At 40.5% G+C, this 144179-nt stretch overlaps 3 pseudogenes; 1 reads left to right on the top strand and 2 right to left on the bottom strand.

The window, feature by feature from the left end:
• Positions 1-55800: 55800 nt before the first annotated feature.
• On the top strand, positions 55801-70851 carry LOC137241714 (regulator of nonsense transcripts 1 homolog; annotated as a pseudogene).
• LOC137241713 (probable ATP-dependent RNA helicase Dbp45A) lies at positions 70054-114182 on the bottom strand (annotated as a pseudogene).
• A 9530-nt stretch (positions 114183-123712) lies between these two features.
• LOC137241712 (DNA-directed RNA polymerase II subunit RPB1-like) lies at positions 123713-129640 on the bottom strand (annotated as a pseudogene).
• Positions 129641-144179: the final 14539 nt, after the last annotated feature.

Here is a 144179-nt window from a genome sequence, read left to right as displayed (position 1 = left end):
CCAGGACATCAATATCGACATGCAAAGCAAGACGATGCGATATAAGAACATGGAATTCGGCTACGAGAGAGGCTACAGCAGGAAACGAGTGCTGGTGGAAGAGAGTCAGCAAATACTACCAAAATCCGAAGCAGTCATCTGGGCAAAGGTTGATGGAGATTGTGGGACAAACAAATTGTGGGTTGTCGAAGCAGGAAACAAATCAGCACTGAACATACTTGTAGGAAAAACCCTGGCTATGACAAAACAAGATGGACGTATGCCGGTAATAGTACTCAATGAGTTGAAGTCACCACTCAAACTGACTAAAGGAGCTATTTTGGGAAGATGCCAAGGCTGAAGTAGTTATTAACTGTGACAGCTCCATGAACACGTTTCAGCTAGTAAAACTGATCTTTCAAATGACATCACGGCATGGACGCAGGGGCTAGAGGAAGCATATCAGAGTAAGGCAAAACAACTGCTCCTAAAATACGCGAACATATTTGACCAGGATGGTTCCAAACCAGGCCGCACCAACGTTGTGAAACATCAAATTGACACTGGAGATGCGAGGCCGATCCGTCAAGCTCCACGTAGTGTTCCACTGGCGAAGCGGGAAGTTGTGAGTCAAATCATACAAGAAATGAGCGACAGCGGCGTCATCGAACCATCAGCCAGTCCATGGAGCTCACCGGTAGTGCTTGTTAAGAATAAGAATGGAAAAATTGAGGTTTTGCGTGGACTACCGGAAGTTGAATGACGTAACGAAAAAGGATAGCTACCCATTGCCAAGAATTGACGACACTCTGGACTCGCTATCTGGTACGAAATGGTTTTCCACGCTGGACTTGAAAAGCGGCTACTCGCAAGTGGAGGTGAAGGAGGAAGATAAAGAGAAAACAGCCTTCAGTGTCGGTGATGGTCCTTGGCAATTTACAGTGATGCCTTTTGGACTTTGTAATGCACCAGCTACTTTTGAGAGACTCATGGAACAGGTACTGAAAGGACTACATTGGAAAACATGCTTGGTGTACCTGGACGACATCATCGTATTGGGGAAGAACTTTGATGAACATCTTAAGAATTTGGAGGAATTTTTCCAGAGAATAGCTGGCAATGGTCTGAAGTTAAGTCCCAAAAAGTTTACGCTGTTTAAAAAGGAAGTAAATTATTTGGGTCACAAGGTAACGACAGAAGGTATCTGTACAGCGAATGAAAAGATAGAGGCAGTAAAGGATTGGCCAAGACCACAGAATCTGCATGAATTTAGAAGTTTCCTTGGGCTGTGCACATATTACCGCCGATTTGTTCCAAATTTTGCCAGCGTAGCCCATAGTCTCCATGAGCTAACACAAAAAAATAAAGCTTTTGAATGGAAGAAGGTGTAACGTACACCTAGTGTGAATCCGCCCCTTTGCGCAATCAAGGCGGATTGCCCCAGCTAGCTCAGTGTGAGGGGTCGGGGCCCTTAACCCTTGTCCACCTTGATGCGGGGCGGATCTTACAATAACCTGCTCTTCCTGTAGAGATGCACACACCTCGCAGGAAGCCCACCCTACCTTGGACCGCTCGATTATTTCGACTTTCAGCAGGTCCCCTTTTCTTTCTGCTCCGCCTGACTCCTTTTACCTACCCTAGTGTCATCTCTCCCCTCCCCAACCGATTGAATTTTAGCCAGCCATTTAAATTTCTTTCAATTCAATGTAACATTTTTTTTATTAAAATATCTTAATCCTATACAACGGTATTGATAAAAAAGAACGAATCTTACGGCTATCGAGCCAAATAGAAATGTTCCAAAAAAAAAATGATTGATATCAGGACAAAAAAACTTATATCACACTTGAATCAATATATGTATATATATGTGAATATCCACAGGTACCACATAAAAAAATGTATAATTATTCACAGGCTTAACAAAAACCACAAAAAAAGACACACGGAATAAAAATTTAAACCGTTTTCCAAAAAAAATAGATTGCCGAACGGTATATGTGTACATATATATATATATATATATATATATATTAGGCCGGGTCGATTTGTGGGGAGGCAAAAAAATAGCCCATTGCTCTGTGAAAATCATAATCTAGGGATCAAAATAAGAAACTTTGCCGAAGGAACCATACCTCTAAAACGAATTCCGATGTCCCCCCTTTGGGTCGTAGGGGCAAATTTTGAAAAATCCCACTTTGAATTGCCTATGTTTTCTCTTTTTGGAGTTTATTTTTCTCTTTAGAAATTTTTTTAGTCAGAACATATGTAAATGAAAAAATGAATTTAACTTGGTAATAGAAAAGAAATTAAAAAAAATTATTAGAAATTAGCGTTTTCACAACCCTCTTTTAAAACCAAGGCATCACTGTGATGCATTTGCATGTCGTAAACATAGTTGTGTGGGTTTTTTATTCAACCGTTTTAAAAAATGAAGGTATCACTGTGACACAATTGCAGATCGTAAAAATGCTTGTGTTGTTTTTTTTAAGCCACCACAAGACACAGCAGGTAGAATTGAAATTGCCCCTACCCAAAAGTTCGACCCAAAGGGGGGGACATCAGAATTCGTTTTAGAGTTATGGTTCCTTCGGCAAAGTTTCTTATTTTGATCCCTAGAATACGATTTTCGCAGAGCAATGATGAACGATTTTTAAATCGACCCGCCCTAATATATATAGATTCACATACGTACTTTCAAAACTTAAAACGGTATATATATATATATATATATATTCTGAAAAATGTTCGATTTACGACACTACCAAAAAAATAAAGAAAATGTACATGTAATGGAATTATTTAAAATACAATGTTACGAAAAAAACAGTCTTTCGATTTTTCTCGAATTTTGGCAAACAAGATTATTCATTAGCATATGTATATATAATTCAAACAGGAATAGTTTTCTCTACGTTATAATAATTTCCATCATAGGATCAAATACTTCCCAATTAAAGATTGGCAATTTATTCAGGGCCTACTTGGTCACCAAAATTCACCCAAACGCTTATGTGCTCAATCGGAGCCACCATCAAAATTATCAGAAGAAACCACCCTAATGCCTACCTACAAGAGCGCTCTCAAGGAGTTCAAAGGCCCTATTCAGTAATGAGTTTTGAAATGTAAATTTTTTTTTTATTTTTTGGTACAGTGTCGTAAATCGAACATTTTTCAGAATATATATATATATACCGTTTTAAGTTTTGAAAGTACGTATGTGAATCTATTTTTTTTGGAAAACGGTTTAAATTTTAATTCCGTGTGTCTTTTTTTGTGGTTTTTGTTAAGCCTGTGAATAATTATACATTTTTTTATGTGGTACCTGTGGATATTCACATATATATAAATATATTGATTCAAGTGTGATATAAGTTTTTTTGTCCTGATATCAATCATTTTTTTTTTTTTTTTTGGAACATTGCAATTTGGCTCGATAGCCGTAAGATTCGTTCTTTTTTATCAATACCGTTGTATAGGATTAAGATATTTTAATACAAAAATGTTATATCGAATTGAAAGAAATTTAAATGGCTGGCTAAAATTTAATCGGTTGGGGAGGGGAAAGATGACACTAGGGTAGGTAAAAGGAGTCAGGCGGAGCAGAAAGAAAAGGGGACCTGCTGAAAACCGAAATAATCGAGCGGTCCAAAGTAGGGTGTGCTTCCTGTGAGGTGTTTGCATATCTACATGAAGAGCAGGTGATAGTAACATCCGCCCCGCATCAAGGTGGGCAAGGGTTAAGGGCCCCGACCCCTCACACTGAGCTAGCTGGGGAAATCCACCTTGATTGCGCAAAGGGGCGGATTCACACTAGGTGTATGTTGCAATAATTATGGCGCCCAAACAAAAAAGTTTCTTTTTGAAATAACATTAGCGCCTGGGGTTGAAATTGGCGCTCACGCATGAGTTAAAATTTAAATCTGATTACCAAGATCTGGTCAACGAATCATTTGTCTTTCAATACAAATTTTATTTCAACCCCAAGCTAACGTACAATAGTTGCAGTCATTAAACCAAACGGTTCTGTCTGTATGTGACCATCTTCCCTATTCGGTCCCTTGTCTATGGTGTTAGATCCAAAAAGTCGATTGCACCGATGGTGGAGGTTGGGATCATAAGGACAGATCCCATCAATAGCCCACATACCTAAACAAGTTATGTGAAGCTATAAGCAACTGAATAACGTTTAGTTTTCAATAAACTTAATTCATTTTTTATTTTTTTTAATACCAGTTACGGAGCTGTCCTTGTGTAACCATCTCCCCTATTCGGCGACTTGTCTATGGTGTTAGATCCAAAATCAATTGCACCGATTGGGGAGGTTGGAATCATAAGCAGAGTCTCTATCAATAATCTCAGGATGGCATAGCCAAACAAGTAATGCGAGGCTATAAGCATCTTACAGAAATGTTTATATTGTTTTTAAAACCTATTTCGATTTTTTCGTCTCAACACAAAAGACAATTTTTTTTTTGATTTACAATGAATAGAAGTCCTTATAATACATTCGTATAAGACGCTGCCTTATTGAAAATATAGCACTTATGGCCACAAGAAAGCCTCTATGCAATGCGTGTGTAGCATAAGTTGTTAGACAGAATTAGTCAGATTTTTTTTTATTTTTTTTTTTATTTTTACATAGATAATTTCTCACCTCACCACAAGAACGTTTACAGTTGCTCCAAGGATTCCTAACCAGTACAAATTTTCTTTTGCGTGCCCCCCACAATTATATACCGAATTTAATTAAATTATACAAAAAAAAATTTTTTTTCTTTACATTCCGAGATTTTGAAAACGAAACAAAAAAAATATATATAACAAAATTGGGTCCCTAAAAGGAACAAAGTGTGCGAACCGTAGATCGAGCCCATATAATACGCGTTTAAGAAACAGGTACGAAACCATGTTTCCGATGAATGTGTCCTACTCGAAGCATCCAAGCGAAAACGACCCTGCTTTTATTGATCTTTCAGGTCGGATAGGAGGGGGTAACCAAGCAGCTGCGGGCGCATCGGGCGGGGACATGAGAAAAGAAAATTCTAGTACTACACCAGCAGAGCCAGCCAGCAACACGGGTGCCATTCCAAAGCCTCCGAAAGAATCCCAGTCTACGCAGCCTGTGGCAGCCCCACCATCTACCTTGACCCATTCCATGCAATAATGGTGAACCCAACCGTCAAGCTAAAGACAAACAATACGATCTGCGTAACGACATAGTGCCGATGGTAAGGGAAATGATGGCCGAAGCCAAAAATGGCACCTTGAAAGAAATCCGCGATACATTACCGGAATTAGGCGCGGCGGGTGGAGGTGCACGCACAGGGTTAGAATTGTCGGGGGGTAACAATAAAAATAATAGGTCGCGTAACCGCAATAAGAGAAGGAGGCACAACTCCAGTCTTGAATCTCTGGAATCCAGGCGCTCTAAAACAATTTGACCATAAATGAAAATTCAAATTATGTTGCCATGAGTAGACCAAATAATATTACCATACCCCAAACAGCAACGTATGCATTTCCGCCACGTAACTATCAGCCACCAATCCGTCAACCCCCAAGTGCCGATGTAGGTATACCCACAGCTATCTCGGGAGGACATTGTGGACAAACAGAGCCAGAAAACGGGGAATATGGCAGATCAGATCTTAAAGTCGAAAAGTTGGGGATAAGCTATCAAGGACATCGGGATGCAATAACTTGAGGACTTCTTATTTCGTTTGGAGTATTTGAGGGAACAGTATGAGTGCTCATGGGCAGACATAATACGCGATTTTCACAAGTTGTTGAGTGGCGAAGCCCGCGAGTGGTATTGGCTATATATCCGGTCTCATGGTAGAGTCGACTGGCCAAGTTTGCAGATGGCTCTTCGACGTCAGTTCGCCTCTCAACAGACAGACTTCGAAATTTTAAGGGAGTTAACGGAGAGAAAGCAAAGGGCGGGTGAAAGCATAGATGCCTACTTCCATGTTGTTGGCACGCTTCGTTCGCGACTGCGGAATCCAATTCCGGAATATGAAATTGTGCGCTTAGTAAAAGGGAACTTGCGCGAATCTCTTGCCAAGTTGGTATACCCTATGTCAACATATTCATTGTACCAGTTGATAATGGGGTGTAAAAAAGCCGAAAGATGTTTCCCGCGTCGCGAACGGCCGCATGCCGATAACTATATGTCACGTCCACAAATCGAGGAGATCTGCGAGTTCGAATACCAAGAGGCGTTCACTCCCGGTGATGAGGGTCAAGTCGCCGTGGAGGAGATACGTCAGCAGTCTTTGCCAAAACAGGCAATAGGCCGAAGAAACGTATTATGTTGGAACTGTGGAGCCGATGGCCACTTTTTCACAGAGTGCATGTCACTCCAACGGCGAATCTTTTGCTACAAGTGCGGGAAGCTGGACGTGATAACCCCGAAATCCCCCTTATGTAACAAAGCGGGAAACGGATCCCGGAGGGCGGTTGTGACGGGGGAATCGCGTGCCACACAAACCTCGTCAAAGTAGATGCGTCGATTAACATATCAACAGACGACGAAAATACATACAACAAGGAAATTTGCATTTTTTAAAATAACACAAAAACTAGAAGTCCACCAAAGGCCGCAGGGAGAGCACACCATCATATGAGGAGAGATATAGAAAGTACCTCGAAAAGAAACTTCGCAGAAAGCCTAGTGATGGGTCGCAGAGGAGTTTCATGGAGAATACAAAAAGCAAGGCAACGATTTCATCAACGAAAACTTCTACGACAAAAAGTATTGGCCTACATCAAAAAAATAAGTAAGTCAGATCCGCGTGTCTACGCGGATATAGAAATCATGGGCGTTCAAACACGAGGCTTGCTGGACACTGGGGCATCAGTCAGTATTTTGGGAAGAGGGTGTAGGGAATTCGTTGACAAAATAGGTGTGCCGATAGAAAGATATGTGTCCTCCATCAAAACAGCTGACGGCCGGAGGCACAACGTTTTAGGAAAAATTACTACTTTTGTAAAATTTAGCCAATTAGAACAAAAAGTTACATTCTTTTTATGCCCGTACCTAGAGCAAAATATCTACCTGGGAATAGATTTTTGGCGTACTTTTCAGTTAGCGCCGGAAGTGGTGACTGTAGATGAAATTGATTTAAATAAATCAGAACAGGAAATGGCTTCAGAGAAAGACAAGAATGAACGGCGCGTTTTACATAGCCTAACAGCGGAACAGAAACAGCGTTTAGAAGAAGTTGTTAGCGGTTTCAGAACTTTTGAGAAACACGGGTTAGGACGTACCAATTTAGAGAAACATACAATTAAGCTGGTTGATGAAGCGGTACCCGTAAAAGAGCGGCATTATCCTCTGTCACCGGCAATGCAAGCAATAGTTTATGAGGAGGTGGACAAAATTTTAGAGTTGGGGGTGATAGAAGAAAGTGACAGCCCTTGGAATAACAGAACGACAGTTGTGCGCAAACTGGGCAAGAATCGATTTTGCTTGGATGCGCGTAAACTAAACTCCGTAACCGGAAATATGCGTACCCCTTACAAAATATCGAGGGTATCATTAGTCGTATCGACGACACCCACTTTATAAGCAGTGTCGACTTAAAATTTGCATTCTGGCAAATTGAGTTAGACGACAGTAGCAAGTCATATACCGCCAATTACCAATTTGTCACCATGCCATTCGGGTTATGTAACGCTGCCCAAAGGTTATGCCGACTCATGGACCATGTTATACCACAAAAGCTAAAATCGAATGTTTTCATTTATTTGGATGATTTACTAATCATCGCGCCAGATTTCGACTCGCATTTGCGAATCTTAAAAGAAGTCGTCACTTGCTTAAAAGACGCAAATTTAACAATTGGATTGAGCAAGTCTAAATTTTGTTTTAAGGAGTTACCTTATCTTGGCTTCATAGTAGGAGGAGGGATGTTGAAAACAGACCCGGAAAAGATAATGGCCATACAAAATATCCCTGTTCTCAAAACAGTCAAACAAGTTCGTAGTTTTTAGGCACTGCCGGATGGTATAGGCGGTTTATAAAAGATTTCGCCACCATGGCAGCGCCGCTAACCGACTCTTTGAAAAAGGGAAGAAAATTTGAGATGTCAGGCGAAGCAATAGAAGCATTCAATGGTTTAAAGAGAGCCCCCACAAGCGCTCCGGTTCGGAAACATCCGGATTTTTCCAAACGATTTTGGGTACAGTGTGATGCATCTGATTATGGTCTAGGTGCTGTTTTATATCAGAAAGAAGGTGATGGTGGTGAAAACCCAATCGCGTATTTTTCTCAAAAATTCAATGAATGTCAGAGAAAGTACAACACCACAGAAAAGGAATGCCTTGCAGCAGTAATGGCAGTCAAGAAATTTCGGCCTTACATCGATCTGATGCCATTTAAAATGATTCATGTCTTTAAAAGATCTAAATGGCAGATTAGCTAAGTGGTCTCTACAATTGCAAGCGTTTGATTTTGAAATCGAGCATCGTAAAAGCTCGGAGAATATTGTCGCCGATACTCTATCACGCTGTATAGAAGAAATAACTAACTCACCAATAGCTAATATAGACACCACTGAGTTTGAATCAGAAGGGTGTTTAGAACTAATTAAGACAATCGAAAGCAATAAGGATCGGCTCCCCGATTTGAAGGTAGAGGATGGGATGGTTTTTAAAAAATTTTTACCAAAGTACATTGAACTTGAGGAAAATGAATGGAAGCTTTGAGTCCCTGAAGCACTGACCTCAACTCTCATTGAGAACGCCCACTGTACAGAGATAGTTGCACATGGGGGTATGGCAAAAACACTACATCGCATACGGAGGCTGTATTTCTGGCCTAATATGGTGGTGCAGGTTCGGAACTTCGTGAGGGAATGTCAAACATGCAAAGAATCATCTAATGCAATTCTAAAACCAGGGATTGGGAAAGAAGTAGTTACTGTCCGTCCTTTTCAGAAAATATACAGAGATTTCTTGGGGAAGTATCCTAGATCGAAACGAGGAAATTGTTTTATTTTTATCGTAGTTGATCATTTTTCGAAATTTATTTTTCTGAAGGCGATGCGTGAAGCTACCGCAGGTAATGTGGTTAAGTTCATAACCGCAGAGATTTTTCATAAATTTGTCGTTCCGGAAATCATACATTCAGATAACGGAAAACAATTCATATCGAAACAATTTTCGGAATTGTTAGAATCATATGGCGTCATACATCTAAAGACAGCCTATTATGCGCCGCAGTCGAATGCTGCTGAACGCGCGAATCAATCGGTTCTAGCCGCCATTAGATCATATCTCGAAAATGATCATAGGGACTGGGACTTGTACCTTACTGAAATAGAGTGCTCCCTGCGTAGCGCTGTACATTCGGCCACGAGAGTTTCACCATATTTTGCCCTGTTCGGACAGAACATGTTTACCAATGGTGCAGACTGCGCATTGGCGAAGAAATTGGATAGCCTATCGGACAACGAAGTGTTCATTTTAGATCCTAGCGACAAAATGAGACTAATGCGCGAGAAAATAAAAGAAAACCTACACGAGTCGTTTGAAACAAACGCGGCACGATACAATACCAGAGTCCGCGAAACACGATTTACCCCCGGGCAAGAAGTCTATACACGCAATTTTATCCTAAGCGATCTCAAACAGAATATAAACGCGAAATTCTGTCGGAAATTTACGAAATGTCGCGTTACTAAGGCTTAGGGTAATAACATGTACCTACTCGAAACCTTGGCAGGAAAGAGTCTAGGGGCATGACACAATAACCTAATACTAAAGAACCCGATGATAAATAACTTAATACTAATTAGCCTACTACTAAAGGAATTAATACTACATAACTTAGTGTTGAATAACTTAAAACTACATAATTTTATACTCAATAACTTAATACTATATTGCCGCTTGGTGACTTGAAAATAACACAAAATGTAATTAACTTTACACAAAGATATTCCATTACTTGCGTGAATACCACCCCGTCGATGAGGGTCAATTCGGCGGGGAAGGGCATTGCCAAAAAGCGCTCGGTCCGAAGTTTACCTAGAATGAATACGTGTACACATATTTAAATTTTTTCTTCCCGTAATAGCAAGGCGAACAAATTGCGTTAACATATGCCCGGCTCAGCTCCCGACGCAAGAGACGTTGTCAGGGGTGGGTGTTCCCCGCGTTGGGCGTACCTTGTCCCGCTCGAAGGATGCGCCAAATTCCCCATATGTTGCCGGAGTTGACCTGCAAAAGATAAAACAAAAGTACTCTAAAGTAAAAAATTCCTAGATACATATTGCATCTTTTTATACTTCCCGTAATAGCGCGGCATTTATAACAACATATGCCCGGCTGAGCTCTCGAGGCACGAGACGGTGTCAGGGTGTGCGTGTACCCCGCGTTGGGCGTACCTTGGCCCGCCCGAGTGATACGACTAATTTCCCATAGGTCGTCGAAGTTCACCTGAAATAGAAAATAAAGGTACCCTAAAGTAAAAAATTCGTAGATTAATGTTTCTAAGCAGGTGTACTTCCCGTAAACTCGACATTCTAGGGTGCCAACACCTCGTACGCTACTCTTCGCCGGAGCCTCCTAGTTCCCACACTGAAAAAGAAAAAAAGAACAAAAAAATAAATTAAATTAGTTTGGGCATAAAAGCGAAATCACTTATATAAGTGCACAATTTTTTTCCGTTGGGTAAACAAACCATCAAAAGTGCAACAACCACATGAAAATTTTCCACTTTCACTATAAATATTCTTACTTAAAATTTTCATAGTTCTTACCTCTTATCACCATTCCTGAGGCTTTCGGTCATCGTTGGACACTATTAGCAGTCCACCATTGCTCCAAACTTGTAATTTTTTTATTTATTCCAGGCCCGGGCGCCTGGGGACCACAAGTATGAAGTGCCCTTTTCTCAGCCACTTCAGGCACCGCAACCTAAACTATTTATATGGCACTGAAGAGCCGCGTTGCTCTTCTTTCATAAAAAAAAAAACACTCTCGCACTGAAATTATTTAATTTAAACGCGAAATTTATTTTTTTTGTCGCCGACTTTCATTTTCAGTCGATAAAATGTAAACAAACCCGAAGTGTTGTAAAAGCTTTTCGGTGAGGGTTGCCGGACCGCAGCGAATGGGATGATGAAGGAAAATATGATCAGTCCAGGAAAAGGATGGATATAGGGTAAAGAACGTGCGATTAAGATTGGAAATGAGGACAATGGACTGGTGTTGCTGTTGGATTCCGCTGGTATATATATAAGGCATAACTGTGGCAAATGAAAAGAATCATTTTAACTGTGGGCATGTACACATCGTTTTTTTTTTTTTTGTAATAACGGTGTATTGAAAGTCAAAAATTGTTTCCCTGTGCGCGTGAGGTCTAGTAAAGACCAAAGTCGGAGTTTATAAAACTTTTGTTCGTGCTGTGGGGCGGAATGCCCATAAACCGAAATTAAGCGCTCGTATAATTTAAGTTTTAATACCCGTGCAGCCAGTAAACTGAAGGAAGACCATAAGTTCCGGTTTTTTTTAATGGTGGTAAATCATCAGCTTTAAGATGGTAAGTCAATCTAAACCCAAAACCCTGTTTTCTTAGGCTTTTTCAATTATCTTCTTTTGGCTTCGCGCCTTTTTGGTGATTCACGCCAACCCAATTTTCCAATTCCTGTCAATAAATTTTGGTAAGAATTCTGACCCAGCGCATTGCGTGTACAGGTGCAGATTTTCATGAAAATAAATTGCGATTCACTTCCTGTTTTTTTTTTTATAAAAGAATGTTTTCCTTATTTTTTTTTTTAATTTCACTGTCTAAATTTCCATGTCGCATTCATACATATATTTGCTTTTGTAGCAACGTAATTTCGAACTCAATAGTGCGTGATTGCCAAATTGGCGCTCAGGTACACAATTGTACCATTGTACCTGGGATACCTTCTGCCATAATGAAAGCTCTGCCGAGCACAGGGAAATTCTTCAAGTCAACACATTATTCACCAAACCCCAAGCTATAATTTTCACCCATAATGCGTCCAAGGAACATTGCTATAAACGATTGTGTGCCGGAAACCCAGCGAACAAGTAACGTCTCAACCTAACTAGGATTTATATGTACAATTGTATGTTTATGTGTATTTCGTTTAGTTATAAGATTTGTATTTGATTATATTTTCAAAATAGTAAATTTTTGAATATTAATTCGTGGCGGACGTCCACGCGTCAACCTAAACGTTTATTCAAATATACCGTTTTTTTGTAAATAGCGGCGAGAAAGCCCGCCCCTAGGAGTCCCTTGACCACCAAATAAAGCTCTTTTAGGTAGGATAGGACCCTGGTAGGGAATATTTAATTTTGTGCTCATATCGAGCGGTTCTAGTGTTTGGTTTTTGTAGCGTTGGCGGGAATTCCCGAAATACTTTGCGGAAGTAATAATATGAATACATTTATAAGAATTTTGTGTAAGCCAAATTAGGGAAATTTCAAATTTACCCGAAACTCTATGCTTTACTGATATATATAAGAGAAAATTTTTATATGAAATTATTACATGTGGCTGAGTCCAACATAAAGTTTAATTTTTTTTTTGTCTTGTTAAACATTACATGTAAATCATAAATCGATAGTAAAGTTTAAGGTATTTTTTTTCACAAGTTTGTCTAGGCATTATATGTATGTATGTATATATTTACCTATATTTTACTGAATTAAATATGTTACACTGAAATTAGAAAAAAATTAAACATGGCGTGCTAAATTAACAGAGTGGGGAGGGGGAAGATGAACGAAGGGTAGGTGGTTTGGAACAGACTGGAGCAAAGGTAAGGTAAGTGGACCTGCAGAGCGATGCGAAGCGAGCGGTCCAAGGAAGGGTGAGCTTCTTGTGGGGTGAATTGGGAGAGGAAATTATTAATATGATTGTGACATCCGCCCTGCATCAAGGTGGAAAAAGGGTTCACAACCGCGACTCCAAGTACTGAGCTAGCTGGGGCAATTCCACCTTTATTGCGCAAAGGGGCGGATCAACAAATGTATGTGTACGTGACAAAGAGCAAGAAGTAGCTTTCCAAACATTGAAAGAGCGTTTGTGCACTGCCCCAATGTTGGCATATCCGATTCCAGGAGCAACGTTTATTCTAGATACAGATGCGAGCGGATATGCTATAGAAGGTGTTTTATCACAACTGGTTGATGGACAGGAGAAGGTAGTTGCATATTACAGCCGTTCAATTGGAAAACCAGAGAGGTAATATTGCGTTACACGGAGAGAGCTGTTGGCATTGGTAGAGTGCATTAAACATTTCCACAAATACCTCTACGGCCAGCGATTCCGCGTCAGGACAGATCACGCAGCGTTGAAATGGCTTCTGCATTTCTGTAATCCGGAAGGACAATTGGCACGGTGGATCGAGCGACTACAAAGCTATGACTTTTCCATTGAACATCGATAAGGTAGTACCCATGGAAATGCTGATGCAATGTCACGAAGACCATGTAGTTTGGAATGCAAGCACTGTTCAAAAGCCGAGGCTAATGAAGACATTATAGATGTCCCGCTAATGACTATAACATGTACAGATGAATGGGACAATGAATAGCTAAGAAAGTGTCAGCTAGAAGATACAGATGTGTCACGTGTTATGCAAGGACTCGAACGAAACGAAAGACCAAACAGAGAATAGATGTCAGCAGAGAGTCCCATTGCGAAGTCATATTAGGCACAGTGGAACAGTTTAGAATTGATATCCGGTTGCCTTCATCGAGTATGGGAAAGGGAGGATGGTAAATACAAGAAGAAAGTGATAGTTGTTCCCATAAAGAGGAATCCTGACGTGCTCAGCGAGCTGCATAAGGGTCCAAGTGGAGGTCATCTTGGAATCACGAAGACGCTCGAGAAAATTAAGCAGAGGTTCTATTGGGTTGGTTGCCGTCAGTTGGTCAGCGAGTGGATTGCCAACTGCGAGGTTTGCAACAGAGCGAAAGGGCCCAAAACACGAACTCATGGCCAGATGAAGCAGTATATTTCAGGTGCACCAGGAAATGTGCAAGAAGTTAGGCATTCGAAAAACACGGACAACTGCATTGCATCCTCATTCCGATGGTATAGTGGAACGTTTCAATGGAACATTGGAGGAGCATTTAAGGAAAGTAGTAGACAAGTACCATAAGGACTGGGATACACACATATCATTATTCTTGATGGCCTACCGATCGGCAGTACATGAGACAGCGGCCCAAACTCCCGCAAAGGTAATTTTTGGCAATGACCTTCGACTGCCAGCTGATTTGCCGATGGGGAGAGGAATGTCAAGAAATCCACTGGTGTCTTGGAAGAAGAGCTGAGAAAGACACACGATCTGGTAAGGCAACGAGCAAAGATTATGAATGACAAGATGAAAGCGAGGTACGATAAAGCAATTAATTCTGAAGGGTTTCAGGAAGGAGAGTTGGTGCTGCTATACAACCCACAACGAAAAAAAGGTTTGTCCCCCAAATTGCAGTGTAACTGGGAAGGCCGATACAAAGTTGTAAAACGGATCAACGATGTAGTGTACCTCATACAAACCATTGGCAAACCGAGAACCAAAATGAAATTGGTTCATTTGGAGAGGCTAGCAGCGTTTAGATCGAGAGATTTGTCTGATCGGGACGATCTTTACAAATTATTGTGTCACACCGAATGGATAGAGAATTCGAATAATTAATGTAAAAACAAAACGTCAACAACTCATATGTATATGCGTATGTGCACACCAACCCGATCTGTCAACTCACGGATAGGGTTGCCAGAGCGGCGAAGTGTGAACTATTATACTCTAGTAGATATAACTATAGATATAATTCATGGATTTAACGCAATTCATGAGTCTTAAACATAATAACTATACAACAAATCGTAATGTATAAAAAGGTTCAATGTACATATTTATATATATGTAACTTAGTTACAGCAGTTAGAAATAAGGAACATGTTCAAATTCAGTTTATGTTTAATATAAAATTCAGGTATTTTTCTTTTCATGTAAATTAGCTATAAAAATATAATGTTGACTGAAGTTGGCTGCTGATGACTGCAATAGTCGCTCAGCCATCGTCCCCGCCCTAGACGCGTTCAGCGGCTAGAGCCTCCTGTAGTTCCTTAAGGGTCCGCAACGCATCTCGCACGAGAATTTCGGATACTTTTCCTCTATCGTTGGCGGTCTGCAGCCCTTGTGCGGTGAATCGAATGGTGCGTCGGCGATGCTAGGTGCTGCTGAGGGAATGTTGTTTCCCGGGGCGAGAACTGTATTGCCCAGTGGCGGCAGGGGGTGTCGGTACGGCTGATCGACCAGGCCGGGATGTCTGGGCGACTGGTGCGGGTGCCGGAATCGGTATGGCAGATCTGCCAGGCAGGGGTGCCTGGATGGCGCGTTGGGCGCTTTGGGTAGCGTCCCGCCGATGGAGTAGGGTGTGATGTCGTGCTCCACAGATCCGGCATCTGTCGTACGAGCTGCACTCGATGGTGATGTGAGATGATGCCAAGCAGTTTAGGCAGAACTTATGGGCTCGTGCAAGTATCCACCTCTGGGGTGGCTTCATCTTTTTAAATACTACGCAGTTTCGAAGGGCGTGCTGACGGGTGCATATGCGGCATCGTCGGTAATCCGTTAGTAGTGTCGAACTGCGTTATTCATTGGCGCGGTTGGGAGCAACGATCTCCGACCGCACTGGTCTTCGTGACGACGATTGATTTGCACGATCCATAGCGATCTGTAATTACAGTTGTAAAAGTATTTTAGTGGAGAGAAATACTGATACGGGGGGTTTCAGCTGGCATTGTGTTGCGAAATACGACATATTAGTGACAGTGATGTGGTAAGAGTGGCCAGAGGTGGTTTGCGGGTAGTTACGGATTCTCCGGGGTTGCCCGAGAGGGTGTGCTGTCCGTATGAGGGAGGAAACAGAGCTTCACAAGTGGTCCTGTTAGGGTGCCGGTTTGAGTACGAACGTCAACAACACGTATGTGGCCGTCAGGTCCTGGATGTATTTTTTCAATGCGTCCAAGGCGCCATTCGGTCGAGGGAAGTGAATCGTCATGAATGCAGACACACTCACCGACGTTGGGTTCGGGTTGTGGATTTTTAAACTGCTGCCTTTTCTGGAGATCCTTTAGGTAGTCTTCCACCGTTTGCTGAATTGATGATGTAAGCTTTTTACCCTGTCCCTTCGGTTTAAAAAAAAATACATGTAAGACGCGATAACCTCCGAAGAGATCTAAGGCCGAGCTTCTCTTCCAATTTGCTTCGTGCTCCTCTTGATTTTCCCTACAAATTGACCGGACGGGACCTACATGTTTTATGCCGACTCCGAACGGCATCTGCAAGACAGATGAGTTTTCACTGAGAGATTTTCATGGCAAAAATACATCCGGAGCGCTTGCCAAACACTGACAAGGGGCGACTCCGCTTAGAAAATTTTCTTCTAATTGAAAAATCTTATTTCTGAAATTTTTTTGATGTTGCTTTGACCGGGGTTTGAACCCAGGGCATACGGTGTGGTAGGCGGAGCACGCTACCATCTCACCACGGTTGTGCCATCGGTTTATAAGAGATAAATCCGCGTTATCCACTTGAGGGATAGCGAGGAGGGGGCCACCTCTGAGAAAGTGGCCGGGGGTCAGCGCGGTAAACTCGGTGGGATCTTTGGATAAAGAAGAGATAGGACGAGAGTTCAACACGGATTCTATTCTTACCAAGAGGGTGGTAAATTCTTCAAATGTGAACTTGTGGGCTCCTGCAGTCCTTTTGAAGTGCAGTTTAACCTCCGAAGAGATCTAAGGCCGAGCTTCTCTTTCAATTTGCGTCGTGCTCCTCTTGATTTTCCCTACAAATTGACCGGACTGGACCTACATGTTTTATGCCGACTCCGAACGGCATCTGCAAGACAGATGAGTTTTCACTGAGAGATTTTCATGGCAAAAATACACCCGGAGCTCTTGCCAAACACTGACGAGGGGCGACTCCGCTTAGAAAATTTTCTTCTAATTGAAAACTCTTATTTCTGAAATTTTTTTGATGTTGCTTTGACCGGGGTTTGAACCCAGGGCATACGGTGTGGTAGGCGGAGCACGCTACCATCTCACCACGGTTGTGCCATCGGTTTATAAGAGATAAATCCGCGTGATCCACTTGAGGGATAGCGAGGAGGGGGCCACCTCTGAGAAAGTGGCCGGGGGTCAGCGCGGTAAACTCGGTGGGATCTTGGGATAAAGAAGAGATAGGACGAGAGTTCAACACGGCTTCTATTCTTACCAAGAGGGTGGTAAATTCCTCAAATGTGAATTTGTGGGCTCCTGCAGTCCTTTTGAAGTGCAGTTTAAACTTTTCACTGCAGACTCCTACAAGCCGCCCATGTGGGGAGCTCCGAGCGGAATGAATTTCCAATTGATGCCCTGGGGAGAGCATTTCGCGATTAGTTCTTGAGAGGCAGCTTTCATGAAGTCAACGAACTCCTTTTCGGTCGCTCTTCTAGCTCCAATAAACGTCTTGCCGTTGTCACTCATCATTGTGGCAGGATATCCACGACGTCCGACGAAGCGAGCAAATGCTGCGAGCAAATGCTGCGAGAAAGGTATTGGTTGTTAAGTCCGCGCACAGCTCAAGGTGGACAGATTTTGTCAGAAACGGCATTGCTGCATGAGACGTATTTCGGCGTGAAGAAGAAGTTCATGGTGGTACTGTATATAGAGGACAGCGAATCTTGATTTTTCAGGGATAATAATGGGATGTTTTTCATTGTAAGTCAACGCTGAATGAACTAATCTACCATGAACCCTGAGGAGCCCGTTTTCATCGAGGTATGGGTTGAGGGTTAGTTAGAGAGCTTCTTTTATCAATTGGTTTTGCATTTTCCAAGCATGCTCGTTCGCGAGGAAAATATCGGGTTTGCGTTAACGTCTTCATGAGACAGAGAGGGAGTGTAAGCGGGTTTAATGCCTCGAATTCGGTCCTTGAGATTATTAGTAAACCTGAAGGCATATGCCATGACCCTGAGGTTCGAGGAAAAGAGGAAAATCTATCCAATACATCCGGGCATCTTCAGCTGAGTGTAGTGCTTAGACGCGGCGCATTTCAGGCGGGTTGATGCTGCGGGTAGATGGTTTTGGCCAGGCTTCGGGGGGCTGGGTCAGCCACGCAGGGCCATTCCACCACAGCGAAGAATTTGCCAAGTCCATGGGTTTGCATACTCTTGTGCCCATATCGGCTGGATTGTCGCGACTGCCTACATGCTTCCAGGAGGCGTTTCCGTCGAGATCCAGAATTTCAGCTGTTGGATTGGATGCGAAAGTTTTCCAAGCGTGGGGAGGCTTTTCGAGCCATTTTAAAACAATTTCCGAGTCAGACCACATGTAAAGATTTTTAATAGAGAGTTCGAGATGGGACTGTACGACGGCGATTAGTCGGGCAAGGAGTAGAGCTGCACACAGTCCTAGTCTTGGAAGACTGGTAGTGCGAAGAGGGGCCACCTTGCCTTTAGCGACCAGAAGGTGGGACGACGTGGTGGCACCATGGGTTGTTCGCAGATATATAGTGGCGCAATATGCCTTTTCTGACGCATCGCAGAAACCATGCAGTTCAACCTGCTGGTTCGGGATGTAGTCAACCCATCGGGGTATCTTTATATCTGAGATGTTGGGTAAATCTTTTGCGAACTTCGTCCATTCAATGAAGCGGAGGGGCTTCAATGGTTCGTCCCAGCCAGTTCCGTCCATCCATAACTCTTGGAGTAAAATCTTGGCCTGAATCATAATCGGCGTAAGCCACCCTGCGGGGTCAAACATTTTTGCGACCGAGGAGAGAATTTGTCGTTTTGTACTAGCGGACGAGAGGGGTATTGAGTCCACTGTATACGAAAACGTGTCGGTCAGGGCGTTCCACTGTATGCCGAGAGTTTTGGTGTTGCTTGCTTTCTCGAACTCCAAAAGATTGGTGTCTAGCAAGTCCTCTTCATTAATATTTTTTATAATACTGGGGTGATTGGCCATTATTTTCCGTAATGGAAATCCTGCTGACGCTAGCACTTGGATGACTTGGGAGAGAGATGTTTCAGCCGAGAGAATTTCATGGCTGCCAGAGAGAATGTCATCTACGTATGTTTCTTTGGTCAAGACAGGGACGGCTTTGGGGAAAGTTTCTTCTACATCTTTGGCCAGCTGGTGAAGGGTACGTATGGTGAGGTAGGGGGCACAGTTCACACCAAATGTGACTGTTTTCAGACAATAGTATTTTATGGGGTCGCTCGTGGCCGAGCGAAAGACGATCCTCTGATAATCTCTGTCGTCTTCGTGCTTTATAATTTGACGATACATTTTTTCTACGTCTCCGTTGAAAACAAACTGGTATGTCCTCCATTTGAGAATAAGGAGCATCAGATCCGGTTGGAGGGTAGGGCCGGTATAAAGAACGTCGTTAAGCGCATGCCCAGATGCCAACTTTTTTGAGGCGTTAGACATGACCCGCACCTTTGATGTCTTTTCTCGGGCTTAATAACTGCGTGATGGGGAAGATAAAATGAGACGCATTTACCTCTGTCAAATTTTTCATAGCAGCCGGTTTCCTCCATATGATCGAGGGTGAGGTATTCTTGTAGGACACTATCATACTGAGCCTTTATATCCCCTTTCTTCTGTAGACTTCTCTCCATTCCAAGAAACTGGCTTAGAGCTGAAGACCGAGAGTGGGATAGTGAGATTGACTCTGGGAAGCTGGGTTTAAACGGCAGCCGTACGATGTAACGACCGTTATCATCGCGTGAGGTTGTGGCTGCGTAGAAATTCTCGCAAAACTCGTCTTCTGAGGTTATTTGAGGTTTGGTGGGAACTTTCTCCAATTCCCAGAATTATCGCAATAGAGAGTTGAGATCTTCGTTTGTCACTTCTGACACTTGCATGCAGAAAGAGTTGACCATACAGGGGCTCTACCGCTCAGAATCCATCCAAAATGGTTTTCTGCGCTAGTAGATGGGGGGAAAGTTTCTCAACGCCATTTTGGATGATTTGCGGTATTACATCAATGCCTAGTACGAGATCTATTTGCGATGGGGAGTGACAGTTCGAGTCTGCGAGGTTGAGGTGTGCCCATTTTGCCTGAAGCTCGCTAGTGAGCTTAAGCGAGGGGAGCATTTTGGTTAGCCAGGGAAATACTATTGCCTCTGTACTTATTCTGGTTTTAAAATCGGGGGATACCAGTGTCAGAGAGCACAATTTGTTTGAGGTCTGAACTACCTTGCCGCCCATCCCTGATATTTCAAATCTAGAGGGTTTGATTGGGAGTTTAAGTCTATATTGGGCTCTGGTAGAGATAAAGGTTCGTTCACATACCTGATCGACAAGAGCTCTGAGTTTTAAAATTTCTCCTTTATGCTCTACGGGTACGATTGCCGTGGGTAAAATTATTTTGGAATAAAACGATCGGACTTGGCTTTTCTGCGAGCATGAAGGGCTTTCATCCAGGGCATTGGCTTGATCGGGAGTGTTACCGGAGGAGGTTGCGGGGTTCGTGGTCGTGGTTTGTGAGACTGTCTTTTGCAATCGGGAGGGTTGTCTTTTCGGCACTTGAGACGTGTCTTCGGGAAGAACTGAGTTGTGCCGATCTAGACATTGATTGCAAGTTTGAGTACTGGAACAGTCTTTCAATATGTGTGACTGAGAGAGGCAATTGAAACACATATTGTTTTCTCTCACAAACCTTCTGCGATCAGAGGCCGACAGCTTCTTAAATTTGAAGCAACTTATAAGGGGGTGAGATGAGGTTTTACACATAGCGCACTTGCACATTGTCCGCTGCTCTGTCATATGAGACTGGGTGTGGGAGGTCGATTTATTTGGAAACGAATGTGACTATTGGGGTTTAAATGGTGGCCTAGTTTGGGGAGAAGTGAATTTACTTTTACTTGGGCGCCATTTATCAACTCTTTCTATCACTTCGTATCACGTTTTGAGGAACTGGTCCATTTGGAACCAGTTATGAAGTTCTCTTCTTGAAATCAGAGACTTCTCCCATAACGTGACTGTATTTTCCGGGAGTTTAGAGGTCACGAGATAAATAAGTATGGGGTCCCAGTTATCTGTGGATACTTGTTGCGTAGCGAGAATTTGTAGGCCATTATTTACCGACGATTGCAACTTTTGTATATCCTCACTGTTTCCGTAGTGATAGTTTTTACGTTCATCAGGGCCCGTATTTGGTTATCTATGAGAACTATCCGTTCTCGTATCGGGACTTTAGGGCTTCCCACGCTAAGGCAAAGTTGTCATCAGTCAAGGGAAATTGGTTGACTATTTGAGCTGCCTTCCTTGGGTTTTGTATCTGAGGTGATACAATTTTTGTGGTTGGGAGAGTTTGAGGTGGTTTATGTAGACCGCTGTGAACATGTCACGAAATGAGGGCCATTTTTCTTAACCACCATAAAATTATTATTTAAATAATTTCGGTATCGCAGGGAGGGATTTTTAGCGAAATACAGGAGTTGTCGGATGGACCTGGTGGGACGGTAGGGGCGCGGGGGTATTTGCTTGTTTAAGCAACTGAAGCTGGTCTTCGATCTTGGCTTTCGTGTCTTAATACGCTATGAGACAGGACCTGTATTTTCTATTAGCAGATGTTGAAAAATCTTCGGGCAGGTCCTGATCTGGGGTTTCAAAAATTTTATCGAAGACGTGTTGGACTCTATTCCAGAATGTTTCTATGTTTGAATTTTGTATGTTAAGCGAGGACTCAGTATTGTCTTGGGGCGACTTCGACCTAAGCCGAGCACAATATTCCATAAAATTGTCCGTTTCGGATATACATTTTTTGGGGGCAGACGAGAATTTAAATCTTTTAACTCCTTGAGTTTTGGAGCCACTTTGTCTCGTTTCATCGTCACTCATTTTTGAGCTTATTTTATGATGCTTACGAATGAGAGTTAACAAAAATTTAACTTCAGGGAGAAAAAACTTTTTTTGAAGAGAGAGTATTTGCTTTTACCTATGTGAGGGAGTTACGTTTAAATATTCACGTTAAACAGCAAGAGAGAATAATTTTCAAAACCAAAAAAAAGTTAAGTTAAATTTATTTGAGGGTGAGACTGAGAAAATTTTACCACTGTGCTGCGTTTGCACTGTATTTAATATACATATTTAATATGCATATGAGGGTGGTTTAAATATACGTGGGAAAAATTATGTGAGATATATGTGTATATATGTATTAAAAAGTATCTCGGGGGTAAATTATTATAATTTTTGATACGGGAAATTAATTCGTATGAGATATTCTTAAACATTTTTTGTTTTCGGTGTGATTTAGAGGAGTCTTATTTAACTTCAATTTGTTGGACTGTAACAGGGTTTTGCTGAGAGAAAGCTGAGTAGCTTATCGAAATTCTTAATGGGGATTGAGAATTTATAGCGTGCAAATTTAATGCGAAAAAAGTGCTATTACACGCACTGCACCACTCTTGTACCACTGTGCACGAGATTTTATTTCACCGCTTATGTCGTTTTCTTTCTTTTGTATATCCGTATGTATGTATACGCAAATATGGAGATTTACATATATTTTTTGCGTTTTATATTAATTTAAATGGGGAGAAATCAAAAGTTTGCAGAGGTTGTGCAATATATTTAATTAACGACAAGAGAACTTCTTAATTTAACTTGAGAAAGTATTAATATTTTAAGATGTGTCGTAATAAAATTGAGGGATGAGTTTTGCAAGTGTACCCACTGTAGCTAAATATTCGAGTTTTTCGTATTTTGCTTTGCACATATACCGTACTGAGTTTTGCAATATGGGGTTATTGCTGTATATATATAATATATATATTATATATATATATATATATATATGTATATATACGAAGTGGTATGTGCAAGTTTTGGCGGGAAATTGGAAAGTTATGGCGGGAATTGAGAAGTTTTGGCGGGAATTAACAATCCCCGAGTCAAATTTTTCCGCTCTATATATATTTTTCGTATGGGGGTGTATTAAAATCGCATTTAGTACTCACGATTTACCAAATGGGTACTTATGTTTTTCCTGCGCTGGTTTCCCTAGTGGCGTCAAAGGACCACTGTTTAGGGAGCTGGATGTACAAAATTTACCTGCTTTTATTTCGGTTGTGGGATGTAGCTGTGGTGGCGATGATGGTGGTTGTGATATGGCGCTTGGATGTTGCAGGCGGTTGAAGTTGGTGGCGGTGGCTCCTGGGCTGGATAATATGGCGTTCAGTTGGTCTGCAGCGGGTTCGGCTAAAAATTGTGTAAAAGCTAACTTATGCTTTATTTCTACTATTATAGCGGCCGTATAGATATTGCATATAACGTTGGTTCAAGCTAGCAAATAAGGCTGTTAACACTTAGGACTTCACTTCGCATATAGCTTAATAGTCCAGATTCATCAAGAGTTATGCACCCTAAAAAAAAATTTATTAATGTTCAACGAGGATTCTTATACTGATTTTCACTTCAATAATTGCTTATTTTCCGTGATCACCTCACCAAATCAAATAAATAATATTATGCAGTGAAACTATTTCTTTTAATGTATTATCTTTAAAAAGAGACTTTACAAATTTTTGTGTCACACCGAATGGATAGAGAATTCGAATAATCAATGTAAAAACAAAACGTCAACAACTCATATGTATATGTGTATGTACACACCAACCCTATCTGTCATCTCACGGATAGGGTTGCCAGAGCGGCGAAGTGTGAACTCTTATACTCTAGTAGATATAACTATAGATATAATTCATGGATTTAACGTAATTCATGAGTCTTAAATATAATAACTATACATCAAATAGTAATGTATAAAAAGGTTCAATGTACATATTTATATATATGTAACTTAGTTACAGTAGTTAGAAATAAGGTACATGTTCAAATTCAGTTTATGTTTAATATAAAATTCAGGTAAAATTCAGTTCTTCTTCTTTTCGTGTAAATTAGCTAAAAAATATAATTAATTATGTAGATTAGTTGAGCTGAAAGGCCGCGGTTAATGAATAAAACTTCCCTTTGGTTTGTTTTATATTCATAAATTTTAATTTTGGTCGATATTTCGACTTCAATCTGAAGTCTTCATCAGGAAGTTTTATTCATTAACCGCGACCTTTCAGCTCAACTAATCTACATAATTAATTGCAACATTCAAGGCTACTAAATTTTATCAAGATAAAAAATATAATGTTGACTGAAGTTGGCTGCTGATGACTGCAATAGTCGCTCAGCCAGGTACGCTACAAATTATTTTGGAACAATTTTTTAGGATTTAGGTAGAGGCTATTATAGGTAAATGGCAACAATGGGAAACCATGTTTTAATCTTTCACCGTGTAGCGCGTACGCTTATGTAGGTTTTTGCCTTAGAGCACTTACATAATTTGTCCAAAGATGGCGCGCTTTTGTGCAAGAAAGTAAATATCCATATTTGCAGAGATTGTTGGAGTTACAAACAACTTTTTCTATTAATTATAAACAAATAGAGTAATATTTGTTAACAAAAATAGGCCTATGCACTGCGGCTAATCTATACGAATCGATTCATATCACTTTTATATGATTTTGCGCATGCTAACTATGCGAAACCGCCTGTCAATTGTTTGTATGGAAATTTTGTTAGCGTATTAATATATAGATAGTGGGTAATATACTGTCTATGCAATATGGCCGCTATGATGCCGGTTGCCGCTTTGACCTAAAATCAAAAACGTTTTTGGGACGTTTTTTTTTTGTTTCGTTTAATATACAACGTGAAACTTTCCGATTCAGTTAAGGTGAATTTAAATAATAATAAAGCAATTTGAAATAAGAGAATATATAATAAAATAAAATGACTTGTTATAAATAAATTAGTTAGTTTCAACAAAAGTTAACTCATTATTTGCGATTTCATGTTTTTTTGAAAACGACTAAAATAAAAAACAAAGAATATGTGAAATAAAGAATTATGTATTTACGTGTAAGTGAAATTTTCCACAAATATGGGCCGGTCAAAAATCAATTCTATTTAAGATGTTTTGGTACGCTACAAATTATTTTGGATCATTTTTTTAGGATTTTGGGAGAGGCTATTATAGGTAAGTGGCAACAATGGGAAACCATGTTTTAATCTTTCACCGTGTAGTGCCTACGCTTATGTAGGTTTGTGTCTTTGAGCACTTACATAATATGTCCAAAAATGGCGCGCTTTTGTGCAAGAAAGTAAATATCCATATTAGAGAGATGGATTTACAAAAAACTTTTTCTATTAATTATAAACAAATAGAGTAATACTTGTTAACAAAAATAGGCCTATGCACTGCGGCTGATCTATGCGAATCGATTCGTATCACTTTTATATGATTTTACGTATGCTAACTATGCGAAACCGCCTGTCAATTGTTTGTATGGAAATTTTTTTCGCGTATTAATATATAGATTTTCCTATACTTTGTTTGGTCATAACTTCTGAATAGGTAAATATGTTTTTACCGTTTTTGTTTTAAATAAATCTTACAACTTTATTTTGAGGACAAGCTTTAAATTTTCGGGAGAGCTCCAATTTCTAGTACTTAGCAGTTTTTTCTGCAAATTTCCGAAAAAAATTTATAACCTCAACTTTTCTGAAAAGTAAAATATTTCTCGTTTTATACAAAGATTTTTTTACATAGATTGAAAATTAAAAAAAAAATTTTACCTCCTATGCTGTTTAAATAACAAGAGAAACCTCAATTCCACCTAGGACAATTACGAACATATTTCCGTAAAAAAATTTGTTTCACTCGAAATACTCAACTTGTTCTTCTGAAGAAAACAATGTCAATTTTTTTACAGGGCCCGTATCGCGTTGTGCGATCCGTGAAGGAAATACATTTTTTTATATCACAATAGCTTTGAAATGGTGAACTATTTGATTGATATAAGTTGACTAGTGACCATACGTACTCGTCAGATCTATGTTTTTTTTTTTAATTCAATTCAATTCAATTCATTATTTAACACATTTGTACAAGTGAGACTATTGTCTCTTAAAGTACATCGATATATGGATATGTGTACAATATAATAATGTGGTTACAACAATATTTATATTAATATAAAAGATATAACAGAAATAGACAATGTAGATTCGAGAAAATAACTAGAATAGTGTTTTTCGTATATCAAAAAATTCATACAAAGCCAATTTAAAGCGCGATGCATTGGGCTCATTTTTAATAAAATAAGGTAATGAGTTCCATACTTTGATAGTACTGACAAAGAACGTCGTTGATGACGAGAGATATTTATGACGTGGAACGATGAGGTACAGATTCTGTCAGATCTAGCAAAACATAAATTTCGGAATAGGTATTCTGGTTGTCAATTTGTTCAGGAAAACAAACAAGGAAGGCTAAGTTCGGGTGTAACGCAACATTACATACTCAGCGGAGAGCTATGGAGGCAAAATAAGGGAAAATCACCATGTAGGAAAACGAACCCTGGAATGTCTTTGTATGACATGTGTATCAAATGGAAGGTAATAAAGAGTATTTTAAGAGGGAGTGGGCCATAGTTCTATATGTGGACGCCATTTAGGGATATCGCCATAAAGGTGAACCAGGGCTGACTCTAGAATTTGTTTGTAAGATATCGGTATGAAATGAAAGGTGTTAATGAGTATTTTAAAAGGGCGTGGGCTTAGTTCTATAGGTGGACGCCTTTTCAAGATATCGCCATAAAGGTGGACCAGGGGTGACTCTAGAATTTGTTTGTACGATGTGGGTTTCAAATGAAAGGTATTAATGAGGGTTTTAAAAGGGAGTGGCCCTTAGTTGTATATGTGAAGGCGTTTTAGAGATATCAACCAAAATGTGGATCAGGGTGACCCAGAACATCATCTGTCGGGTACCGCTAATTTATTTATATATGTCATACCACGAACAGTATTCCTGCCAAGATTCCAAGGGCTTTTGATTTCGTCCTGCAGAACTTTTTCATTTTCCTGTACTTAATAGGTAGGTGTCACACCCATTTTACAAAGTTTTTTTTAAAGTTATATTTTGCGTCAATAAACCAATCCAATTGCCATGTTTTATCTCCTTTTTCATATTTGGTACAGAATTGTGGCATTTTTTTTTTTGTTCGTAATATTCGATATCGAAAAGGTGGGCGTGGTCATAGTCGGATTTCGGCTATTTTTTATACCAAGATAAAGTGAGTTCAGATAAGTAAGTGAACTAAGTTTAGTAAAGATATATCGATTTTTGCTCAAGTTATCGTGTTAACGGCCGAGCGGAAGGACGGACGGTCGACTGTGTTTAAAAACTGGGCCACTGAAGCCACAACCGATTTCGCCCATTTTCACAGAAAACAGATATCGTCATAGAATCTATGCACCTACCAAACTTTACAAGGATTGGTAAATTTTTGTTCGAGATATGGCCTTCAAAGTATTCTAGACGAATTAAATGAAAAAGGGCGGAGCCATGCCCATTTTGAAATTTTCTTTTATTTTTGTATTTTGTTGCACCATATCATTACTAGAGTTGAATGTTGACATAATTTACTTATATACTGTAAAGATATTAAATTTTTTGTTAAAATTTGACTTAAAAAAAATTTTTTTTTAAGTGAACGTGTTTGTCATCCGATTTTGCTAATTTTTATTTAACATACATAAAGTAATAGGAGTAACGTGCCTGCCAAATTTCAACACGATATCATCAACGACTGCGAAATTACGGCTTGCAAAACTTGTAATTTACCTTCTTTTAAAAGTGGGCGGTGTCACGCCCATTGTCCAAAATTTTACTAATTTTCTATTTTGTGCCATAAGGTCAATGCACCAAGTTTCATCGATTTATCCGTCTTTGGTAATAAATTATCGCACTTTTTCGGTTTTTCGAAATTTTCGATATCGAAAAAGTGGGCGTGGTTATAGTCCGATATCGTTCATTTTAAAGAGCGATCTGAGTTGAGTGCCCAGGAATCTACATACCAAATTTCATCAAGATACCTCAAAATTTACTCAAGTTATCGTGTTTACGGACGGACGGACGGACATGGCTAAATGAATTTATTTTTTCGCCAGATCATTGTGATATATAGAGAAGTCAATATCTATCTCGATTAGTTTATGCCGTTACGGATTACCGTTATGCGAACAAAGTTAATATGCCCTGTGAGCTCTGCTCAGCGGAGTATAAAAATTCAGTCAATTAATTTCTTTTATACTTCATGAAAATAAAGTTTTAGAATTAGCTGATATTGCTTGTTTAATATTTTGACAAATATTAGTTGTTTTATTATAAATACTCAAATATAAAATCGAAATATGTATGTGTTAACGTTGAAACAATGCTGATTGCATAAGTTTTACAAACCTACGGCTTATACCGTCGTCACCAACGGCATTGAGAATAGACTTCTTATGACATCATCCTCTGTAACTCCGAAAAATTGAAGTTTGTTATTATCTGGTTTGTACATCACATTTTCGTTAAGTTTGAAATTTTGATTATTTATATATTTACTCGACTATAAAAAGAAGTCAATGATGGAATCAGGGCCAAATCGGATTTCGAATCATTTTTACATGCAATCCCTACTGATTTGAGATTTTTCCACAAGTTCTTGGTTGGTAAATTCGTGTCAAGTTTTGGTTTGAAAAAAAAGTCTTTTAGAATTTCTAACTGTGAGTGTAGCATGATTTCTGGCCATACGATAATATTGCCAGTTTTCATTTGTGGGATGTTGCTTCCAAATTTTGTAAGACTTAACACGTGCTTTGATAGCCAGTAGAACCTCTTTTGTTGACCACGGCTCTCTATTTGTTTGGGACTTCACCGCCCTTAGAGGTACATATTTAGTAAATAGGTAATTTAAAAGAAACATGAAATAACTGAGATTTTGGTTAATATCTGAAAACATCCATACGCGGTTCCAATGTAAAGAATCAGCTTCGCACACTAGTTCAGAGAGATTAAATGATTTAAAATCCCTATAATAAAATTGTGTTTCGGTATTGCAATTAAAATATATATCATACGATATAAACAACATATGATCCGATATTCCCACAACTGAGAACTGGTCAAAATGAAGTACACTAGAATGGTCCGAGCTACATATCAGGTCTAGCAAGCTAAATTTGCAATTTGGTGAAAATCTAGTAAGAAATTTCTTCTAACTTCTAAGCCAGCGGAATACAAATTATCCATGAATAATAATAATTTTAATAGGTCTGTAGTAAAGTCACCACAGAACAAAATATGTTCATATTTGTATATAAATTCAGACAATTTTAGCTTATGGAATTTACTGGGGTTGTACACACAACTAAACACTTCTTTAATGCATCACTAACTTCTATAATCAAGTACTCAACATGATCAGTTTCGTTGGATTTGAAGATAACCTGATGCCTCAGCGATGTTTTACAATATATGGCAACACCTCCACCTCTTGCCCCGGTTTTCCTATCATTCCGTGCCCATGTGTAGTAGTTTAGTTTATATAATTTATCCTCAATAACCTCTCTAAACCAAGTCTCAGTCACACAAAGTATGTAAATTTTGATATTTTGCAGGGTTTGGTTCATGTAATCAAGTTTCTGTAAATTAAGACTACGTGCATTTATGTGGCAAAGCTGCAAACCTGTATGACTGTTGCTTAAAATGGTCTTGAGACATTCGTTGTCAGTACTCAGATACTCATTGTCACTGATCATTAGGATTAATGCACTTAGCGCTGCGTAATGGGCTTTGTTTTGTAGAATTGAAAGTAATAAAGAAAAGAGGAATTTTCAAATAATAAACATACATATTTGAAAAAGTAAGAGAGAAAGATAAAAAAGTAGTAATAAACATAAATATTAATCTCATACTTGCTTCGTTGTAGAAATTCGTCATCATTGTATGACTTCGCTAGCAAGAGCAATTATATCTTCTCTGTTTTTTACCAGCTTCGCCTCCGTGTTTCTCTGCACTCTCACGTATACTCTGCCTCTAATTCTAAAAGCAGAAGCTAATGAACCCTGGCGCTTTAGCTGTATTGCGTGGTGCATTATCTCTCTGTTTGGTTAAACATTCATGCACGAAGATTTTCCCATAGCCAATCTCACACAGCCAAACATCAGCGATAATTAAGGCTCTTTTTTTGGTCTTCACAAAAGTAGACAAAGCTTTGTTGTTTAAATTTTTCCCAAATTATTAAATAAATTATAAAAATTAAAAAAATTGCTTCAAATAAATGTTTTCATACATTTAAAAAAAAAAAGCAATATGGGCAATCCCCGATTATTAAAAATCATAGCTTTAAGCAGTTGACTTCTATCGTGCGCTGAGTTAAGTTTAATTATAACAGGCACATAATTATTATTTGAATTTTTGTGTTTGATTGAGCGCATACGGAAAGCTTGACGAATGGCTGGTGTCTCATAACTTATTGCTCCATACAGTTTGCTGAAAATTTCTTAAACATTGTCATTATTTGAATTCGGTATACCATTTATCACGATATCAGTTGACACAGCTTTTTCCCCAAGATTCTCAATTTTCTCACGCAATGCATCAACCTTGGCTTTGAGAAATGCAAACTCAGTTTGTGCATTTTCGACACCCGCTACTCTTTGCTCACATGTTCCTATTCTATCATTCGCATTCGCTAACTCACCCGTAAGCTCGCTCATTCTTTGCATAACTCTATTCTCCATGGATTGCATTGACTCATTAAGATGTTTAATACTTTTTTCTTTGTGCGTTTTGAGTTTTTGTTCCCACATTTTAATTAGGTGTTCAATGATATTTTTTTCATGCCTTTCGAGTTTTTTCTCCCATATTTGCATAAGCTGTTCGGCTGATATGCTCTCACCTTGCATTTTTCGGTCCGCGTTCCATGATTGTGTTGAAATTGATGCATTAAGCGACAGCGAAGGCAATGGTGACGACACATCATTCCGCGCCAAAAGACCTGGTTGTTGTTGCTTTGTGAGCCTTGCATTGGGTTTACTCATTTTGCCACAAAAGAAAACCAAAAATAAACACCAATTCTAAGATTTTAAATTAAAGTTGCTTTTTACTTGTTTGGAACGTAACCACTTTTATAAAAAACTAGCAGATTGCATAAATATATCATCAAACACTTATTTGGTACAAATTAACATAAATAAAGCAAAGAAAACAGCAATATTTTGTCAGCGAAACAAAAACACGTCTACACAGCGAACATAATGACAACTATTTATTAAAATTTTTATAATTAGGTTGACAGATTCATATTTACATTTGTGTGATATTGGGTTTTCATCCATGATCGCATAACACGATACGTGCCCAAGTGTACGTCTAGAAAAGTGATGTTTAAAAGGTAACTAGAGCTCGCCCAGGGGTTGAAGTTAAACCACAACAGACCATGGGCCTGGGCCTGTGGCCATTATTTTGCAGTCATCGGGGTAGGAAACGATGGTGACTCCTTCTGGTGGAGAAAGTAGCTTAGATATGTAGAGTTAAACAGAAGTGAGGATAGGACACCACCCTGTGGCACCCCTTGTTTAATTCTTCTTGACTTGGACGTTATGTTCCTGTATTGCACCAATGCTTTTCGACGAGACAGATAATTTGCGGTCCAGCTATCGAGACTTGGGGGGATGGGTGACACTTCCCGGTCTTGCAGTAACGTGCCGGGGTTGACCGTAAGAAAAATTGCTTTTGGCAAGTCTAAAGGAAAGAGTACTGTCCTACGGTGTCGGATTTAGTTTTATCCGCAAATTATCTGTGTGCGGGACATGCGCTAGATAATTAAATCCCTCTTTACCTAGGTGTTTAAGCATCGGCATGGCTGTGGCGGCTGGGCCTACTGCTTTGGGTGGTTTAGTATGAACGATGCCATCTTCAACCTCTTTGCTGGTAATGTGAATTGGTTGCGCGCTGTATTTATGCTTGTGTGCGCGTCTGTTGGCCCGCCGGCTGACTTTGTCCGTAGAATGCATTACATATTGTGGGCAAAAAGCGCTCGCGCATTTTTTCACATCCAACAGCACTTTATCGCCAAAGGCGATGTAAATTTTGTTGTTATGCTTTGTCGGATTAGATAGCAACTTTATGGTGGACCATAGCTTACCTACACCGGCAGAGAGGTTACAATTCTTTAAGTGCTCGTCCCGTCTCGCACGCTTGTGTTCATCGAAAAGCAATCTGATGCGTTGGTTTATATCCCATATGTGGGGGTCGCCGGGGTCGTGCTTTCTTATAAGGTCACGTTCTCTCGATAGAGTTGCAGCCTCCATCAGAAAATTTGGCCGGATATGAGGAATTCTTCCGGCGGGAATAAAACGACCTAAAGCGGATCCGATGGGCTTGCGGATAGGGAGGGGAGCAAAGCGATTGTCAGTATACGTTTTGTAATCATCCCACTTTCCTTTCTTAACATTGATGAAAGTGAGTTTTCCAGTGGTGATGAAGTCGACAGGTGACTCGAGCGAAAGGAGTATGGGTAGGTGGTCAGTGTTACCATCGATTGCCAGTTGACGCAGTTTACTAGATCTGCGGTCACGATGGATAGATCTGGCGAACTGTGACAGCTTTCTACCATACAAGTGGGGGCGTCTCCGTTAATTGTGCACAACGTCGTTTCCTCTACCTGGTCTGCCAACATCTCACCCCTGCTGTCCGCCTATAGGTTAGAATGCCATAGATCGTGGTGAGAATTGATATCGCCTAATATAATACGATTATCGCCAGTGAGTAGTGCGCTGATGTCAGGGCAGTATCCACTGGCGCAACACGTGACAGGAGGGATGTAGTTGTTGATGATTTCCAAGTTTACATCGCCTGACCGGACAGATATGACCGCGGCCGATGTAGGGATCAAATAGATTATATTGCACTGAGTGGTGGATGATAAACGCGAGACCTCCTCCATTTCCACTCTGGCGATCTTTTCTGTAGACGCTATACCCAGATCCGGTCGGCAGAGCAGATATTGCGGTGAGTTTGGTCTCTTGGATCGCTACAATGCGGACGTTATGTCGCTTCATGAAATCAACTATCTCCGTGATATTCCCAGTTATCCCATTACAGTTTAACTGCAGAATTCTGCAAGTGCAACGGGGGAGATATCGTCACTGTGGGGGTGAGTGACGGGAGACTACGCCTGACTTGAGGGAGGCCAAGACGCAAATGCTGTTGTATCCCTGGGACTGGACGTCCCTGGTTAAGCATTGGGGTACCCGGTGTAGTTGGGTTTGCGGCGTGGCAGCATGGCGCAATGAAACCATTGGGGGATTGCCGTCGCTGAGACCTGAACATCTAGGAAAAAGGAACCGTCCAAGGCAAGAGTTGCATTAGGCAGATGTCGCAAACGTATATATTCTGTGCTGGCAAACGGTGCAAAAGGTGGTAGGGACTAAGAGTTTGTTTCCCTGACTTACTCGAATACTAGTGCCGGAAAGAGGGGTAGAAAAAGACGGGGGCTGGGGCTGATGCTCGGCATTGCTGCCGACTCTACTACGGAGATTGTAGTAATGAGTAGGACGGTCTTACGAGCTGGTGGCGCCATGGGGCGCGACTATGGGACGCAGACTACGGGAACAACAAGCAGCCACAAAAGATTTATAAAAGTTACGAGGACGTTGGGTTTTGGGTCTAGCCCAGAACATCCTGTCCGATGCAACCATCCTTTGCACGTGACACACTGACAGGAGTGTGACCGTCCTAAAAAGATTCTTTTCCGGTAAACGCATCAAAACCGTTTTTCTAGACCGGGGTCAGGTACAGGTCCCGGATTGGGTGCGATACCTTCCCGGAGCAGGAGAATATGGCGCAGTCCCGCTGCAAGGATCCGCTGGGAGGATGACAATTTGTGAGAGGGACGCAACATATTAAATCGGGTACACTGAAATGACAGCGCTTGGTCGGCTTGTTGTTAGTGTTAGTGGTTCCCAAATAAACGAAGTCTTTTACTATTTCGAAATTATGGCTGCCAACAGTAACGTATATACGTATATGCGCTGACTCTTTACTCGATGACAGCAGGTACTTCGCTTTGTCCTCATTTACCATAAAACCCATCTTTGCCGCTTCTTTTTCAAGTTTGGAGTAAGCAGAACTTACGGCGCGGGTGTTCAGGCCGATGATATCAATGTCATGCCAGGAATTGTACGCTTATATAGAATATTGTTTCAGAGCGGTTAAGTTCTGCAGTTAGTATAATTTTCTACGGCATCAAATTAAAGAAATCGCACGATAGTGAGTCACTCTGTCTTAGTTTCGAACGGCTCGGGGAGGTCCTTTCCAATTCTGACTGAGCTGATGGTGTTGCTCGACGTCATTTTTCACACCCGTATAAGTTTTTCGGGGAAACCAAGTTCAGACATAGCGGCATATAGGCATTTTCTTTTCGTGCTGTCGATGAAGGCGGCTTTAAAATCGACGAAAAGGTGATGCGTGTCGATACTTTTTCGCGAGCTTTTTCCAAGATTTAGCGCATTGTGAAAATCAGGTCGATGGTAGATTTTCTGGGTCCGAAACCGCACTGAAAGGTCCAATCAGCCGATTCACGGTGGGCTTCACTCTTTCGCACAATACACTTGACAGGATTTTATATGCGATACTAGCAGACCCAGCAGACGTTATTCTGCCCTAAATTTGGCCTATCTGCATACATTTTAATAAGCTTTTTCCGTCTAACACTGCCCTACCTCTCTACACTTTTTCCTAATCTTTTTATTCACTCCTCTCCCTCCGTCTTTTTCGCTTCATCTCCATCTTCGTCTCATTCTATCTCTTTCTCATTCTCCTTCTCTCTTTTCTCTTCTCTCAAGTTTTTCTCCTTCTTCATCTCTTATTGCCAGTCCCAGAGGGTGGTATGTATTTTGTTCCAGTCCCATTCCGAGTCTCAGTCCCAGTCCCACTCCGAGTCTCAGTCTCAGTCCCAGTCCAAGTCCTAATCCCAGTCCCAGTCCGTCTCTGGTATACTTCCCGGAAAAAAGCATCGTAAATACTAATATAGGCAAATTTATATACGAAATTCAGGCAAATCGAATAGGACGTATGTAAATAGGTATGTGGGTATTATTAATTCTTGTCTTTATTTCGGCTTCGCATGCATATTTATCAGTTTTGCCATGTTGATGCGACTAAATTGAATATCACAATGAACTTTAGAGCTCTCAGCAACAGCTTTCATTTGATATCCATAATACACACATATTCTAGGGGCATCCGAGTCCATGTTTTGGCCTATATCTCGAGATCCTAGTCACTCAGCGGTGCAAAACTTACTTTGTATTATAGCACACATCAACATAATATAAAAACACATTCTAGGTGCATCAGGGTCCATGTTTTGGCCTATATCTCGAGACCCTAGTCACCCAGCGGTGTGAAACTTACTCTGTACTAAAGCATACATCAACAGCTTCAATTTGATACCCATAATGTAAAAACACATTCTAAGTGTATCCGGGTCCACGTTTTGGCCTACATCTCGAGACCCTAGTCACCCAGCGGCATAAAACTTACTCTGTACTAAAGCACACATCAACAGCTTCAATTTGGTACCCATAGTGTAAAAACACATCCTAGTATTACCCTGATCCACGTTTTGGCCTACATCTCGAGACCCTAGTCACCAATAGGTATGAGAACTACCCTGTACTAAAGCACTCATCAACAGCTTCAATATGATACCCACAATGTAAAAGCATTGTCTACTCTGTACTAAAGCACACATCAACAGCTTCAATTTGGTACCCATAGTGTAAAAACACATCCTAGTATTACCCGGGTCCACGTTTTGGGCTATATCTCGAGACCCTAGTCACCCAATTGTATGAAAATCATCCTGTACTATAGCACTCATCAACAGCTTTCATTTGATATCCATATTGTATAAACACATTCTAGGGGTACCCGGGTCCACTTTTTGAGCTATATCTCGAGACCCTAGCCTCCCATTTGTATGAAAATCATTATGTACTCTAGCACCCATCAACAGCTTTCATTTGATATCCATATTGTATAAACACATTCTAGGGGTACCCGGTCCACGTTTTGGGCTATATTTCGAGACCCTAGCCTCTCAGTTGTATGGAAATTATACTGTACTAAATCACTCATCAACAGCTTTAATTTTTTATCCATATTGTGTAAACCCATTCTAGGGGTACCCGGGTCCACGTTTTGGCCTATATCTCGAGATCCTAGTCACCCAGGGGTATGAAAATTATCCTATACTATTGCACTCATCGGCAGCTGTCATCTGATATACATATTGTATAAACACATTCTAGGGGTACCTGGGTCCACGTTTTGGGCTATATCGGGAGACCCAGCCTCCCAGTTGTATGGAAATTATACTGTACTAAATCACTCATCAAAAGCTTTCATTTGTTATCCATATTGTGTAAATCCATTCTAGGGGTACCCGGGTCCACGTTTTGGCCTATATCTCGAGACCCTAGTCAACCAGGAGTATGAAAATTATCCTGTACTATTGCACTCATCAACAGCTTTCATTTGTTATCCATGTTGTATAAACACATTCCAGGGGACCCGGGTCCACGTTTTGGCCTATATCTCGAGACCCTATTCACCCAGGGGTATAAAAATTATCCTGTACTATTGCACTCATCGACAGCTTTCATCTGATATACATATTGTATAAACACATTCTAGGGGTACCTGGGTCCACGTTTTGGGCTATATCGGGAGACCCAGCCTCCCAGTTGTATGGAAATTATAATGTACTAAATCACTCATCAACAGCTTTCATTTGTTATCCATATTGTGTAAACCCATTCTAGGGGTACCCGGGTCCACGTTTTGGCCTATATCTCGAGACCCTAGTCAACCAGGGGTATGAAAATTATCCTGTACTATTGCACTCATCAACAGCTTTCATTTGTTATCCATATTGTATAAACACATTCTAGGGGAACCCGGGTCCACGTTTTGGCCTATATCTCGAGACCCTAGCCACCCAGGGGTATGAAAATTATCCTGTACTATTGCACTCATCAACAGCTTTCATCTGATATACATATTGTATAAACACATTCTAGGGGTACCTGGGTCCACGTTTTGGGCTATACCTCGAGACGCTATCCTCCCAGTTGTATGAAAATTATCCTGTACTATAGCACTCATCAACAGCTTTCATTTGCTATCCATATTGTATAAACACATTCTAGGGGTACCCAGGTCCACGTTTTGGGCTATATCTCGATACCCTAGCCCCCCAGTTGTATGGAAAGTATCCTGTACTAAATCACTCATGAACAGCTTTTATTTGTTATCCATATTGTATAAACACATTCTAGGGGTACCCGGATCCACGTTTGACCTATATCTCCAGACCCTAGTCACCCAGGGGTATGAAAATTTTCCTGTACTATTGCACTCATCAACAGCTTTCATCTGATATACATATTGTATAAACACACTCTAGCGGTACCTGGGTCCACGTTTTGGGCTAAATCTCGAGACCCAGCCTTCCAGTTCTATGGAAATTATACTGTCCTAAATCACTCATCAACAGCTTTCATTTGTTATCCATATTGTATAAACCCATTCTAGGGGTACCCGGGTCCACGTGTTGGCCTATATCTCGAGACCCTAGTCACCAAGGGGTATGATAGTTATCCTGTACTATAGCACTCATCAACAGCTTTCATTTGTTATCCATATTTATAAACACATTCTAGGGGTACCCGGGTCAATGTTTGGGCTATATCTCGAGACCCTAGCCTCCCAGTTATATGAAAATTATCCGGTACTATAGCACTCATCAACCGCTTTCATGTGTTATCCATATTGTATAAACACATTCTAGGGGTACCCGGGTCCAGGTTTTGGGCTATATCTCGAGACCCAGCCTCCCAGTTGTATGGAAATTATAGTGTACTAAATCACTCATCAACAGTTTTCATTTGATATCCATATTGTATAAACACATTCTAGGGGTACAAGGGTTCACGTTTTGGGCAATATCTCGAGACCCTAGCCTCTCAGTTGTATGGAAATTATCCTGTACTAAATCATTCATCAACAGCTTTCATTTCTTATCCATATTGTATAAACACATTCTAGGGGTACCCTGGTCCACGTTTGACCTATATCTCCAGACCCTAGTCACCCAGGGGTATGAAAATTATCCTGTACTATAGCACTCATCAACAGCTTTCATTTGTTATCCATATTTATAAACACATTCTAGGGGTACCCGGTCAATGTTTGGGCTATATATCGAGACCCTAGCCACCAAGTTGTATGAAAATTATCCGGTACTATAGCACTCATCAACAGATTTCATGTGTTATCCATATTGTATAAACACATTCTAGGGGTACCCGTGTCCACGTTGGACTTATATCTCCAGACCCTAGTCACCCAGGGGTATGAAAATTATCCTGTACTATAGCACTCATCAACAGTTTTCATTTGATATCCATATTGTAAAAACACATTCTAGGGGTACCCGGGTCCTCGTTTTGGGCTATATCTCGATACCCTAGCCTCCCAGTTGTATGAAAATTATCCTGTACTATAGCACTCGTCAACAGCTTTCATTTGATATCCATATTTTTTAAACACATTCTAGTGGTAGCCGGGTCCACGTTTTGGCCTATATCTCGAAACCCTAGTCACCCAGGGGTATGAAAATTATCCTGTACTATTGCACTCATAAACAGCTTTCATCTGATATACATATTGTATAAACACATTCTAGGGGTACCTGGGTCCACGTTTTGGGCTATATCTCAAGACCCTATCCTCCCAGTTGTATGAAAGTTATCCTGTACTATAGCACTCATCAACAGCTGTCATTTGCTATCCATATTGTATAAACACATTCTAGGGGTACCCGGGTCCACGTTTTGGGCTATATCTCGATACCCTAGCCTCCCAGTAGTATGAAAATTATCCTGTACTAAATCACCCATCAACAGCTTTCATTTCTTATCCATATTGTATAAACACATTTTAGGGATACCCGGGTCCACGTTTGGTCTATATCTCCAGACCCTAGTCACCCAGGGGTATGAAAATTATCCTGTACTATAGCACTCATCAACAGCTTTTATTTGATATCCATATTGTATAAACACATTCTAGGGGTACCCGGGTCCACGTTTTGGGCTATATCTCGAGACCCTAGCCTCCCAGTTGTATGAAAATTATCCTGTACTATAGCACTCGTCAACAGCTTTCATTTGATATCTATATTGTTTAAACACATTCTAGGGGTAACCGGGTCCACGTTTTGGGCTATATCTCGAGACCCTAGCCTCCCAGTTGTATGAAAATTATCCTGTACTATAGCACTCATCAGCAGCTGTCATTTGCTATCCATATTGTATAAACACATTCTAGGGGTACCCGGGTCCTCGTTTTGGGCTATATCTCGAGACCCTAGCCTCCCAGTTGTATGAAAATTATCCTGTACTATAGCACTCGTCAACAGCTTTCATTTGATATCTATATTGTTTAAACACATTCTAGGGGTAACCGGGTCCACGTTTTGGGCTATATCTCGAGACCCTAGCCTCCCAGTTGTATGAAAATTATCCTGTACTATAGCACTCATCAGCAGCTGTCATTTGCTATCCATATTGTATAAACACATTCTAGGGGTACCCGGGTCCTCGTTTTGGGCTATATCTCGAGACCCTAGCCTCCCAGTTGTATGAAAATTATCCTGTACTATAGCACTCGTCAACAGCTTTCATTTGATATCTATATTGTTTAAACACATTCTAGGGGTAACCGGGTCCACGTTTTGGGCTATATCTCGAGACACTAGCCTCCCAGTTGTATGAAAATTATCCTATACTAAATCACTCATCAACAGCTGTCATTTGCTATCCATATTGTATAAACACATTCTAGGGGTACCTGGGTCCACGTTTTGGGCTATATCTCAAGACCCTATCCTCCCAGTTGTATGAAAGTTATCCTGTACTATAGCACTCATCAACAGCTGTCATTTGCTATCCATATTGTATAAACACATTCTAGGGGTACCCGGGTCCTCGTTTTGGGCTATATCTCGAGACCCTAGCCTCCCAGTTGTATGAAAATTATCCTGTACTATAGCACTCGTCAACAGCTTTCATTTGATATCTATATTGTTTAAACACATTCTAGGGGTAACCGGGTCCACGTTTTGGGCTATATCTCGAGACACTAGCCTCCCAGTTGTATGAAAATTATCCTATACTAAATCACTCATCAACAGCTTTAATTTCTTATCCATATTGTATAAACACATTCTAGGGATACCCGGTTCCACGTTTGGCCTATATCTCCAGACCCTAGTCACCCAGGGTATGAAAATTATCCTGTACTATAGCACTCATCAACAGCTTTTATTTGATATCCATATTCTATAAACACATTCTAGGGGTACCTGGGTCCTCGTTTTGGGCTATATCTCGAGACCGTAGCCTCCCAGTTATATGAAAATTATCCTGTACTAAATCACTCATCAACAGCTTTCATTTGTTATCCATATTGTATAAAGACATTTTAGGGGTACCCGGGTCCACATTTTGGCCCATTTTTGGAGACCCTAGCCAGCCAATGGTATGAAAATTATCGTGTACTATAGCACTCATCAACAGCTTTCATTTGATACCCATATTGTATAAACACATTCTAGGGGTACCCGGGTCCACGTTTTGAGCTATATCTCGAGACCCTAGTCTCCCAGTTGTATGAAAATTATCCTGTACTATAGCACTCATCAACAGCTTTCATTTGATTTCCATATTGTATAAACACATTCTAGGGGTACCCGGGTCCACGTTTTGGGCTATATCTCGAGACCCTAGCCTCCCAGTTGTATGAAAATTATCCTGTACTATAGCACTCATCAACAGCTTTCATTTGATATCCATATTGTATAAACACATTCTAAGGGTACCCGGGTTCACGTTTTGGGCTATATCTCGAGACCCTAGCCTAGTTGTATGAAAATTGTCCTGTACTATAGCACCCATCAACAGCTTTCATTTGATTTCCATATTGTATAAACACATTCTAGGGGTACCCGGGTCCACGTTTTGGGCTATATCTCGAGACCCTAGCCTCCCAGTTGTATGAAAATTATCCTGTACTATAGCACTCATCAACAGCTTTCATTTGATATCCATATTGTATAAACACATTCTAGGGGTATCCGGGTCCACGTTTTGGGCTATATCTCGAGACCCTAGCCTCCCAGTTGTATGAAAATTATCCTGTACTATAGCACTCATCAACAGCTTTCATTTGATTTCCATATTGTATAAACACATTCTAGGGGTACCCGGGTCCACGTTTTGGGCTATATCTCGAGACCCTAGCCTCCCAGTTGTATGAAAATTATCCTGTACTATAGCACTCATCAACAGCTTTCATTTGATTTCCATATTGTATAAACACATTCTAGGGGTACCCGGGTCCACGTTTTGGGCTATATCTCGAGACCCTAGCCTCCCAGTTGTATAAAAATTATCCTGTACTATAGCACTCATCAACAGCTTTCATTTGATATCCATATTCTATAAACACATTCTAAGGGTACCCGGGTTCACGTTTTGGGCTATATCTCGAGACCCTAGCCTAGTTGTATGAAAATTATCCTGTAATATAGCACTCATCAACAGCTTTCATTTGATTTCTATATTGTATAAACACATTCTAGGGGTACCCGGGTCCACGTTTTGGGCTATATCTCGAGACCCTAGCCTCCCAGTTGTATGAAAATTATCCTGTACTATAGCACTCATCAACAGCTTTCATTTGATTTCCATATTGTATAAACACATTCTAGGGGTACCCGGGTCCACGTTTTGGGCTATATCTCGAGACCCTAGTCTCCCAATTGTATGAAAATTATCCTGTACTATAGCACTCATCAACAGCTTTCATTTGATATCCATATTGTATAAACACATTCTAAGGGTACCCGGGTTCACGTTTTGGGCTATATATCGAGACCCTAGCCTAGTTGTATGAAAATTATCCTGTACTATAGCACTCATCAACAGCTTTCATTTGATTTCCATATTGTATAAACACATTCTAGGGGTACCCGGGTCCACGTTTTGGGCTATATTTCGAGACCCTAGCCTCCCAGTTGTATGAAAATTATCCTCTACTATAGCACTCATCAACAGCTTTCATTTGATTTCCATATTGTATAAACACATTCTAGGGGTACCCGGGTCCACGTTTTGGGCTATATCTCGAGACCCTAGTCTACCAGTTGTATGAAAATTATCCTGTACTATAGCACTCATCAACAGCTTTCATTTGATATCCATATTGTATAAACACATTCTAAGGGTACCCGGGTTCACGTTTTGGGCTATATCTCGAGACCCTAGCCTCCCAGTTGTATGAAAATTATCCTGTACTATAGCACTCATCAACAGCTTTCATTTGATATCCATATTGTATACACACATTCTAAGGGTACCCGGGTTCACGTTTTGGGCTATATGTCGAGACCCTAGCCTAGTTGTATGAAAATTATCCTGTACTATAGCACTCATCAACAGCTTCCATTTGATTTCCATATTGTATAAACACATTCTAGGGGTACCCGGGTCCACGTTTTGGGCTATATCTCCAGACCCTAGTCACCCAGGGGTATGAAAATTATCCTGTACTATAGCACTCATCAACAGCTTTCATTTGATATCCATATTGTATAAACACATTCTAAGGGTACCCGGGTTCACGTTTTGGGCTATATGTCGAGACCCTAGCCTAGTTGTATGAAAATTATCCTGTACTATAGCACTCATCAACAGCTTTCATTTGATTTCCATATTGTATAAACACATTCTAGGGGTACCCGGGTCCACGTTTTGGGCTATATCTCCAGACCCTAGTCACCCAGGGGTATGAAAATTATCCTGTACTATAGCACTCATCAACAGCTTTCATTTGATATCCATATTGTATAAACACATTCTAAGGGTACCCGCGTTCACGTTTTGGGCTATATCTCGAGACCCTAGCCTAGTTGTATGAAAATTATCCTGTACTATAGCACTCATCAACAGCTTTCATTTGATTTCCATATTGTATAAACACATTCTAGGGGTACCCGGGTCCACGTTTTGGGCTATATCTCGAGACCCTAACCTCCCAGTTGTATGAAAATTATCCTGTACTATAGCACTCATCAACAGCTTTCATTTGATATCCATATTGTATAAACACATTCTAGGGGTACCCGGGTCCACGTGTTGACCTATATCTCGAGACCCTAATCACCCAGGGCTTTGAAAATTAGCCTGTACTATAGCACTCATCAACAGCTTTCATTTGATATCCATATTGTATAAACATATTCTAGGGGTAACCGAGTACACGTTTTGATCTCAACCCCCTAGACACGTAGCGAAAAAAATGTTGACGTTGGTCGATTCTCAGACCTACCAAATATGCTCACAAAATTTCATGAGAATCGGTTCAGCCGTTTCGGAGGAGTTAAGCCTCTAACACCGTGACAGAAAAATTTTATATATTAGACTAGAAGACCCGGCAGACGTTGTTCTGCCCTAAATTTGGCCTATCTGCATACATTTTAGTAAGCTTTTTCCGTCTGAATCTGCCCTCCCCCCCTCTTCATTTTTTCCTAATCCTTTTGTTCACTCCTCCCTCCGTCTTTTTCGCTTCATCTATCTCCATCTTCGTCTCATTCTATCTCTTTCTCAATCTCCTTCTCTCTTTTCTCTTCTCTCAATTCCTTCTCAATCTTCTGCATACCTTATTGCCTGTCCCAGAGGGTGGTATGTATTTTATTCCAGTCCCAGTCCCACTCCGAGTCTCAGTCCCAATCCTAGTCCTAATCCCAGTCCCAGTCCGTCTGTGGATAATATATCACTCTGTACCAAAGCACTCATCAACAGTTTTCATTTGATATCCATATTGTATAAACACTGTCTAGGCATTCAGTGGCCCACGTTTTGGCTTATATCTCGAGACCCTGTACCTGTAGTAACCACCGCGTGAGGGTTACGCAACTTGTGTGAAAGTTTGAACAAAATCGACCGACGCATCTCTTCAAACACCGGCGACCAACTAACACACATTTTAGCCTTTCTTTTTATATATATAGATTTTTATTTTTCACACTTCACTATTATATTAAAACGAAATGCAAATTTTCGTTGCTTTTGAAATTCGGCTTAAAAATTTCATATGGAACAACTAAATACTCTCCTGTATTAAAAAAAATGTCATAGTACCTCTATCCGCAGCACCTGAAAATATGACTGCCACTGCGTATACGTAACATTTGAATATTACGTATAAACAAAAAAAATTGCAATAAAATAATATTGTGACTATAAACTGAGATATAACCTATCCTATATTTCAAGTTATTTCAAACTACACACACAAATTCAAAATCGGTTCAGTAGTTTATGAGTCCATTGGCCTCAAACCTGTGACACCTGTTTTTTATATATTAAGATTATTTGAGGCTGATTCCGCGATAGTTGGCGCAGTTTGCAGTATCCCCTTTCATGTGGACTGGGCAAAGAATACTTAGATTCCAATCGTCGGGCATGTAGTCGTCCGACCATATTTTGCAAAGAACCTGATGCATGAGCCTTACCAATTCCTCGCCGTAGTATTTGAATAGCTCCGCAGGCAATCCATCAGCGCACGCGGACTTGTTGTTTTTATACTCAGTTGAGCAGAGCTCACAGAGTATATTAACTTTGATTGTATAACGGTTGGTTGTACAGATATGAAGGAATCGAGATAGATATAGACTTCCATACATCAAAATCATCAGTATCGAAAAAAAATTTGATTGAGACATGTCCGTCCGTCCGTCTGTCCGTTAACACGATAACTTGAGTAAATTTTGAGGCATCTTGATGAAATTTGGTATGTAGGTTCCTGGGTACTCATCTCAGATCGCTATTTAAAATGAATGATATCGGAATATAACCACGCCCACTTTTTCGATATCGAAAATTTCGAAAAACCGAAAAAGTGCGATAATTCATTACCAAAGACGGATAAAGCGATAAAACTTGGTATGTGAGTTGAAATTATGACGCAGAATAGAAAATTAGTAAAATTTTGGACAATGGGCGTGGCACCGCCCAGTTTTAAAAGACTGTAATTTAAAAGTTTTGCAAGCTGTAATTTGGCACTCGTTGAAGATATCATGAGGAAATTTGGCAGGAATGTTACTCCTATTACTATATGTATGCTTAATAAAAATTAGCAAAATCGGAGAGCGACCAAGCCCACTTAAAAATTTTAACAAAAAATTTAATATCTTTACAGTATATAAATAAATTATGTCAACATTCGACTCCGGTAATGATATGGTGCAATAAAAGAAAATTGAAAAATGTGCGTGGCTCCGCCCTTTTTCATTTAATTTGTCTAGGATACTTTTAATGCCATAAGACGAACAAAAATTTACCAATCCTTGTGAAATTTGGTAGGGGCTTAGATTCTAGGACGATATAGCCGAAATCCGACTATGACCACGCCCACCTTTTCGATATCGAAAATTACGAAAAATAAAAAAACATGCCATAATTCTGTACCGAATATGAAAAAAGAGATGAAACATGGTAATTGTGTTGGTTTATTGACGAAAAATATAACTTTAGAAAAAAACTTTGCAAAATGGGTATGACACCTACCATATTAAGTAGAAGAAAATGAAAAAGTTCTGCAGTGCGAAATCAAAAGCCCTTGGAATCTTGGCAGGAATGTTGTTCGTGGTATTACATATATAAATAAATTAGCGGTACCCGACAGATGAAGTTCTGGGTCACCCTGGTCCACATTTTGGTCAATATCTCGGAAACGCCTTTACATATAAAACTAGCACCACTCCCTTTTAAAATACTCATTAACACCTTTCATTTGATAGCCATATCGTACAAACAAATGCTAGAGTGACCCCTGGTCCACCCTTATGGAGATATCTCGAAAAGGCGTCCACCTATAGAACTAAGGCCCACTCCCTTTTAAAATACTCACTAACACCTTTCATATGGGTACAAACGACTTCACATATAAAACTAACACCACTCCCTTTTAAAATACCCATTAACACCTTTCATTTGATACCCATATCGTACAAACAAATTCTAGAGTCACCCCTGGTCCACCTTTATGGCGATATCTCGAAAATATGGCCACATATAGAACTAACGCCCACGCCCTTTTAAAATATTCTTTACCACCTTTCATTTGATACCCATATCTTACAAACAAATTCTAGAGTCACCCCTGGTCCACCTTTATGGCGATATCTCGATAAGGCGTCAACCTATAGAACTAAGGCCCACGCCCTTATAAAATACTCATTAACACCTTTCATTTGATACCCATATCATACAAACAAATTCTGGAGTCACGCTGGTCCACCTTTATGGCGATATCCCTAAATGGCGTCCACCCATAGAACTGTGGCCTACTCCCTCTTAAAAGACTCTTTAATGCCTTCCATTTGATACACATGCCATACAAATACATTCCAGGTTTACCCTAGGTTCATTTTCCTATATCGTGATTTTCCCTTAGCTCTCAGCTGAGTATGTAATGTTCGGTTACACCCGAACTTAGCCTTCCTTATTTGTTTAATATGTTTTTTGCTATTCTGACTTCGTCAAAATCCGGTGGGGAGACATATATTCCATCATCATCGTTTGGGGGATCGGGCTCTTCATCCATGTGCGGTAAATTGTTGTCTTCATTTAGGAGAGCTGAGAAGTGTTCCCTCCATAATCTAAGTACTATCTGGACATGACTTACAAGGTCGTCATTTTCGTTTGGTAAAGACAGCGAAGTGGTCAAAATGTGGTCGCACGATCGCATGCCTTCCCTGCTTATTCTAATGTGATCACACAAACAACAGGTCAGTATGCACATTAGGGTGGGTTGATTTGTATGGAGGAAAGTTAACCGATATCGCGCCATCGATTTTTCGATAGGATTTGGGCTCAGGAAAAATCGATATCGATAATTTCGAAAAACCGAAAAAGTGCGATAATTCATTACCAAAGACGGATAAAGCGATGAAACTTGGTATGTGAGTTGAAATTATGACGCAGAATAGAAAATTAGTAAAATTTTGGATAATGGGCGTGGCACTGCCCACTTTTAAATAGGGTAATTTAAAAGTTTTGCAAGCTGTAATTTGGCACTCGTTGAAGATATCATGAGGAAATTTGGCAGGAATGTTTCTCCTATTACTATATGTATGCTTGATAAAAATTAGCAAAATCGGAGAGCGATCAAGCCCACTTAAGAAAAAAAAATGTTTAAGTCAAATTTTAACAAAACATTTAATATCTTTACAGTATATAAGTAAATTATGTCAACATTCGACTCCGGTAATGATATGGTGCAATAAAATACAAAAATAAAAGAAAATTTAAAAATGGGCGTGGCTCCGCCCTTTTTAATTTAATTTGTTTAGGATAATTTTAATGCCATAAGTCGAACAAAAATTTACCAATCCTTCCGAAATTTGGTAGGGGCTTAGATTCTAGGACGATAACTGTTTTTTGTGAAAAAGGGCGAAATCGGTTGAAGTCGCGCTCAGTTTTTATACACAGTCGACCGTCTGTCCTTCCGCTCGGCCGTTAACACGATAACTTGAGCAAAAATCAATATATCTTTACTAAACTTAGTTCACGTACTTATCTGAACTCACTTTATCTTGGTATAAAAAATAGCCGAAATCCGACTATGACCACGCCCACCTTTTCGATATCGAGAATTACGAAAAATAAAAAAATGCCATAATTCTGTACCGAATATGAAAAAAGAGATGAAACATGGTAATTGGGTTGGTTTATTGACGCAAAATATAACTTTAGAAAAAAACTTTGCAAAATGGGTGTGACACCTACCATATTAAGTAGAAGAAAATGAAAAAGTTTTGCAGGGCGAAATCAAAAGCCCTTGGAATCTTGGCAGGAATGCTGTTCGTGGTATTACATATATAAATAAATTAGCGGTACCCGACAGATGAAGTTCTGGGTCACCCTGGTCCACATTTTGGTCAATATCTCGGAAACGCCTTCACATATAAAACTAGCACCACTCTCTTTTAAAATACTCATTAACACCTTTCATTTGATAGCCATATCGTACAAACAAATTCTAGAGTGGCCCCTGGTCCACCTGTATGGAGATATCTCGAAAAGGTGTCCACCTATAGAACTAAGGCCCACTCCCTTTTAAAATACTCACTAACACCTTTCATATGGGTACAAACGCCTTCACATATAAAACTAGCACCACTCCCTTTTAAAATACTCATTAACACCTTTCATTTGAAACCCATATCGTACAAACAAATTCTAGAGTCACCCCTGGTCCACCTTTATGGCGATATCTCGAAAAGATGGCCACCTATAGAACTAAGGCCCACGCCCTTTTAAAATATTCATTAACACCTTTCATTTGATACCCATATCTTACAAACAAATTCTAGAGTCACCCCTGGTCCACCTTTATGGCGATGTCTCGATAAGGCGTCAACCTATAGAACTAAGGCGCACGCCCTTTTAAAATACTCATTAACACCTTTCATTTGATACCCATATCATACAAACAAATTCTAGAGTCACGCTTGTCCACCTTTATGGCGATATCCCTAAATGGCGTCCACCCATAGAACTGTGGCCTACTCCCTCTTAAAATACTCTTTAATACCTTCCATTTGATACACATGCCATACAAATACATTTCAGGGTTACCCTAGGTTCATTTTCCTATATGGTGATTTTAATGTAAAATAATATCAATCTGGCATCATTCATTGTATTTCTTCTTTATTATCTATTCTTATATACACATTAATAAAGTCAGTCGCTATTCTACTTTGTAACCACGCGTTCGTAATTTACTCTGTTCAACAGGTTATGGGCCTATTTGCCTAGAGATAAATTGAAAATGGCGGCTAATACACTGAACTTTCCTTTCGAAAAGCTTCGTGGACGTGAAAATTTTGATGTGTGGAAAAGGCACGCAAAATCGTATCTGGTGCTGAAGAGCTGCTGGAGCATAACACAACATGGGGTAAAAGAGGAAAAAGAACGAAGTGTCGATGAGCGAGCATTGGCGGAAATTACGCTTATGGTTGAGCCATATAATTTCGCTCATATCGCAAGTGCCACAAGCGCTCCCTCATGTCGGCGTATGAAGACAGCGGTCTTACACGCAAAGTTGATTTGCTACGAAAACTAGTACAGCTGAAGTTGGAACATTTCCCTTCAATGCAGGAGTATATCAACGAAATGGTAATGACGTCACTAAAGGTGAAGGGTGCCGGTTTGAACATTGATGATGAGGTTATTGCGTCATTAATGCTTGCCGGTTTGCCAAACGAGTATCAAGCGCTAGTTATGGCAGTGGAAAATTCCAAAAGCAAATTAACGGTCGACAATATAAAAGGTTTGTTGTTGCAAGATACAAAGTTCGACAGCAAGAGCGAGTACGCTGGTAATGCACTATACACAAAAAATTCCAAACCAAAACAGAACAACAAATATTTCAATAAGAGACATTTTCGTTGTTTCGGCTGTGGTCAAGAGGGGCATTTGAGGAGAAATTGTACAAAAAACTTTAAAAAAGCGGCAGAAGGTATTGAACAGAAAAAGACTACAACATCTTCAAATTCGTTGATGGCAAGTTGTCTATATTCATATTCACAAAATGTATGGTACATTGATTCGGGTGCCACTTCGCATATGACCAATGATCGTCGATTATTAGTTGATGAAAAACCTTCACAAAACAAAGATATAATTTTGGCAAACAAAGAAAGAATACCAATAGAAAGCGTAGGTAACGTTAACATTGTCATGAACAAAACAAACAACGAACAAATGACAACCATAAAAAATGTTGAATATGTGCCAAACCTTTGTGCAAATTTATTGTCTGTTCGTGAAATGACAATGGAAGGAAAAAAGGTGGTGTTTCAAGGCGACGGTTGTAAAATTTATGACGATGCTGGAAAATTAATTGCAACAGCATACGGTGAAAACAATTTATATCGTTTGGATTGTAAACCAGAGCCTATTAGTAAGACAATGACTGCGATTGATAATTTTCAACTTTGGCATCGCAGATTTGGACATATCTGCAACAAAGGTTTAAACAGTGTAAAAAATTATTCTGGTGTTGTTTATTACAGTACTCCAGATGATGGCAAGTGCATTGTGTGTGCGAAAGGCAAGCAAACTCGAACAATAAGCAGAGAGAGTGGCATACGTGCAAATAATCTATTAGATTTAGTCCACTCAGATGTATTAGGTCCAATTAGCACAAGCTCATTCAGCGGTGCTAGGTATTTGTTGGTATTTGTCGATGACTTCTCTAGAAAAATATTTGCATTGCCAATGGTTAGAAAATCAGACGTTCTTGATAAGTTCAAAGAATTTAAATGTTTAGTTGAAAATCAGTGCAGTCGCAGCATTAAAATCCTGGGAACGGATAATGGCACTGAATACTGCAATGACCAATTTTTTAAATTTGTTCAAAAATGTGGAATTATACACCAAAAAACAGCTCCATATACGCCCGAGCAAAATGGGGTGGCTGAGAGAATCAATAGGACGATCATGGAGCGCGTAAGGTGTATGTTATTCGATTCCGGTCTTGATAATATTTTTTGGGCTGAAGCTGCAAACACAGCTGCATACTTGATAAATCGCGTTCCTTGCAGAGGAAATAGTATGAGTCCTGAAGAAATTTGGTCTGGCGTCAAGCCAAATTTAAAAATGTTACGTATTTTTGGGTGCATTGCAATGGTGCACATACCGAAGCAAAAGAGAACGAAACTGGATGCCAAATCGGACGAATGTATATTTGTGGGATATAGCGATGAATCAAAGGCATATCGTTTGTACAGGAAATCTGATCACAAATTCCTTATAAGCCGTGACGTTAGTTTCTTCGAAATGTCAAATGCAAAAAATGATCGCGTTTCACATCAATTTGTTGTTGGTAAAGGTAATGCGGAAGGTGACATTAGCAATTCAGAGGAAGAAGTTGAGCTGGAATTGCCAAATGTAAGTGAATCTGGTAGTGTCTCCGAAAACGAGTACGATACTGCTTACTATAGTTCTTCAGATGAGCAGAATGAAATGAAAGAGGTTGATGTTCGTCGATCTAAGAGTATTGCTGATAAAGTAAACAAGCAATCCGTATTTTGTACCAATATATATGAGACTGATGATCCTGTTAGCTTTGAGGATGCAGCTAAAAGTGTAGAAGCTGATGATTGGTCAGACGCAATGACGGCTGAGATGGATTCACATAAATTAAACAAAACATGGTTTCTCACTGATCTTCCCGCACATAAGAAAGTCATAGCTTCTAAGTGGGTATTTAAAACAAAACGCAATGCTGATGGCGAAGTCGTACGTCATAAGGCTAGGCTGGTAGTCAAGGGATGTTCGCAAAAGCAGGGAATCGACTTTACTGAAACGTTCGCACCTGTTGTCAGGTATAATTCGATACGATTCTTATTTGCTTTGGCTGCAAAGCATGATATGGATGTATACCAACTCGATGCAGTGACTGCTTTCCTGAATGGGGATTTGCAGGAGGAGGTATACATGAAGCAGCCTGAGGGTTTTGACGATGGCACGGGCAGAGTATGCCGGTTGGTGAAATCATTGTACGGCCTTAAGCAGGCGAGTCGAATATGGAACAAAAAACTCAATGCAGCCTTGATCGATCTTGGTCTTGTACGCAGCGACGTCGATCAGTGCATTTATTACCATGTAAACAATGAACGCATGGTGTATGTAGCTATTTACGTTGATGACGTCTTGGTATTTTCAAACGATAAACAAATTGCTAAACGTATCAAAATGGAACTCTCTTCGAAATTCAAAATGGTGATATGGGTGTGGCACACTCAGTTCTGGGCATGCGTGTTCAGCGTAATGAGGTAAATAAAACGTTTAAAATAGATCAGTCTGAGTATATTTCTAGAGTTCTTAAACGTTTTGGAATGGATGACTGCAATCCCGTATCTACGCCGCTTGATTTATCGGCCTGATATTAGTATGCAGTTAATTTGTTGAGTCGATTTTCCCAAAATCCTGGAAAGGCTCATTGGCAAGCCATTAAACGTGTTCTGAGATACTTGAAAGGAACAATAGAAAAGGGTATCGTTTATGCGAAAAGTGGTGAGGCCCTCACAGGTTTCTGCAACGCCAATTGGGCTGCAGATGTTGACAAAAGGCGATCGACATCTGGTTACGTCTTCACAATGCAGGGCGGAGCTATAACTTGGGGCAGTCATCGTCAACGCACAGTTGCCTTATCTTCGACAGAAGCGGAACTGATGTCCATTGTAAATGCTTTGCAAGAAATGATTTGGTTAAGGCGTTTAAAGGCGGAATTGATTCCTGACTGTAATGAAATAACTACGTTGCACTGTGACAATAAACAAACAATAATTTTTCACCACGTACAAAGCATGTTGACATCAAGTTGAAGTATACGCGCGAAAAGCTTGAAGATGGGTCAATAAAATTGGAATACATTTCAACATCGGAGATGCTAGCTGACGCTTTAACAAAAGGTGTTCCGGCTTCAAAGAACCAACTCATTAATAACAAGCTGGGCTTAACTTAATTATTGAAATGCATAAAATTAATTTTTGTAATTACTGCCAGATATGCTATTAACGTGGAGTATTGTAAAATAATATAAATCTGGCATCATTCATTGTATTTCTTCTTTATTATCTATTCTTATATACACATTAATAAAGTCAGTCGCTATTCTACTTTGTAACCACGCGTTCGTAATTTACTCTGTTCCACAGATTTTCCCTTAGCTATCAGGTGAGTATGTAATGTTCAGTTACACCCGAACTTAGCCTTCCTTACTTGTTTAATATGTTTTTTGCTATTGTGACTTCGTCAAAATCCGGCGGGGAGACATATATTCCATCATCATCGTTTGGGGGATCGGGCTCTTCATCCATGTGCGGTAAATTGCTATCTTCATTTAGGAGAGCTGAGAAGTGTTCCCTCCATAATCTAAGTACTATCTGGGCATGGCTTACAAGGTCGTAATTTTCGTTTGGTTTGTTCAAACCAATGCGAAATTGGAGGCATGATCGTAAAGACAGCGAAGTGGTCAAAATGTGGTCGCACGATCGCATGCCTTCCCTGCTTATTCTAATGTGATCACACAAACAACAGGTCAGTATGCACATTAGGGTGGGTCGATTTGTATGGAGGAAAGTTAACCGATATCGCGCCATCGATTTTTCGATAGGATTTGGGCTCAGGAAAAAAAGTTCCACAACGTATACCCAAAAAATAATAATTTTCGAGCCTGCGAAATTTCACTTTTGACTTTTTTTCGACTTTGACTTTTAAGGTTTTTTTATGACCTACTAAAAAAATGTTCATATGTTACCCTGTCCGACCCAAAAATCCGCTAAAAACGTTGTCAATAACAGTTTTTGAAAACATAACAGTTTTACAATCAAATGAAAATGGAGGCATGATCGTAAAGACAGCGAAGTGGTCAAAATGTGGTCGCACGATCGCGTGCCTTCCCTGTTTATTCTAATGTGATCACACAAACAACAGGTCAGTATGCACATTAGGGTGGGTCGATTTGTATGGACGAAAGTTAACCGATATCGTGCCATCGATTTTTCGATAGGATTTGGGCTCAGGAAAAAAAGTTCCACTACGCATACCAAAAAAATAATATTCGAGCCTGCTAAAACAAGATCATAGAGTTAAGACAGAATCATATGTAGATATGCTATTATTTGTAGGGTACTTAAGTTTTACTATATGGATATATTTATTTGAATGCTTATAACTTTTGTATTGGTTCATCGATTTTGTTGAATGAAAGCTTATTTTATTTTTTTTGTAATAAATCAGAGCTAAGAGAACAAAAATCTGCAAGAGAATAAAAAGTTTTCGAGATCCTTCCTCGCAAAGTACGATTTTTTTTATATTTTTACAGAAACAATTGAAAAAATCCGTAATGATTGTACGTTATCTTTGAATCTACACGGCCTAGCTTCAAGCTTCAAGCCATTTTGGAATAACTCAATTTCAATAAGAGACATTTTCGTTGTTTCGGCTGTGGTCAAGAGGGGCATTTGAGGAGAAATTATACAAAAAACTTTAAAAAAGCGGCAGAAGGTATTGAACAGAAAAAGACTACAACATCTTCAAATTCGTTGATGGCAAGTTGTCTATATTCATATTCACAAAATGTATGGTACATTGATTCGGGTGCCACTTCGCATATGACCAATGATCGTCGATTATTAGTTGATGAAAAACCTTCACAAAACAAAGATATAATTTTGGAAAACAAAGAAAGAATACCAATAGAAAGCGTAGGTAACGTTAACATTGTCATGAACAAAACAAACAACGAACAAATGACAACCATAAAAAATGTTGAATATGTGCCAAACCTTTGTGCAAATTTATTGTCTGTTCGTGAAATGACAATGAAAGGAAAAAAGGTGGTGTTTCAAGGCGACGGTTGTAAAATTTATGACGATGCTGGAAAATTAATTGCAACAGCATACGGTGAAAACAATTTATATCGTTTGAATTGTAAACCAGAGCCTATTAGTAAGACAATGACTGCGATTGATAATTTTCAACTTTGGCATCGCAGATTTGGACATATCTGCAACAAAGGTTTAAACAGTATAAAAAATTATTCTGGTGATGTTTATTACAGTACTCCAGATGATGGCAAGTGCATTGTGTGTGCGAAAGGCAAGCAAACTCGAACAATAAGCAGAGAGAGTGGCATACGTGCAAATAATCTATTAGATTTAGTCCACTCAGATGTATTAGGTCCAATTAGCACAAGCTCATTCAGCGGTGCTAGGTATTTGTTGGTTTTTGTCGATGACTTCTCTAGAAAAATATTTGCATTGCCAATGGTTAGAAAATCAGACGTTCTTGATAAGTTCAAAGAATTTAAATGTTTAGTTGAAAATCAGTGCAGTCGCAGCATTAAAATCCTGGGAACGGATAATGGCACTGAATACTGCAATGACCAATTTTTTAAATTTGTTCAAAAATGTGGAATTATACACCAAAAAACAGCTCCATATACGCCCGAGCAAAATGGGGTGGCTGAGAGAATCAATAGGACGATCATGGAGCGCGTAAGGTGTATGTTATTCGATTCCGGTCTTGATAATATTTTTTGGGCTGAAGCTGCAAACACAGCTGCATACTTGATAAATCGCGTTCCTTGCAGAGGAAATAGTATGAGTCCTGAAGAAATTTGGTCTGGCGTCAAGCCAAATTTAAAAATGTTACGTATTTTTGGGTGCATTGCAATGGTGCACATACCGAAGCAAAAGAGAACGAAACTGGATGCCAAATCGGACGAATGTATATTTGTGGGATATAGCGATGAATCAAAGGCATATCGTTTGTACAGGAAATCTGATCACAAATTCCTTATAAGCCGTGACGTTAGTTTCTTCGAAATGTCAAATGCAAAAAATGATCGCGTTTCACATCAATTTGTTGTTGGTAAAGGTAATGCGGAAGGTGACATTAGCAATTCAGAGGAAGAAGTTGAGCTGGAATTGCCAAATGTAAGTGAATCTGGTAGTGTCTCCGAAAACGAGTACGATACTGCTGACTATAGTTCTTCAGATGAGCAGAATGAAATGAAATAGGTTGATGTTCGTCGATCTAAGAGTATTGCTGATAAAGTAAACAAGCAATCCGTATTTTGTACCAATATATATGAGACGGATGATCCTGTTAGCTTTGAGGATGCAGCTAAAAGTGTAGAAGCTGATGATTGGTCAGACGCAATGACGGCTGAGATGGATTCACATAAATTAAACAAAACATGGTTTCTCACTGATCTTCCCGCACATAAGAAAGTCATAGCTTCTAAGTGGGTATTTAAAACAAAACGCAACACTGATGGCGAAGTCGTACGTCATAAGGCTAGGCTGGTAGTCAAGGGATGTTCGCAAAAGCAGGGAATCGACTATACTGAAACGTTCGCACCTGTTGTCAGGTATAATTCGATACGATTCTTATTTGCTTTGGCTGCAAAGCATGATATGGATGTATACCAACTCGATGCAGTGACTGCTTTCCTGAATGGGGATTTGCAGGAGGAGGTATACATGAAGCAGCCTGAGGGTTTTGACGATGGCACGGGCAGAGTATGCCGGTTGGTGAAATCATTGTACGGCCTTAAGCAGGCGAGTCGAATATGGAACAAAAAACTCAATGCAGCCTTGATCGATCTTGGTCTTGTACGCAGCGACGTCGATCAGTGCATTTATTACCATGTAAACAATGAACGCATGGTGTATGTAGCTATTTACGTTGATGACGTCTTGGTATTTTCAAACGATAAACAAATTGCTAAACGTATCAAAATGGAACTCTCTTCGAAATTCAAAATGGTGATATGGGTGTGGCACACTCAGTTCTGGGCATGCGTGTTCAGCGTAATGAGGTAAATAAAACGTTTAAAATAGATCAGTCTGAGTATATTTCTAGAGTTCTTAAACGTTTTGGAATGGATGACTGCAATCCCGTATCTACGCCGCTTGATTTATCGTAAAAGTTGACCGCAGATATGTGCCCACAAACTTATGAAGCTAAACAAGAAATGAAAAAGGTTCCATACATGGAGGTGATTGGATGTTTACTCTTTGCGGCACAAAATACACGGCCTGATATTAGTATGCAGTTAATTTGTTGAGTCGATTTTCCCAAAATCCTGGAAAGGCTCATTGGCAAGCCATTAAACGTGTTCTGAGATACTTGAAAGGAACAATAGAAAAGGGTATCGTTTATGCGAAAAGTGGTGAGGCCCTCACAGGTTTCTGCAACGCCAATTGGGCTGCAGATGTTGACAAAAGGCGATCGACATCTGGTTACGTCTTCACAATGCAGGGCGGAGCTATAACTTGGGGCAGTCATCGTCAACGCACAGTTGCCTTATCTTCGACAGAAGCGGAACTGATGTCCATTGTAAATGCTTTGCAAGAAATGATTTGGTTAAGGCGTTTAAAGGCGGAATTGATTCCTGACTGTAATGAAATAACTACGTTGCACTGTGACAATAAACAAACAATAATTTTTCACCACGTACAAAGCATGTTGACATCAAGTTGAAGTATACGCGCGAAAAGCTTGAAGATGGGTCAATAAAATTGGAATACATTTCAACATCGGAGATGCTAGCTGACGCTTTAACAAAAGGTGTTCCGGCTTCAAAGAACCAACTCATTAATAACAAGCTGGGCTTAACTTAATTATTGAAATGCATAAAATTAATTTTTGTAATTACTGCCAGATATGCTATTAACGTGGAGTATTGTAAAATAATATAAATCTGGCATCATTCATTGTATTTCTTCTTTATTATCTATTCTTATATACACATTAATAAAGTCAGTCGCTATTCTACTTTGTAACCACGCGTTCGTAATTTACTCTGTTCCACAGATTTTCCCTTAGCTATCAGGTGAGTATGTAATGTTCAGTTACACCCGAACTTAGCCTTCCTTACTTGTTTAATATGTTTTTTGCTATTGTGACTTCGTCAAAATCCGGCGGGGAGACATATATTCCATCATCATCGTTTGGGGGATCGGGCTCTTCATCCATGTGCGGTAAATTGCTATCTTCATTTAGGAGAGCTGAGAAGTGTTCCCTCCATAATCTAAGTACTATCTGGGCATGGCTTACAAGGTCGTAATTTTCGTTTGGTTTGTTCAAACCAATGCGAAATTGGAGGCATGATCGTAAAGACAGCGAAGTGGTCAAAATGTGGTCGCACGATCGCATGCCTTCCCTGCTTATTCTAATGTGATCACACAAACAACAGGTCAGTATGCACATTAGGGTGGGTCGATTTGTATGGACGAAAGTTAACCGATATCGTGCCATCGATTTTTCGATAGGATTTGGGCTCAGGAAAAAAAGTTCCACTACGCATACCAAAAAAATAATATTCGAGCCTGCTAAAACAAGATCATAGAGTTAAGACAGAATCATATGTAGATATGCTATTATTTGTAGGGTACTTAAGTTTTACTATATGGATATATTTATTTGAATGCTTATAACTTTTGTATTGGTTCATCGATTTTGTTGAATGAAAGCTTATTTTATTTTTTTTGTAATAAATCAGAGCTAAGAGAAAAAAAAATCTGCAAGAGAATAAAAAGTTTTCGAGATCCTTCCTCGCAAAGTACGATTTTTTTTATATTTTTACAGAAACAATTGAAAAAATCCGTAATGATTGTTCGTTATCTTTGAATCTACACGGCCTAGCTTCAAGCTTCAAGCCATTTTGGAATAACTCAATTCGTTCTTGAAATATATATGATTAAGTGGACCCAATTTTTTTTTAAACGGTTATTCGTAAATATCTAACCTTGATTTTCGGAATCAGGGGGTGATTTTACATGGGAATTTCATAATGGCGTCTCTGATGCATTTTGGCTGTAAACCAGTGTAATAGCAGAACATTTTCCCCTTCCAGGGAAATGCAAGCTAAGTTTTGGAATAATTTCCATTTGTGCCCCAGCTCTTTAATAGCTCAGGCATATGGAAATGGTTTTTAAACGTGGCCTCAAGGTAGAAACCGGACCACGCCCAGTTGAAAAGGTGGTCCTCCCCTAATCCAGGGTGTTATGCGTTTCCGTGCCCATTGGATGGTTTGGTCAGGAGCATCCGACTGTATTCTTACGGAGCCTCCCGTATACCGGTCCACCTCCGAGAGTAACGGCGACTTGCTGCGGTATGGGGCTCTACCGCAGTCGACCGCGTTGTTTCCCCTTTCCCTTTTATTCAGGTTGCCGAACGGTCTCACCTTTGTAGGCAGCCGACGAACCAGTGATATGTATAAACAAAAAAAACCAAGCCTCGGATCCCTGAACGGGTAAAGATGCCGCACTTGGACTGAGCGTTAAAAAAGAACACAATCCGTCGGAAACCGCACAGACGGCGCCGGCCAGGCCTCCACGGCCCAAAATACCCTTCGGCCACCTGGGCAAGCTAGCGGAAGAACTAAACCTCTTGAGGGCAAGTTCAATCCCGCGGCAGCCGGCACAGCTAGCCCCAAAGAGGAAAAACAGCGTCCGACTGAGCAAGCGCAGGAGGCCCGTCCGACGCCCGTACCGGGCCCCTCTCGCAAGCAGGTTGGAAACAGCACTAAGTCCTACACGGAAAAAAGTACTGCCTCTACCGCTGCAAAGCTATCTCGCAAGCCGGCTGAACCCCTTGCGGGTTCCAAGGCAAATAAGCGAATCCCTATTTCGGTCCGCAACCATAGTGTACAAGTCCAAGTGTGTTGACTTCTTTCTGACAGGCACTCGCTTAAGTGATCATAACGGGAAAATCTGGGTTGCCATTGTTGTTTTGGTTGAAAACGGTCAATTAGAGTTCTGTGCAGAGACGCAAAAGATTGAAACAGAGTTTATGTAGTCACACAGTGTTTTATATCATGGCGAAAAGTTTTCAGTTCAGAGTTATTGATTTTCATTAAAAGTTTAATTTATTACGGAGGGTTACTTGTTTAATTCTTCTTGGTTTTGATGTTTCGTTTCTAAATTGCACCGATGCCTGGCGATAGCCCAGATAATTTGCGGTCCACCTTTTAAGACACGGGGAAGGGTAGACCCTTCCAAGTGTTGCAGTAACGTGCCATGGTTGACCATATCAAAAGCTTTTGATATGTCTAGCGCTACGAGTACTGTTCTATGGTGGGGGTTTTGATTTAAACCGCAATTTATCTAGGTGCTGATGGCATTTAGCGCGGTGGTGGTGCTATGGAGTTTTCTGAAGCCTTGCTGATGAGAAGCTAGCTGTAAATTTGCTTGGAAGTAGGGAAGCAAAATGGCTTCAAGCGTCTTTGCTATTGGCGATAGGAGAGATATCGGACGATACGACTCTCCTATGTTAGCTGGTTTCCCAGGCTTTAGTAGCGGGACCACCTTGGCCATTTTCCATTTTTCGTGTATGACAAAGGTGGAAAGAGACAGGTTGAAGACATGTGTTAAGTATTTGAAACCCTCTTTCCCTATGCTTTTAAGCATTGGCATGGCTATGCCGTCTGGGCCCACTGCTTTGGATGGTTTAACGTGACCAATGGCATTTTCAACCTCTCTGGCGGTGATGGTAATTGGTGACGCGCTGAATTTATGTTTATGTGCGTGTCTGTTGGCCCTCCATCTATCTTTGTCGACCGCAGAATGAATTACATATTGACGGCAGAAAGCGCTCGCGCATTTTTTCGAATCCGAAAGCACTTTATCGCCGAAGGCGATGGAGACTTTTTCATTGTGCTTAGACGGATTCGATAGGGACGTTACGGTGGACCAAAGTTTACCCACACCGGCAGAGAGGTTACAACCTCTTAGGTGCTCCTCCCATTTCGCTTGTGGTCATCCTCAAGCAATCTGATGCGTTGGTTTATGTCCCTTATTTGGGGGTCGTCTGGGTCGAGCTGTTTTATAAGGTCACGTTATCTCGCAGTTCATGCCTTGGCCGATGGCACCTTCATATGTTCTCTGGGCTTAGAAACGGCAACCTTCTGACCGGTACATTCGTTGAACCGTGCTGCCAAAACACAAGTACCCACTCATCGACACCAGTTATGCCGGCAGCAATCGGACAGCACACTCGACAAATACTATATCCTTCAAGGCGCCTGAACCCATCTCTGACTCCCAGAGTGACGACTTTCCCCACGATGCACTTCAGAATTCGGCAACTTAATTGTAACGGGTTAACCGCAAAGATCGCAGAGATAGTTGACTACATGAATAAAAATAATATCGGTATAGCCATAATTCAAGAAACAAAGCAAACTGCCAGATCGGACTTCCGAACTTGCGATGGCTACAACATTAATAGGCAAGATCGCACAAGAGGCAATGGTGGTGGTCTTGCCTTTATCACCCTTCACACCGTACAATATAGTCTATTTCAACCTAACATCAGCCCCAGGATTCCCCAGCGAGTTAGGGGGCTTAGAATATACCCTCGGCAGGTATGCCTGTCGTAAGAGGTGACTAAAATACCAAATTGATTCCAGGCGTTGTGTAGCGCAACAACAACATAAGTCGCAGGGATAAAACATTAGAGAGTTAAGTCATAAAAATTCGGTCAGACGATGTTGAACTAGAAATAATTAACATCTATATTTAATTTAATTTATAAATATATTTTAAAGTGGCTTGAGGTCCGTGGATTTTAAATTAAAACGCTGGATAAACGGCAGGGAGAAAAGCACGAACAACTAAGAAAAAAAACGAAATCAATAATTGATCAACAATAACCATCGGCTGCCAGTTGACGCAGTTTACAAGTTCATGCGTAGACTACGGGACGCCCTTGGACATGAACAGCAAGGAGCCACAAAAGATTTATAAAAGTTACGTGGACGTCGGGTTTTGGGATCAAGCCCAGAACAACCTGTCCGATGCAACCATCCCTTACACGAGACACACTGAACAGAGTATGACCGTCCTAAAAAGATTCTTTCCCGATGTTGCGGGGGGAATGTGGCACCCGTGTCGTAGGGCGCGATCGCACGCAAATATAAGAAATAAAAAAGAGAAGAATTAATTACGAGTAATTACAATTATTTATTTATAAATATTTTACAATATTTGCTTATCAAAGTGAACCACTCACAAACTTCCTGGTCGTCAGGACAGCTGATTAATTTCACGACACAAATAGCAATTCCGATTGAATATGCAGTAGTGCAATTAGAAGGAAATTAATGGGAATACAAAGTGCACTTGGCACATTCAAATTCATGCAAGGGATGAATTGCAAACAGCAAATTGCAAATTAAAAATTACGTGACAATGGCTAGGAGTTAAATTATACAAAATAAATGCACTAGGCAATTCAGATTTATAACATTAATTGTTTGCAAATATTAACTCACTGACACTCACACTGTGTAAAAATGGTTGGTTTTTATCTTACTCACCTGGGGCTAGCTGCTGGCTCGTGAACGTTCCAAATTAGAAAGAAGGATCAAGACCGCGAACAAGTCCGCGGCACCTGTCGATAGCTAACTTTCGTTGAGTTTTTCCCCTTCAAAGTTAGCTTTCGGCTGGTGTTAGCCGTTACCGGTAATAATAATAAGTAAAAAACTAATGTGGGTGTTAGGGTGGTCCGAAAAATATTTAGGCTGGTGGCCTAAACATGCCGGCCCCCCTTGCGGCGAGCAACTGGAAACTCGGTGAGTACGCCAGCAACCTTCCCAAGGCAGGATAAACGAACTAAATTTGAAAAATATGATAAGTATGTATAGTTGGATCGTAAGTACGATCTCCGGCGGACATCCGTGCTCGCAGTAATGCAGCCTCGCTGAACTGTGGATGAAAAAGAAAAGCGTTAGTATTCAAGTACGTGGGGTTGCTTGGTTTAAAATGCACCTTGTGGTATAATTAAAGTTTTTATAGTGGGTGGGCTCCAGACACGACGAGGCCGAAAATTGTGGCTTGGGTGAGGAGCCCGCCGACAGTCGACGTGGGTGTGCCTCCGACCATAATATTGGCGTAGACGTCGGCACCCAAAGTGAGCAACACTGGCGACGATCGGTAAAACGTCGGATCGGCCAGCTTCATGAACTGGAATGGGGCCGCTACCGACGGGTCCAGATTTGCCGTGGGGTTTAACCTGGCATAGTTTGCTATTACGGTGGCTTGGGTCGTGATCTTTCCCGCTACATACATGATTTTGCTGATACTAACATAGATATTCGCTCTACAGATGCAACTGTCCACAGTGGTATCGAGGACAATTTAAAATACATTTTTATTACGGAAAAAAGTGTAAATTATTATAAAAACCAACTTTATCTTAGTTACGGTGATACAGAAAATATTTTTACAGAAACTGTTAATAAAACAAGTAAGGAAGGTTAAGTTCGGGTGTAACCGAACATTACATACTCAGTTGAGAGCTATGGTGACAACATAAGGGAAAATAACCATGTAAGAAAATGAACCGAGGGTAATCCTGGAATGTGTTTGTATGATATGTGTATCAAATGAAAGGTATTAAAGAGTATTTTATGAGGGAGTGGGCCATAGTTCTATAGGTGGACGCCATTTAGGGATATCGCCATAAAGGTGGATCAGGGTTGACTCTAGAAATTGTTTGTACGATATGTGTATCAAATGAAAGGTGTTAATGCATATTTTAAAAGAGAGTTATCCTTAGTTCCATAGGTGGACGTCGTTTCGAGATATCGCCATAAAGGTGGACCAGGGGTGACCCTAGAATTTGTTTGTACGATACGGGTATCAAATTAAAGGTATTAATGCGTATTTTAAAAGGGAGTGATCCTTAGTTCCATAGGTGGACGCCGTTTCGAGATATCGCCATAAAGGTGGACCAGGGGTGACCCTAGAATTTGTTCGTACGATATGGGTATCAAATGAAAGGGGTTAATGAACATTTTAAAAGGGAGTGGGCCTTAGGTCTATAGGTGGACGCCTTTTCGAGATATCGCCATAAAGGTGGACCAGGGGTTACTCTAGAATGCGTTTGTACGATATGGGTATCAAATGAAAGGTGTTAATGCGTATTTTAAAAGGGAGTGATCCTTAGTTCCATAGGTGGATGCCGTTTCGAGATATCGCCATAAAGGTGGACCAGGGGTGACCCTAGAATTTGTTTGTACGATATGGGTATCAAATGAAAGGGGTTAATGAACATTTTAAAAGGGAGTGGGCCTTAGTTCTATAGGTGGACGCCTTGTCGAGATATCGCCATAAAGGTGGACCAGGGGTGACTCTAGAATGCGTTTGTACAATATGGGCATCAAACGAAAGGTGTTAATGAGTATTTTAAAAGGGCGTGGGGCTTAGTTCTATAGGTGGACGCCTTTTCGAGTTATCGCCATAAAGGTGGACCAGGGGTGACTCTAGAATGTGTTTGTACGATATGGGTATCAAATTAAAGGTATTAATAAGGGGTTTAAAAGGGAGTGGTGGTAGTTGTATAGGTGGTCGCCTTTTCGAGATATCGGCATAGAGGTGGACCAGGGGTGACTCTAGAATGTGTTTGTACGATAAGGGTATCAAACGAAACGTTTTATTGAGTATTTTAAAAGGGAGTGGGCCTTAGTTCTATAGGTGGACGCCTTTTCGAGATATCGCCATAAAGGTGGACCAGGGGTGACTCTAGACTGTGTTTTTAGGATATGGGTATAAAATTAAAGGTATTAATGAGGGTTTTAAAAGGGAGTGGTGGTAGTTGTATAGGTGGTCGCCTTTTCGAGATATCGGCATAAAGGTGGACCAGGGGTGACTCTAGAATGCGTTTGTACAATATGGGTATCAAACGAAAGGTGTTAATGAGTATTTTAAAAGGGAGTGGGCCTTAGTTCTATAGGTGGACGCCTTTTCGAGATATCGCCATAAAGGTGGACCAGGGATGACTCTAGAATGTGTTTGTACAATATGGGTATCAAACGAAAGGTGTTAATGAGTATTTTAAAATGGCGTGGGGCTTAGTTCTATAGGTGGACGCCTTTTCGAGATATCGCCATAAAGGTGGACCAGGGGTGACTCTAGAATGTGTTTGTACGATATGGGTATCGAATTAAAGGTATTAATGAGGGTTTTAAAAGGGAGTGGTGGTAGTTCTATAGGTGGACGCCTTTTCGAGATATCGCCATAAAGGTGGACCAGGAGTGACTCTAGAATGTGTTTGTACGATATGGGTATCAAATCAAAGGTATTAATGAGGGTTTTAAAAGGGAGTGGTGGTAGTTGTATAGGTGGTCGCCTTTTCGAGATATCGGCATAAAGGTGGACCAGGGGTGACTCTAGAATGCGTTTGTACAATATGGATATCAAACGAAAGGTGTTAATGAGTATTTTAAAAGGGAGTGGGGCTTAGTTCTATAGGTGGGCGCCTTTTCGAGATATCGCCATAAAGGTGGACCAGGGGTGACTCTAGAATGTGTTTGTACGATATCGGTATCAAATTAAAGGTATTAATGAGAGTTTTAAAAGAGAGTGGTGATAGTTGTATAGATGGTCGCCTTTTCGAGATATCGCCATAAAGGTGGACCAGGGGTGACTCTAGACTTTGTTTGTACGATATGGGTATCAAATGAAAGGTGTTAATAAGTCTTTTTAAAATGGAGTGGGCCTTAGTTCTATAGGTGGTCGCCTTTTCGAGATATCGCCATAAAGGTGGGCCAGGGATGACTCTAGAATATGTTTGTACGATATGGGTATCAAATGAAAGGTGTTAATGAGTATTTTAAAAGGGCGTGGGGCTTAGTTCTATAGGTGGACGCCTTTTCGATATATCGCCATAAAGGTGGACCAGTGGTGAATCTAGAATGTGTTTGTGCGATATGGGTATCAAATTAAAGGTATTAAGGAGGGGTTTAAAAGGGAGTGGCCCTTAGTTGTATATGTGATGGCGTTTTCGAGATATCGACCAAAATGTGGACCAGGGTGACCCAGAACATCTTCTGTCGGGTACCGCTAATTTATTTATATATGTAATACCACGAACAGTATTCCTGCCAAGATTCCAAGGGCTTTTGATTTCGCCCTGCAGAACTTTTTCATTTTATTCTACTTAATATGGAAGGTGTCACACCCCTTTTACACAGTTTTTTTCTAAGGTTATATTTTGCGTCAATAAACCAATCCAAATACCATGTTTCATCCCTTTTTTCGTATCTGGAATAGAAATATGGCATCTTTTTCGTATTTGGTAATTTACGATATCGAAAAAGTGGGCGTGGTCAGAGTCGGATATCGGCCATTTTTTATACCAACAAAAAGTGAGTTCAGGTAAGTACGTGAACTGAGTTTAATAAAGATATATCGATTTTTGCTCAAGTTATCGTGTTAACGGCCGAGCGGAAGGACAGACGGTCGACTGTGTATAAAAAGTGGCCGTGGCTTCAATCGATTTCGCTCTTTTTCACAGAAATAAGTTATCGTCCCAGAATCTAAGTCCCTACCAAATTTCACAAGGATTGGTAGATCTTTGTTCGACTTATGGCATTAAAAGTATCCTAGACAAATTAAATGAAAAAGGGCGGAGCCACGCCCATTTTGAAATTTTCTTTTATTTTTGAATTTTGTTGCACCATATCATTACTGTAGCTGCATGTTGACATAATTTACTTATATACTGTAAAGATATTAAATTTTTTGTTAAAATTTGACTTTAAAAAAAAATTTTTTTAAAGTGGGCGTGGTCGTTCTCCGATTTTGCTAATTTTTATTAAGCATATATATAGTAATAGGAGTAACGTTCCTGCCAAATTTCATCATGATATCTTCAACGACTACCAAATTACAGCTTGCAAAATTTTAAATTACCTTATTTTAAAAGTGGGCGGTGCCACGCCCATTGTCCAAAATTTTACTAATTTTCTATTCTGCGTCATCAGTTCAACTCACCTACCAAGTTTCATCGCTTTATCCGTCTTTGGTAATGAATTATCGCACTTTTTCGGTTTTTCTAAATTTTCGATATCGAAAAAGTGGGCGTGGACATAGTCCGATATTGTTCATTTTAAATAGCGATCTGAGATGAGTGCTCAGGAACCTACATACCAAATTTCATCAAGATACCTCAAAATTTACTCAAGTTATCGTGTTAACGGACAGACGGACGGACGGACATGGCTCAATCAAATTTTTTTTCGATCCTGATGATTTTGATATATGGAAGTCTATATCTATCTCGATTCCTGTGAGCTCTGCTCAACTGAGTATAAAAAGTCATCCTTTTGTCGTCATTAACGAGTCTTCTGATTTAGTAAATATATTTAGTAAAATACTGTTGAAAAAGGGCATAATGTGTATATATTGCGAAGTTGATGATCTTTTCATAAAGTTTCAAGATATTTATATTAACAATTTTCAAAACAGCAGCTTAATTTTATACAGATCAGTTACTAAGTTAGTAGAAATTACAGACAAAGACGAGATTTTAAGTTTTATTGAAAACGAACATATTCGAAACAATCACAGAGGAATTAAAGAAATTTTTGACGAATTAAAAGATCGGTATTTTTATCCCAAACTTTATAAATTGATCACAATAGTAATTAATAATTGCAAAACTTGTCAGCTCGCTAAACACGATAGAAAATCACTAAAAATTCCGTATCAAGTTACGAAAAATCCAACTCACTTTAATGATATTGTGCACATTGACATTTGGTATCCAAATAGAAATTGTGTGTTTTTAACCACAATAGACAAATTTTCCAAATATGCAACTTTTCACAAGTTAAATGATAGGAATTGGATAGCGATATTCGACGCTTTAAGACACCGTATACAGTTTTTAGGAAGAATGAATACAATTGTTTTTGATAACGAAAGATGTATGTTACACAGTGCTGTCGCTTTGTTCTTGAAAGAAAATAATATCGAAGTTCATAAAACTACGCTATACCTTAAAACAGGTAATTCCTATATCGAAAGGTTGCATGGTACATTAAATGAGCATCTGAGAATAATGAACGTGGATAAAAAGAAGAAAGGTTTAGAGTTAGAGGAGAAGCTCTTTCAAATATTTAATATTTATAATAATACAATTCACACTACAAAAAAGAAACGTCCTATCGATTTTATAATTAAAAATTTTGACAAAGATTACATTCAAGACTTATGTAAAAAATATCAAGATGAGAAGGCTAAACGAATAAATAAGCTTAACGAAAATAGAAATCAATCAACAAGAGTACCTTGTTAAAACCAGAAAAATTGCAAAAGCTGAACCAAAATATAAAGAACTTGATAACTATGTTAAGGAATGAAATTATGTTTTGGATACATCTACTAAGCAAAATAAGAAATATTATAAATCACAATTGAAAAGAAAATATAATTATTAAAACACTAGTTAAAGAAACAAGAGAATTCTGAAATATTAACAATGTTTTAAAATATATGTAACTAAAATTGTTTTTTTTTTTTTTTGTTAATATCTTACCATTGTCGAATTGTGTTTAACATTTTTTTACTTAAATAAGAAGACTGTGTTAACATTTTTAATTTTTATTGATAACGTTTGCCGAGACGCAAACATCCAAGGGTGGGGGAGTTATGTATAGAAGCATACACATATGAGCTTGTGTTTGAAGTAGTATTAAGTTCTCTTAATTTAGTATTAAGAGAGAAGTTAACTTTAATTAGTTATAAGGATACCGTTATTCGAAATTGTTAACTCTTTGAACATTGGCATAAGCTTCATTCGAATTTCGGTTTAGATGAGATGTAAATGAAGCTCGTGAAATAAAGATCATTTAATCGACTTTCCGTCTACATCATTATTATATACTTTTACAAAAGTTTGCCAGCTATTATCGAAAAATCGGGATAGTTGTCTTAAGAACTGCACAAAGAAAAAAGTTTCTCGTCAACAGATACTGGTAAATAAGGGCGAACAAAAAGTGTGCTTTTTGTGCAGAGAAATTTTGAAAACGGTGAACGGAACAAAGCAAACGTGTGCAACAACAATTTCGACGACGAAGTAGCTGCCTTATGGAACGACGACATTGTGAAGTCGGCTAGAAAAGTAGCCACGTGGTTTGGGTCACTATTATATACAAGCGAAAAACCGAAAGATCGAGCTCAAAAATTATCAACGCAATCTTAAACTTGCGATCAGTGTAGACGCCTATGGACCAAATGCGTAAATTTTAACGTTTCTGGATATTGGGGAGAATGACTTGATTGGTGCAGACACTCAAGCTTCCGAATTTGACTTTCGGGATTTCACGTTACCTTGTCAATCCCAAACGCAAACCTCACAACTCGACGGTATTGGAGGACCCCAGCGGATGAGGGGATCAGAATATACCCGCGGTAGGTATGCCTGTCGTAAGAGGCGACTAAAATACCAGATTCAAGGGGCTGTGTAGCGCAACCCTTCAGGTTGCCAGCGCAATATATAGCTTCTCCAAACCCAATTGTCAGCCTCACCTATCCGCGGCGAATCCTGTTTCACTAACAGATGAGGCTCTGGCGACCCCAAGCTCCTCATGGAACTTTGGGGTGGGAAGGGAGGTTAATGGGCTGAAGGTTTAATGTGGCCACATAAATCGTTCCCGAGATGTTCGGGCTAGCACCTTAATAGTGCTGTGTTACCGGAGCGTACCGGATCTGTATCCGGCAAAGGACCATCACATCGATAACACTCCCCAAAGTCTTCGGGGAGCAACCTTATCGCTACAACAACAACAACGGTATTGGAGGGAGTGCCACTACGCAAGTAAGTTTTATCTTATAACTATTAAAGCTATTGATTACATACAAATGTGGTTATAGCCTAGAAAAGTGCTCAAGAGCTAATACTCCTCCGAAAATGTCTGGACAGGTGGGAACCTCCAAAGTTGCTTTTATCAAAACTTAATAAGAAAAGCCCAAAAATTCTTACGGATCGCTCTGAAAACAGGCACGGGATCCATAGTAAATATGACAGAACACCTTTATGCATTGGCGGCCTTGGGCCACTCCTAAGAAGAGTTCCCCGGCAGTGGGTTCAGCAATTTCTCGGATCAAAATTATTTTCACGCAGGGCCACTTTCTGTATAAGTGTGTATGTGTGCAAAACCAAGTTATCGGAATTCCAACAAAAACATGACAATTCTAAACTTGTTTTGCAAATTCCTTGATAAAAGTATATTTTAACACTCCTCCGGCATTTTTGGACGTTTATTAGCTGTCGACTGCTGCTCCAGACTTTTTTCAAATGCGGATACCTATTTTTGAATTCATATTTCGTATGGTAGATCAAAATAAACGCGTTAGCAAATAATTTGGCAGAGTTACAATTCGAAGAAGAGGACGATGATACATCAGTTTTAGCAGTTAAGGAAATACCAACACACACATGCAAATACTGCGGCATTCACGATCCTGGAACCGAAGTGATGTGTAATAATTGCAAAAAATGGTTTTGTAATGGGCGTGGAACCACATCTGAAGGTCCACTTGGAAAAACAGTACTAGAGTGTTACTCGTGTGGCGTACGTAATGTGTTTGTATTATAAGATTTCATTCCAGCACAGGCTGATTGTGTTGTAGTGTTGTTATGCCGGTAAGCTGAAAATGGAGTAAATATTAAAAAGTGTATCTATATAAACGAATAAATTTAAATTATAGTCAACCATGTGCAGCGCAAAACTCTTTGAAAGATATGAATTGGGATCAAGAGCAATGGAAGCCACTTTATAACTGACCGTTCGTTTTTGCCGCGGTTGGTTAAGGTGCCTACCGAGCAAGAGGAGTTGCGTCCACGACAAATATCAGCAGCACAAATAAACAAATTGGAGGAATTATGGAAGGAAAATATTGATGCAACATTTCAGGATTTAGAGAAGCCAGGTATAGATACTGAACCATCACAAGTGCCATTGCGTTATGAAGATGGTTATCAATACGAGAAAGTTTCTGGTCCACTTGTGTCCTAGAAGCAGAATTAAAAAAATCGCAAACACCGGAGGGTATAGAAGTACGATGGGACGTTGGCTTAAACAAAAAAAAATAGCATATTTTACGCTTGCTATAAATGATTCGGACATGAAACTAATACATGGCGATGAACTGAGATTACCATATGTGGGCGACCTTCATAAGGCATGGAGCAAAATTGGGCATGTCATAAAAGGGTCAGATAATTATGGCGAAGATATGGGCTTGGAGCTTAAATTATCTGCTGGAGCACCTGTTAAATGTAATTCTAATTTTGCTGTTTATTTTATTTGGAAGTGAATATCTTTTGATGGGATGAGCAGAGCTTTAAAAGTATTTGCTATGCATCGTAGTTCCATTTCTAATTACATTATCCTCCTTGATATTACTTGCTGATTAGGTAATTCATACGCAGGTCTCAGCACTTTTACAAACGTACGAAACCCTCTGTCTTCAACTATGGGCATGGCTTCGGCAATTTCAATTTAAATAAAATTTTCGTCAATTTAAATCAGTGTGGGTTGTTTAGTACGAAATATTACATTTTACAATATATCAGTGATTGGCGATTTTCCTTCATCCGATTCTTTTGAATGACAATCACATCTCGCAGCATTTCGCCAATAGCGATATTTTTTCATGAAGAATGAAAATCACCTGTGGCAGCACTCGGTTGTTTTTACTTTTAGCTAGCTTGCTCTTTCAGGCGACGTTATTTTGAATTGACATTTTATAAACTACGTTTTGATCTCTTTGACTGCGAAAATTTGGTTTTATTAATTTATTAAAAATCCTTTTTAATACCGAGTGAAAGATGACAGCAAACTATAGTAAAAAAAGAAGTGAAATATCGCAATTTTATGAGCCCATAAATGAAGCGCATGGCAAAATGTAATATTTGCAAAAAAATATTTCGTACAAAACACCCCACAGTAATTTAAAAAAAAACATGCAAAGCCGTCATCCAACTGCCGAACTGCCTATGGCAGCGGTAATGCAAAGGCACACTCAGCCGTCCTTACAGCCAGAAATTCAGCTGGAAACAGTTACCGAAGTAGTTGTAAAAAATGGTAAACTCCTTTATTTAGAAAACAGAATCTGAGTTGGGACCATTTAACATGTCGACCAAATAACGTCGTCTCTAAATAATATAAGGATTTCTGCAAAGGCCAAAAAGGAAATTGACGAACCCATGTCCATGATTTTCATAAGCGATTTGCAGCCTTTCAGCATAGTTGAAGACAGAGGATTTCGTACGTTTATAAAAGCGATAAACCCTGCGTATTAATTACCTAGTCGGAAAGTAATATCAAGGACGATAATTCCTGCATTGTATGAAGAATACTTAGAAGAAATGAAATTTAAAGTTAAGAGTGGTTTAAAGTTCTGTGTTATAACTGATTGTTGGACGTCGCGTAATACAGTTAGTTATATTGCCATCAGCGCTCACTTTGTAGATGAAAATTTTGAGCTGACCAACATATTGCTGGATTGCTGCCCAATGTATGATGCACATACATCGAAAAATTTAGCTGATCAAATTCGCAAGGTTACGACTGAATGGGGCCTGTTTGATAAAACCATACTCAGTGTGTGTGATAACGCGAACAACATAAAAAGTGCTTTGCAAAATGAGCTCAAGCTTCGTCATCTAGGTTGTTTTGCCCACACTTTAAATTTAATAGTTAAAAGCAGTATAAGTGGTGAAGCTATTAGTTCAGTTTTGCAAAAAGTAAAGATAATTGTCACACACTTTAGAAAAAGCACCTCAACAAATGAAAAGATTAAAAATTTACGACCTTTCAACGTAATGCCAGTACAGAACCATTAAGCTTTATTCAAAGTGTGGATACGAGATGGAACTCTGTATTTTATATGGTTGAACAATTCATCAAAGTCGAAGATGTTGTTAAAAGCACCGTTGCACAGTGTTTCGTGTAGAACAAGCTACCTGGACAAAATTATTTTCTGATATTTTCAGTTTCATATGTAGTCATTTATTACAAGTATAATATTTTTTCAGCCATATGTGCCTTTTTTCATATATTTTTCTAAAATTTTACTTATTTTTACTTTACTTTACTACTTACTGATCAAGGAAAAAGTCATAGCGTAAGTTTTCGTTTATAATTATGTTACTATTCATTATCGTCACTGTCATTCGATGAGTCACTTGTGGAATAGTCATGAGCATTATTACTGTGACAGCTTGAAACAACTGGGGTATTTATTGACTCCTCAAAATTATCGGGGGACAGTAAATTTAAGACTTCTGAAGTCAGACTTTTAAATTTTTTCTTAGGTATCTCCCTAAAACTGTTAACTAAAGGATACGATGCTATAAGCATCATATTCATAAGATCTCTATTCGTGGCTACACGCGACTGCTTTTGTATGTTATCATCCCAGAATCGTCTCAAATCTTTGTTACGGGCTTCTTGTGCTTCTTCAAAATTGCTGGTTTTATAATATCAGTACTATGCACTAAGATTTTATGAACTGTAGCAGGCATATAAAACCACGGATAGAGATCTATTTATAGTTTTTTAGTCTCACTCGCAAATATCTCAAATCTTTGGATATTGATATTATACCCAGATGCTAATGCGCGAAGGAGAGTATCGAATCTTTTGATGAGCGTTACATCCAATCCCGTAATCTCAGCACTAGCCTCAGAATTTTCGAAAAACCTTCGAGCAGTATTACCATCATTTGATTGCCGAATACTGGTTTGGTTGATCTACTATCAATCCAAGTTCACTTTTAAATTTATTCTGGATTTCGTTGGAACGTTGCTTAACACTCTTTATCTGCCTCATTCCTAAGTTGCCATTTTTTTACTTCGAGGCGATAACTTATGTGAAGCAAGCACTCAAATCATCTTATCCAGGCATGGAGAGTAGGCAAGCCAAAACCAAGATTATCTTGGTTAGGCATAAAACCCGTGTCTCATCATTCATATCTTTTGGAGTGGCACCACAAAAATAACACTTTTCTGCGGAAGAAGTTTCAGTCAAAGCATTGCAAACTTTTCCGTCAATCATTGTTAGGAGCATGTTGTGATTTACAGAAAGCTCGCATTCTTTGAGAAAGTACTTTGTTGGCAACAAAGCATTTACCTCCTCTAAAATTTTGTTAGTTTCAGAAACAATAAAATCTTTTGTTTCCTTAGAGAAAATAAATTTAATTGGACGACAATACATCGTAGAAGAAGGTCGAAGATTCTGCCAAACAATGTTACCCTTTTCGTCCTCTAACTGAAGAGGAACGAAAGAAAATATATTAACAAAAACTAATCGGTGTCAGCACTGCATGTAAATTTTTGCTTATATGTACTATGACCAGAACTGCCATCGCAACCCCACTTGCTGATTAAAGTAAATGACACAGATGTAGGTAACAAACAAACAAGAACTTCTTTATTTGCTAAAATTAAAGGTTCAACAGTTTTATCTAATACGGCTTGAACTTTAATTTCAGCACTTGTTTCACCCACGTCAATCTCATTTGGGTAGCATTCTGCCTTAGCTTTTCTTAAACTATAAAATGGTGGATAAACCTTATGGCCTGCCTTGATACTCCACTTCCGAGTCGTTTTGTACATATGAGTCGTCGACTTGCTGTCTACATAGTATGCCAAAGCTTCTACACTGCTCAAGCATCTTGCACCTTGCTCACTATTACCTTGTTCGTCGTTTTTGTCTGGGTTTTTGTGAAGTTTTTATAATATTAGCAATATTCCTGTTGCCGCACATCCGCGTTGATACTTCTGCCGCATAAACTAACTCATCAGCACTTCTGGATTGCAGTAGGTCGTTCACTCGACGACATTTGGTCTTTTGGCTGGAAAGCAGAAAGTCCTTCTGTGGTCTTCCGGGTCCTGGGTTACCTGAAGACGAAGTTGGTTGCTCTGATGGCAACCTTGAATCCATCGTAATTGTAAACTTGAAATCTGTTCCCGAAAGCCACTCCGAGTTTTTATTACAAAATCGCTCCCGATGTCTTCCAGAGCTGTTCCATTTCTCATCGATGTTGGACGAATATTTTGAAATTTGTTCACTTAAATTTCTTAACGAATGCTCACCTACTTCTCTTAAATCAACCTTAAGTAAACTACAGCTCAATAACTCCTTATTTCTCGATTCTTTCGAATATTTCAACCAAATTTCAAAAAACTCCATTCTTGGTATGGTTAATACTAAATCTACAAAAAAAATTAAAAATAGATGTGCAAAGAATTCGCAATGGTTTTTTCTTTCGGCTATTAGAAAATACTTGGGACTATAACATATGTAACATTTGGCGCGGGTACATATAACCGTTCCCTTTCTAAAATTAAAAATGTAGGTAAAAAGTACCTTTTCTTTCAAATAACGGAATCTTAAATGTATTAAAAATATTCTAATTGAGAAAAGATTACTATTAAAAAATTCAACTTACCTTCGAGCTTAGAATCCATCACAAAAATTATGTAAAAGCGTTTAATTAAAAGTATTATGAAAAGTAATATTGAAAACTATTTTTTTAAATTAATCAACGCAATTACGGCCACTCCTGCTTACTTACTTCAATTACTCAAGATATAAGAAGCGAAAAAAACAAATGTGTGCAAAAATCCCGTTTTTTTTTTTGTTTTCATTCATTTTCCATTAGAATATTCTTGGAATAAAAACTTTGTTTTTGTCCAGTTAGCTTGTTCTACACGGAACACTGTGCGTCGCTCTTATTGATAAGGAGTTACCTCGCATTAGTCCTGATGAATGGTCAATGCTAAGAGATATGGTTGCCGTATTAAGACCTTTTGAGCAAGCAACTAATAAAATAAGTGGTCAATACTATTGCACTGGATCAATGGTAATCTCAATTGTAAACGGCCAAAAAAGTTTATATAATAAGTGGGCAAAAAGTAATAGTTTCGTAATTCAGATAAAAGAAGTAGCCTATAATTTATTAACAGAAATAAACACACGTTTAGTGAATTTGGAAAAAAGCAAAACTCTAGGCTTAGCGTCATTTTTGGATACTAGGTTCTAAAATTTTGCGTTCTCTGACAATTCAACCTCAGAATTTTATAAAAACCAGATCATTGCAGAGTTAAGCACTGTTGCTCAGGAAACCCAAGTAGTTGATCTATTTGATGCTGATACATCGGAATATTCCATATGGAACTGCTTGGACTCCAACATTGCTTCAAAGGGAACGCAAGGCACAACTCATTCAAGAGCAATTATTGAAGTGCAGATGTATATAGAAGAAACTGTAATTGCACGAAAAGCTGATCCGTTTTTATGGTGGCAGAAAAACAATTACAAGTATCCCTATCTAGCTCCTATAGCTAGCAAAAGTTGGGGTTTTTAGAAACATCGGTTCCCTGCGAACGACTTTTTCCTTAAGCTGGCCTTATTTTAAGCGAAGGAAGAATGCGCTTAGATGATGAAAAGGCTAAAGTGCTTATCTTCTTAAATGCCAATCATAAAATATAAAATTCGTTATACTTTGATTTTATGTATGTAATTTTAGCCAGACTTGCTCTATTGTTTTACAGAATGGTTTTGTTTTTGATATTAGAGAAAATTTGTAGGGTTTACAAACGGCGATGGTTGCTAGGACATGTTACTGAATTTCACTTCTTCATCAGCTAGCTTTTCGGGAGCTGAGCATTGAACTCGAATCTCCAACATTCATACCAGTGTAAAGGCAGATGCCTTTAGCCACTCAGCCATATGAATATCCCGATGCTCACCTTACAATTGGTCTCTAAGTGTTGCCTTTGTTCTAATTCATTTTATTCACCATGTAGGTAGATATAATTCTACATTCTGTTTTAGGAGCGCTTTTAAAAGCTTATTAACATTTGTTTGGATTTTACACATTTATATTTTGATTTTATATTTAAGTATTTATAATAAAATAACTAATATTTGTCAAAATATTAAACAAGCAATATAAGTTAATTTTAAAACTTTAATTTCATGAAGTATAAAAGAAATTAAATGACTGAATTTTTATACTCAGCTGAGCAGAGCTCACAGAGTACATTAACTTTGTTCGCATAACGGTAATCCGTAACGGCATAAACTAATCGAGATAGATATAGACTTCTATATATCAAAATAATCTGGGCGAAAAAAGAAATTCATTTAGACATGTCCGTCCGTCGGTCCGTAAACACGATAACTTGAGTAAATTTTGAGGTATCTTGATAAAATTTTGTATGTATGTTCCTGGGCACCCATCTCAGATCGCTATTTAAAACGAACGAAATCGGACCATAACCACGCCCACTTTTTCGATACCGAATATTTCGAAACACCGAAAAAGTGCGATAATTCATTACCAAAGGCTAAAGCGATGAAACTTGGTAGGTGGGTTGACCTTATGACACAGAATAGAAAATTTGTAAAATGCTGGACAATAGGCGTGGCACCTCCCACTTTTAAAAGAAGGTAATTTCAAAGTTTTGCAAGCTGCAATTTGGCAGTCGTTGAAGATATCATTATGAAATTTGGCAGGAACGTTACTCCTATTACTCTATGTGTGCTAAGGAAAAATTAGCAAAATCGGATTTCGAACACGCCCACTTTAAAAAAAAAAAAAATTTGTTAAGTCAAATTTTAACAAAAAATTGAATATCTTTACGGTATAATAGTAAATTATGTCAACATTCAACTCCAGTAATGATATGGTGCAACAAAATACAAAACTAAAGGAAAATTTCAAAGTGGGCGTGGCTCCACCCTTTTTCATTTAATTCGTCTAGAATACCTTTAATGCCATAAACCGAACAAACATTTTCCAATCCTTTTGAAATTTGGTAGGGGCATAGATTTTATGACGTTAACTGTTTTCTGTGAAAATGGGCGAAATCGGTTGAAGCCACGCCCAGGTTTTATACACAGTCCTCCGTCTGTCCTTCCGCTCGGCCGTTGACACGATAGCTTGAGCAAAAATCGATATATCTTCACTGAACTTAGTTCACGTTCTTATCTGAACTCACTTTATCTTGGTATAAAAAATGGCCGGAATCCGACTATGACCACGCCCACTTTTTCGATATCGAAAAATACGAAAAATGAAAAAAATGCCATAATTCTATACCAAATATGAAAAAAGAGATGAAACATGGTAATTGGATTGGTTTATTGACGCAAAATATAAATTTAGAAAAAACTTTGTAAAATGGGTGTGACACCTACCATATTAAGTAGAAGAAAATTACAAAAGTTCTGCAGGGCGAAATCAAATGCCTTTGGAATTTTGGGAGGAATACTGTTCCTGGTATTACATATATAAATAAATTAGCGGTACCCGACAGATGATGTTCTGGGTCACCCTGGTCCACATTTTGGTCGATATCTCGAAAACGCCTTCACATATACAACATATCGTACAAACAAATTCTAGAGTCACCCCTGGTCCACCCTTATGGCGATGTTTCAAAAAGGCGTCCACCTATAGAACTAAGGCCCACTACGTTTTAAATAATCATTAACACCTTTCATTTGATACCCATATCGTACAAACACATTCTAGAGTCACCCCTGGTCCACCTTTATGGCGATATCTCGAAAAGGCGTCCACCTATAGCACTAAGGCCCACTCCCTTTTAAAATACGCATTAACACCTTTCATTTGATTCCCATATCGTACAACACATATGATGAATTTCATATCAAATCCAATATGCGTTGAACCCGACCCCCTCAGAATTTGATGAAATTTTGCATGGGGTTACATCTTACCCACCCAAACACAACCTCATTTTTAGAAATTGCATTTTCGAAAAATTGTGGGCGTGGCAAGGTATCGAAATATCCGAAAATATTAGAAAAATGACGATAATAGGTACTTTTAAAGTGTGATTACTACGGAATAGCTTTACCGATTTCAAAGATCTTCATACCATTAGAAAGGTATTGAAATAAGCTTTCAAAAAAATGCACTATAAAAATTTTTAGAACACTAAAAAAAAAATTTTATTTAAATAAAATTTAAAACTGAAAAACCACTTCAAAGATCAAGCGATTTTGAAAAATAAAATTTTATTTTAGAAAGGTCTATTTAATATATATAACATATATGAAAACTAAAATGGGGTTTTTTTTTTTAATTTTTTTAAGTAAATGCATCTCTTGGTTACTTTCTGATATTTTGATATCACGCGTAAACTAATCAACCGATTTCAAAAAAATTTATACCGTTAGAAAGGTATTAAAATCACATTTGAAAGCATATGCTGTAAAGATTCTATATTACACTGAAAAAAAAATTTTTTTTTAATTTTTTTCTACATTTTTTTTTCAAACTGGGAAAACACTTCAAAGACCAAGCGATTTAAAAAAAAAATTTTTTAGAAAGGTCGATTTAATATAAAAACTAGAATGGTGTTTTTTTTTCTTTTAAAAAAATTTATAAGTAAAACCATCTCTTGTTAACTTTTTTTTATTTTGCTATTATTGTGTGACAAATATGGTACCTAGCTATACTTTGGAAGTTATACAGATACAGATACTATGACTAAGTATTCTAATAGATTCGAACAAGAATCGTATTATCAAATTTTTCAGACACGCAGAATAAATAGACATACACTTGATAAAGTTAATTTTTTATTTTTATTTATTTAGATTTAATATACAAATTTGCGCAGCTCATACTGTTGACTTTCGGAATATTTGCTTACTTACTAGTTTGTTCAGGTAAACTACGCCTATCCATGCTAGAGCGTTTTACGACCGAAAACTTTGTTTTATTTTTATACTCAGTTGAGCAGAGCTCACAGAGTATATTAACTTTGATTGGATAACGGTTGGTTGTACAGGTATAAAGGAATCGAGATAGATATAGACTTCTATATATCAAAATCATCAGTATCGAAAAAAAATTCGATTGAGCCATGTCCGTCCGTCCGTCTGTCCGTTAACACGATAACTTGAGTAAATTTTGAGGTATCTTGATGAAATGCGTATGTGGGTTCCTGGGCACTCATCTCAGATCGCTATTTAAAATGAACGATATCGGACAATAACCACGCCCACTTATTCGATATCGAAAATTTCGAAAAATCGAAAAAGTGCGATAATTCATTACCAAATATGGATTAAGCGATGAAACTTGGTAGGTGAGTTGAACTTATGACGCAGAATAGAAAACTAGTAAAATTTTGGACAATGGGCGTGGCACCGCCCACTTTTAAAAGAAGGTACTTTAGAAGTTTTGCAAGCTGTAATTTGGCAGTCGTTAAAGATATCATGATAAAATTTGGCAGGAACGTTACTCCTATTACTATATGTCTGCTTAATAAAAATTAGCAAAATCGGAGAACGACCACGCCCACTTTTTAAAAAAATTTTTTTTAAATTCAAATTTTAAAAGAAAAGTTAATATCTTTACAGTATATACGTAAATTATGTCAACATTCAACTCCAGTAATGATATGGTGCAACAAAATACAAAAATAAAAGAAAATTTCAAAATGGGCGTGGCTCTGTCTAGGATGCTTTTAATGCCATAAGTCGAACAAAAATTTACCAATCCTTGTGAAATTTGGTAGAGGCTTAGATTCTAGGACGATAACTGTTTTCTGTGAAAAAGGGCGAAATCGGTTGAAGCCACGCCCAGTTTTTATACACAGGCAACCGTCTGTCCTTCTGCTCGGCCGTTAACACAATAACTTGAGCAAAAATCGATATATCTTTACTAAACTCAGTTCACGTACTTATCTGAACTCACTTTGTATTGGTGTAAAAAATGGACGAAATCCGACTATGACCACGCCCACTTTTTCGATATCGAAAATTACGAAAAATGAAAAAAATGCCATAATTATATATCAAATACGAAAAAAGGGATGAAACATGATAATTGTATTGGTCTATTGACGCAAAATATAACTTTAGAAAAAAACTTGGTAAAATGGGTGTGACACCTACCATATTAAGTAGAAGAAAATGAAAAAGTTTTGCAGGGCGAAATCAAAAGCCCTTTGAATCTTGGAAGGAATACTGTTCGTGGTATTACATATATAAAAAAATTAGCGGTACCCGACAGATGATGTTCTGGATCACCCTGGTTAACATTTTGGTCGATATTTCGAAAACGCCTTCACATATACAACTAAGGGCCACTCTCTTTTAAAACCCTCATTAGTACCTTTAATTTGATACCCATATCGTATAAACACATTCTAGAGTCACCCACCTCTGGTCCATCTTTATGGCGATATCTCGAAAAGGCGTCCACCTATAGAACTTAGGCCCACGCCCTTTTAAAATACTCATTAACACCTTTCGTTTGATACCCATATCGTACAAACAAATTCTAGAGTCAACCCTGGTCCATCTTTATGGCGATATCTCGAGAAATGCGTCCACCTATAGAACTTAGGCCCATGCCCTTTTAAAATATTCATTAACACCTTTCATTTGATGCCCATATCGTACAAACAAATTCTAGAGTCAGCCCTGGTCCACCTTTATGAAGATATTTCGAAAAGGCGTCCACCTATAGAACTAAGGCCCACGCCCTTTTAAAATACTCATTTACACATTTCATTTGATACCCATATTGTAAAAACGCATTCTAGAGTCACCCCTGGTCCACTTTTATAACGATATTCCGAAAAGCGTCCACCTATAGAACTAAGGCCCACTCCCTTTTAAAACACTTATTAACACCTTTCGTTTGATACCCATATTGTATAAACGCATTCTAGAGTCAACCCTGGTCCACTTTTGTAACGATATTCCGAAAAGGCGTCCACCTATAGAACTAAGGCCCACTCCCTTTTAAAATACTCATTAACACCTTCCATTTGATACCCATATCGTACAAACAAATTCTAGAGTCACCCCTGGTCCACGTTTATGGCGATATCTCGAAAAGGCATCCACCTATAGAACTAAGGCCCACGCCCTTTTAAAATACTCATCAACACCTTTCATTTGATACCCATATAGTACAAACAAATTCTAGAGTCACCCCTGGTCCACGTTTATGGCGATATCTCGAAAAGGCGTCCACATATAGATCTAAGGCCCACTCTTTTTTAAAATACTCATTAACACCTTTCATTTGATACCCATATCGTACAAACAAATTCTAGAGTCACCCCTGGTCCACCTTTATGGCGATATTTCGAAAAGGCGTCCACCTATAGAACTAAGGCCCATGCCCTTTTAAAATACTCATTAACACCTTTCATTTGATATCCATATCGTACAAACAAATTCTAGAGTCACCCCTGGTCCACCTTTATGGCGATATCTCGAAAAGGCGTCCACTTATAGAACTAAGGCCCACGCCCTTTTAAAATACTCATTAAGACCTTTCATTTGATACCCATATTGTACAAACGCATTCTAGAGTCACCCCTGGTCCACTTTTATAAAGATATTCCGAAAAGGTGTCCACATATAGAACTAAGGCCCACTCCCTTTTAAAACACTTATTAACACCTTTCGTTTGATACCCATATTGTACAAACGCATTCTAGAGTCAACCCTGGTCCACTTTTATAACGATATTCCGAAAAAGCGTCCACCTATGGAACTAAGGCCCACTCCCTTTCAAAATACTCATTAACACCTTTCATTTGATACCCACATAGTACAAACAAATTCTAGAGTCACCCCTGGTCCACCTTTATGGCGATATCTCGAAAAGGCGTCCACATATAGAACTAAGGCCCACGCCCTCTTAAAATGCTCATTAACACCTTTCATTTGATACTCATATCGTACAAACAAATTCTAGAGTCACCCCTGGTCCATCTTTATGGCGATATCTCGAAATGGCGTTCATCTATAGAACTTAGGCCCACGCCCTTTTAAAATACTCATTAATACCTTTCATTTGATACCCATATCATACAAAATAAATTCTAGAGTCACCCCTGGTCCACCTTTATGGCGATATCTCGAAAAGGCGTCCACCTATAGAACTTAGGCCCACTCCCTTTTAAAATTATCATTAACACATTTCATTTGATACCCATATCGTACAAACAAATTCTAGAGTCAGGCCTGGTCCACCTTTATGGCGATATCCTGAAATGGCGTCCACCTATAGAACTATGGCCCACTCCATTTTAAAATACTCTTTAATACCTTACATTTGAATCCCATGACATACAAACAGATTCCAGGGTTAGCCTAGGTTAATTTTGCCAAATGGTGATTTTCCCTTATTTTGTCTCCAAAGCTCTCAGCTGAGTATGTAATGTTCGGTTTCACCCGAACTTAACCTTCCTTACTTGTTTTGTTTTTAATTAAACTATGTTACGCAAAATAGACATGGGCCTTTAGACTTGGTCTAAGATTGGTTGCCTGTGTTATTCAAAAGTTAATACTTCTAGGCAGTAGCCGTTAACAGTTTTATAAAATTTGTGTTTTTGACGGAAAAATAAAAGAATTATAGAAACACATATCAATCGTCTTAGATTAACTCAAAATTTAAGTTTGTTGGGAGAATGTAATTCAAGCTTTGCCATATGGTAAGTATATAGTTGAATTTTCCGGCTAATTTCTAGGGCACTGAAGCGGGTGGCTAATTCCTGCTAGAGAATATTTTTATAATAGTTTGAAGAATTTGCTATTTTTTTCCTCTGCATTTTTCATTAAAAATTTATTTACTTTACTATATAAATATTATGCAACCAAATGCAATTTTCAGAATAAATTCATACGGAGTATTTCTGAATACATCGGTGTAGTATAAAAATAATAGTAATAAATCATGTTTTTATGGTGTTACATTTACAGATATATTTCGGGTTGATTCATCTTACATTTAAAAATCAAAGCACTTTCAATTAGCAAAATTCATAAAACAAAGATGCGTAGACATCTTTTTCAGCTAGTTTCAACTCATTCAGTGTAATACGAGACTGAATGTAATGTCGTCAGCCAGTTCATAATATTGTATCATAATATCTCAGAAAATTTGAATTTCACATTATATCAGTTTACAATAAAAGGTATATATTTTTTCTTTTTATTCCAATTTTGGTTCGTATATTCTGTATACTAAACTAAATTAATGTATAGCATTCAATCTACTCCGGTAATCAAACTTAAACATCCTTTTTTTATATCCAAGTATACAAATTGCCGATTCGCTTATTAATAATAAATTAAAGCGATGGCTATAGCTGTAAAAAATAGCCCCGATTCAAAAATCGCCATACCTATTTTGACTGATAGCTCAAAATAGCCATATCGTCCATCGCTAGTTCTATGTACCGGAGCGACTCGAGATTTTTCCCGACGAAGGACTGTCATTTTCAGTGTAACCCCATTTAATTCGTTATGTCGTTCCCACAAATTGTCATCCCTCCAACAGCTCCTCGCAGCGGACCTGCTCCGGGCAGGTATAGAACCCAATCTGGGTCCGTCTCCTGACCCCGGACCTGAGAAATAGTTTTGCTGCGTTTTCCGGAAAAGAATCTTTTTAGGACGGTCACCCTCTTGTCAGTGTATCTCGTGCAAGGGATGGTTGCATCGGACAAGTTGTTCAGGGCTAGACCCTAAAACCAGATGTCCCCGTAATTTCTATAAATCTTTTGTGGCTCCTGCTGTTCACGCCCAAGGGCGTCCCGTAGTCTGAGCCTTAGCGCTCCCCCACTACATTCCAGCAGCTCCGCTGCTCAGCAAGCCACTACTTGTTCCCCCATCTGCCCGCGTTCTATGGTGCCTCCAGCTCATACGGCCGTTCCCACTCACAACAACAATATCCGTAGTAGAGTGGGCAGCATTCTCGTATATCAGCCCCTGCCCCCCTATTCACCCCCTTCTTTTCCGCAGCAATCGCGTAGGTCAGGGAAACAAACTCTTAGTCCCTTCCACCTTTTGCACTGTCTGCAAGCGCAGAATATATATGTTTGCGACATCCGCCCAATGCAGCTCCTGTCTCGGTCGGTGCCACTTTCCTAGATGTTCTGGTCTTCGCGACGGAAACCCCCCAACGGGCTTTCTTTGCTCCGTGTTTCCAGGCCGCAAACCGAAATACACCGGGCACACCAATGCTTACCCAGAGACGACCAGTCCGAGGGCCGCAACAGCAATTGCGTCCTAGCCTCTCACAACCCAGGCGTAGTAACACATCACTTACTCCTAGAGTGTCGACGTCTCTCCCGTTGCACTTCAGAATTCTACAGTTAAACTGTAATGGATTAACTGGTAAGATCACGGAGATAGTCGATTTCGTGAAGCGGCACAACATGCGCATTGCTGCGATTCAAGAGACTAAACTCACAGCAAGATTTGCTCTGCAGACCTGTTCTGGGTACAATGTCCACAGAAAAGATCGCGAGAGTGGGAATGGAGGTGGTCTCGCGTTTATCATACACCACTCAGTGCAATATCATATATTTGGTCCCGACATCGGCCGCAGGGACAATGTCCTGGAACGTCATGGCTTATCTGTCCGGTCAGGCGATGTAAACCTAGAAATCATCAACATCTACATCCCTCCTGTCACCTGCTGCCCCAGTGGATTCCGCCCTAATATTAGTGCGTTACTCACTGGCGGCAATCGCATTATCTTAGGCGATTTCAATGCCCATTCCGACATATTGCATTCAAACTTGCAGGCGGACAGCAGAGGTGAGATGTTGGCGGATCAAATAGAAGAAACGACGTTATGCACAGTAAACGGAGACGCCCCCACTCGTATGGTAGGAAGCTATCACAGTTCGACAGATATATCAATCGTGAGCGCAGGACTCGTAAACTGCGTCAACTGACAGCCGATGGTAACATTGGCATCCGACCACCTGCCAATACTCATCTCGCTCGAGCGTACCGCCGACTTCATCGTCTCTGAAAAACGCACTTTCATAAACTTTAAAAAAGGAAAGTGGGAAGAATATAAATCCTTTACAGACAGCCGCTTTGCTGCCCTCCCTATCCCGACTGATGCTCGCCAAGGGGAGCGTGCTTTCCGCTGGAAGAATTCCCGAAATTCGGCCTCACTTTCCGGCGGAAGCCGCAAATTTAGCCAGAGAACGTGACCTTATAAGATAGCTCGAACCCGGCGACCCCCAAATAAGGGGCATAAACCAACACATCAGATTGCTTGTGGATGAACTCAAGCGGGCGAAATGGGAGGAGCATCTAAGAAGCTGTAACCTCTCTGCCGGAGTGGGTAAGCTTTGGTCCACCGTAAAGTCCCTATCGAATCCGTCCAAGCACAATGACAAAATTTCCATCGCCTTTGGTGATAAAGTGCGGTCGGATGCGAAAAAATGCACGAGCGCCTTTTGCCGACAATATATAATACATTCTACGGTTGACAAAGTTAGACGGAGGGCCAACAGACACACGCACAAACATAAATTCAGCGCGCCCCCAATAACCATCACCGCCAAAGAGGCTGAGGATGCCATCGGTCAAGCTAAACCATCTAAAGCGGTGGGCCCTGACGACATAGCCAGATAACATAGCTTTCCGATGTTTAAAAGCCTAGGAAATGAAGGTTTTAAATATTTAGCACATGTCTTCAACATGTCTCTTTCTACCAATGTCATTCCCGAAAATTGGAAAATGGCCAAGGTGGTCCCGCAACTAAAGCCAGGGAAACCAGCTAACATAGGAGAGTCATATCGCCCGATATCTCTCCTATCGCCAGTAGCTAAGACGCTTGAAGTCATTTTACTGCCCCACCAAGCCATTTTTTGGTCCACCGTAAAGTCCCTATCGAATCCGTCCAAGCACAGTGAAAATATTTCCATCGCCTTTGGCGATAAAGTGCGGTCGGATGCGAAAAAATGCGCGAGCGACTTTTGCCGACAATATATAATGCATTCCACGGTTGACAAAGCTAGACGGAGGGCCAACAGACACGCGCACAAACATAAATTCAGCGCGCCCCCAATTACCATCACCGCCAAAGAGGTTGAGGATGCCATCGGTCAAGCTAAACCATCTAAAGCGGTGGGCCCTGACGGCATAGCCATTCCGATGCTTAAGAGCCTAGGAAATGAAGGTTTTAAATATTTAGCACATTTCTTCAACCTGTCTCTTTCTACCTATGTCATTCCCGAAAAATGGAAAATGGCCAAGGTGGTCCCGCTACTAAAGCCAGGGAAACCAGCTAACATAGGAGAGTCATATCGCCCGATATCTCTCCTATCGCCAGTAGCTAAGACGCTTGAAGCCATTTTACTGCCCCATTTTAAGGCAAATTTGCCACTAGCCTCTCATCAGCATGCTGAAAAGTTATAAAAACAAAAGATGTGTTGACTTTGGAGGTCAGATCAATATTCTCTTTATTACAAAAATTTGTTCCCTTTTTATAGCTATTTACTCAACCTACACATTTACAAATATCCTAATACTAACAACTAAAAATAAGTACATTTGTATTACAGAGTATATATGTGAATTTGTATTATTATGCATATATGTAGATTTGTATTAATATGCATATATGAATATTTGTATTAATATGCATATATGTAGATTTGTATTATTTTACATATATGCATATTTGTACTACCATGCATATATGTATATTTGTATCAATATGCATTTATGTAGATTTGTATTATTCTGCATCTGTGCATATTTGTACTACCATGCATATATGTATATTTGTATTAATATGCATATATGTAGATTTGTATTATTGTGCAAAATAATAATTTTATTTAAAAAATTTTATGGAGATCTTTTGTTGTTCAGTAACAATTTTATTCTACCAGGAAATTTCAAAAATTTTCATTTTACATTTTCAAACTCATCAAAAATCTCAAAGAAAACTCTTTCACACCAAAGCCATACAGTAGAATACCTTAACATGCATATATGCATATTTGTACTACCATGCATGCATGTAGATTTGTATGCAGAGTCAGCAGATCGATATTCATGTGCAATGGGAATATTTGGTTAATTCGTATTCTTGGTTGTATTTAAGTACTAAGCAGAATTTATTAGCTGTGAACGGACAAAGGTTTCATATTCGGCATTCCATTGATGTTAGCTAACCGTCTGGGTTAGTTCAATAATTTATGTTGGAAAATATTATAATATGATTATTACTAAAATATATTTGGAGTTCATGATGCGTAATGCCGCAAGTGTGTTACAGTGGGTGTGACGTATAATGCTACAATACAGTGGGTATGACGTATAATGCTACAATGCTTTAGAAAACTACACAGCACTACCACCGCGCTAAATGCCATTAGCACCCAGACAAATTGCGGTTTAAATCAAAACCGCCACCATAGAACGGTACACGTTTCGCTAGACCTATCAAAAGCTTTTGATATGGTCAACCATGGCACATTACTGCCAGACTTGGAAGGGTCTAAAAGGTGGACCGCAAATTATCTGAGTGGACGGCAGGCATTGGTGCAATTTCGAAACGAAACATCTAAACCAAGGAGAGTTAAACAAGAGGTGTCACTGGGTGGTGTCCTATCCCCACTTTTGTTTAACTTCTACATACCAAAGCTACCTTCGTCACCAGAAGGAGTTACTATCGTTTCCTGGCTGCACAATAATGGCCACAGGCCCAGACCCACAGATCGATGAGCTATGTAACAAAATAAACGGCTACCTCCCTGATCTTTCCAGTTTCTTCACCTGGCGAAACCTGACATTATCACCGACTAAATCATCGGCGACCTTATTTACAACATGGACGTTCCAAATGTAGGCCATTTTGAACGTCCACGTCAATGGCACTACGCTACCGACTGTCTTACACCCCAAAATCTTTGGTGTGACGTTCGATCAGGATCTACATTTTGGTGAGCATGCAGCCGCAATTGTACCGAAAATCCAGAGCCGTAACAAAATCCTCAAATCTCTTGCTGGCAGTCCTTGGGGAAAAGATAAAGAAATGTTCATTACCACTTACAAAGCAATTGGCCAGCCGATTGCATGCTACGCGTCACCGATATGGTCGCCAAGCCTAAAGATTACCCACTGGAAGAAGATACAGGCCTGCCAAACTACTGCCCTCAGAACCGCCACGGGTTGTCTCCTTATGTCCGCAGAACACCATCTACCTAATGAGGCGAGAATACTCCCAATAAGGTAAAGAAATGAAATGCTAACCAAACAGTTTCTGTTGAATACCCAGAAACCTGGGCATCCCAACAGACATCTGATTGATGAGCCAACATCGCCCAGGGGCTTAAGGAGTCACCTCCGTAAGCTCTATGAGGAAATACGGCACATCTATGTCAGGAATTGCCCGGTGAATCCAGTACTCAAAGAGCAATACCCTAAACTTGCGGAAGAGGATCGCACACTCCCTAGGGAAACACGAGTCACTCTAGCCCAACTTCGATCTGGAGACTGTAACAGGTTAAACTCTTACCTATCCAGAATCATCCCCGACATACAAAATGTATGCCCTGCTTGCAACGTGTCATCACTTGACACCAACCATCTCTTCAATTGTAATGCGGAACCAACGCCTCTAACACCTCTCTCATTATGGTCCACTCCTGTTGAAACAGCAAATTTCCTCGGACTCCCGTTAGAGAATATTGATGACAATTTGTGATTGATCAAACCTATTGGATGGGGCGAAGCACTGCTACAACAACAACAACAACCAAGTATCCGGGGCCGGCTCCCACTATCCCTGATGCCGCCTGGTACCAAGGTAGGGTCAAACTCGTTTCCTGCGCCGACGAGCGCTCATGCAAGCTCTACAAACGCGCCATAGCTTCGCTAGGACAGCTGTGGCTTGGGGCCAGCTTGGATGCGGTCAGTTTGGAAGAAATTCCGAACAGACCGAGAGCTTGGGCCTGGGTCCCAGACGTCATAGCCATCGCGGAATCAAACAAGAAGCTACCTTCGAGTGATTGGAGGATAGCCCGGTCGGCGAGACAAGGGAGAAGCAGCGTTATGTTGGTTTCGTCGTAAATGAGGCTTCTCTCCATTGGCTTGACGAATGTGGTGGAGTTTTAAGCTACGTCTTCTACTTCGTCACGTTGAAAGTTCGAAGGGATGGTACACAAGTAGAAGCGCCGGACGATGGTGAGCCTGTATCTCAGGGCGAGGAGATAGACAGAAACACCCTGAGTAGATCTGCTGCCCCTGGCCCTGAGGTGAAAGGAACCGCCACCGCGCCGGAAAATCTGGTGATTGGGGACACCGCCTCGAGCGAATCCGCAACCGCCACAACGAATCTCGAGGACCCGTGCAACACCTTTAGTGGACATGGAGCCGATATCGAACTGGCACGCAGCACTCCGGATGCCGAGAGCGACACGGTATCTGAGATGGCGGGCCAGTTCTTTTCTAGCATGGATGAGCAACTTCTGCTGGAATCCGATCCGTCGGATGCCGAATTCGACGATACTATCGTGGAGGAGGTATCCGACGATGCGGATCAACCGAAGATGGACGTCGATGCTGAAACCGACCTTTAACGGGGGCGCAGGTACTGCAAATAAACCTGCACCACTCCAAGGCAGCCTCGACTGCCCTAATCTTACGCCTCAGCACAACATATGAGCACGTCGTTCTAGTCCTGGAGCCTTGGGTCGTTAGTAGCAAGGTCTGTGGGCTCTATTCTAAGGACTACCAGCTGGTGACACCGCCCGTGACAGGTATACTCAGATCTTACATTCTAATAAAGAAAACTCTAGTATTTATTCTACTATCTCTTTTTAGCGATGAGGACTTTACCTGCATTAGCCTCGAGCTACAGGATCGAACACTCTGGCTGATGTCGGCTTATCTTCCGCACGATCGCCCAATTTCTGTACAGAACCGGCTTTGCAAAGCGGTACGGGAAGCCCACATTAAAGGGTTCCCGATAATAATCGGGGCCGATGCCAATGCACATTACACCGTTTGGGGCTCTACCGACATTAACACAAGGGGTGAATCAATTTTTGATTCTTTTATTAACTACAATCTAAGTTTATGCAACTCTGGATACAAACCAACTTTTATCACCTCAAATAGGAAGGAGATTCTAGATATTAGTCCAGTTTCAGGGCCATTCTCTGACCTTGTCAAAAATTGGAGAGTTTCCAACGAAAACTCCTACTGTGATCATATGCATATCATTCTTACTCTGCTTTTGCGTACACCGCTTAGGGTGGCTTACCGGAATAGGAGACGTACGGACTGCAACATTTATAATAAAGTCTTTTCCTCTACTCTCCTAAAAAATGCTTCTCACGGTAGGTCGAGCTTGCCGCTAAGAACTGATGAAGCGCCCCCCTTAGACACAACATTTGCTTCTCTTGGTGAGCTAGACTCATCGTCAAAAATAGAAGAAGCCGTAGATCTTATCATCAAATCTGGTTACGCCGCCTTCACAGTAGCCTGCCCGGATATTAGGGTAAGAGGTAAAAAGAAACCCTATTGGTGGAACCAAGAAATCTCCGAGCAGAGGAAAAACAGCAGAAAACTCTTTAACCAGGCTAAGCGCACTGGAATCTGGTACCATCATAAGGACGCCTTCAAATCTTTTAAGAAGTCAATCCAGAAGGCCAAAAGGGATTCCTGGAAGAACTTTACCAATGACATCGAAGAAGTCTCAGAAGTGTATAGCCTACGATAGGTCCTCTCGAAAAACCCCATACCTCCCAGCTGCATTCGCACGGCGAACGGGGAATGGGCCACTTCTAGTACGGAAATTCTAGAAACCCTGGTCAGCACTCACTTTCCAGGCTACACCTCTCAACCATACATCTTAAACAAGCAATCTAACCCAGGGCCGTTTCGACCCCTGGACCACATTGTAAGCGAAAAAGGAGTTATCTGGGCAGTCAAGTCCTTTAAACCCTCCAAATCTCCGGGAATTAATGAAATATTTCCCGCTGAATTACAAGCTGTAAGCCAGCTTATAAGCGCGCTGCTAGCTAAAATCTACAATGCTTCCCTCAACCTGTTCTATATCCCCACGGAATGGACCAAGGCAAAGGTAGTCTTCATACCCAAAGGAGGCAGGACATCGTGCAACAGTCCAAAGGATTTCAGACCAATTAATCTGACCTCCTTCCTCCTAAAAGTTCTAGAACGATTGCCGGACGCCTATATTAGATGATCGACAAATCAAGCACTAATCTCCAACAACCAACACGCCTACTCTAAGGGCAAGTCCGTAGAGACAGCTCTACATGCTATCACTACTAATATAGAAAAGGGACTTGCCTTTAAAGAATTCATGCTGGGTATCTTTCTCGACATAGAAGGAGTCTTCAACAACGTTCTCCCAACAGCGGTCACAAAATCTCTACGTTCACTAGGGGTAGAAGAGCCTCTTGTTGAATACTTCGAGCTCCTTCTAAACAAGAGAAGCATTATCTATGAGCTGGACAACTCGTCGTTAATAAGGTATACCAACAGAGGAACCCCCAGGGGTGTTCTTTCTCCTCTACTATGGAACCTGACGGTGAACGCTCTATTATCGATACTACAGCCAACCGGATGCCAAGTCGTTGCACATGCCGATGACATAGCCTTGACAGTTACCGGTAAACAACATCCGGTGCTTGGCGAACTCTTGCAAAATGCTCTTAATCTAACAAATACTTGGTACTGCTGGTGCTTTTTACCCGCAAACGCATTATACCGGCATTCCCCCCCCTCCCCGTCCTAAATGGGATGAAAATCAAACTCTCAACCGAGGTTAAATATCTCGGAGTTATTCTAGACAGGAAGCTATCCAGGAAAGCCACAATGGCTCTCTACGCTTGTAAGTCGGCAATAGGAAAAAGGTGGGGTCTCCATCCCCGCATCGTCCATTGGATCTACACGGCAGTGTTGAGACCCATACTCTTCTACACTGTCACCGTATGGTGGATGGCACTCGATATCGAATCTAACAAGAGCAAAGTAACGAGAGTGCAGAGGATTGCGGCGATGCCATCGAACCATGGAGGGACTGCAGGTTTGTTCACACCCGGATCCTGAAACAGGTCCCGAAACCCTCTTAAAGTTGGACCATACAATACCGTCCTCTTGCTGGGACAACAAATTTTCCACAAGAATCCCAGAGAGGAACGAGTTGGCAAACGGCAGGGAGCCGGGATCTCACGAAATCTCCGTTTTTACAGATGGTTCTAAACTGAACAACAGAGTCGGCTGCTGAATATTCCCAGCAATCTAAGCGAGAGCTTCGCTTACCCGACCACTACAATATTTTTCTGGCTGAACTTATAGCTATCTGGGAAGCAGCCCTCTATCTTGCTAGCCTGCAGGTGACCAATTCTATTTTAATTTATCGGACAGCCAAGGCACCATAAAATCCCTGCAATGCAGTAACACCTCGTCACTAGTGGTGTTGAAGTGCAGAAAACCCTCAACAAGCTAGCTGATAAATACAACCTGTGCATTATATGGGTTCCTGGCCACTGTCACATCTCAGGAAACTGCGCTGCGGATGAGCTAGCTAGGGAAGGTACCAATCTGCAAACAATAACCTCCGCTGGTTGGGCCAGCCCTCCTCTAAACACCTGCAAGCACTGCTTGCGATCTATATTCACGGATCAAGCAAACGCCAGATGGGCCATAGAACCTACATGTACAATATCCAAGCAAATATGGCCTAAGCTGGATGAAAAGAGATCGCAATCGGTGATACAGTTAAACCGTATCTCTATAATTCCACTAGTGGGCCTTCTTACATTCCACTGTCTAATGGGCACTCATGGTGCCTATATGGGCTTACAGACTAATGACTTCTGCCGCAGCTGTAGCGACGAGGAGGAGATAGAAAGCGTGGAGTACTATCTGTGCCACTGTCCCGCACTGTCAAAAACCAAGTACCGATGCCTCCACAGACACTCCTTTGGGGGTCTTGCTGAGCTTGAATCTGCACACACAAACTACATCTTGCGTTTCGTCAGGCAAACGCGCTGGTTTAGCCTCACTGGGGTCTAAACTTGCTTCGGAAGTAGGGAAATAGGAAATAAGGGCCCCCGCGCGGTAGCACAATGGGCCACAACGACCTAGTCACATATATAAAAATTATTACAAATTATAAGCAAGGTTTGTGTTATACGGTCGGTGAGTAGTTTTTCTTTTTGTCACCTTATGTAGCATATTTATAGCTTTTGGCTTTACACTATTAACATATATACATAATTGAGTATCTCTATATTTGTGTATTCTCAGATGATGTTAACCGGCTCTCGTTACTCTGCATAATTATGTTAAGGTGACCAGATGAATGTATGTATACCTCCGTACATTAATGTTGATCACCTTTTACATCTTAACTTAGTACTATTTTACAATTCAATAATTTTTCATAGTAATTCAGCATCAGTTAATATTCTTCATTTTTTCAAATTAAATTTAAATTTTCTTTATTTTTTACAAAATTTGCTTTATGCAGACTTCACTATTTTACAATTCCAAAGTTTTACAATTTAATAATTTTTCATAGTAATTCAGCACCACTTAGTTTTCTTAAAATTTCTAATCAAATTTAAATTTGCTCTATTTTTCACAAAATTAGCTTTATCCAGACTTTTAGTAAGAAAATCTGCCAGATTATTCCAGGAATCGATTTTGACTATATCTATTAAACCGTTTTCACAACTCTCGTTTATTTAATGATATTGTACCCCAATGTGCTTAGAGTTTTTAATGAAATTTTCAAACTTTCTAATAGCTATTGCACCTGAATTATCTTCAAATATTTTATTGGGTTTTTCTAATGATAATTTGAAAACATCGTTCAACAAGTTTCTAACAAACAATACTTCAGACACTGCTTCTGACAGTGCAGTATACTCAGCAAATGTTGAGCATTTAGTTACTTTATTTTGTTCGTGTCTTCTCCAAAAAACTAAATTTCCGTACAATCTAATAATAAAACCTGTAGTTGATTTCCTAACAATATTGTCGCCTGCGAAATCAGAATTAACCATACAATCAAGAAGTCTGCCTTTGAAATTATCAAAATATGTTAATTTCAAATCCTTAGTTTTATATAAGTATTTCAAAACCTTTAACGCGTACTTAAAATGTGTTTCATAATAGCAACTCGGAAACCTACTTAACTACTTTACACTATATGCAATGTCCGGTCTCGTACCGGTACTAATATACAACAGCTCACCTATGAAATTTCTATATTTGATTCCTTCACTTGTCTCAGTAGATTGCTCTAATTTTAGTTTACATTCCATTGGGGTATCATACAACCTTGAATATTCTAGATTATATTTTACCGCCAAGGACTCAATATTCCGTTTGGCTCAAGGTCATTTTACTTTTATCAGTACTATATGTTATGTCGATGCCTATATAATTAGAAACTTTTCCCAAGTCTTTCATTTAAAAATTTTTCTTCAAATTTTCTTTAATCTCCTTGATTTTTCTTATGTCTTTGCAACAAATCAACATATCATCAACAAATATCAAAATGTATATTGGATCTTTGTTTTGATCTTTTACGTACAAACGATAATCGTAATTACTTCTTATGAAACCCAATTTTGCCATAAATTGATTTAAATGCTCATACCAAGCTCTTGGACTTTCTCCTAAACCATAAAAACCTTTTTGCAATTTATATACTTTGTTTTGTCCAGTTTCATAGCCCTGCGGTTCATAAATGTATACTTCTGATTTTAGCCAAGCATTCAAATATGCAGAATCAAAATCCATTTGTGCAATTACCAAATGATTTGCACAACAAAAACTGTTTAACGCAATGACGTGAATGCGTATTTCAAATTAAAGCAATTCATTTATTTAGTTTAACACTTAAAGCTAACAATGGGAAATTCAAGTATGACAATTTAAATGATAAATATGTCCACAACGGAACGAAAAGTTTGTTTGCATGAAAATTAATTAATTACGCCAAAAAAAATAGATAATTTGAACGATGCGGTACTTTTTGCGACCGCGCAAGGGATAGGTGGGATTAGAAAACTAATATAACGCGAGTACTATGGTGCTCGCGCAAGGGTTAGGTAGAATTAGGGGACTAATGCAGCGCAAGTGCTACCTCGGATGATTTTATATTTACAATATAACTTACGGTTGTGGATGGATACTTCCTTTTCTTTTTCCTTGGATTGGATGTGGTGGAGATGATGATGTTAGGAATCGATCCGTAGTTGGTGATGACAAATTGGGAATGTAGATGATACTGGTTGATGATATTTGGTTGATATCCCACGTAAAAAAGATAGTGAAATAATGCATCGCACTTGTATTTATAGGAAGAAAGGGATTGATGGAAGGCAACTCCAACAATGTTGACTGGAAGCACTGGATGGCAAATCCAGTCTACTCTACAGCCAGGGTTGTACGAACGCAAGTCATAACTAGTGAAGTGAACGCACGTCACTGGAAAAGTGACCGCAACTCACAAATGGGTGGTTAGGTGTCGCAAGTCATGGAACCGCTGCATATTTAAGTGAACGCAAGTCACTTAAACAAGGCGGCCAGTTGCACAGGTGCAACTGCTCTGCGGAGGAGTTGTAAGGCACTCATGGCATTGTCGAGCTCGACGCACCAGCGAGCAACCAACGGCTGATGTCTACGTCGTGCAGGTGAAGCAACGGATCTTGAAGCCGATCGGGAGGTGGCGGCGGCGGGTCGTGAGATTGGTCGAGCCGCTGGCGTTGTTGCTCGTTGACGTGCCGTTTCGGGCGTTGTGTGGATGGACGATGCAGTAGGGTGTGGTGCCATTGACGGCATATCTTACACTTCTCCTCTGATTGACAGTCTCTGACATGGTTGTGTGTTCGGGCGATGCAGTTGGGGCAGTACTCGAGGAAGCGTACCTTGTTATGAAGAGAGTTGGGGTTCCGGCGCAACCAGCAATGGCGCACCGCGTAGGAAATGCCCTGGAGTTAACGCGAGTAGTTCCTGTGGTTTTCGGACATAGGGGAGAGTATTCGGGAGTTGAGTATGGCTTCAATGTGCGCAAGCAATGTGGCCAGCTCCTCGAATGTAAAATGATGACCGCTAGCAATGCGTTCAAATTGCAATTTGAAGCTCTTAACGGCTGCTTCCCATAGTTAGGTGGCAAAAAGTGCCATTCGAGAGATTGAAGAGAGTATTTTTCCTTGATATCATCGGAATTTTCTTTCAGGAATTGTTTAAAGTCTCGTTGAAATGCCCTATTGGCACCGACAAAGTGTTTCCCATTGTCGGAGAAGAATCGTGAGGGAAGACTGCGTCTTCCGACGAATCGAGAAAGGGTGGCTTGAAAACTTTGGTTGAAAGGTCCGAACAGGCTTCTAAATGTATTTCTTCAGTGCAGAAACATACAAAGACGCAGAAGTAGCCTTTAATTATTGGTGCTTTACGCATACCTACTTTACGATTTTAGGTCAAAGGGACCTGCAAAGTCCAGTCCGGAACGTTCTGGTGGTAAGGCTGCCATGATTTGTGATCCCGAGGTTTTTTTGTGAAGGTGGTACATGTTTTGCAATTACGTATGCAAAACTTAATTTTTTATTTCAATCGCGGAATGAAATATTCCTGTCTAGCAGTTCTCACCATGAGTTGGTGTTCAGCATGAACTAATAAATTATGTAGATATTGGAGAAAGAAGTATCAGAAACGTGAGGATTCCGGGATGATGACTGCACTGAAAGAAAAAGGCTGGTAAACTCAACCGAAATACGGGTCAATTCAACCGAAATTTCTGTCAATTTTTATCCATCGCAACAATATATTGAATAAACTGCGCACAAATCGTTGATTCGTAATTGAACATTTTAGTGGTCAAATGAACAAAAAAAGTTGTTGGGACAGCTTTGTACGAAAGTACCTATGTTGCCATATACATACATACGTAAAAATGTGAATACATAAATACGCATGCTTGCTACATATACATATGTATGTACGCACTTACTAACCGAACTTCCATTGAGCGTACATCAAATATGCTGGCACACATTAAATATTATACACTTTATTATTTTGTTTTATTAAACGCACTTTCACCAAATTTTATATTTTATAATTTATTATTGTAAAAAATTTAATGAGCTGATAGGCCTTAGTTAAATAAAACACAATATTTAAAGTTGTGTTTTAGTTTTACTTCGTCGATATTTCGATTTCAGTCTGAAATCATCTTCAGGACTGTCAAACACAAATAGAAAAAAGGACTATTAGAATAATATTATATTTTGCATATAGGTATATAATAAAGCAACTTACACATATGACTATGTTTGATCGACTGATCAGATGTTCAAAAATTAAGTATAATAAATAAAGCATAACAACGAAAGTAAACAATAGAAAATACCGCAAGTGTAAACAAATTTTTGTAATAACAATAATACATAGGACAAAGAACAATAAGACAGAAAAAATGCATGAGCCATAACTATGGTGTTTAGTTGTTGTCATTGGATAGATTTTGAGCGGGATGTTGGCTGGACGCTGTTTGAATTTGCTGAGCACCGTGAAGCTTGCACTGCATTTTGTTGTTGTTTCAGCAATAGATGTCGATATGCATATGCACATTGGTCGGTGTCGCTTTTAAAATTCATTCTCTTATCATTAGGTGTGCTCATAATATGGAGCATTTCCAAAGTAAAACGCTTATTATAATGTTTCTCAATATCCAAGATAGAAACATTTTTGAAGTCAGGATAGTGACCAGTATCCTTACAATGCGCTGTCAAGGCCGTCTTATTGTCCGAAGCAATGTTTCTAAGCTTTATATTGGACTTATGACCGGAAATCCTTGTCTTTAGCTTTAATTTGGTTGTCCCCACATATACCTTATCGCATAAGTGGGACCCGTCACCGTTGCATGGAATTTTATAAATGATGTTGGATTTCTCATCTTTCGAGATTCTGTCCTTAGTATTGCTGTAAACCTGTCGTAACGTATTGTTATATGTGAACGCTAGTGTAATTTTCTCTTTATCATATAATTGCGATGTCTTTATTCTCTCCGATATTCCTGTAACATATACTATAGACTTGTATATTTTACTTTTCGTTTCACGTGTTGCCTCATCATTAGAGGTTCTAATTTTGAAATTTCGTATGAGTTTGTTGATGAGATTACTGGGGAATTCATTTTCTTCTAGAGTTTTCTTTATAATCGCAATATTCTTTCCATGGTATATTCTGTCGCTAATAGTGAGTACCCTACTGATGAAGTTTTTGGCTGTATTTAAAATTGTTTTCCTTTCATGGTGTGAGTTGTAGTTGATTAATCTTCCCGAAGCTGTGGGTTTTTTGTACCAGTCAAAATATATTTTATTGTTGTACGTGTTTATTAGCGTGTCAAGGTATGGTAGTTGACCGTCTTTTTCGACCTCCACTGTAAATCTGATGTTCTTGTTGTAGCTGTTGAGTTCCTTCAGCATATTCTCTACTTCATCCGTTTTGACAATCGCAAATAAATCATCTACATATTTAGTTAGTAGGCGTGGTTTACATTTGGCTTCCATCTCAAATCTTGTTAGCAGCTCTTCCATGACGATGTCTGCTATGACCGGGGAGGCTGGGGAACCCATGGGCATTCCTGTCCGTTGTTCATATATCTTTTCATTGTATTTGAAATATCTATTCTCCTTTATACAAAATTTGACAATCGTTAAAAAAAGTTCCCTTGTTAACGTTGTGTACTCTTTTATTTCATCCCACTTTGAAGAAATGATTTCCAAGGCCACATCAACTGGAATGCTTGGGAACAGGGAGACTACGTCGAAGGACACCAAGCATTCATCATCATATATGTACGTGCCCCCCACTTTGTTTTTAAATTCTGTCGAGTCCTTAACATTATACTTGGACGACAACATATAATATTATTCTAATAGTCCTTTTTTCTATTTGTGTTTGACAGTCCTGAAGATGATTTCAGACTGAAATCGAAATATCGACGAAGTAAAACTAAAACACAACTTTAAATATTGTGTTTTATTTAACTAAGGCCTATCAGCTCATTAAATTTTTTACAATAATAAGTACTTACAAGGCTATCAAAAATCAGCAATATATTTTATAATTTATTTAATTTATACTTTTGAACTTCGCTTTGCAAATAGAAATGAAAATAGTAGTCACAAAACTGATTCTCAATTCTTTCAGTTGCAGCTCAGCTCATTCTCAATTTCTTCCCTCGCATGTAGTTGCCACGCTTAATTGTTTCGAACAAAACTTGTAGTATAAATGTTTGACATAACATTTTAAATAGAGAACTTGTAAGTTATAGAATAGTAAAGAATCATATCATACTGGAGTAACTTTACATGTAATTCGGAAGTTTAATTTTCGTAATACTTTGAAGCGATTCCCAAACCTTTATGTTGTCGGAAACATCAACATTAAAAAATGATGTTTTTTATTATCTTATTACATTGGTTCGCGTGAGTGAAAATTCGTAAAAACTTGAACAAAATGTTACTAACTTTGGAAAAATCCTGTTCGTTCAAACAAAACTTTTGCAAAAAGAGGGCGCAACTTTGCATTTCGCTTGGAGGAGAAGTTGCAAAATTGTACCCGATAAATAGGTGTCCCGGTATCTCATAATTTTTTGCACAGAATATTCAAAAAGGATTTTTCGTTTTGTATTGATAACTGAAAAACTGGTTTTTTTTTGTTTTCCCATTTTGTGTATTTTTTCGATTTGGTGGTTTTCTCATTTTGGTGTTTTTTTTTTTTAACAAGTGGGACCATCGTCATAAGTACAAAGTAGAGAGCGCAGCGAGCGTAAAATTCCCTTTGAAATTTGCTCATGTATTGACCGTTGATCGCTGTTGAAATGACCAGTGAGATCTATTGTGTTAACAGAAAAATCAGTTAGATTGATTAGGAACCTGTCAATTTTACAGAATTTTGTTAACTTAAGAGCGACAATTTCTCTTCTGTTGAAATGACTAAACTAATTTGTTCGCTTGACAAAGAACTCGGTCGAATTAACCATAATTCGATCAATTTCACCGAATCCCCGTTAAGTCAAGGACAACAGAACCGATTTGCTAATTTTACTAGCACCATTTCTTTCAGTGTGGATATTTTTCTTTATACGGGATACCAGAGTTGATTAGTCGGTCATCTACCCGGAGAAGACCGTTTGCGTCGAGAAGGGATGCAGGGGGAGAAGTTAACTCCTTTTTGAGATATTTTGTCCGTTGGAAAGTTGGGCATATTCCACCGGATAATGTCTGGTCTGCGCGAGTTTTATGAGACGTGTTTTTACCCAGTGAATTTCAGCCTGAGTGATAACTAAAGACTCGTAATTGATCGACTGAGTGGACTGTATGGGTTTGATTCGATGGAGGAAACGAAAAATGTAGGCTATCACTCGTAATGCCCTCGGCCAAGATGAGAATCGGTCTAGGATGTCGGGTTCATTCTCCAAAATGTGAAACGCCTCAACCTTTCGTTCTTTGTGAGGAACGACGTTCTGACGCGATGAAAGGGACCACTGCTCAGGGGGTTTGAGAAGCCAGTCTGGTCCGGTCCACCAGAGTGATTGGTAAATTAAATCCTGTGGTCTACATCCTCGGGTGCCGAGGTCTGCTGGGTTATGGTTAGTAGATACGTGATGTTACCTACGTTGGTGATAATCTGTGACGTACGATTCGCTACGTATATTTTCCAATTGCATGGTGGCTCTCTGTGTGTTAAGGCCACCAGCCTAAATATTCGCTACCACCCTAATGCACATTTTTTGGCAATATTATTATTTACCGGTAACAGCCCACCCCTGCCGAGCGCTAACTTCAAAAGGGAAAAACTCGACGAAAGTTGGCTATCGGCAGGTGGTGCGGACCTTTTTCGTTTTTAAATATTTTTTTCTATTTTGGAACGTTTACGAGCCAGCAGCTAGCCCAAGGTGAGTTATCCAAACCAACCATTTTTCACTTTTTTCTAAGTTGCGATTCTCATTATAATTAATATTTGAGATAACTAATTTTCCTACATGTGAATTTGCCAAGTGCATAGTAAAGTGTGCTGTAATTAATTCTCCGCTTTGTGGGGTTATATATTTTTGCAATTTAATATTTGCGATTTTTATTGAATCTAGATTTCCAATTAATCACTTGCCTAAATTTAAATGTGCACATGCCCTGTGGATTTGAATTAATTTGAATTTGTTAAACCCCTTGCAATAAACAAAGCAAAGAGTGTCCTTTTTAATATAGTGAATAAAATTGTTATTGTGTGATACTAACTCGGTCTTTTCTTTTCTTTTATTTGCGACGCACCCGCCCGACTTCCTGGGTCTCCACTGCCACGCAAAACATTGGTCCTTACGCGCCGAGGAAAATCTCACAGAGTTCACGCGACATATTACACAGGAATATTACACAAAATTTCCATTGGATTAAATTATTAAACATTAAAATCATCAAAACCAGCGAGAAAACAAACCAATATAGCCGACCAACTCGTCATCTCACACAACATTCACACACATGAGTCAATCGATTCATCACATCATCAAACACATCCATTGGCATCACATCATACAGTCCATTATCACTCATACAGTCCATTAATATTATCGTCAAACCGAAATCACATCACATCATCATCATAACATCACATTCAACAGCCACAGTCCATTATTATCGCATACAGTCCATTTATCACATCATCGTTATATTGCAATCACTCATACAGTCCATTCGCATAACATCGAAAACACATTATCATCACTTCACATCAACACATAAAAACTTAAGGTACGTACGTGGTTGCTTGGTTGCACAAAAACCTTTTTTTTATTATTATTAGTTGCGTGATTTTACGCACGGAAAGTGCATTCCGTGTTAGATATAATAAAGGCAAAGCAAGTGAAATTGCTAAATTTCGTGTTTTTAAACACACCAATAGCCTTTTGACGATCGGGTAATTCCCCCCACCAGTGGTAAGGGTTACTCGACAACGCTCAAGGCAGACAGTCGGTGAATTTTTTTAGTTTTTTTTTTCGCACTCATCACTGCACTGTATTGTACCCCTCGTCGTCACATACGTTGACAAAACTTCCTAGTCAGGAACCATCTTTTCACTTGGTTGATAGCCTTATCTTGTCTATCACGGAATTCACTTTAGTAACCAGTTTGCGAGCTGTAATATTACCAAAAGCCAAAAAGTATCACTACGTTGGGTGGCTAGTGGCTCATCACAATTGGTCACAAACACAATTTTATACTGATCGTTTTTATATTATATAGCTGTATGTTTTCAGCGTTTTTATAATAAATAATTAAAAGTGCAGTTGTCCACATTAAGTTGGATAAACACATTTATTTTCTTATTTATATTGGGAAAGATACCCTGGTTGGCTACTCGGCGATACTCATCAACGTTCAGATAACACCCTTTTGTATACACATTAAATACTCGTCAGGATTTCTTTTGTGTTTCACTTTCACTTGTATACACATTAAATCCTTGTCGGGATTTCTATCTGTGGTTCAAACATTACACATTATATCCACATTGGGATTACCATCTGCGTTTTAATTTTTTTAAACACGCCAAATTGTTTGCAGAATATTTCTATCTGTGTCCAACACACCCGTTTAGACACATTAAATATTTGCAGACGAATTCTCTTCTCTGCATTGCACATCACTGTAGACACATTAAATCCTCGTCAGGATTTCTATCTGTGCTTGCTGTCACTTTGTACACACTAGAACCTTTCAGGATTTCTATCTGTGCTGCATATCACTATATTTATATCACTTTATACACAATAAATCCTCGTCAGGATTTCTATCTGTGTTTATTTCCATATCACTGTATACACATTGAATCCTCGGCAGGATTTCTATCTGTGGCTTACACAATCTTCGTGAGGATCTCTATAAGTGGTTCATATCACTGGCCACATTACATTCACGGCAAAATTTACATTTGATTAATTTTTTTGCTTATCACTATTCACATAAGATTGCTATCTGTGTTAACACATTCAATCAGACCAGAATTCGTGTGGTCTTAAAGCTTTTGCTCACACAGCACAATCACAGCAGGATTGATAGCTGGGCTACGTACAAAAAACAAAACACTCTTATAATTTTTGCTGCGGTTGAATACACACCAACGCCACTAAGTCTTTTGCCTTCAAGCTCGACACCTTCAAAGAAACAAAATATTCAGATTAATTAAAGCAATGGAGACTTATATTAGATTGGCTGATTCCATAGTGGAGTTTGAGCAAGATTTCAACTCTGCCCCGGTCGAATCCCGGAACAAGCACACCCTTGCACTACTGCAAGAGGATCTAAAGGCACTATGGAAGAAGACCAAATCCAGATATGAAGGTCTTCTCAGCAATCCTGAGCTGTCCAAAGAGGAACTCAGCTCGCTAAGAAGAAAGAAGAAAAGTTGCTTCGCATGCTACCTACAATGCATGTCTGCTGTGGCGGCTGAAGCCGAAGCTATCACCCCACAGCCGGCGAAAGATGAAGCAAAGGATGAAGACTCTTCGCGCCGTGGACATAAAATGCGGCTGCCGCCTTGTGACACCGATGTATTTAAAGGCGACTACCTTTCCTGGCCAGCCTTTAGAGATATGTTCACGGCGATATACATCCACAATACTGATCTGAAAGATGTCGAGAAATTATATTATTTAAAACAAAAAACGCAAGGGGAGGCAAAAGAAATAGTGGGAAGGTGCTCATTAACAAACGAGGGTTTTGCAACCGCCTGGAAGAATCTAAGCGACAGGTACGAAAATAAACGTATCCTCGTCAACACACAATTAAAACTTTTATTTAATCTGACGGCAGTCGAGCAGGAGTGTGGAACTTCAATCAAAAAATTGCAACGGGAGATAAACAATTGCATCTCTGCGCTACAATGTCATAATATTGACATCACAAATTGGGATGCAATCATAACCTACTTATGCTCCACAAAACTCCCTGAATCTACATTGGCTCTTTGGGAACAGACCGTAAAACGGAAGACAGATATCCCGAAATGGGAGGATATGGACAAATTTCTGTCCAATCGCTTCCAGACATTAGAGACGGTTTCCGATCTTAGGGGTAACAAAACTACAAAAGCACCCAAAAGTCAAAATTCGAATTCTAGGGAAAATTCTACAAAACTTGGGGTTTACCAAGCCAGCGTACCAAAATCGGCATGTAAGATGTGCAACAGTACGGAGCACAAATTACGAAATTGCCAAAAATTCCGTAGGTTGTCTACGTCAGGGAAAATCGAATTTGTCAAGAACAATAGTTACTGTCTGAATTGTCTGTCGGGTGGACACACCGTGACACGATGCACTAGCCAATTTAATTGCAGCACGTGCCATGAAAGGCACAACACCTTGATCCATCTTCCGACAGCACAACCAAAGACAACTCCTCAAAGGTGGACTCAAAACACCACCGATAATACACCTTCAACCTCACAACAGGCTAGGGCAAGGATGGAGTCTGAAAAAAGACAAGATAATGCTAATAACGTCTCTTCGTGTCATGCTAACACCACTAAAGGGGTATTATTAGGAACAGCACGTGTCAATATACACTATAATGGAGTGAAGTTTTCTGCCAGAGCGCTGATAGACTCTGGGTCCGAATGCTCTTTCATAACAGAAAGACTAAAAAAGCGAATAAACCGTCCATCCAAACGTCTGCCCGTGCAAGTGTCAGGAATAAATAATACGCCATCTGCACAGGTAAAGGAATCATGTGCGATTACATTAGGTTCGCTTACAGACCCCTTAGTAAGCATCAATACGGTGGCCCTAGTCCTGCCTCAATTAACAGGGGACCTTCCGACTTGCCAAGTGAGCGCAACGACTCGGCAAGCGTTCCCTGATCTGATTCTGGCGGATAAGAGGTTCTTCATTAATGAACCAGTCGATCTCATACTTGGAGGCGACATTTATCCGCAGATAATACTAAACGGTATACGGAAGAACGTTCTAAATACGCTCCTCGCCCAAGAAACTGTCTTCGGTTGGATTTTAACCGGTCGTGCAGATGCACCTCACCCAACCAATACGCGGGTATCTTTTTTCAATGAAATTAGCCTAGACAAGCAGCTAGCCGCTTTCTGGGAACTTGAAAACGTACCTACAAAAAAGGCCCTGACCGAAGATAATGCCTATTGCGAGGCACTATATAAAAACACAACGGAAAGGAATTCAGATGGAAGATATACCGTCGCCCTTCCATTCAAACAAAGCTTCCCAAAAACCGTCTGTTTGGGCCCATCTCTCAAGAGCGTCTGCTCTCAGTTCTATCAGAACGAGACGCGCCTAGCCAAGACACCGGCCCTACAGACGGAATACAATAGGGTACTGACAGAATACGTCACGTTAGGGCACATGTCTAAAGTGCACACCGTAGTACCACCACAATCATCTGATTGCTACTTCTTGCCGCATCATGCGGTTATCAAAGAGGAAAGTACAACGACTAAAGTAAGGGTCGTATTCAACGCGTCGTGCCCGATATCCAATGGCACAAGCCTGAACGATGTGCTACACACCGGCCCAGTACTTCAATCTGACTTAACAATACTACTCCTCCGATAGAGATTCTACAAGTACGTCTTCAACAGCGACATTGAGAAGATGTACAGGCAAATTTGGGTAAAGGAAAATCAAACCCAATACCAAAGAATAGTTTTTCGACTCAAAGCAGAGGACCCTGTCAGCGTGTTTGAGCTCAACACGGTAACCTTTGGGGTACACTGTGCTCCCTATCTAGCGATCAGAACCCTACATCAACTTGCAGATGACGTCGAGGCATCTCTGCCAACCGCAGCGCACATTTTGCGAAACAGCATGTACTTCGACGACGTCCTGGCAGGGGGGCATAGCATCGAGGCAGCAGTCACTGCTCGCGATGAAATCACAGCCGCATTAAAGTCAGCAGGATTCCCTCTGCGAAAATGGACCTCTAATTGCAGTAGGATACTACAGAGCATACCCAAACCTCACAGGCTTACGGAAGACTTTCTGGAGTTCGAGAACGCGAGCATGGTAAAAACCCTAGGGATCCGTTGGAACGCGCATTCCGTCTACTTTTATTTCACAGCGAAACCAATCGAAAACCAGGACATCTTAACAAAGAGGGCGATCCTATCTGCCATCGCCAAACTCTTCGACCCGTTAGGCTGGCTTGCTCCAGTTATCATCGTAGCTAAGATACTAATGCAGAACATTTGGCTGGAGGGGACGGATTGGGATGAACCGGTATCCGCAATTACTTTAGATCGGTGGCAAACTTTTATGCAGGAGTACCCCGCCATTAATCAGATTCGTATACCTCGGTGGGTGCACTTCACACCAACCAACGATATCGAAACTCACGGCTTCTGTGACGCGTCCGAAAAAGCCTACGCGGCTACGGTTTACGCGCGAGCTAAGATCCACGATAGGATCTACGTTAGCCTACTCATGGCAAAAACAAGGGTGGCACCAGTAAAAACCATTTCACTACCAAGATTGGATTTATGCGGTGCTGTCTTGCTGGCTGAGACTTTGGAAAATGTGATGGAGAACCTGCACTTAGGCACATTTAACATTCACCTATGGACAGACTCGACCATCGTCCTAGCATGGATTCGAAAACCCCCGTGTACCTGGTCAACATTTGTAGCTCACAGGGTGACAAAAATCGTGGAGAAGGTAGGAACGAAAGCATGGCATCATGTCGAGTCCGCATCAAATCCAGCGGACTTAGCTAGCAGAAGACTTCAAGCCACGGACCTAGTCGACAACTCTTTGTGGTGGCAGGGACCTTCTTGGCCGCAAGAAGGCAAAGCGAAATGGCCATCTCAAGGCGAACAGGAGTACCACACAAACATCGAAGAAAAACGAGTGCAAGTGCATGTAGCAACGAACATCAACAATAGCGAGGATATTCTTGATCGGTTTTCCGATGTATCAAGGGCGTTGCGGGTAATCTCCTACGTTATAAGATTCGCCAATAGAATCCATCCAAAAACTAAAACGTCCTTTAAAGCAGAGTCGCACCAGATTTCGCCTGACGAAATCAAGGCTACGACTAGCCGCCTCATCAGGATATCCCAAACCAACCACTATGCCGAAGAAATAAGCGCTCTGAGAACTAGGAAACCCATCGCGACCAAAAGCGAGATTCTCTCTCTAGACCCCTTTATCGACGAAGATAATGTCCTTCGGGTGGGGGGTCGCCTCAACGCATCCAGGGACGTTCCCGTCGACGAGCGCCACCCGATAATCCTCCCTTACGCCTGCCGACTCACCCGCCTCCTGGTCCAGTTTGTCCACACCATTTCCGTACATGGCGGAAACCAACTGATGCTGCGGCTCCTACGCACGCAATACTGGATACCTCGGGTCAAAAACATGATCCGATCCATCATACACAACTGCAAGGCCTGTACGCTATTCCGCAAATGTTCCCCGACGCAGCTCATGGGAACCCTCCCTGCGGAACGCACCACCTTTAGCAGGGCATTTACCAACACCGGGGTGGATTTCGCCAGACCGTTTGACATCAAGTCTTACAGCGGACGAGGATGCCGCATGTCTAAGGGATACGTCTGCCTATTCGTCTGTTTTGCGACTAAGGCGATCCACTTGGAGGCGACTAGCGACCTCAGCACCGCCGCGTTTCTCGCAGCATTTAGCCGGTTTGTCGCCAGACGAGGATGCCCGAAAAATCTCTATTCCGACAACGGAACGAACTTTGTCGGCGCGTCAAGGGCTCTCCGCTCAGAAGTCAAGGCATTCCTCGTTGATGCGCGCAACCAAACCCTCTCTAAATATGCCCACCAAACCCTGACATGGCATTTCATACCAGCAGCTGCTCCTCATATGGGCGGGCTGTGGGAAGCGGGGTCAAGAGTTTCAAAACTCATTTCAAAAAGATCGCATCGGATCATAAATTTACTCTCGAGGAGTTTAGCACCCTCCTGTGTAGGATTGAATCCTGTCTCAACTCCCGACCCCTAAGCCCATCTTCAAATGACCCGTCCAACCTGGAGCCACTTACCCCCGGGCACTTCCTAGTCGGGGGCCACCTACTAGCGCCACCCGAGATCGACGTCAGCGAGAATCGCGCATCACTCGTCAATCGATGGGAAAAACTCAAGGCGCTGTATCAAAACTTCTGCAAACGGTGGAAAACGGAGTATCTCACCGAATTGCAGAAGCGCGTTAAGTGGAAGCATCCACAATCAAACCTTAAACAGGGAGACCTAGTCGTCATTAAGGAGGATAATCTGCCCCCTAACGAATGGAGACTAGGTCGGATAGCCAACCTTCATTATGGCCCCGATAACCGAGTTCGAGTCGTCGAACTGGATACGGCAAGGGGACAAACCACCAGACCAATCACGAAATTGGCCCTACTGCCACCCTCCAGTGAGGGTGAGGGAGACTTGTAACTCCCAACCGCTCTAACAAACCCCGTAACCCAGCTCTCGTTCACCCCGAACGAGGCCAACAAATCCCCTAACCCAGCTCTCGTTCACCACGAACGAAGCCAACAGAACCCTACCGCTGATCAGCTATCTGCCACAGAATACCAGTAAATCAATAATCATGATTTTGTCTTAAAACATCTACATACCAATTCTAAATATTCTCGCGGAATTTTGTTCTTACGGATTTTTTTATTCCCGCGGAAAAATTCCTCCAATTTTTTTTTCTCCTAAGGAATTTCGAATTTTCGAAGTCAGCTGTTTGGTCAATTGAAATTTCATTGCGCATTTCTTATTTTGTTTAAAAAATTTTAAGGTTTATTATTGTTGCTAATTTGTTTGGAATTAAGAAGTAAGGTGTAAACAATGCACATTATTGCATTTCGTGTGGTATTCACTGAAATGAGTAATGAATTGGTGCCACAGCAATATCAACAGAGGAGCATAATAAGAAGACGGCGGGATAACACAAATCCGCCGGAGTTGCCTGCTTTCATTCTGCAAAGCAATTTTCTGGCGGCCGCGTCGAGTTGAGTTCGCCTTTCGCCATATGCCAAAATCTCACTAAGCCTTCTTAAAAAATCCTTGCGCAATTTCTGGATGGCTACATCAAATATTCAAGGAGCTCTTCCGTTGCTTATGATATACTTTTCGACTTAAAATAAAGAATATTTTGGTTGTTGTTGCTGTTGTATTAACAGTGAGAATATTGTGGTACAATGTAAATACATATTTTAGCACAAATTTGTACAATTAAGTGTTCTTTCTTAAAAGAACTAGTTTCCTTTAACTATTTTTGATGCATTCCCTTTAATTTAACTAGTGAAAAAACTCCTATGAAATGGCAAAGAAATCTCCTTCTCGCTCACATTCATAATACCTACTTTTCTCCCATAACCGGTTTCCTCTCTTTCGAACATTGTTCAGAATAGGAGGGAAGGGAGAAGTGGAAAAACTCACAAGGAATTTTTATTTACAATACGAGGAATGGGAGAAGGGAAAAAACTCGCACGGAATTTTCGTTTAGAATTGGGCTGCTAATATTTTATTACCGTAAGGTAATATCGTTTGAAGTCATACCTTTTAAATCTGTTTGCGTATCAACCTCCGTTATTTTTGCGCAGGTTCTGCCATCCTCCGTTGGGTGTGCGCAGGTTCTGCAGGTTCCTGTGGTTTTTGGCTGTAGTAGAATTTGAAGCAGCTGTTTTTGTTAAACGTTGTTTCACCTTTAAATTAACAGATTTGAAATTAAGGTGATTTAGCGTTACTGCCTACTTACCATCATAAATTGATTCCAATCAACGGATTGCTGTCCAATATAGGCTGTATAGTTTGACCACCAAAGATTTGCTGTCCATTGCGTAAGCGCTTCCATTATATCCAAATCTCGATACCTTATTATGCCCAAACTAGTTAAAATGGATCCGACACAGCATACCTTTCAACGGTTTAATTAGGCCACTAATTGTAGGGTATTCCTTCTCTTCGGGAACGCTTGCCTGAAACGGGCATTTATAATAACTATGTTCAAAGAATTATTAAAATTAATTTCTTTTTGACTATTTTAATGCTAATTTGTCGCATTTAATTTCAGCTCAATAGTTCTCACTCAATCTGCTTTTGTTAATCACCTGTGATTTAGCAGCTAATTTGTGCTGTTTGCCTTTGCTTGCAGCCTTATCAGCTCCGCTGTTCTTAAATGGTTTTGATTTTTTACGCTTGAATCGCAAAGCATCCACACTTTTAAATCGGTCATCTTGTATTAATTCTGGCTCCTTCTCGGCCCATTCCTTTTGACGCTGCTTTCGTAATTGACGAGCTGCACGTATTTTATCTCTTTGCTTTTCGAGAAAAGCTTGCTCCATTGCGTCTGGATCTTTACCCTCTAATATCCATTGCTTGCGCCTATAATTTTGCGCACGTTCATCGAAATCGTTGTTATCTAATTTTATTTCGGATTCATGGCGTGTTACATTTACTTGCATAAAAATGCGCTCTACCATGCGTTGATCGATTGGATTCTCCCAGTAATTCCAGGTCATGTGGAAATCTAAAAATAGAAATCGCAATTCCTTTGCGCCCTGCGCTTGCAGTGCGACCAACACGATGTATATATTCTTTGGGTGTACGTGGTAGGCGATGATTCATAACTAATTGTACACTAGGTATATCCAAGCCACGTGCAGCTACATCTGTGGCGATGAGAGTACGCACATGATTGGATTTAAAACGATTTAATGAGGCAACACGTTCCTTTTGTCGCATAAAACCATGTAAGCAAGCATTCTCAACGCCAATATTATTAAGAGTCAGAGAGAGGAGCTGACAGTACTTCTTTGTAGTAGTGAAAATTATAACATTTGCATTGTCGTACTCTTCACGAAATTTGCGCAACGCCTCCATTAATACCATATCACGATCATAATCTGCGCACAACAAATAACGCTGGTCAAGTGTTTCCACTGTTGCTACTGTAGAATCATCTGACCATTCAAAGCAATCTTTTGCTATGGGAAATATACTAGATTCCTTAATGAAATCCTTCATTGTCGCCGAGAAGAATACATTTTGCCTCTCTTTCGGCAGACAACGTTCAATTATTGCCAATCTTTCATCAAAATCACCGTTTAACATACGATCTGCTTCATCCACTACTAAATACTTGAGATTATCAAACGAACATGTGTCACAACCAGTTAGGTGATCTGCTAACCGCCCTGGCATTGCAACAACAATGTGAGGACGTTGCATAAGTTTTCGGCTTTCGATCATTTGATCAGTACCTCCAGATACGACGCAGACGCGCACCCCCATCGGTTGACCGGCAAAAAGAAATTGTTCCGAAATCGGATAAGCAAGTTCATGCGTCGGTGTAAGCACTGGTGCGAAATGACTTGTCGGTTCTTCGCTAAGTTTTTCAAGTATGGGTAATGCAAATGCGAATGTTTTACCAGCTCCCGTTTTGGCTGCTCCAATGCAGTCTCTACCCTCAAGTATGACTGGAATACAATTTTGTTGTATGGGAGTTGCAGTTTGAGGCCCGATTTTTTAACTGCTTTGTTAGTCATGGCCTCATCCCCAAGATGGCAAAAGGAACATTTTTAACATTTTTAAAATTAAATGTTATTTAGTAAAAAAGTAAACAAACTTGCCTACGATTCAACGGCTGAGAATGCAGACCTTTCAGAGTTTTTATTTAGCACTGCTTGTATATCAGCACAAACTTTCGCTGCCAGCACAGAATCCTGAACTTTTAAGGTGCCCATTGCATATAATACATCAGCACACTGCTTTAAATCCAGCTGATCTGTTGTACTACCTATATTGAAGGCAAGCGAGCGCAAGTGTTGTGCTACGTCGTTTTACGTTGCGCCAAAGTGCTCATCACTTTTACCATTTGTGGCGAACTTATGCTAGCAATTAACTTAGCTGCTTCGTCATCTCCAGCAACCCCCAGCACAGTATTGAGATTATCTGTGCGAAACCCTGATATACGCTTCGAGTTATTTGTATCATTGGTCGCAGCACCAGCCCTATTTGCCCCTGTACGCCCTAAAACACGACAGATGCGGAAGAAGTGTGCATCATTTTCAAAGTCATTGATTTTTTGCACGATGCATTGAACCCCATTCAGCTAATTTCCATTTGTTCCCTGTGCCCTGCAAAATTCGTTATTTCCTCGTATTGCTCTTTAGCTTGGCTCTCTTTTACCAAATCACTTTTGTTTTGCAAAACTAAGATTTGTTGGAGCTTCGTCATCTCAATAGCAGCAAAATTCTCAGAAGTCGATTCCTCTTCTTCGCTACTAGTGCTACTACTTTCTTCAGCGACTGAATCGCCGGCGGAGTTGTAAGAGGATGATGATGATGAAGAGGTAAATCCGCAATGTGGAACAGGAGTTGGGTCCGCAATGAGTAAACCTCGTATTCCAATTAATTAATAGTTTTGCCGCTTTCCGACTTGTCTGGGATGTCCAGATATGTCATTGCTGACTCTGTGTTTGCCATAACTGAAGAAGTTTGGAAGTCCCACGCAATCGCTTTCATGGTATTCAACTTTTCATTAATCTGTATCTGAAATGAAACAAAAAGAGTACCGGAAATGAAATAAAAGAATAAAATTAGTAAATTTATAACATTATAAAAAAGGAACGATACCTGCATACTTACCCATTCTTCATAGTGAAAATTCATTCAAAATGTATCTATACTCATTTCCATGAATGAATGTCATTTTGAATGAACGAAGCAAGGGTGCCACTCGATGCCTTTTTCTTACGCAGTAAGCACATTGCGCGCGATCCAAAGGGTATCACAACTCGGATCCATGAGATCCAACACACCCGAGCGTTAGCACGTGAACAAAAATCAGAATACATATATAATCGCGAAAATATAGATCTAAACAAGAAGGCGCGCTCTGGTTTGTATCATGAGCTTCCTTTTATCAAAACCAAAAAAAAAAATAACAGTGGAAAAAAATAAGCAAAATAGGTATATTCCTTAAATCCGTTTCCATTATTATTTTTATTAGGAAAAGTTAAGTTTTCTTCTAAACTCCAACTTATGTTAGACTGTTTCGTGAACTATAAAGAAATAACTCCGAAATTTAAGACCGTAACATTTCCAAGCCTTTCAACGTGTTTAGTAGCGTAGACTTAACGGTGGAAGAGCTAATGGGAGATTTCAATACAATCTTTAAGATTGATAAAATAATTAAAGAAAGGGTCAGAATGTTTTTACGAAATAATAATTCAACAAAATCAACGTGATGGGAGAACCCAAAACAAAAAAATTAAAATTTCCAGAAGTAATTATTAGCGTTGATGTCGCGTCAAGACTCAAACGCGAGCTGTCCCTAAATGATTGCATGACATGACCATTATGTCTCATTACGCTGCCAAATTGGCAGCACCGCACAGCTGTCTCATTCCAACGATTGGAAGAGTGAGCAGCTGACAGCTCTAACAAATTACCACACTCGATAGTGTAGGCTATCCCCGCCAGGGTTGTGTTGGAATCAACAAACACACCACAATTTGTGATTCTCACACAACATGGCCCAAAGCAACACAAAGAGTGTTCCCAGACAGCGAATGAAGGCCTCTTTACATCTGTCGCACCTTTTATCTGCACCACGTCATTTGACTAGTCATTTTACAGGCATTCATAGGTTATATTCATAGTCACATTTGCATGGGCGCGGGTAAGGTTTGTGACCAAATTTTTGTAGGGCAATTACAAGGAGCCGTGACAACACACGAGTTTACCGTGATATACCGTATATTGTCGCGCATTGCCTGCCTTAGGCAACCACCAAAAAATATAGTTTGCCCTAAGTCTATATTTAATAATTCTTTATCTTACTATTGGTGGCTTTCAATATCAGCAATTTCATTCTGATGAAACTAATTTCAAAACAAAGGGTCATTTTAGGCGTATGTCAATCAAATTTTACTAAACCTAACAGTGGGTTCAACCACTACAGTTCACTACATCGGCAGAATAACTTAACCAGATTATTCATCCCAAATAAACCCTTAACCCGAGTACGCCAACCACAAGCTCGACCAATTAAGCTTCTACTCTCCGCCCATACGCCACCCAACTCCCTTAAAATGCAAAACAAATAATAACAAGTTCCCGTTCCAGAATGACGGGTTTCTCGGTCAAACGCAACAAGACGGAGCAACGCGTTGACTCCTTCACCGTCTCCTGCCGGTTGTGCCAGAAGAACCACGGCATACGACTATGCCCGCGGTACAGGGGAATGTCGGCAAAAGAACGCCTCCGGGCCGTCCTTATACACCGGCACTGCCCCAATTGCCTATTGCGTTAGAGATATGCCCTAGCAACGACCGTTGCCACCGCTGCCGTGAACCACACCACACTACGCTTCACATGGAGGACGAGCAAGCACGGCCACGCCCGATCCCTTGCGCAGAGCGCGACGACGACGAAAGCGACGAGGTGCTATCGATCAACATCACCGACGACATACGATCGTGGGCCCAACAGGTAGAAGAGGAGGAGAAGGAGATGGAAGAGTTCACGAGAGGTGCAGCCGCCTTAGCCATCGCCCCAACGGCCAGTGGAGAAGCACGATCCTTCCGACCGCTGCTTCAGCATGAGAAGCAGAAAAGCAATCAGCGACACATGGAACACGGGGATGGCGCGGAGCCGCGTCCGTTCCGCTCGACCCGACTCTCTACTGGCAGAGCGGCCCCGTATCAACCACGCAAGGAGGGTACCACAACCACCCTCGCGCGCCAAACAACAACCCCAGCCGGCTTCAGAAGCGGTCGACTCCGGGATAATTTAGCGGCAATGACTATAACTCGAGCATTGATCGCCATCGCGCCGACAGCCATAGTCCGAATTGAGGCAGGAGGCCGTTTACACCTGGTCCGCGCCCTGTTAGATGCCTGCGCTCCCACCAGCATTATCGATGCCAATTTGTGCAAGGATCTACACCTTGAGCGTAACAATACCGCACGTCTGTCGAGGTGCACCATCGTTCTTCGAGGAAAGTATGGGTTAGCGGGAAAGATCACGACCCAAGCCACCGTAATAGCAAACTATGCCAGGTTAAACCCCACGGCAAATCTGGACCCGTCGGTAGCGGCCCCATTCCAGTTCATGAAGCTGGCCGATCCGACGTTTTACCGATCGTCGCCAGTGTTGCTCACTTTGGGCGCCGACGTCTACGCCAATATTATGGTCGGCGGCACACCCGCGTTGACTGTCGGCGGGCTCCTCACCCAAGCCACAATATTCGGCCTCGTCGTGTCCGGAGCCCACCCATTATAAAACCTTAAACTATACCACAAGGTGCATTTTAAACCAGGCAACCCCACGTACTTGAATACTAACGCTTTTCTTTTTCATCCACAGTTCAGCGAGGCTGCATTACTGCGAGTACGGATGTCCGCCGGAGATCGTACTTACGATCCAACGATACATACACATCATAGTTTTAATTTATTTATTTTATACTGCCTCGGGAAGGTTGCTGGCGTACTCACCAGTTTTTTCTTTTGCTCTTTCGAGTTGCTCGCCGCAAGGGGGCCGGCATGTTTAGGCCACCAGACTAAATATTCGCTACCACCCTAATGCACATTTTTTGGCAATATTATTATTTACCGGTAACGGCCCACCCCTGCCGAGCGCTAACTTCAAAGGGGAAAAACTCGACGAAAGTTGGCTATCGGCAGGTGGTGCGGACCTTTTTCGTTTTTAAATATTTTTTTCTATTTTGGAACGTTTACGAGCCAGCAGCTAGCCCAAGGTGAGTTATCCAAACCAACCATTTTTCACTTTTTTCTAAGTTGCGATTCTCATTATAATTAATATTTGAGATAACTAATTTTCCTACATGTGAATTTGCCAAGTGCATAGTAAAGTGTGCTGTAATTAATTCTCCGCTTTGTGGGGTTATATATTTTTGCAATTTAATATTTGCGATTGTTATTGAATCTAGATTTCCAATTAATCACTTGCCTAAATTTAAATGTGCACATGCTATGTGGATTTGAATTAATTTGAATTTGTTAAACCCCTTGCAATAAACAAAGCAAAGAGTGTCCTTTTTAATATAGTGAATAAAATTGTTATTGTGTGATACTAACTCGGTCTTTTCTTTTCTTTTATTTGCGACGCACCCGCCCGACTTCCTGGGTCTCCACTGCCACGCAAAACACTGTGCATTTGGATAATAGGACTGCACCACCAGTTCTAAGCGCGGTAAGCTCACTGTTTGCAAAGGTGCTACTTTTGTTTTAGAAAAGAGAAGATGACATGATACTTTTTCTTTCTTGGAAGCATTGCAAAAGCCATTAATTTGGATGTTTGGGTTTGGAGAAAACTCAGTCCACCTGGGTATTCGAATTTTTCCGATAACAGTTAGGTCGGATACGTATTGAATCCACTTTTGCAGGGAGGGTGGTTGGACACATTCGTCCCATTCAGTACCTTCTAACCATATCTGCTGTAGCAATATCTTTGGCTGAATCAGAATAGGCGCAAGCCACCCTGCGAGATCCAAAAGTTTCGAATCCGAAGATAAAATTTCCCTTTGAGTCGCCTGAGAAGGTATTTGAGTGGGTTCTATGGTATACGAAAAGGAATAGTTTAGTGCATTCCATCTAATGCCGAGGGTTTTCGTTGAACTTGAGCAATCAAATTTCAAGAAAACTGAGTCAGCAGGTCTTCGGTTGCGATATGGACAAGAATCTCTGGATGGTTGGCTGTGATTTTCTTGAGGGGGAACCCTGCGAAGGTCATGTCCTCCATACAAAATGTCGCCAACTTAAGTTTCTTTAGTGATAATTCGCTCAGCTATAGGGTAGAATTCCCTCAAGTCGTTTGCCAACTGGTGTAATGTTCGGATAACCAGGTATGGCGCACAGTTCACCCCAAATGGTACAGTTTTTAAGGCAAAATCGGCAGGTTTTGTGTTATGGCTTTGACGGAAAAAACTCTCTGATACTGTTGGTTGTCCTCATGTAGGAGGATATGTCGGTACATTTTTTGAATATCCCCATTGAATACATATTTATAAAGACGCCAGTTGAGAATGACGAACATAAGGTCGGCTTGCAAAGTAGGGCCTATGTGGAGAATATCGTTCTATGATGTTCCTGAAGACGTCGGCTTGGAGGCATTAAACACCACTCTGACTTTGGTGGATGCACTGTCCGATTTCACTACCGAATGATGAGGAAGATAATACGAAACATACTTTGGTTTTGATGGATTTCTTCGGGAGAAGTTGGTTTCATATGTTCCAGGGCTGATATTCTTCTAGTACATGATTATATTCAGATTCAAGGAGCGGAGTTATTTTGAGCATGTGTTCCATACGAACCGCTTGTTTCATCACCTGCGACCGGGATGAACCGAGAGAAATCTGGGATGGAAACCCTGCCTTGAAGGGAAGGCGTACGACGTAACGTCCATTGTCTTGTCGGTATGTGGTTTCTTGATAGAACGACTCACACGCACGGTCGTCATCGGATGGGAGATGTGAGTCAGCGACTTCCTCTAATTCCCAGAAACGTTTCACCTGGAAGCTCAGATCCTCGTTTGAAACTGTTGTGGCATGGGTATGAAATGTAGAGCATTGGATGGAGGTCAGTGGTCTGCTCAGAAACGGTATTTTGTGCAAGCAAACTCCCAAAAACACCATGTCTTATTCCCTGTATGACGATCTGGGGTATAAGGTCACTGCCAATGACGAGATCAATGGGGCCGGGTGTATAAAAGTATGCATCCGCAGGATCTAAATCCTGAATTTCCGAAAGATTTGGTTTTGATAGTTTAAAGGAGGGAAGAAAACTGGTCAGCTGTTTTAAGACGATGGCGTTGGTATGGATACGGGTGTCATTGAATTTCGATACTAACATGAGTTGACAGACTCGATTAGCGTTTTCTTCTACTTTTCCGCCCATCACCGTGACTGAGAAGTTTTCTTTATAGGTAGGTAGTTGTAAACGGTGTTGTATTTTTTCGGACACAAAGGTCTTTTGTGAACCTTGATCGATGAGTGCTCTTAGCGTGAAGATAGAACCCCTGTTTCGATGCTCACTAGGGCTGTGGGAAACAGTGTTTTCTCGTCGTTGGTTGAGGTTCTTCTCGACACACATTTCCCATCGGGAGACGGTTTAGAAGAGCCAGCAAACATCACTCACACTTCGATCACTGAGCGGGTAGTACCGGGCTTGGTGACCGATACCAAGATCAAATGGGCAGTGAAAACGTTTTCTAAGTTTAAATCGCCGGGCCCAGACGGTATATTCCCGGCCATACTACAAGTTTCAAGTATGGCGGTCGTAGAATGGCTTAAAATAATATTCGATGGGTGCTTAAGGCTGAATCATGTACCGCACTCTTGGAGAATTGGTAGTGTAGCTTTCCTACCAAAGACGGGGAAGATCGGTCAAGTATATCCCAAAACCTATAGACCCATTAGCTTAACATCATTTCTGCTCAAAACCTTTGAGAGGCTGATAGATGTGTACATAAAGTCCATCGTGGATGAACAGCTTCTCTCCACAACACAGCATACACCAAAGGCAATTCGCTAGCCACCGCATTGCATAGAGTGGTAATAAGCATAGGGAAATCCCTGGAATATAAGGAGTATGCTCTAGGAGTCTTCTTGGACATTGCCGGCGCTTTCAATAATGTTTCTAAATGGGCGATTTTGGATGGTCTTAATTACATTAAAGTACATCCCGCCTTAATCAGATGTACCGGCTGCATGTTGAATTGCAGGAAGATTACATCACAATGAGGATTGTACGAGGCCACGAAATCAGTGGACAGGGGCACGCCACAGGGAGGGGTGTCATCAACCAACTGCTCAGACGATTCGATGAGGGACCCGTAAAACTTACGGTTTACGCAGATGACGTTGCAATTGTCATAAGTGGAAAGTGCCTTCCAACGATTAGCTCTTTGATGGATCGGGGGCTTCGGGATTATCATACCTGGCATCTAATGTCGGGTTGAAAGTCAATGCGGAGAAGACGGATATGGTCTTGTTTACAAAGAGGTACAAGGTCCCAGGGCCAGGGCTAAGTTAGGAGGGGTCTTACAGGAGAAACCTTGCACAAAATATCTAGGAATCATCCTAGACAGTAAGCTGTCATGGAAGCTCAACGTGGAGGAGAGGGTGCAGAAGGCCTCAACGGCACTCTATGCATGTAAAAGAATGCTGGGGTGTACGTGGGGCTTATCGCCATCTCTTTCTCATTGGGTTTTTACAGCGATTGTAAGCCCTATTCTATACTATGGAGTTCTTGTTTGGTGGAAAGCCACACAAAAAACAACATACCTCAAAAAATTAGAAGGGGTATGCAGACTATCCTACAGGCTGCCGGATTACTGTAGCGTTTTCCAAACGGAAATATTAGCCGTAACCAAAGCAGGAACCATGGAAGAGAATAGCTTAAGCTGCAACCGTGTTAACTTTTATATTGACAGTCAAGCAGCAATTAAGGCACTAATCCCGCATAGCAAAGCATCTAAATGCGTGTTAGAGTGTAAGCAGTCTCTGGAGAGAATCGGGACAGGGAGAAGCATACATCTATATTGGGTCCCAGGGCATATGGGAATAGATGGGAATGAAAAAGCGGACGAACTAGCTAAAAAGGGCGCATCCCTTGAAGCTTACTCCGTAGACGTCCCAATTAGACTGGCCGATATTGAGCGAAGGCGAGAGATGCACATGATCGACCAAGCGGGAAAAGCGTGGGTTCAAGCGCGGGGCTGTAAAGTGGCAAAAATTATGTGTAGGTCTTACAACCTTAGACTAACAAAGTTGCTTCTATCATTAAAAAGAGAGGACTGTATACTCATGATGGGTATTCTGACTGGCGTCATATGCCTTTAAATTAGGTTTGGTCAGTGAAAGCAGATGTAGGAAGTCCGAGTTGGAGGAGGAAACGATCGAGCACGTTTTGTGCTCGTGCCGTGCACTTGCCAGGCTAAGACTCCAGCTATTAGGAGTGATACAGCTGTCAGATCTAAAAGCAGCAAGTGGTTTAAGTCCTAGGAAGCTTCTAGTATTTGCCAAGAGGACGGAGTTATTTTATAACATAGGTCCTGGTTTTTGATAGGGGTTTTTCAGTTTGGTCGTTAAAACAAACTTCTGGTAAGACTACGGACTCAATCAGTGTATGTATTGGACCGGCCAGTTCAACCTAACCTATCCTCGTTGTTAGTGGAGAAATTAGCAAGTTTTTCTTGAGAATGATAAGATTGGATTTTAGGCAAGGATTTCGATGGGAACGAAGTACATGATTTAGTGCCTTTATATTCATGTAGGCGTTCAACCACTTCGTAAAGCTTGGTCAGAAACTGGTTCATCTTGGATAAATTAAAATGGGGTCCCAGTCGAAAACGGAAATTCTTTGCGTCTTTAGGATCACAAGGCAATCATTGAAGGTATTCTGTATCTTTTGAATTCCTTCGCTACTGTCCGAGGTAGCTTGAGGAATGTTGAAAAGCAATTTCAATTGTTTGTCTATTAAGATTCGTTTGTTTTCGAATCGGGCTTTTAGCGCTTCCCATGCTAATGGAAAATTGTCAACGGACAAGGGGTACTGCTTTACGATCGCGCCTACCTTTCCTCGAGTCTTATTGTGATAGAGTGGAGTCAGTCTGGGATGATTGTGATAAACGGCCGTGAACATGTCACGAAAGGATGACCACTCCTCATAACTAAACCCTTAAAAAGAAAATATTTTTTTTCAAAAAACTTTTATCGCCAAAGTTTTTAGCGGACAATTTTGAGTCGGACAGGGTATACATGAAAATTTGAAAATCAAATGAAAATTCTTTAAGTAGGTCATGAAAAAAAAACCTTAAAAATCAAAGACAAAAGTCAAAAAACTCAAATTTTGCAAGCTCGAAAACTATTTTCTTGGGTATGCTTAGTGGAACTTTTTTTACTGAGCCCAAAACCTGTCGAAAAATCGATGGCGCGATATGGGTTAACTTTCGTCCATGCAAATCAACCCAGCTTAACGTACATGCGTATATGTGATGAACAGCTAGAAAGGGAGATAGACTGCCGTCGCTGATAGCGCAAGCGCAAGCTACGAACGAAAAATGGAAGCGATTGTTGGAGGGTTAGTCCCGTTATTCGAAAAATAGCAGATTGGAACGTTATATTTATATGTATGTGCGTATGTGGGGAGTATCGGTTCCTTTTAAATCTAACGGGCTTAGTTGCCGCTATGTATATGCACTTTTTGAGCGGAAGCAATGGATTTTCACTTACGTGCGTATGCGGACAGTTCTCATCGTGGTTGAAATACTGTGCTCCTTTTCCTGTCTTTTGTTATACCATGGTAGGGTTCTTGAGTGTACAATGCTTTGTGCACAAGGCTGTTCGGTTTGTGCGAAGATGATGCTTATGTTGCGTATTAAACGATATGAATTTTTTTTCACAACTGCACTCGAGTTTTCTTCTAAACCCTCTTCGGTTTGGATTTTATATATGGTGCCACGATTTTCAAACGTTTGTTGATTCGTAGAGGTAGAGGGGGTCCTAAAAATCACCAAAATGGAATCAGCAGCTCTAGAAAACTCTTAGTTTATGAAATATACGCTTTTAAATTTCCAAATCTAGAAACATTGCAACTTAAGTTCTGCACCTAAAATTCGGGTCGCATATGTCGATAGAGGAATTAAAAGACGCGTATTTTCGTCAAGACTCAAAATCCGAAAGCAGAAACTGTATTTTTTTTTTCAATTGATATTAGAGAAAAATTGTAAGTTTACAAACGGCGATGGTTACTAGGACATGTTTCTGAATTTCACTTCTTCATCAGCTAGCTTTTTGGGAGCTGAGCGTTGAACTCGAATCTCCAACATTCATATCAGTGCAAAGGCTGAAGCCTTTAGCTGCTAAGCCATATGAATGTCCCGTTGTTCGCTGTACAATTGGTCTCTAAGGGCCGATTTCACCAACTCGACTAAGGCTAAAACTTAGTTGCAACTTAAGTTAGCCCAGATTTGCGGCTTAGTTTTTTTTCGGTTTCACCAACTTAGTTACTAAAACCATTTGACATATAACAACCCTATCAGCTGTTTTATACATAGTAGTATTTTTGGCTACGTTTTAATTACACGCCACCCACGGAATTTGAAGTATTGTCAGTTACGGTGTCAGTTGGTTTTGGTTATTTTTTAATTTCTTTAAAAATAAAATTGCTATATGTCGCGGAAATGCACTTTTAATGCATCTGAAACCAACAGATTATTGGAAATTTGTGGTAAATATGCGGGAATAATCGAAGGAAAGAAAACCGATTGCATCAGCGTGAAAGATAAAGACGATGCTTGGGAGAAAATTGCGCAGGAGTTCAACGCAAGTAACGAAATTTATCGTGAAAGCAAAGAACTAAAAAAAAAAAATATATAAATATTAAATTTTCTGCAAAAAACAAGGCAGCTGAAGAGCGTAGGGCGGTTTATGGAACTAGCGGCGGTCCTGCTACACCGCAGACTTTGTCAGGTGTGGAGGAGAGGATGTTGTCCATGTTAAATGGCAAAGAGATGGAGGGTATTCCGAATACTGCCGATTCAGATGCCCTTAATGAAGATATTTATGGTAAATTGCCTAAAATGTTTATGTAGTTGTTTGAGTACTGATTTAGACTTTCCAGCGGATAAAAACGAGGAACTTCCACGGCCGAATGTAGAAACGCCTGTACCCGGTCCTGCCACACTGCGGAAGAAGACGAGCACACCACTGTGGACACCTCAAAAACAGTGTGACAAAAATGCTAAAGTCACGTCCTGGGAGCATTTGGCTTCAATTAAAAGTAAATGGACAGCAGCCAAATTGCAGGCAGAGGTTTCTTTGGCGAAGAAGGAAGAAGAGAGGGTGGAGCTTCAAATGAAGTTTATGCGTGAGAGGCATGAGCTCGATATTCTCCATTGCAGGGAGCGGCAAGCGGTTGAAATGGAGATATTAAATTTTAAATTACAAAAAGTTAAATTAGAACTTAAAAAATTAAATAACGCGTAAAAGTCGCGCCATCACGTTAATTATACTTGCTTTTTTATTTTAAATTGGTGAATTGAGTTTAGTTAGGTTGCAGATGCTCAATGTAGGAAAAGCTCACTTGGAAATCATGAAAGGTTCGTTGTGATATCATTAAAGACCACAGTTAAAACTTAAAGTTCGAAACTTTAAAGCATAAAATGAGATAGAGTAGTTTAACTATTTTACCTTTATATTAAAAGTCCAACGACATGGACAACTATTGGAGACGACCCGTCATAACTTAACAAAATAATTAACTTCAAATATCAAATCAATTTAAAAAATCAAAAAAATGCCTTTTAGATAATTTAATGATGTAAAAACAAAAATCAATTAGCAATAACATAAAGAGATCTCATAGATGTAATTTAAGAAACTAAGTATACAAGACTGTAAATAAATAAATAAATAATACGTATGCGAAGTACTAATTTATCTGCATTATCGTCATTGGAAATACAAAATACAATTCAAATCAGTCACCAAAAACAGCATTAATCCTTTCAGCAATTTGTTCCTTGGTTAATTTCTTATCTGCTATATGTACGTTTACGATCCAATTCAATACGTAATAGCCATGGTGAAATGCGTGTTGGGTCAAAATCGGGCATTTCATAGTAAACATTCACGAATTCTTGATCCTCTGAAATCGCAGTTCGCTGTGGATCGGGATCATAGTAAATGGCCGTGTTAGCTGTTACTTTACGCAATGTGGTGTGTTCTAAACGGCACAGCACATTCTTTGCTTTCTCAGCATATGGTGCAGCACCGCCTCTGAAGAAAACAGTTAGTGAGGAAGCCTTTAGTTTATTTTGAAATCGATGATACACCAGCAAAATGGAAAGTGTTGAGTGTCATCTACAATACAAATAAAAAATATGTAAGACAAATATTTACCAACACACCATAATTACGCACTTGTGTAGCAGGTTCACCCAAACTATGTGCAGCTAAAGCGCCTACCATTTCACCAGGATTCGCTTGTGCTTGCTGAAAACGTGTTTCAATCTCTCCAATCAACCATTCAAACGCTTCCGTCGATAAACGAAACTCTTCTGCTACATATTTCGTGCAGAGCGTCGAACGTACCAAACATTGAAACAGTAGCGTAGCATTCTCATTAGCCTGTTTTGCCAAACGATCATTACCGACCACAATAACACAACGTTGTAATAAATCATGCACGCCATTAATAACGCACAAAGGCGACAGATCGGTTGGCATGCGTTTGTTAATATGCAAGATTTTCGGTACATTCCAAATCATGCGTTGCAAATTACACGGTAATACGACCTACTCAATTAAAATAAGTTATAACATAAGTTTTTGCTTAATTAAAAAGTAAACAATGTGTTTTACCTTCGAATCCCTATTGGGGAAAATTTCACGCAGCGCTTCACGATCGCGACACAATTTATCCCATTCAATTTTCAATTCGGGCAATGCATCACCGCTTTCGCTCAACTCTTTTACAACATCATCTGTAAAAACTTTACTCATATAACGTGCATTTGACCAATCAAATTTGAATCTTTTTTCTAATGCTTTATTCGATAGCTTAACGGTAGGTAGATTTTGAAATTCTATTGTTTCACCAGCCAAACCATCTTCGCCATAACGCAACTGAATCAGTTGACCTACAGAGTTACGTACTGTGCCATCATAGTTAACCATAACAGACTCCATAGCCTTAATTAAACTACGTTTAACCAGTTTCAGCAGTTTTTACAGCGGTATCGATGAGACCTTCACGACCACCTATAGCGTGAAAATAGAATTCTGATGGCGTCAAACCGGCAAGGTAATGAATTTTCTACGAAACCATGTGACTCAGGACCGTAATCGTAATGGAATGTGACAAAGTACGTTTGCGAAAACCATATTGTATACGTTTACCCTCAACGTTCTATTGACCCACACATGCAATAACCTGTGAGATATTAATATTGGAACCTTTAGAATCCGACACCACCATAGCCTTTAAATTATTATACCCGGTAGGCGATTTCTTAGGAGAACCACCAGTTTTGTCACGAGCATATTTTGGTATACGATTGACTTGATTTTCGAAAGTTTGACGCAAAGTATTACCTGTAAGTGAAAAATAAGTTTAAGAGATAAAAAGAAAATGTATTGCACGTGAGATAACGCACCAGGTGTTGGTCCAACTCCGTGTTGTGCGCTTTTTGAATACCGTTAATGACATCATCTTTGGCTTTCTTAATTGCCATCTGTATTATAAGTCTGAGGATCACCAATTGTATCACCAATGTCGATACTGTGACCTTCCAATAACAACCAATTGTTAATAACAGCCTGAATATTGCCGTAGAAACGGCCAGCAATTTTAATTTATATGTATATTCATCACCATCAAAATCAGCATTATATGGTGATGTGCATGACAAATTCATACGGAATGTTGACCAAGGCAGCACTTTGATACGATGTCCCATCATACTCATTTTATATAGTTTAGGTTGACGATTGAAAATAACTAAATGATCATCGCGTAAATGTCTTTCGACTTTATAGCCACATTGTAAATGCAAATCTGAAGGTTAAGGATGGAAACGCAAATCTATACGCTTACCATAATCACGTAAAATATATTTAGCGAAAGGATATTTACTAACTCTTGCATGCGATCGATATTGACTGGTGTAACCAATTCTGAAAATGTTAAATTGTGTGCAATTGAACGTGGCACACCGACTTGATCGATACGCAAATTTGGATCTGGTGTTATGACAGTACGTGCTGAGAAATCGTTTACCCATCAAATTACCACGTATACGCCCTTCCTTACCCTTCAAACGTGCTTTAATCGATTTTAGTAGCTTTTAGTATACATATGTATCTGCCATGAAAGAACTGAGTTCACGTGGTAGCGTTGGTGTTTTCCAGTTAGCTTTAATAGAATGGATCTGTGAAGAAATAATACAATTTATTTTAAAAAGAAAATACAGAAATGTATTTCTACTTACGTTCTCCTTTAGGAATATCAAAGGCTTTTATTGACTTTAAGGGTGTTTTCATTATCGAGCTGCTGCTGTTTGTGATTGGCCGCAATGCCATCGAATATAGTGTTGTTATCAATCGGTTGCTGGAAGTTTTTTAGTTTTTGAAATGTTGGCGCGTAGTTCTAAATTTGGTTCGGTAAGCACTATGCTGGAAAATATCGATATCTCCCTGACGGGTTACATTTGGATGCAGAATTTTCTCTTCCACTAAATATGTTCGCTCATGGCCATGGGTGACTACCATTGAAAATATGTATTAAAAATTTTGTTTCGCATTAAAGGATATATAAATATGCTAGGCAAGCAAAATATACTTTAATATTGCCTTATTATTGTGAAGTTATAGCCGAACAAAATATGTATCAATTATCGTTCTTCTGGTATGGTTATTTCGAGATCGCCCTTCATTTGAGCGATTTGGCGGGACTGTTAAAACATTAATTACAGCATCGTTAACTTCAGGTGAAAGTAGTGGTGCGGATTTATCATTAAAGCGAATGCAAACATTATGCAATACTGCTGTTCCTACAATGATGTAAGGAACTCTAGTGACTTTCATTCGAATTCCCATTGATAGCACAGGAAATCTACGTTTCCACACACCATATGAGCGCTCGACGCAATTACGTGCTCTGATATGCGACTCATTATACAAATTTTCTGCTCTATTTGTACAATTTGAAAGAGGTGTCAACACGACGCTCGAGTTTTCATAGCCACTATCAGCAACAATTAGGCCATTCTGGAACTCCCTATTTTCAAGCCGATAGGAAATGCGCGAATTCCGAAAAATTCTTGAATCATGCACAGATCCTGGCCATCGAGCTACAATATCCAATATATTCATTTTGCTGTCGCATATTGTCTGCACATTGAAAGAAAAAAACCCTTTTCTATTTCGAAAGACTTCACCATCATCACCACCTGTATATAAATTAATGTTGTTGTTGTTGTTGTTGTTGTTGTAGCAGTGCTTCGCCCTATCCAATAGGTGCGACCGATCACAAATTGTCATCAATGTCCTCTAACGGGAGTCCAAGGAAACTTGCTGTTTCAACAGGGGTGGACCCTAATGGGAGGGTTGTTAAAGGCGTTGGTTCCAAGAGGGGAGCAGAAGACGGGGGCGGGTGCTGATGCTCGGCATTGCATGAGTGGCAGCGGCCGTATGAGCTGGTGGCGCCGTGGGGCGTCGCTTGTTGAGCAGCAGAGCTGCTGGAAGGGAGTGAGGGGCGCTGAGGCGTAGACTACGGGGCGCCCTTAGGATTCGATACCTTCCCGGAGCAGGAGAGTATGGCGCAGTCCCGATGCAGGTAAAAATCTATATGAGGGGTCGACTGCTAATTCGCGTCCAAAAATATCGAAAGAGGTGTCAAACGACGCGTCTTGACATCAGTATTAATAATTCGAAGGCGGAACATAAAAATTTTAACTCGGTCAAAAAATATTAACGAAAAACCGAAAAATTACCCGTTGTTCCCTCCGAAACCGGGGGTGAGATCCATCGTATTTTTGAGCAGAACACCTATGCATTGGCGGCCTACGGCCGTGCTTATAAAAAATTACCCTGGGTGGGTCCAACACCGGTTTGGAGACCAAAACTATATCCGCGCAAAACACTTATGTTCACAATTTTTTTTGTGGGTACAACAACATTACAACAACCACATGAAAATCCGAGTGTATTTCTGCCATGAAAAGCTCTCAGTGAAAACTCATCTGCCTCGCAGATGCCGTTCGGGGTCGGCATAAAACAAGTAGGTCCCGTCCCGCCAATTTGTAGGAAAAACTAAAAAGGAGCACGATGCAAAAGATGACCTCTCTGCAACTAAAAACGTGAGTCTTCTATAGGATACAGTTTCACTTTTTGTTGTGAAAAACAGAAAAAAATCATTTCAGTTGAAATAATTATTAATTATTAACTTTTCTCTTAAGCTATTATTTATGATAACTTCACACAAAAAAATTTAGTGCAGTGTTAACACTTTTCAGAGCAAAATCAAAACTAAAAAACAAGTAAGAAGGTCTAAGTTCGGGTGAAACCAAACATTACATACCCAGCTGTGCAATTGAAACGCTGAAGTAGGAGTGGCTTTCAGGCACTTTTGTTCATTTGCAAAGCAAATATAATATCTTTAACGGCTTTTGATTTACGGCTTTTTAAACTTCCAAATTTTCTTCTTCTAAATGTGGGTTTTGCCATGCCCATATACCAATCTTTTTGAGAATTTATGTTTTGCGTCATAAAACAAATCCACCTAGCAAATTTCACTGCCTTATTATTGAATTATATCATTTTTTCCATTTTTATAAATTTTCAATTTTGAACAAGTGGGCGTGGTTATTGTCCATGGTTATCGTCCGCGCAAAACACTTCTGTTCACAATTTTTTTGTGGGTACGACAACATTACAACAACCACATGAAAATCGCCAACTTCAACTGCAAATATCTGCGAACTGAGATAACATTTTTATTTTCCGCCTTCGGATTATTATTTTCGAGATTAATACGCATCTTTTGATACCTCTCTCGATATTTTTGGTAGCGTATTAGCAGTCAACCCCTCAACTAGATTTTTACTCCGCTGCAAGGATCTGTTGGGAGGATGACAATTTGTGGGAGGGACGCAACAGATTAAATGGGATTACACTGAAATGACAGCCGGACAGAACCGGCTGCCTTGGGAAGCGTTTATAAATTAATATAGAGATATTGTTTTCCAATTACTATTGACGCATATTCACCTGGGGAATTGATTTTAACATGGGTGCAGTCCATTGCCCCAATTACACGCGGAAAATTTGCCTTTTCTTTAAAAGCAGCCTGTGTTTCCAAGCGCTCCTGTTCCGTTTGAGGAAATTTTACAAAATCTGGTCGCAAGGATGCTAGATGGTAGGAAACTAGCGTAATTGCACGTGAGGCACTTGCTTTTGAAACTCCGGAAAGGTCTGCCACAATTTGCTGAAAAGATCCTGAAGCATAGAACCGGAGCGCGATGAAAAACATTTGATGTGGCTGCATTGCGTTGTTGCTGTAAACGAAGAAGTAATTTAGGGCAACATTTATAAAATATGATGTAAACTTACCGTGCTCCAAGATAAATTTTGTCTTTTATTAAAGAAAAAACAAACCAAGCAGCATCTTTGCACATACGAAATCGTTCATAATGAAGAAAGAAGTCAGGACGCTCTTTAATTTTTCTTTTTCGTCGCAGCACGATTACCTGAAGAGCTTCAAAGTCGCAATCACTTTCGCCAGAATCTCGAAGATCCATTAAATTTTTTATAAATTTTCCACCGATAATACAAATAAAATAAGGCACTTCAAAGAAATTGCAGATGTCAACAATAGCGGGGTTGCTATATTTGCATAATGAAATAAGTATAAATAGTGCCATTTAATTCGACTCAAAATTTGTACTACAGCAACACTGTTGAAAGTCGAGAATAAGCCAGCTGACAGGTAGGCTAATTTGCGACTTAGTTAAGCATTGGTGGTGAAACAGAAAAATTAAAAAATATGACTTAACTAAGTTAAGTCGAGTTGGTGAAACCGGGCCTAAGAGTTGCCTTTTTGTTTATATTCCTTTTGATCACCATGTAGGCACATACACTCTGCATGTAGTTTATTCCTAATGGTGTGGATATGATTTTTAGGCGCGCTTTTTGAAAGCTTAGTAACATTTGTTCGGATTTTTACAGTATTTGTTTTTTTTTTAATACTTCCGATGTTACTATTATATCAATATGATCATATGTATTTAATTAGCGAGCTTTGCTCATATTGCTTTATACAATGGTTTTTGTAATTGATATTAGAGAAAAATTGTAAGTTTACAAATATATATCAATTACAAAAACCATTGTATAAAGCAATATGAGCAAAGCTCGCTAATTAAATACATATGATTATATTTTTTTTCGTTTAAAAGTTATTCGCGGAAAACCCGTCGGTACTATTGTCGCTTTTTCTGTTGTTGCAATTAAAAAAACGAAAACATATGAACGTGGTGAATAGTATTGCCAGCTCCTCAACAATATCTTGTTTATCTTGGTAGAACATTATAAGGTTGTGGCACGTCGATATTAATGCAAACAAACATACTCTACGAATGTATTTTGTTTTTGTAATTTTCTGAATAATTTGTAGTCTAGTATTATTTGGGGTGTTGACATTGCCCGGGTTTATAATCAGATTCAGTTGTATTCGTAAAATTGCTTGCAATAATTGATTTATTCACTGTTCTGACCAATGAAATGTCACTAAAAATTTACTTTTCTTCTCTTGTCTCGCCTTGTCTCGTCTCGTCTCGTCTCGTCTCGTCTCGTCTTGTCTTGTCTTGTCTTGTCTTGTCTTGTCTCGTCTTCTCTTGTCTTGTCTTGTCTCGTCTTGTCTTGTCTTCTCTTTCGCCTGCGGCACTTTTCTTCAACAAATTCAAAAAGATTGATGGAAGGCAACTCCAACAATGTATGGACTGGCAACTAGGCTAGAGGTTTTCAACAAAAGGAAATTATTGAAAATGTATACTCCCCACTAGGGAAAGCTCAAACATTAAAAATACTGCTTTGTTTTTGTTTAAGTGACTTGCATTCACTTAAATATGCAGCGGTTCCGTGACTTGCGACACCTAACCACCCATCTGTGAGTTGTCATTTTTCTTTTTATATACCCAATGGGTTGGCAACCCTGTTCAGCAGAGAAGTGAAATTGCAAAGTGTCCTCAAGTGGTTTCCTAAAAATATTCATATCTTCGTAAAAAATACGTAATTTTATCAGTTGATTGGCTTCTTCTTGATAACCTGATAATCATCTAAGTTATTTTTCTAATAATCGCCAGTGACACTGTTCAATTCGTGTGGATAATTAATAATTTTGTGGGCAAGTGCGGAAAATCGCTTAAAAAGAAAATACCAATAACATTCAAAGAAACTTTATAGCGATAAGTAAAGTGAGAAGAACAAATAATAAACAACAAATACAAAGTTATGGACCGTATCCAAAGGCCATCTGCCTAAACGTATGCAACATTTTGAAGATATTATAAATTAACATAAATTAGAGTTGCCGTGTGTCTGGGAGTAAAGGCCATAAAATAATCCGTAAAATATCATATATTAATGCGCGGTGCGGACGTGTAATTACGCTGATCTGGCCTTTTCGCATTTGTTAATATTTTCTCGTTATGTCAGCCCCCTCTGCACCTCTTAAGCGTCGGGCAAGTAAAGGTTCTCCGCTGGCGAAAGCAACCAAACTTGATGAAAGTGTCATTATCTCATCTGCCTTGGCTGCACTAAAGGATTTGGAAGAAAAACTTAAACTCCAATCTGATAAGCTTGAGTCGCGGTTTGAGAGTCTTTCCAACAAAATTGTAGACCTAGAGAATTGTATTGCAAAGATATTCGGCGAAGAGATTTCTTTGCTCAACGCTAAAGTTGATAAATTTACAGCACGTATCATCGCACTTGAAGAAAAATCCATTAAATTCCAGCAACATATTAAAAAACTACAAGAGCAGACCAATAACGTGCACGCAAGCAGAACCACCAACGATTTCTCCTCCGATGCGGTCGTGTTTGGAGTACCATTTGCTGAGGCGGAAAACCTCAAAACTGTGTTTAACAGAATCTGCCTTCATATAGATTTTCTGGCGCCAAAGTAAGAGATATTTTTCGCACCTCTCGGTCAGCTGAAAAAAGTGCCATAATTATAAAGTTTCACTCCACTCTCGACCGTAATCGTACGCTTAAAGCCTTCCGTGAGTATCGCAAGCGGACAAAACCCCATTATCTTTGGGCGTTTTTGGGTTTGAGGAAGAGCTCTCGATATATGAAAGCCTACCTCATGATAGTAGAAAGCTGTTGCAACAGGCGATCAAGCTGAGGCGAGCAGGCAAGATATCATCGGTGTTTTCTTGGAGAGGAGCTGTATTCATCACAGTTACGAGAGATTCTGAGGCAGTTAAGGTCACTGAGGTGAGCGAGTTGCAAAGTCCGAGTTGATATGCGCCGATGTTTCACTATATTACTTACTTACTTAATTGACGCTTAACCGTCTAAACGGTTATGGTCGTGCAACAAGGCACGCCAGTCGCTCCTTCCAAAGTCCCCATTATCTTTGGGCGTTATTGGGTTTGAGAGAGAGCTCTCGATATATGAAAGCCTACCTCCTGATAGCAGAAAGCTGTTGCAACAGGCGATCAAGCTGAGGCGAGCAGGCAAGATAGCATCTGTGTTTTCTTGGAGAGGAGCTGTCTTCATCAGAGTTACGAGAGATTCTGAGGCAGTTAAGGTCTCTGAGGTGAGCGAGTTGCAAGGCCGGGGTGATATGCGCCGATGTTAAACTATATTACTTACTTACTTAATTGGTGCTTAACCGTCTAAACGGTTATGGTCGTGCAACAAGGCACGACAGTCGCTCCTTCGCTCCGCCAACCGGCGCCAATTGGTCACACCAAGGGAGTTTAAATCGTTTTCCACCTAGTCCTTCCAACGGAGTGGGGGCCGCCCCATACCTCTGCTTCCACAGGCGGGTTCCGACAGAAACACTTTCTTGGCCGGAGCATCAGCTTTCATTCGCATAACATGGCCTAGCCAGCGCAGCCGCTGCGTTTTAATTCGCTGGACTATGTTGATGTCTGCATATAGCTCGTACAACTCATCATTAAATCTTCTTCGGTACTCGCCATCGCCAACGCGTAGAGGTCCATAAACCTTTCGAAGAACTTTTCTCTCGAACACTTCCAAAGCCGCTTCATCTGCTGTTGTCATGGTATATGCTTCTGCCCCATATAGCAGGACGGGTACGATAAGTGACTTGTAGAGTATGATTTTCGTCGAGAGAGGACTTTAACTTTTCAATTGCCTACCTAGTCCAAAGTAGCATTTATTGGCTAGATTGATTCTTCGCTGTATTTCAGTGCTGATGTTGTTGCTAGTGTTGATGCTGGTTCCCAAATAAACGAAGTCTTTTACTATTTCGAAATTATGGCTGCCATCAGTAGCGTGGAAGCCAAAGCGCTTATGTGCTGACTCTTTGCTGGATGACAGCAGGTACTTCGTTTTGTCCTCATTCACCATCAAACTCACTTCACTATATACCGTTTTATTTATTTAAATTTTAAGTTTATTTAAATTTTAGTTTTAATATTTCGCTTATTTTTCTCCATTGTGCTTTATTCAGATAACTGTAAGCACGGTCCTTCTATTCTCTTTTTTCCTTCAGTTTTGAATTGTGCAATGATATGTCTGTTAACAACGATGGATATGGTGTTCGGAAGAATAGCTTAGCCATGAAAAACATTCTTTGCAAACGTCATAAAGGCTTCAATATTGTGCACTTTAATGATATGAGCCTTAACCCCAAAAGACATGCATTTGAGTGTTCTGTGGTCGACGTAATCTGTGTAACTGAAACTTGGTTCCAAGTTGCAGTAATGACATGCACTTTTCCCTTGAAAATTATACAATGGTTCGTCATGACAGATGTAGTAAAAAAGGAAGCGGAATTGCTATATACTGTAAAAATAATATTAATATGAAAGTATTATTTCGATCTGAGACCTGTGCCGTGGAATATTTATTTGTTGAGCTGTCTGATAGATTTTCCAAAGCCCTCCTGTTATGTGTATACAACCCAAAAAGGGATATAAGTCTTGATGGGTTCTTTGCTTCCCTATCTCCGCTTGTTGTTGATTACCTAAGTATAATCTTATGCGGTGATTTTAACCTTAATCTTCTTGTGCGTGGCTCCATTACTTCTAGCTTGTTGGACAATTTATCTGTGTTTGGTCTCTCTGTAGTAAATAGATCTATTCCCACAAGGTATTCCAACATAAAAAACCCAAGCTTATTGGACTATTTTATTTTCTCTGAACTTTCCTTCGTCTCTGCGTTTGACCAATTTGCATTTATATCGGATCATGACTTAATATTCTGTACACTTGACATAAATCTTGGACAATGTGAGTTTGAAGTGACCTTCTCATTTAGGGACTTTCGAAACATTGACATGAACTCATTGGTTATGGATGTTAGCTCTGTGAATTCATCATTGGAACCGTAACTCATATTGTGAATCACTGCATTACTTCGTGTTGCTTCCCTAATCAATGGAAGATTGCATCAGTTCGACCCATTGCAAAGAAGAAGTATGCCGACACTCCTTCTGAGTTCCGTCCTATTAGCATACTACCTGCCCTGTCCAAAGCATTTGAGGCATTAATAGCCGAACAAATTTCAAACCACGTGCAGAGATATCAACTTCTGTCACCTTTGCAGTCTGTATTTAGAGCTAAGCATGGTTGTGCAACAGCTATGCTTAATATCCTCGACGATATTCGTAGTCTCTTCGATGAAAACTTACTAACGTTGCTGTGTCTTGTAACGTAGCGTTACAATAACATCACCCCCCTGTAACTCCTTATTCACTTAAACCTGAACCCCCCTGTACTTATTTCTCTATAGCATAGCCAACAACCACTATGGTAAATAACCACACGTTACCAACGACTGATAGCAAACCAATGGTGTGTTCCGTCAACAAAAGAAAATCCCAAGAAAATCACAATAATGTGTACTGGTTTCTCAACCAGTTTGCGGCACCACCCATATAAACAGCGAATTTGCATTTCTCCAATTCAATCCTCGCAGGTGAGCCAGTGGGAGTGGATGTCTTTTTAAAGACATACTTTTCCCTCCAGCTAGCTGACTGAGTGGAAGAGGCGCCGTCATGGCGCGGGTCACCCTTTACTTAGGCAAGGACGACGGGGAGGATGCCTTGTGCTAGTTTACCCCCGCGCCCTCCTAGGTGTTCAGCGGCCCGACGCCTTCATGACCATTCGACCCCTTCCCCTCAGTTCTGGTTTCGGCCGTGAGCTGACGCGTGCGCACAGGGCTACCGCTGTGCCGTTAAGGTGCACTTCCCCTCCGCCCACGAGACGACCCTCGGTGTCTCGGCTGGTACAACCCCGCCCCCTTACGCACCTTCTACTAGTGTGAAAGTAGGGAGGCGGGGGTGTCCAGCGGTGAAAACAGCACTAACCAGTCCTCTCAGTCTCATCCCCAGGTGACCGACCCCGCCGACTATCGAAGACTACCGATCAAGCCGATCCCGCCAACCGACCCCGCCCGGAACGAGCCGCCGCTGTCCAGTTAAACACCATTGCCAGCCTACTTCCCATCTCACCCGGGCCCTGGTACACGCTCCGTAGCCCACCGCCGCTGCTACACCAACCACTGTCCGCTTGGTATCCTACCGCCGTTAAGCGGCTGCATCCGTCACGCTGCTACGACGACCGTTGGCCGTCTGCCACCCAACCGCCGTTAAGTCGTTGCTTCCGTCACGCCGCTGCTACGACGATCGTGGGCCGTCCGCCATCCTACCGCCGTTAAGCCCCTGCATCCGTTACGCCGCTGCTACGACGACCGTTGGCCGTCCGCCATCCTACCGCCGTTAAGCCGCTGCATCCGTCACGCCGCTGCTGCGACGACCGTTGGCCGTCCGCCATCCTACCGCCGTTAAGCTGCTGCATCCGTCACGCCGCTGCTACGACGAGCGTTGGCCGTATGCCATCCTACCGCCGTTAAGCCGCGGCATCCGTCCCACCACTGCTACACCAGCCACTGGCCGCTTGCCATCCTACCTCGGTTAAGCCGCTGCTTCCGTACTGCCGTACAAGTCCGTCCGTTACCCGACCGTTCAACCGCCCTACCGAACCTCCTCTAATCCAACGACCGTTAGCCGCCGCTCCGCCCCCTTGCCATCTTGCGACGGAAAGCTGCTGCCCGCCTAATATCTCAAGCCGTGTGTGCGTGTGTTCGTAACACATAAACATTGTGTATTTATTCAGTAGGGGTTTGTGGGACCTTTATTCGACTCTGGATTGACTGAGCGTTACCCCAGCCTTAGACAAAACCCACCTCATAAATAGTGTCCGAGAAGGATCCCCCCCTCCGCAGATGACCATGGAAAAACAAATACAACAACCACCAACACTGCCGGGCGGGTTCGACGAACACACCGCTAGAAACAACAAACACACCGGTTCCCGAAGGTACGATGCTGAATACCGACTCACTCAATTGGATCTACTTACTGAAAAGGGAGCAGCTGATAGAGGGGTGTAAGAAGCACAGCATTCCCATGGGAGGTCATCCGTAGCCGATCTGCGCCGCGTACTGAGCACGTACATACAAACAAAGCGCACGAGGAAATCAAGCGAAGACCTACTGAAGGAGCTGGAGAAGGAAGTAAAAGAGGACGAAGGGAAACCAGTTAAATTACCAAAAACCGACAGAAACTTTCACCGAACATGTCAATATCCGCCATCCAGGTACAAGAGAGAGAACGCGCGAAACCGAAACGAGACGAAATTAGCACCGGTGATATAATGAATACCGTCCGCCACTGGGATCTGCATTTTTCGGGGGAGGAGTCGCTGCACGAATTTCTGGAGAGGGTAGAGGATCTCGCAGAAAGTTACCGCATCCCCATCGACCGGCTCCTCCTAACGCTGGCGGAGCTGCTGCATGGCAAAGCACTCCAATGGTACCGCATCCGTAAGCAACAAATCAAACACTGGAGCGATTTTTGAAGGGAGGTGGAAAATTTTTTCCTGCCTAAGCGTCAACTTCAACAATTAGAAGAGGTTATCCGAAAACGCAAGCAACAAGGCCGAGAAAAACCAAGGACTACGTCCTCGCATTGGAAATGCTGATCCGACAATGTGCAAGGAAAACCACCTCGAGCGAATACACGATGGCCTACGCGTCGAATACCATCGAATATCGTCAAGTGCAGCGAATTTAAGACGATCGATGAGCTGCTGGAAATAACTGAAGAATATGAGCTGTTAAAAATCGAGGAAGCGAAACAGGGCAGAGTGGCGATCCACAGCCTGAATCATCTTCAAACGGAGTACGATAGTAAGGAGTGCTGCTGGCGCTGCAAGGAACGCGGACACCGCCGCTTCCAATGCAGAGGCCGCTGGAGAATGTTCTGCTCCAGGTGTGGACAACATTCCTCTCCAGGGACTGCCTATGCCCTTCGACTAAGATATCCACCAGGATGCCGTCAAACGATGTGAGAAGAAGCCGCCAAACATTATTTGTTCGGCCAGAGAAGCCAATTAAACCACGTCGCTGCGGGCCCACTACCGAAATGCGAGTAGATGACCATTTCTACATACCGATAACCATCGAGGGCATGGGCGTGCGCGCGCTAGTGGACACCGGCGCCACCCTCTCATACGTCGATGAATTAATACGAAACCACCTGGAGAGGAACAAGATCATACCACATCTTCACAGGCGGAGCGTCCAATTGGCAGACCAGACGTGTGTCTATAGTTCGAATTCCTACCCAGCAAGGATTGCGTACCAAGGACGAACGACTAAAACAATGATGTCCGTCATCCTGAACCTGGCAGAACGGATGATCTTAGGAATGGACTTTCTACGGGAAAGGGGAACCACCCTCACGCTAGATGGCCAGCCGTTATAAGTTACCTTGACCAGGAGATCAGCCGAGCTATACACACCATGTGCAATGAACAGCCGGGAACACGTGAACAATGGTCAAAATCCGAGGCACCACCAGAAACGATTGAGTAAAACCTTTAGCCCAATTACCGCAGCCAAACATTCGACCATCCGTAAATATAACCGACCGCTGAAGTAATGCTTCTACCCCCATTACCCGGCTATACAAAAATACAACTTCAATAAAGAGTATCGAAAAAGAGCGCCGAAAGCGATATGCAATGCGCTCTCCCGCCGCCCGTTACAAAACACCATACCAAACATATTTTACGCAACAAAAAAACGGGAAGAGCCCGGTGAGATTATTGGCAACCATGCAATATCCGCAGCCATGGGAAATAGTAACCGCTGACTTCGTGCCACCAACACCACGTTCCACTCAAAGAAGCAATTACCTCCTCGCCATTATCTACAAATTCTACAAGTGGGTGGAGTTAAACCCGGCGCGCCAAGCAAAAACGGCAAGCGTGCTCAAAGCGCTATAAGGAAAGGTCATATACTTGTTGTCCGGAACCTTCCTCATCGACAATGGGAAGCAGTTCGGCGGAAAAGCGCTAGCACCGTTCCTGAGCGACCACCGCACATGGGATTAGGAGATTCCACAAATGGCACTTGCAATAAACATGGTCAGAAAAGAGGGTACTAAAGTATCTGCAGCAGGCATAAACTTCGGCGAAATAAAACGACGTCAGAGCGGGTGCACACGGAGGGAGCAGCACGAGTGGCCAGCCAACCGAGCAAAAACGCAAAGGGGACAAATTTTTTTCGGGTCACATTTTACCGAATACCTGATGGCCATGATACAATCACAACCCGAGTAAGATGGAAACGAAGAAGAAGAATATTATGTATTATAATGAACTATATGAAATATACTCTGTTAGTTTTATGAACAATGAAATATAATTATTCTTACGTTATTCAAATGAATTAAAACGTGACATATAAACATACACTCTGTTAGGTATAAATGGAATTACTCTGTATATTTTTGAGAAAAGAAAAAAAAATTAATAAAGTGCTTCGACCACATGCACACCGGCATAAGACCAAGGCCATGACTGGAGATCCATATTTCCCCACCGCAGATTTCCGCCAACCGAGGGAGGGAGGGGGACTGTAACGTAGCGTTACAATAACATCGCCCCCTGTATCTCCTGATTCACTTAAACCTGAACCTCCCTATACTTACTTCTCTATAGCATAGCCAACAACCACTATGGTAAATAACCACACGCTACCAACGACTGATAGCAAAGCAATGGTGTGTTCCGTCAACACAAGAAAATCACAATAATGGTGTATTGGTTTCTCAACCAGTTTGCGGCACCACACATATAAACAGCGAATTTGCATTTCTGCAATTCAGTCATCGCAGGTGAGCCAGCGGGAATGGATGTCTTTTTAAAGACATACTTTTCCCTCCTGCTAGCTGGCAGAGTGGAAGGGGCGCCTTCATGGCGCGGGTCACCCTATACTTAGGTAAGGACGACGGGGAGGATGCCTTGTGCTACGCCCGACGCCTTTACTTCCTTCTCCAGCTCCTTCAGTAGGTCTTCGCTTGATTTCCTCGTGCGCTTTGTTTGTACGTACGTGCCCAGTACGCGGCGCAGATCGGCTACGGTTTGGCCTTCCACGGGAATGCTGTGCTTCTTACACCCCTCTATCAGCTGCTCCCTTTTCAGTAAGTAGATCCAATTGAGTGAGTCGGTATTCAGCATCGTACCTTCGGGAACCGGGGTGTTTGTTGTTTCTAGCGGTGTGTTCGGCGAACCCGCCCCGGCAGTGTTGGTGGTTGTTGTATTTATTTTTCCACGGTCATCTGCGGAGGGGGGTCCCTGCTCGGGCGCCATTTATGAGGTGGGTTTTGGGGTAACGCTCAGTCAATCCAGAGTCGAGTAAAGGTCCCACAAACCCCTACTGAATTAATACATAATATTTATGTGTTCCGAACACACGCACACACGGCTGGAGATATTAGGCGGGCAGCAGCTTTCCGTCACAAGATGGCGAGAGGGTGGAGTGGCGGCTAACGGTCGATGGAGTAGAGGAGGTTCGGTAGGGCCGTTGAACGGTCGGGTAACGGGCGGATTGGTACGGAAGTACGGAAGCAGCGGCGTAACGGCGGTAGGATGGCAAGCGGGCAGTGGTTGGTGTAGCAGCGGCGGTGAGCTACGGAGCGCGTACCAGGGCCGGGGTGAGAGGGGAAGCTGGCTGGCGATGGTGTTAACCTGGACAGCGGCGGCTCGTTCCGGGCAGGGTCGGTTGGCGGGATCGGCTTGATCGGTAGTCTTCGATAGTCGGCGGGGTCGGTCACCTGGGGAAGATACTGCGAGGAATGGTTAGTGCTGGTTTCACCGCAGGACACCCCCACCTCCCTACTTGCACACTAGTAGAAGGTGCGTAAGGGGGTTGGCCACTGCTACGACGACCGTTGGCCGTCCGCCATTCTACCGCCGTTAAGCCGCTGCATCCATCACGCCGCTGCTGCGACGACCGTTGGCCGTCCGCCACCCTACCGCCGTTAAGCTGCTGCTTCCGTCACGCCGCTTCTACGGCGACCGTTGGCCGGCTGCCATCGTACCGCCGTTAAGCCGCGGCAACCGTCCCGCCGCTGCTACACCAGCCACTGGCTGCATGCCATCCTACCGCCGTTAAGCTGCTGCTTCCGTACTGCCGTACCAATCTGTCCGTTACCCGACCGTTCAATCGCCCTACCGAACCTCCTCTACTCCAACGACCGTTAGCCGCCACTCCGGCCTTCGCCATCTTGCGACGGAAAGCTGCTGCCCGCTAAATATCTCCAGCCGTGTGTGCGTGTGTTCGTAGCACATAAATATTGTGTATTTATTCAGTAGGGGTTTCTGGGAATTCTACTCGAATCTGGATTGACTGAGCGTTACCCCAGCCTTAGACAAAACCCACCTTATAGTCTGCTTGACTTTTCCAAGGCATTTAACTCAGTTTACCACCATTTGCTTTGCGCTTAACTGAAGTCCTACTTTGGTTTTAGTGACAATTCATTGGCGTTAATTAAAAGCTATTTAGCCAACCGATACCAACGGGTAATTATTGGGTCCAAAATGTCACGACTTAGTGCAATAGTCTGCTGTTTAGCTTATTTATCAAAGATATTTTTACAGTCTGTAAATTTGTTACAATGCACGCTTATGCAGACGATGTTCAGCCGTATTGATGACGTCGATGGTCTCTGTTCTAAACTTAATGCTGACATCTCAGAAATTTTCCATTGGGCTAATAACAACGGACTTCGTATTAACACAAATAAAATTTACGGCGTACCTATATCAAAGAGAAAATTGGCTGAGGCGGATATTCCACCGATTTGTATTGGTACCGACCAAATTAAATTGGTGAGTAAAATTACAAACCTCGGCTTTGTAGTCAACTCCAGTTTGACTTGTGTTGACCACGTTAACCAGGCTATAGGGAGGGTGTATGGCGCACTGCGAAATCTGAGGCTATCGGCGATGTTTACTCCTCGTAACATCCGCCATAAATTTGCTGTTCAACTAATTTTACCTTATTTGACATATTCCGAGTTGATATATAATAAGCTAGATTCGCACTCGACTCATCGGTTAGACGTGGCCTTTAACCATATAACACGCTATGTGTATGGACTTTCGAAGTTTAACCACATATCCCATTGGAAATCTAGCCTTGTGGGATGTCAAATTTCCGACTATTTCAAAGCCAGGAGCTGCATTTTCCTTTTCCGACTCATGCTCACTAAGACGCCTATATATCTTTATTATAAGCTTTTTCTTTCACAAGATCCGCTCGTTAAAACGACCTTATAGTACCTACATTTAAATCTGAACTAAAAGACTATTCTTCGTGAACACTATACGTACCTGGAATTATATTCCCAATGTTATAAGAAATAGTATAAGCAGTAGCAACTATAAGAATGTTATCTATAACTATTTTTCTGATAATAGTATTTAGACTGGCCGTGTATTTGATCAGAATACTAGAATAAATTACAAATTAGATTTTATGGATAAGCTTACAATATATATCTACTATATATTTGTGAAAGTATGTCTGTATGTATGTTTGGACTTGCAGCCTAAACCGCAGAATGGAATCGAACGAAATTTTCCCATGACATAACCTGAGTGCGTCAATCTATGGTAGGCTATATAAAAAAAGTTTTCGACAAGGGGCGTTGCACCTCCCATACAACTGGAATTTTTCGTTGTCAATATAACTTAAAGTATTAAGGCTAGACGACTAAAATTAGGTGAGTGATTATAAGAGACAAATCCCTACCCCCTCCAAAAAAACTGGGTATAACGAAAAAGGGGGCGTGGCACCTCCCATACAACTGGAATTTTTCGTTGTCAATATATCTGAAAGTATTAAATAATTGTGATTTTGGCGACCTCTTAATTAATTACTTATTTTGTTTAAAGCTGGCTTCAGGTCAAATTGAGTAAAACACAATATGTTTAAGTTTTACTACCAATATATTTCGGCAGCTCTTCCGGTAACCGTCTTCAGGGCGTAACTATTGACAAAATCAAAACAAAATAAAATAAAACATTGACAATTGCACATATTAAATATTATAAAATTGAACAAAATATATGTACATACATTGCATTTATTTACACGTCTGCTCTGTCTGACGTGGAGCTGTGTACTGTCTTGCTGGAAAGTAAATATTTGTAGCTGTGCGTGCAGTTCGCTATATCTGTCTTATAATTGAGCCTAATGATTCAAGATTCGATTCGAGCTCAAGGCCAGAACAATAATTTTTCAGACAACCTGCCATAGCTGCGCAGATAGATCCATTTCGAAGGATGCTAAGCCTTCATCATCAGTACGCTTTAGGCACGCTGCGCTAACCATTTAGCTATACAGCGGTGGTTTGTTTGACTTGCAAATTTGCTACTTCTATTCCTTTTACCAACTATATTCATTCAGTGTTGCGCCATCTGGTGCAAATCACTGATAATGCTGGATTTTTGTTTTACTGTCAATTACTTTGTTTGACATTACCAAGTGTAAACAAAAACAATTAAGCCTAATGTTTGTATCTTTGTCGACGATATGTAACATTTCTAGAGTGAAACGTTTGTTATAATGTTGTGCTTGCTGGAGAATCTTTGTTTCTTCAAAATTTGGTGTATGTGCTCTCATTTTACAGTGCATCATAAGTGCTGTTTTTTGATTCATTACATTATGGCAATGTTTTAAAACCGACTTGTGTTGGGCAAGTCTACTTTTCAATTTTTGTTTGCTTGTTCCTACATAAAAACTATGGCATATTAAAATAGCACACAAACCTATAAATACCTTGAAAAACTTTTTCAACAAAACAAAATCTAAAATACCCGAAATGGAAAAAAGTAACGTAGTTTATGAAATTCCATGCAAAGGAGGTAAAAACAATGAGTCTTGCCATAGTGTTTATGTAGGAACAAGCAAACAAAAATTGAAAAGTAGACTTGCCCAACACAAGTCGGATTTAAAACATTGCCATAATGTAATGAATCAAAAAAACAGCACTCATGATGCACTGTAAAATGAGAGCACATACACCAAATTTTGAAGAAACAAAGATTCTCCAGCAAGAACAACACTATAGCAAACGTTTCACTCTAGAAATGTTACATATCGTCGACAAAGATACAAACATTAGGCTCAATTATAAGACAGATATAGCGAACTGCGCGCACAGTTACAAATATTTACTTTCCAACAAGACAGTACACAGCTCCACGTCAGACAGAGCAGACGTGTAAATAAATGCAATGTATGTACATATATTTTGTTCAATTTTATAATTTTTAATATGTGCAATTATCAATGTTTTGATTTGGTCAATAGTTACGCCCTGAAGACGGTTACCGAAAGAGTAGCCGAAATATATTGGTAGTAAAACTTAAACATATTGTGTTTTACTCAATTTGACCTGAAGCCAGCTTTAAACAAAATAAGTGAAAGTATTAAAGTTAGACGACTGAAATTAGGTGAGGAGGTATATAAGACTAATCCCTACCCCCTCGGGAAAAATTGGGCATAGCGAAAAAGGGGCGTGTGTATAGCTGTTTATTTTCTTTTTTACTAATATCTATAACTATCTTTCCTTTAATGTTGTACTATAAAAGACCTCAAATCTTATTGTACTAATAATTTTGATCATTAAATAAATAAAATGAAATGAAATTTCGTATCAATTATTTGTTTACCTTTAGGTTTATCAACAACAACCCACGTTTTATTCCCTTTTTTTATAGTATT

This window comes from Eurosta solidaginis, chromosome 2 (genome assembly GCF_040869045.1).
Source record: "Eurosta solidaginis isolate ZX-2024a chromosome 2, ASM4086904v1, whole genome shotgun sequence".
NCBI classification, from domain to species: domain Eukaryota; kingdom Metazoa; phylum Arthropoda; class Insecta; order Diptera; family Tephritidae; genus Eurosta; species Eurosta solidaginis.
Note: the sequence above shows the minus strand (reverse complement) of the source record. Positions and strands in the feature narration are given on the sequence as shown.